This window comes from Lytechinus pictus, chromosome 17, assembly GCF_037042905.1.
Source record: "Lytechinus pictus isolate F3 Inbred chromosome 17, Lp3.0, whole genome shotgun sequence".
NCBI lineage: Eukaryota > Metazoa > Echinodermata > Echinoidea > Temnopleuroida > Toxopneustidae > Lytechinus > Lytechinus pictus.
The window spans coordinates 9,775,423-9,879,202 of NC_087261.1; the positions used below are offsets into that span (position 1 = coordinate 9,775,423).

At 35.8% G+C, this 103,780-nt stretch overlaps 1 protein-coding gene and 2 long non-coding RNA genes across 8 annotated transcripts; all 3 read left to right on the forward strand.

The window, feature by feature from the left end:
* The first annotated feature begins 9,930 nt into the window (after nucleotides 1-9,930).
* LOC129279766 (uncharacterized) lies at nucleotides 9,931-26,062 on the forward strand. The gene is made up of 3 exons (XR_008586374.2): nucleotides 9,931-10,103; nucleotides 17,489-17,585; nucleotides 25,979-26,062. It is a non-coding gene; the product is annotated as an uncharacterized LOC129279766 (long non-coding RNA).
* Nucleotides 26,063-30,678: 4,616 nt separating this feature from the next.
* LOC129279936 (uncharacterized) lies at nucleotides 30,679-48,786 on the forward strand. The gene is made up of 5 exons (XR_008586398.2): nucleotides 30,679-31,172; nucleotides 40,691-40,797; nucleotides 45,724-45,778; nucleotides 47,552-47,576; nucleotides 48,760-48,786. It is a non-coding gene; the product is annotated as an uncharacterized LOC129279936 (long non-coding RNA).
* Nucleotides 48,787-62,293: 13,507 nt separating this feature from the next.
* LOC129280800 (myelin transcription factor 1-like) lies at nucleotides 62,294-100,224 on the forward strand. Of its 6 annotated transcripts, none has more exons than XM_064111810.1 (14): nucleotides 62,294-63,770; nucleotides 64,682-64,778; nucleotides 65,616-65,656; nucleotides 73,916-73,943; nucleotides 78,905-78,967; nucleotides 79,701-79,799; nucleotides 80,648-81,601; nucleotides 82,187-82,261; nucleotides 87,414-87,476; nucleotides 89,295-89,354; nucleotides 92,124-92,273; nucleotides 92,619-92,987; nucleotides 93,455-93,609; nucleotides 94,509-100,224. In XM_064111810.1, exons 1-14 carry the CDS (start codon nucleotides 62,372-62,374, stop codon nucleotides 95,099-95,101), a joined length of 4,146 nt encoding a protein of 1,381 aa, XP_063967880.1. In that variant the 5' UTR covers nucleotides 62,294-62,371; the 3' UTR covers nucleotides 95,102-100,224. The 6 variants fall into 6 exon arrangements, with proteins under 6 accessions (XP_063967880.1, XP_054772780.2, XP_063967881.1 ...); XM_054916805.2 differs by having other exon boundaries at nucleotides 92,622-92,987; XM_064111811.1 differs by having other exon boundaries at nucleotides 82,190-82,261.
* Nucleotides 100,225-103,780: the final 3,556 nt, after the last annotated feature.

A 103,780-nucleotide genomic window follows, 5' to 3' on the forward strand; every position in this document is an offset into this window, starting at 1 on the left:
TAATATATACTAAAATCATATGATATCAATCATAATGATTATGATTAATATGCATGTACACAATGTTTACACTTTACCTTTAAGGAAACCATTTCTTTGACCCAGTGCTTGTGGCATTTTGAAAACATGTAATATTTTTTTTCATACTTTTGCCCCAATGGGCAAGTTTATTTACAAACAAAAAATAACACGTTTACAGAAGTCAAATTATAAACATTATTCAAACAAATGTTTCAACATACTCCATTTCAAATTAAAATCTTTCCTTTTTCCATTCAAATCATAAATGTAACATTCATCTAAATAATAACTTTGTATTACCTTCTTAATCTTCTTAAAATCAGGTACAGTCTTGTTCAACCTCGAGAAATATAATTGTTGTTTTACTAAAATGATAATACAATTCAGGGCATCATTTCGCTTTTCTTTATATCCAAACAAAATATTTTGTGGAGTAAATTTAAGAATAAACATAGGAGATGATATCCACGTTTCTATTTTACTCCAAATATTTCTACTAAAATTACAGAAGTAAAAGAAGTGTTCAATTGTTTCCTTTACAGTATAACAAAATGTACAGCACTCAGTATTGGTGATCTTTAGTTTGAATAAAATATCATTTAAAAACACAATTCTATTGAAAACTTTGTATTGGAAATACTTTATCCGAATGTCAGTTGTAAATCTGAAAATCATCCTATTAAATTCCGGTATTTTAGTGTGATCCAAAAGAATAGTTGAATTTTTTCCCCATTTTGCTGCAATAGTTTTGGCTGAATCTTTATGAAAACATGTAATATTACTTATTCACAGTCATTACAGAAACGTGCCATTAGCGTTTGTTAGGTTCTTTTCTTCTTTACTTTTCGTGAGGGTGTACCTCTTTTTCCTGTTTTTTATTTTCTTCTCTTGTGTGTTTTCATTTTTCCTTATTTTTTTTCATTTCTCATTATTTTCTTCCCCAACTTTTTAAGTCTTCTCCTTTTTATCATCCTTCGCCTTTTCCTTTTGTTCTTTTATTTCATTTCTTTTTTTTCTTCTCCTCCTTTTTTTTCTTCTTCTTCTTCTCCTCCTTCTTTTTCTTCTTCTTCTTCTTCTCCTCCTCCTTTTTTTTTTCTTCTTTTTCTTCTTCTTCTTCTTCTTCTTCTTCTCCTCCTCCTTTTTATTTTTCTTCTTCTTCTTTTTCTTCTTCTTCTTCTTCTCCTTCTTTTTTTCCTTCTTTTTCTTCTTCTTCTTCTTCTCCTCCTCCTTCTTTTTTTTTCTTCTTCTTCTTCTTTTTCTTCTTCTTCTCCTCCTTCTTTTTCTTCTTCTTCTTCTTCTTCCATTCCTCCTCCTTTTTTTTCTTCTCTTTCTTCTTCTTCTCCTCCTCCTTTTTATTTTTCTTCTTCTTCTTCTTTTTCTTCTTCTTCTTCTTCTTCTCCTCCTTCTTTTTTTCTTCTTTTTCTTCTTCTTCTTCTTCTCCTCTTCTCCTCCTCCTTCTTTTTTTTTTCTTATTCTTCTTCTTCTTCTTCTCCTCCTCCTCCTTTTTTTCTTCTTCTTCTCCTCCTCCTTCTTTTTCTTTTTTTGTTCTTCTTTTTCTTCTTCTCCTCCTCCTCCTTTTTTTTTCTTCTTCTTCTTCCTCTTCTTCCAGGCATAGATACGGGGAGAGGGGGGGGGGTAAGTTCCGGGTATATCCCGTAAAGTTGCCCCCCCCCCAAAAAAAAAAAAAAAAAAAAAAAAAAAAAGGAAAATAAAAAGAGAGAGAAAGAAGAAGAACCCTAAATGCGTTCATTTGGGAGTGATATTTTTTGTGTGTGTGCTGAAAGGCACCCCTTAAAAAAAATCTCGGATTCGCGGCTGTCACCGTCACCGAGGTGATTGTGGTATTAAAATGCAAGTCAACACATCTTTCCCCCTAGGTTCACATTAAACTCTTGGAATGTTCAAGAGTGAAGGGCAATAGGTATAGGGATTTATTACTTCTCTTTATCAAACTCGTTTATCCGCCACTTTTTTACCCTAGAATCATGATCTGAATCATGATTCAAATCATGATTCTGCAGAATCACGATTGCGTTTAGTCGAAATTGAATATAATCATGATTAGAATCACAAACATGAAACACGAAAAAAGGGGCGTTTGGAAAGACGTTTCTGCAGAATCACGTACGAAAATGTTCGAATAAACGATATCGTGATTTGAATCATGATTATATGACCTCACTGTTGTGTCGGGCTACTTTCGGTTTGACTCTTGCCTAGCTCAAGACGCTGTATGTACATGCATATGTACTACGCATGCATTTCTTGTCATGTTCAAGCTCTGTGTTGGTCATCGCATCGTCCACTACTTTTCATTTTTTGGTCATGTCTTCAACTTCAAGTTCTAGTAAATGAATTAACTGGACAGACAATGATCTCAGTTGTTGAGTATACAGTATCAATACTAAATTGGATCTACGCTGAAATTCACTTCCGAACACCATTTTGGATAAACTAACAAGATGAATAGAAGCATATGGACCCTATATGATAGAAGTAAACAAAATGAGGTATAGACTGAATTCTGGAAGCAAAATATTTTTCGAGAGCCGAAACACGTGCGAAAAACTTCCTCTGTCAAACTGCGCACTAGTGATGCGCACTGGATTGGCCCGAATCTGAGGAGAAACAGCATTGGAATGACGGTCGTCTAAACGCTGATTCTGTGATATTGTGATTCATGTTTGTGTTTTGAATCATGATTCAAATCATGATTCAAATCATGATTCTGGCTTGAGGTCGCATAAACGCAGCCTAAGCAGTAACGCATTTGTTCAAGTTCAAATGTATTTTACGTATCAAAACGTTAGATGAATATCATTCGATCTCAATTGGGTAGGGGCTTGATGAACGCAAGTATGTAATTATAGTTTTTAAACATAATATATGCTGGATGGGGGTAAGGGTTATTCCCCAAGTTTATTACTCGTATAAGTTATGTCCCTGTAAATATTAAAGAGGAATCCAACCTTAGTAAACAAATGTTTGTGTGGGAAAGGAGAAAAATAAGTTGATTAGAATGGTGAAAGTTTAAAAGAAACTGGACAAGCAATAAGAAAGTTATGACTGTTTTGAAATTTAGATCCCTAAAACTATGTATATTTCAAATTGGCAACTGGGTAGGTAAATTATGACAAGTGGGAAGGACAACTTTCCCATAGGCCATGTACTTAAAGGAGAATGAAACCTTTGGAACAAGATAGCTTGTATGAAAACAGAAAAATCAAAGAAACAAATCAACGAAAGTTTGAGAAAAATCTGACTAATAATGAGAAAGTTATGAGCATTTGAATATTGCGATCACTAATGCTATGGAGATCCTCACATTGGCAATGCGACAAAGATGTGTGATGTCACGTGTGAACAACTTTCCCTTTGAAGGAGTATAAAATACCACCAAAATGTCCCTTTTTGCTTTTTCTTATGGTGACAAACTCTTTATCCATGATGTATTCTTTAAAAATCTGTTTTACATGCCCTCCTATAAAAAGAATACATGATCTACCTATAGATGTGATAAAAGAGGCAGTTTAAGTAAATTATATACTAAAGTAATGGGGAGAGTTGTTCACAAGTGACATCACACATATTTGTCGCAGTGCCAATGTGAGGATCTCCATAGCATTAGTGATCGCAATATTCAAATGCTCATAACTTTCTCATTATTTGTCAGATTTTTCTCAAACTTTCGTTGATCTGTTTCTTTGATTTTTTATGTTTTCATACAAGCTATCTTGTTCCAAAGGTTTCATTCACCTTTAATTATAAGGGATTTGTGGTTTTCTCTCAAGTACCTATTCCCCTGGGGCAGTAATCCAAATATAACTGGCATAATGCGTTATATCCTTATGAAAGTAAAATATAGTTTCAAATAAAACTTTTGAAGAAAAAAAAAAGATTATTTAACAATTCTATGTATTGGAGTACATGGGAGAGTAGTCCTCTTGCCTTACAACACTATGACATCACCAATGTGGCCAATTTGAAGTCTTCATGGGTATAGCGAATACCAATTTTTCATGGTTTGTCTGATTTTATCAAAAACTTTAACTCGTGTACTTGTCTAATTTTTCTTCTTCAGATAAAAACAACCTTTTATTTGGTTTGGATTCCCCTTCAGGGTTCATGGATCCAATGATTTTAGGAAAGAAAGGGGGTAATCGGCTCCTGGAAAGGGCCCTATTCTCATCCAAACAGAGACAAATAATGAAGCCAGTGATGACATTAACATACAGTAGTAAGTTTTTTTTTTTTTAAGTGTAGAAAATGTAGCATTTCATATTTAGTATGCACGTGACGTGATTAGGTAAAGAGTACCAATGAAAAGTTAAAAATTGATGGCGGGGCAGAAAAGCCCCCCCCCCCCCAAAAAAAAAAAAAAAAAAAAAAAAAAACGAAATAAACAAAACAAAACAAAACACGAAGGGAATGTTCCCCATGTGTATTCACATGCGTTACTTTCCCCAAATTATTGTAACTTTTCCGATTCATTCTAAAATCTTGATAATAATATAATGCTGGGCACTTCATTCCTTCTTAATGGTACGTTTATGTTATATTTTTTATGATTGTGGTATGTAATGTAATTAAATATGGTTTTGATATTTAAATATATATATCAAACCAAATTAAGTTCGAGGTACATCTTTAATCCCAAAAGGATTGTTTTTATAATGAAAGAGGAGGTTTTGCTCATATTCAGTATCTTTTGAAGCATGAAGGATGTAAAAATCTCTCAACACGATATGACTTTAACAACACCATGCATTTTCTATTTCCAAATTCTTTTTCATTCAATTAAATATGTAAACGTGGCGTGGTTTCGGTATATTATAATTGAATAGAATTGTTTATATGAAACATTATATTTACCACAATTTATATGTTTTTGATACTAACAATGAAGAGACTCTTTGACAATCGTTTTGTTACCGATTTATTCAAACGTAGTTGTGGTCAAAATTCGAGCTTTAGGTCTGATGCAATAACGTGTGCCCACATAGCAAGTTTACAAACCAAAACAAAGGGTTTAGATTTCACAATTTGAAGTAAAACTTTGAGAATAAAAATGCATTTCTTGCATTTTATGCATTGTAGTAATGGAAAAAAGTCCCGTTGCTTACATTCGTACAACATCGTCAATGCGGCCAATATGAAGTCTCCATGGGTATAGCAATTACCTATTTTTACAACTTTTTTTTTCATTAATAATTTTCTTGTGTGTCCGATATTATCCAGACTTTCACCTATCTAATTGTCTGATTTTCCTTTTCCTCTAACTGAAACAACTTTGTTTCATCAGGAATTGTGCATAAAGTGTTCTGTGTCAAGTTTTCTGTAAGATCGCCGCCAAGAGTAGGCTTCGGTTTTCCGGTTTGGCCTCTTAACCTAATTTGCTTTATTTCTGTTAATTTATCGAAGTTCGATAAAACTTGGGCGGGGCTATGGTAAAATAGAAAAAAGGGGAGGTGACGTTGCCGTGTTATCCCTTAAAAAAAATCATCCCACTCCCTTCTTTTATCTGAAAAATACATTGAATTCATCTTTCATGCATTCTCTAGCCATTGCTAACATGGCTAAGAAAACATTATAGCGAGGTGTTATTCTTCATCATTACAAGATCTTATCCGTATAGAACGTTGAGTAGGCCTATTATTTTTTGTCTCTATATACGGGTTGGTCATTATATTAGCCATGCATGTATTTTTGTGCATGTGTGATCGAGGGATGCATGGATATGGGGCAATGATCAATGCTAAATGGTCTCCATTAAACTTGCGCGCCAAAACTATTTTGAAACTTTCTTATCTGTGTCCCCCGTCATCAACATCTCGTCACTCTAACGATGCACTCTTTTCCCTTCTTCTCTCTTTATATCATAAAAGACGAACGGGAGAAACACGACAAACAACCGGGCAACTCGGGGTCCCCTTGTAGTGGACTTATATGGAAAGCTCTGCCCGTCACTCCCCGGTGAGCCTCCGGAATAGTTGGCATAGTTTCGACTCGGTCCTCGCTCTGTGCCAAAACATTTCCATACGACGGGGGCATGCATGTGCAACAACAAACTCGTCCAAGTTGAAACTCATTCGACACAGCCGGTGTGTTGGAAGTCTCAACTTGAGCTCAAGGAGGGATCGAGGATGAAGCGGGAGGTAGCAAGGGCCGGGTAGAATCAGGGGCGGCACCATGCATAGTATATGGACGTACGCAGTGGGAGGGGGGATTCGCCCCCCCCCCCCACAGAAATCTCGAGGAAAAAAATGCATTTTTTTAAACGGAAAATTTTCACAATATTCACCAAAATGTGGATGCACAAAATCCTTCAATTTTACTTTTGAAAATTCAGAAGCACCACAATGACAAACTCGGTCGATTCGCTCCCTCAGTACTCTTGAGTTTCTTCAGTGTCCTTCCCCCCAGGAAAAAAAAAATCTGCGTACGGCCATGCAGGGTACTTTGTATTGGGGGCAGGGGCGGGGTTAAAGGGTGCAGCCGCAAAGGGGCAGGCGTAGTGTGATTTGCAACTTTTAAAAGAGAAAGGAGGGGGGGGGGAAGAAACTGATAGAAGAAACGATAGAAGAGCACAAGAAAGGCAGGTACACTCTAGTCTCATGTAGGCCCTAATTAATGAGAAAAATGTTAGATCGTGTTGCCCCCTCCCCCATCCCATTGAAATATTAGGGGCAAGAAAGGGTGACCAGTGGCGCCATTTTACTTCATATTGATCATGTTGATTATCAGGAGTAAAACGACTCAGATCTAACGGTGCGCTTTACTCCCTCTCCTACTAGCCTACATTCACGACCGTATATGACGCAGATTTTTTTTGCTGGGGGGGGGGGCAGGACGCGTAAACTTTTCAGAAAAAAAAATTGAAAGCGAGGGAGCGAAAAGACCGAGCTTGTCATTATAGGGCATATTTGCATTTTTTTTTTGGGGGGGGGGGGGCAGTTGTCTCGGCGTACTACCATGTCTACATCATGATCTTAATACAATTTTCTTACTTTTGTCCTCCAGTATAAGAAAAAAAGACAAGTGGAACGCCTTTGGTAATCTCGCCTGCATTATGCGATTCGATATAGCAGCTATATTGAATAATTATTCAAAAAAGAAAACATTTGAATATGATAATAAAAATACTATGTCCATTGACCCCATGCATATGACCTTTGACCATCATAGTGATCATGTGATCTGAGATGTGTGCAAAACAATCATTTATACTTGATTATCCTTATGTCTATATGTGTCATGAATTAGATCCATAAACTTTCTAAGTTATGATGCCAATTCAACAAATACCCCCAACATGACCAAAGTTCATTGACCCTATAGTTCATGAAACATAGACATAAGGGTAATCGAGTATGAACGATTGTTTGGCACACATCTTAGGTCACATGATCATGGTCAAAGGTCATGTTGGGTCAATGGACATAGTATTATATTATCATATGAGTGGTTATTTTGTAATAATAAATACAATAGCTGTTTTCAAAGTGAGCACTGCTGCTATATTGAATCGCGTAATACAGGCGAGACCTGCCAGAGGCTTTCCACTTATTTACTATATCGATGTTACAATTCAGAGTTTGTGGAGGTATCCTGAAGTGTCTTCGTTTTTCAGAGCAAATTACAAAAATAAAAAAAATATTAAAGGATAATCTTCAACGTCGGCCTATATATAGTTGGTGCAATTTTGGAGGGAGGGGGGTGCTGAAGTCCCGAACGCAATCCGAGTCGGCTGTCGCAAACTAGCTTTTTGACATGTGATGAAGAGGTATAGTTTTCTATTTAAAAAAAAACCCGGCGAAATGAAGATAGCCAACATCTATAGCTAACTTAGGTCTATATCTTCAATTCAATTCTACAAAACGGGAGTAGGGTCGATAATGACAGCATCACATGCATGGGCATCAATCTATGGTTCACATTGTGGGGAAAAAGTAAAAATTATAAGTATAATACAGAATTTTGCATGCGCTGAAAAACTGTCAATTTTGTATGTTTAAAGGTCTAGTCCAATCTAGAAAATGTTGATTTGAATCAAAGGAGAAAAATAAAACAGGGCAACAGGCATAACGCTGATTTGCTTATTTTTTTTTACAAAACAGCTGATGATGTTCCTCACTAACTATTATACAATATTTTAAATTTTTATGATTTTGACATAATGTCCAACTTGAGTGGATCTAAAAATGTTAAAACAGTTGTGATAAAACTTTGTTTCACATGACAATGAGAAGAAAAATTATTATATTTCATGTTTCATAATGAGATACAAAAAATAGTGAGTCATCACTCTCCTCATTTGCAAACTAATTAGGTTGTACATATCATAAGCCTATTTTTCAATTTCAGCAAAATTTTAAATTCATATAAGTTTCTTATTTCACATCAGATTTTGATGAAAATTTTCATTGATAAGCTTTTTTTTCATTTTTCTCTTCTTATTCAAATCAACTTTTGGATTTGGGCTTTAACAGCAGGCCTTTTATCATGTCAAGTTAAATGGTTTTATAGTTTCCAATGCTTTCTAAAACATACTTTTGCATATTAATAATTATAAATTTGTCCAGTTGTCAAAAATCCTATACTTTTTTTTTTTGGGGGGGGGGCACATTGTCCCCCAAAAAGTTTCATTGCGGGCGACCCCCCTCCCCTCTGCACTATCTAATGTTGATATTAAGTCCAAGAATTTATTTGTGAATTTCAAATAAATCAATGAGAATTAAAAAGTACTTTTAAACACAAACAAAAACAAAGCCTATTTCAACTGTTAACAAACATATCATGTCATGATAATGACCTTACCATGTGACCTCTGACTGCAGCCTAACATGCAGGTCCCCCAAGTCCATCTACCAATTCAATCTGGTCATGGAACTTTCGTTCTGTTGCTGTGTACCCGTGTTTTTTTTTTTTTTTTTTTTTTTTACAAACAAGTGCACACCTAGTTACAAATAATGCGTAAAGCATTTCCATTTATTTGAATGCAGGATAAAAGAGTATAGGTGTCATAGCCGGGAATCGAACCCCGGACTTTCCATGTATAGCCAGGCGCCTTAGACCACTCGGCCACGGCACCTGGATGATCTTATTTAACATCCGATTTTGCTGAAATAATCGGCGTTATGTATGTTTGATAGATATCTATTTTGTTTAAATTAACATCAACATTTTCTTGGGTTGGGCCTCCCTTGAAAACTTTCAACTAATCAGAAGATCAAGAATTAGGCCAAGGCCTATACTTTGGAAAAGAAATCTTTTGAAAATATTGTGATTTTTGTTGATTCATCTTAATACATACTTTAAAAAATAATGTATTGAGGTAATCTAGGTAATTTGTATTTTGAGGTCTAAGCCTATATATCCAGCGATCTTGACTTAATTTCATATTGGTCACAATGGAGCATGCGCGCCATTTTCACAAAGCCACCATTCGACCTTTTTCTTCCCTTTCCCCTTGTCTTGTTCTTTCTTCCCTTCCCACCATCCATTCTATAAACTTCCCAACCTCCTTTGCAGATGCCAAAAAATAAGAACACCACCTGCTCGTGGTAAGTTGTCCCGACCCCCTTTGGACCAAACTCCGCTCTGGCTGCGAACAAACAAAGCTTTTGAAACTAATTACCATGTCAATGAAACCATCGATTCCCTGGCTACGTTCTTTGTGTAAAACTCTTTTGACATTCAACCACGGTCTGTCGCAGGAAGCACATACGAAGCCATATAATTTTTTTTTCACGTTCAGTTTACGCACAAGAACTTGAATTGTAGAAAGTTTAATACAACGGTAGAAAACAACATAATTTCGTATTGCTTTGCAGCCCATAATTTTGCATGAACTATGATAAAACAGGGTTTCTGCACAAAGGAAGCACAAACGAAACTTTGTTGCACAAGTACGTACAACGTAAAAAAACTCTTGATTGAACTGCGTCTGCGCAGTAAACTTTGTAAACCAAAAGTTTTGCGACCGCAAGACATTTGCGGAGCTGTGTGCACGGAATACACCACGAGGAATTGGAATAGTTTGGATATTTGCGTCATTTTTGGACTGTTTTTATCGTAAAAAGGTGAGTTATAGATGTATTCCCAAGGTATATTTGGTGTAAATAGAAGTGGCACAGTTTAGACGTAAATGGATATGTGTATACATAGTTTTTGTGGAGTTTTGAAAGTTGTTGTGAGCAAGCCGTGATGGTTATTCTCGCTACCAACGAGCGGAATAACACGTATTTCAATGGCATTGTATGTGCACGAGTGCGTGTCTGTGTGTATAAAGTTAACTAGCTTCGAGAACGATACGTACTACTACCAGTAACTTTGCACAAAGTTTACTCCATGTTGCAATTGAAGTACTTTTTATCCTGTACTCATCTACGAAAAAAATATATCAATTTTCAATATGGTGAAGTTTTATAGACATGTCGGAACTATTTAAACGAGTTCTGACGGAGTTTCGAAGTGGTAGTATCTGTGCTGTTCTTGTTTCTTCAGGAGTTCTTGAAGTTGAAGACCATGCATGCATGTTGTAAACTTAGGACGATTCCATTTTCAAGCAGGGGGTGCAGGGTGACTTGTTTGTGAACTTGTTTGGGGTTTTATTCCAAAGTAATTATTAGTTATTCTCGAGTCTAATGAAAGCCTGCAAAAAGTATTATTGAGTATTATACTGAGTTATATTTGTAATTATCTAGCATGTGATGCTTCATCTTACTGCATATTTTCCATGAAATTGTTAGTTGATTCAATGATTAAAAGAACATTCTGTTCCACTTTCAACCAAATTTTTCAGTGTCTGTGACTGTGCCAAATGTTTCCCGCCCTGCCTGGCTTTAGAAATGTAAGATCCTCGTGTTTCGCATACCTCTAGTTTCACTTCCTTCATTCAGAATTGCTTCCTTATTTAGAACTGACTCCATAATATGTTTTCCTTACTTTTGGCTTTGGCTCCTTGACATGAAAAATGTTATTCCCATTTCTCAGTCCAAACTTGTGAAGAGATTGGACAGCCAGCGAATGTTGTCCTGACTTTGGCCTACACGAAAAATTAAGCTGAATAATGTTCTGCAAACAACAGTTGGTGGTACATTGCTGTACATATAGGCTGCAAGGGAGCGTTTCATCAACTTTTTCGTCTGACATCTTGTCACTGTCCGATCTGACAACTTTCCTTGATCTTATGATTGGCTGAGAGTCACTGTTACCATAGTAACTGTCGGATAAAACGGTACTTGTCGGATAAAACGTCTGACAAGTCCTTTCATGAAACGCTCCCCTGTATATGTTTCATTGAATCACAATGAAATTATGATATTTATAGGCCTACAAGATATACATGTAGATCAGGACTCCGTCTTACGAAGAGATACTGTACGATTGGTATGATCAACCTCAACTATGAAAAGTCAGCGCCAACATTTAAAATGCATGTTTGTTTGAAATGTTTTCTAGATTCATTGTTGTCTTGACATCTCGGTATGCTCCTTTGTTTACAAAAAAAAAAAAATTGTGCAAATTTGCTCTACGAAAAATTATGACATTGTTTGATAATTTCCATTGTAATCTGCCAATTGATCTACTTTGAAAAGTATGTGTTTATAAAGTGATGTATTAAGTTGTGCATTAAAAACCTCCTTAGTTTTGGCTTCTTTTTAACAACCCCGACCAACTTTATCAAAGAGGCTGTTCTCACTACGTTCCTAAAACTAGTTTACTGGGAACCGGTTCAGAAAGCCAGTTTGGAAGATCGCTTTGCTAGCGTTCTCACTTGATCACACGAAAGTGGTTTTCAAAATCACTTCACGTATAGCGCTCTTGTTGCTATGGAAACGCTCTCAGTGGGGAGACACGTTTCGCGCGAAATTCGAAACCGCAGCATATGCATTCTACACCTGTCGTGTGGAGTAGCGCGCTCAAAATGTGCGAAGATCGCTTCCCGAAGAACGGTTGTGTCCTCACTTACGCTAAAACCACTTTTCCGATGCGAAGCGATCTTGAAAACTACATCGCGAGGTGGTCTTCCAAGCTTCCAAGAGCGCTTCGACCGTTCTCACTTAGCGTTAAACTAGTTTCCACTAAACTAGTTTAAGGAACTGAGTGAGAACAGCCTCAAATACCAAACTAAATGTAAGTCTTTTTCCGTGTTTCCCAAGGAATCCCCAAAGTCCCAAACAATGGTATAGGTGTAATCTGTCAATTGATCTATTGAAAAGAGTAGGCCCTACTTGTATTAAAGTGATGATGTAAGTTGTGCATTAAAAAACTCCTTGATATTTCCTGCTTTCCTGCCATTGATTTCCCAATGACTTTAATACACACTGTGATCAAGTTGTCTTCTCAAAGTAAATCAAACAATGACTAACTTTTAGTTAGACTGTTCTCATACTTTTGGTATTCAAGTACATACACAATAGACGACCAGCAACTATTTGTGAAAAAGCTCGTGCTTGATGTGTGCTGTCGATCAATGATCTTTTTTGTTTGGCACTACTCAATTAAAGTTTGATGAATCTCAAGTTTCACAACTCATGCGAAGTTTTTTTTTTTTCCATTCTGGATGAAAGGAACTTTTCAAAAGGGGAAGTTTTGAAGAAAAAAATACTAGATTTTAGTTTTTGTTCTATAAACATACAGCGTGCATAGATGTACATTTTAATACTTCTGAGTTTACATCATCACAACATTATGGTAAGTACAGTACTGTACATGTACGTGTATAAAGTTATTCATTTGTATTAACAGTGCAAGATAGTTCTTGGCCTTCATGGGGGACATGTATCTATGAAACAATTGGTTCACTTCAAGGAAGTTTGAACAAGAGTTGGAAATTATACATAATTTATTGTGTCATATACAGTGGTGTATTGCCAACTACATATTTGTACAATATTCTACACATTTGGTTGATAAATCTTTATATGATTATGCCATTTGTATATTCTGAACCGTGATTGGTAACTTCAAAAGTTTATTGTAAAAAAAAGAAAGAAAATAAATCATTTATTTTTTCTTCCCTTTCCAGTTCAGGTATTTGGTTTTGATTTGTCATCTCTAAAGATTTGTTCAATTGATATAAAATTTAATCAGAAGATTTTTATGTGTCTGCCTGTACGTATTGGTTTCACACCCATATTGGTTGCCGATGCCAATGCCATCATGCTTTCGGGTAGTCTGTCAGTCTTCTTTGATGGAGCAACTTCAAAATTATGTACATGTAGGAGTGACAATGATCTCATTATTATTATTTTTTACATGTATGTTAATCCAGATATTAAACATAACATTGAAATACATGAATACAATTAAACTGTTCTAGGGATCAAAATCAAGCTTGGCCCTTGTACAGTACATAAATTCCACGGCTCTGGGCCATTTCGCCGGAATGCTCTAAAGAGCCCTGTAAATTGAAAAATGTGCCCAGGAAAATCCTCATTCACTGCAGTGCTATGCAGTTGATTGTATAAAGTAGCCACCGAAAATGAGAAATTATTTTTTGCCTGATGGATGGATATGGATGTGATCAGGGAAAAAAATACTTTTTTTTTTACAGGAGCCATTTTTCTCACTTGTCACAAATTTATGGGAGCCATTTTTCAATTTCCAAGAGCCATTTTTTTATTTGCTAGAGCCATTTTTTAAATAAAAAAAGGGAACATATCATTTGTAATTATCATTTTAGACATGTTAAATTTGAAGTATTGTTTGTTGTATTTTAATGTGCCATCCGTACTATTTCTTTTACCAACAAAAGTAATGATTGCAATAATGCCATTTGATTTATTGTGCCATCTCTACTATTTTTTTTACTAATAAAAGTAATGAATGATTTACTTAGATATATATTGCCATTTGTCTTTATTCAGTGCTATTGTAGAAAAATCTGATTATCAAATGTTTAATGTGGCTGTGTGAGTGATCCTGAAACTTTGAAAGAACAGATAAAGAGAGGTTACTATACAACTGTAAGATAATACATGAAAGGCTGGTATTCAATATGTTTTGTACAGTATCCAATAGAATAGAGTACACTTCTCATGGATTTTGATTAGTAAATAAGCATAATTTGGTGTGCAGTGTGCACGTGACTAGAGCCTGAAATGAACGATCACCAAAGCTCACAACTACCCCTTTCCGATGGGGACCGGAGCGAGCAACATACGCACGACAGGCCTGGCAGTAGACCAAAAGCTTCAGTCTCTGTGTATGGTTGTTCCGCTGAACTGCATTGGCTCACTCACCAATACATAGACTGAAGACCTTGGAGGCTCGTACGTACAGACAACGTATTAGCAGTAACGCTAGATCTAATATTCGGAAACCTGATTTTCCGATCGTTTTTTTGTACATAAAATGTCACATTATGAAAAAGAAATTACATCATATTTACGAAAAATGTATAAAATTCAGAAGTATCGTACCTTAGACCACAGTTACGGCTAATTCCTTTCAAATGATATCGAAACATCGTCATCTTCGATCCTTTCGTTGGTCAACGTAAGTTGCCATCTTGGATGACGTGATCATCCTTACAGACGTATTTACCAGCGCAGCCGCTATAGCACACCTCATTGAACGTAGAGGGCAGCAACACACGGCTGCCATTTTTTCATCTACCATATTTATTTGTCTATGTACCGTACTACATGTAGTGCGCTCACTGCGCTGAGCTTTGTGAATGTGAATGGTACATTACGTGCACGTTATAACCAATGGAGAGATCAGTGGTTATAATCACGCACGAAGGGAAGACAGCGGACGTATGGCCGAGCTAGTTACTGTACACAAGATCACAGGAGCGATTTTTTTTTTAATTACGTGCACGTTATAACCCACGCACGAAGGGAAGACAGCGGACGTATGGCCGAGCTAGTTACTGTACACAAGATCACGGGAGCGTTTTTTTCTTTCCCGATCGCTCTCTCTATTGGGTTTGCAAGTGCGATTTCAAAGCTTACGAGAGCGAAATCGCTCAGCGCTCCCGTGTATTTTTTTCGCTGGATGTGATGATGAATAGCTTTATAATGAAGATTTTGGAGTAAAGAGGACAAAGGTTACAGATATTTTTTTCCTGAAATACTGCATCTCATTCTTGCGAAATTCTTACTAGTTTATACTAGTTAGGAATATTGTCTTTATTAGAGATTGTCTTCAAGCTTGACTCTGTACATTGTATGAGGGAGGGAAGATGATTTTATCAGATTTTGTGGTCACAAGGTCAAAGGTCAGAGGTCATGGCTTGATATTATAATATCATTGTAGCTCCAATAGATACACTGTATGTACATGTAAAGGTGATAATAGAATACTTGTTTGTTTGTAAGCAACCACAGAGGATCACCAAAGGCTTATTAAAGGTCCTCTCTGAGGGACAGGCTGGTAAAAAGGATTACAGTGTATGCCTTTAAAGGGCACTAGCGCACCAAGTGGGAAGCAAACCCGGGTCACTGGTCTCCGAAACCTGCCCTACCGACTGAGCTACAATGTACAGTACATGTATTAGAACGTCACTATCGTTCATGCAAGTAATAATTTGATAAAAATGATTGAAAAGTTTTTAAAGATTTTTTTGCCTGATACATTATGTTAATTTTGAAAAATGTTTTAAATGCTATTGACAGATACTTCGGATAAGGTTAACTGCAGGAGTGTAGAAATACACACACACAAAACCTTCCCCAAAATTTGCTAAAAATTAACAAGTCGCATAACAATTTCAGACTTTTTGTTCACACTTCACAGGTTAAAAGTATATACAAGAATAGCATTTTACTGTACAGTATGATGCTGCCAAAGTTATTTGGCTTCAATGTGCTTCCTTAAATGAGACTTTGTTGGCTGAAAGAATGAATGGCATGTGTGACTATTTAAAGTTAATTTCCTTGTTCAGCCTAGTTTTGAATAAAAGTATCTACATGTAGGCCTACATGTAATAATGAGGGCATGTTCAAATGATATTCTTATTGCTAGAGTCCAATTGTGCAAAACTGCACTCTGAGTTGAAGTCGTTATAGTCCGGGGGGGGGGGGGGGGGGGTTGGCAGTACATGTATTACAGTTACCCGGTATCACCAAATGTTGCAACTTCCACTGTACTGACCTGTGTACTTCAAAAAAAAGTTTTGGGAAGTCTCCCCCCCCCCCCCCCAGCAAGAATTAGGCCGCGACCATTTATTCAGTGTTTTTTATTCTATTTTATTTTTTTACTGCTTTACATTAATGTACATGTAGGGCTGCTGTGAGAAATGAAATTAAACAACATGGAATGTTGATGGCTTTTATTGATGCCTTCAAAGTTCAAAATAACTTCAGTCATGGCACATTTATCCCTTAATACTAATTATCACTCCAGATGATAGCTCATTAATAAAGCTATTTCCTACATTTTTCCTTAGAATTGAAATTTGCAACCATTATTTACAATGTACATTATGAACTGATTTACATCAGAGAGCTACTGTACTAAGAAAACAAAGATTACAGTTTTAGAAAATGGTGGGTGTAGATCTTTTGCATTTGGGACTATTAAAAAATTATGTATGCTTTATATACAGCTATTGTGAAGCATTTTAGTGTTAAAATTGTGTACATATTGTAGAGTGTTGTTCCCATGAGTGAATGCAGAACTGTTCTAGAAAATGACTTGGCAGCATTCCTAACCTTGATTTGATTTAAACTAGAAGGCTGGTCTTTACCAGCCCCCTGTTACACTCTCTACACAAACAAATCTGGGACTAGGGACATTCCTAGCATTCGTATCGCATAGGCTACACACTCCCTCTACCATCATAACTTTACCAAAGTTATGAAGAGGGGTAATACATTTTCATGTAGATGTTTCAATGTAGTCTGTGCTTTGGACTAGGAAAAGTTTTGAGTCTTAGCCCACACAATACGACAAAATGTCTGATAAGAGAGTTGGCCTAGATAATAATTCGTGTCTGCACTGTTGGGGTTTATATGAGAAGTAATGGTTATTTATTTGTTTGTTTGTTTGGTTTTATTTTTTTAAACAGAATCTTGTTATGTTCTTTGGAGAATTTTTTATTTATTTGTAAATTGAAGAGAGATGAAAGGCCCCCTCAAGCCCTCGTCCTATCTATATGAATTTTTGCGCTATGTATTTTTCTTATCTATCACATCTCAAATAATTTGTACTTTCTTCAGCTATAAAAGTAACTTTTGAAAAAGTGCTTAATAAGAAGTAATTATTAAGTTCAATCCAATCTTTTTAGATTAGAATGGTTGATGCGCTTTTAATGCAATATTTTTTTGTATTTGTCAAAACTTTATTGATAAGAAGTCCATTCCTCCTTGTTTTACACAAGGTAGGCCTACTGTACAAACCAATAAATCAATCAGTTGAGGACAGGATGTACATGTACATGTACTCCTCTTCCCTCTTTTTTTTCTACAGTTCTTCTCAAGTAGAATTTTATTTTATTTCTTGTCCCTACCAGGAGCTGATGTGCGATGAGTTCCGATGTGACCCAATCACCGAAGCGTACGCTTCGTTCTGCCACGAATAGCCCCCTCAGGCGGAAGCCAGCAGTACAGGTAATCAATTTTTCAGCCAATGTTCCTCAGTTTTATTTTATTTTTAAATTTTATTTCATTTCCAGGTACACATTATACTCGTAACAATAGTCAAATTTGTTTTCATTACATTGAAAATAATCATCGTACAATATCCAATATACAATATCAAATAAATAAAAAAAACACTCAAAAAAAGGAAAGAACACCAGCTAATGCCTGGGGATTATCAAAAGAAATCAAGTTTTTGTTAAAAGACTCTCCTCATTTATAGCTGGTGCTAAAAAAGAACACTAACATTAAAATACAGTTCAACAAATAACAAATAAAAATGACATTTGAAGACATAATTCGCTAAAAATGCAGGTTTAGAAGAAGGAAAGGAAGAAAGAAAGAGAGAGAGAGAGAAAGAGAGAGAAAGAAAGAAAGAAAGAAAGAAAAAGAGAGGAAGAAAACAATAGAAAAAAGGAGAAAAACGGGAAAAAAAAAGAAAACAAAAGCTGGATAAAGTGAAAAAGGAGAAATGGTGAGAGCAAAGTAAAGAAGAGAGGGTGAGAGTTTGAATGGAAATAGCGAGAAATAGAATTAGTGTAGGGGGGGGTGGGGTGGCAGAATCACTGATATGCATACATGTATGATAATTAGAATGAAGAAATTGCAATGCTTAATTTACAAAATGTTTAAAATGCCTTTTCGATTGGTGGCATGTTACATAAGAGCTCTCGAAGAGCATTAAGAATTATGTTGACATATGGTTCCAAGCACAGGTCTCTCTCAGCCCTAGGAATCGGTTTCCAGAAGCGAGCAAAGCTATGAAAGAAAGTATATTTTAAGGCATTGCATCGGGCAAATTCATGAGTAAATAATAATGTATCTAGTTTCCTTTTTCTTGGGCATGGTAGTACATGTACATGTATATGTTGTGGCATATTATACAAACAAAATAGGCATTTTAATCATAAAAGAAGTTGACAAGTAAATCAATCTATTGTATAACGGTGAGATGTTCAAAATTGTCAGGCGTTCTGTGTATACATGTCAGATTTTTTGCGTCAATGTATGAAAAACAAAAACTAGTAAAACGTTGGACGGCTTCAAGAGCATTGATCAATGTGATTCTTTTGATGAGGGAGCCAAACTGGGATACCATACTCTATGATTGGCCTTCATAGAGCACAGAAAAGACGTTTGAGTATGTTTTGGTTTCTAAAGTTAACTATTCTTCTGATAAACCCCGACAACCTTGAACATCAACAACATAATTTACATGTTCTGACTAGGATAAATCACGAGATAATAATGCCAAGATATTTGTAAGACCACTTGTAGCTAGGTTATAGACATCGTTGATGGCATTTCTAGATCTGGTAATATGCATAATTTTGCATTGAGAATGTACTGTAAAGTACATGTATGTTGGAATATCTTGCCAATAAAAAAAAGATTTTCAATATTTTTTGTTTTGTTTAGTATCAACACACTGCAATTGATTATGGTGTCATGAATTTTCCCAATTAGGGATTTGTGTCACAGTGAGCCAGACTGGTTTGGGTGACTCGCCGTTTTTTCGCCGTTTTTTCTCTCTTTTTTCTCCCTTTTTCCCCACAGGAAACGGCTAGAAAAGGGCGAGAAAACGGCTAAAAAACGGCGACAAAAAAAGTGTACCGACTATGGAAAGCTAACTGTATGCAACAATAATTTTCATCAGAATAAAATAGTGAATACCTCCCTTCGAGAAAACGGCTACAAAACGGCTAATAAAGGGCGAATACCTGCATTGTGGGAAACGGCTACAAAACGGCTAATAAATGGCGAATACCTTCCTTGTGGAAAACGGCTACAAAACGGCTAATAAAGGGCGAATACCTCCCTTGTGGAAAACGGCTAATATAAGGGTGAATGCCCCCATCGGTAAAAAAGCCTTCAAAACTGCTAATAAATGACGAAAGGCACACAAAAAAGTAATAAAACTAATAATAAATAGGACTAAACAAGTTCAAATCAGCAAATAATGTTGTACCACACAAGCGGGTGAGTGCATGTACTTGAGACAACTTGAAATAACATTCATACTACCGTAATGCATGGTAGTGGATAATACCGAACAATCTTCAGTTTTTTCATTCATATCAAACCTTTTCTTAAAATTCATCAAAATTCCACCATAAAGTAATCACAAATACCTACTAAATAATAAGATTTTTAAAATGGCTGAAATCAATCGGCCTATGTCTAAATAAAATTCTCAGCTTCCGATTTCGCCCCTCTTCGCGTGTGAAATCTTTTGTCACTTGTGGTTCGTATACCAAACATGTGTTTTCTGCTGTCATAAGAGAATTTACAAAAATCTATAATTAATTAATTTTCACCATATTTTGTTATGTGTAGAAAATTGATACTTCATAAATATGATTTTTTTTTTCATCATTTTTCTTTTGGAAAGATGCTGCAATGTGCTAAATGTATGCAATTATACTGTACTGTATTATTTTCTTTATCTTGGGCTTGTTATGATCGTTTGCGTTTGCGAAGTGGGAATGGCCGCACCCTTTCGAGAAAACCAGGATAGCTTTTCTCGAAAGGGTGGGATGAGGGAGGGGAGTCAAATAAACACACCTTCTCGGGACAACCGGGGGAGCTTTTCACGAAAGGCTGTGTTTAATAGTTTTCTGAGCCAGTTGTTTCTATGAAAATTATTCATCAAATAATAATAACAACATAATATTAATAGGCTATTGGTAGAAGTGCACATGGGGGGGGGGGGCTGTTACACCCACAAATGTGATAATTGCCCACAAATGTAATAACACTTTACCCACAAATGTAATAACGCCCAAAAATGTAATAACACTTTACACACAAATGTAATAATTTTTGATCGCCCACAAATGTAATAATGACTTTACCCACAAATATGTAATAAATTTGAAGGGATTTTAGGCGAATCCGTTCTAAACTAAAATCTATAGTAATATGTTGATAAAGCACAAAAGTGCAAAGTCTTTTTCCAGACCCGGTTGTTTCAAAAAGTATAATATAAGTCCAAAGTCTTTTTTCCAGACCCAGTTGTTTCAGAAATTATAATATAAGTCTAGTCTTTTTTCCAGACCCGGGTCTGGAAAAAAGACTTTGGACTTATATTATAATTTATATCATAGTTCTTAAAAAGAAAATGTCCTCCTTTTTTTTTTTATAATAAATTTACACACACAATATGTTTATCAAGAAAAAAAAAGTAATTATGTTATCGTCGTCATCATCACCGCCATCTTAATTATTACCACCACCATCATTCTCGTCCTCTTCTTCCTCTTCATCCCCCTTCATTATCACCACTATCATTATTTACATCACAAATACACTATCATCCTCGATTATCATTCCGTTTTCACAAACGCTGACTATTAGTAGGTCCGTGATTGGACAATGTGGTTTGGGGGATTCATCCGGGTTGAAAAAAACACAACGAGAGATCACAAGTGATCATTGCGTAACTTAAATTGAAACAGATTCTTCCTATTGTTAGGTGTTAACTGCAATCTTCACACCTTCATTCACACCTTCCATTGTTCACAAAACGTGCGAGACGGTGTAATTAATTGACCCCATTGAAGTCGCAACAGCTAGGGCATTCACTCCAAAGCTTCTGTTATACATTTTAAGAGTTATCTTTCCTAAATAAAACGAAGTAGCTCAAGTGCATTGGGGTCTTTAACACTATAAAACACAGTTTTGACCAATATACCAACGAGATTGAACCAGCTCATGACATCATGGAGGCTGATGTATGCCTCCCCAAGAATTAAAGTATATCGAAGTGGTTTGTTGGATACGACTTACATGACCAATGGCCCAGTCACATTTCCCTTACGGCGGGTCAAAAACATCCGTTAAGACTTTTTTTGTACCACCTACACATTAATAAAACGGCTGTTTTCGACTCGCCATACGCCGCGGTAGGGGAAATGTGACTGCAGCATCAGGAACATGAAAAGTGCCTTTCGCATTATCATGCGAATATTTGAATTAACATAAAATGGCAAAATACCAAGTGGGAGGCAAGTGCATACCGGGGGTGAAGTTTTTAAGAGGGGTCAGTGTGTTCGTATAAAGGACAGAAAGCGCAATAGAGAACCACTGGAGAAAGATGCAACATTCAAAATTCTGAGCCAAATTCATAAATGTAATATTTATTATGGGATGTGATTTACAGTGCCCTTTAAGTATAATATTATACGGATGAAATAAATTGTTAAGTATGTGGGAATTAATGTTGCTGCCCTTATTTCGCCGCTCGTTAAATTTTTACTTTCAAGTCTTGCGCAAAATTATGTAAGTGCATGTCAGACCAAAAATTGCTAAAAAATGTGATTTCGTGTACAAAGTCAATGCAAATTGTGTTTTCAACAAAAACATAAATGTATGATTACTTTTAGTTTTGCTGGTCTAGATGTAATGCTGTTTATGATCTCAGATTAAAAAGAAGAGTCCCAAACAAATTTAATCGAAAAAATAATGAAAAACAAAAAGTAAAAAACAAAAGAAATACATACGAAATTGCAAAAAACAATAAGACATAAGAAATTTATCTGATATCACAATTTTGTTAATGTAGACAAAGAGTTCTTATACCAAAAAAATAGAACATTCTGAGCTTTATAAAGGGAGTAAGAGGAAAAAGTATGATTTTGCATACTAATTACGCATGAATTAGCATAATTACTTAATAGCGATTTGCATGAAACAAATTACGATACAATTTTGTAGATTACTTCCCTGACAACCTGCGTGCCAATATTCGGCGCGAGAAATTTTGCATTTTTTAGTAAATAGGGCAAATTTAAGCTCTTTAACTACATTCGACTTTGAATGATTTATTGTTCTCCATCATAAAAGACCACAAATAGTAGAGGGGGATTTTATTAAGCGCCCCCCTTTCCAAAGAGTGAGGGACACGTCCCCCTCGGGTTCCCGCCCATGAAGAAGGGAAAATAAGAGTAAAGAATAAAGTATTCAAAGAAGTTTCAATCCAATTCAATTAAATTTTATTTTCATCTGATTGACATTTTATCAAATTCCACATGAAATATAAAAAATGTTGAAATAAAACAATGAATGTAGTAGGCCTATACAATATGTAAATAAGATTTATGAAAGAAGGCGTAACCCCCCCCCCCCCCCAGAAAGTAAAATAACAATTTTTTTACATGAATGACATGAGAATTATTATTGAATATTACCCATGAAAACTAGAGCTTATTTCCAAAAGGAGTTCTTCAGAAAATCTTAAGTTGGGAGAAATATTGCAAATATATATTCTACGTTTTCTAGTCGCTTTTTCTCAATGCATATCACACATTTTCACATTTCTTTTTGCCATTTTATGCAATGCACTTCTCACTCATTCGCCATTTTGTCTTAGTTTTATCGCCCCTTTTCTCTGATTTATGCAATGCACTTCGTACAACCCATTCGCCCTTTTTTTTTTTTTCTAACCTTTTTTTTTTCTGTTTCATGCTCTCACCTCTTACTACTCATCTGCCCTTTTCTCTCCGTTGTCCCGCCATTTTCTCTCCGTTTCATGGAATGCACTCCTTGGGACCCATTCACAATTTTCTCTCCGTTTATGCACTGCACGCATTATACCCATTAGCCCTTTTGTCTCCGTTTTCTCGCCCTTTTGTCTCCGTTTTCTCGCCCTTTTCTCTCCGTTTTATGCAACGCGCGCCTTACTACCCATTCGCCCTTTTGTCTCCGTTTTCTCGCCCTTTTCTCTCCGTTTATTAGCCGTTTTCTTTCAGTATCTTCACTCCTCTAACAGGATCCTCGTCCTTAACATTCGCCGTTTTCTCGCCGTTTTCATGGGGAAATCAATAGCTCCGCTAATATTGAACAATGATGGCACTCCATAATAATTCAAGATTTACGTAAGAAACCTAATGTAGCCGTTTTTTGGCCGTTTTTTCTCCAAAAATTCTCCCTTTCTTCGCCCTTTTCTAGCCGTTTTCAAAACGGCGAAAAAACTGCAACTTTGAATTTCCCATAGGTTATAACACACAAAACGGCGAAAAAAGGGCGAAAAAACTGCAGTGGCTCACTGTGTGTATTTTTAGGGCTGGGAGGAGATGTATTGCTATTTCAAATCTTCAGATTTTTTTTCTTAAAGTAACAGACACTTCATATTTAAGATTAAAGAACAACAAAGTGAACACGCACACACAAAGACCATTACCTAACACAAACCCTCACCCCATATTACATGTGCATAAAAAAAAATATTACAAAAATAAATAAAAATAAGATTATAAAATTGAAGGAAACAAAAAGGGACAAGCAGGTCATATTCTGCCATTTTCAGTAGCTTACTAACGTGGTATGAAAAAGGGACTGAGGACTATCAAATTACATCCATTACTCGATGGGCTTTTATTGCTTTTTATCTTTGACGCTTTCGTATTAATAATGCCATGGAGTTTACCATTTGATGGGAACTTTGATGGTTTTCATGTTTAGGGTACTGTTACCCCCCCCTCCCCCATTTGGGAATTTTGGGAAAATAAAGTCAAGCATAAAGATTCACATAGATGGCAGTGTCAAATTTTATGTTCAGAATACCTTTGGGCTTGGGCCTTTTCCTCGGGCATGCCACTGAATGGACAGATCATTCTTACACACTACACTTTTAATGGTTGTGTGTCCTTTGCCAATAGAGGGCACTCTTCTAGTTTTCAAGCAAAATCTCTGTGAAATGTCAAGTTAAAGGACCCCATCATTGTACAAGTAGTGATGTAAAAAGATGTTAGAATAATACAACTTGACATTTGAAGAAATTCTCATCAAATTTACATTAATAACATAAACTGTATATCAGAACTCGTCATATTGAAAATATTGTTCTGCAACTTCAATTTTTCTATCTCTAGGCAAAGGGTTGGCTTCCTGTTTGAAATTCATATCATTTTATTTTCATACCAGTAGGACATGCCTTTTGTAATATTTGTAAACGTGTTTTTCTCCTTTTTTGTTGTTAGAACATTGCTTTTTTGTATGTACAGTAGGCATACAACCAGAATGACTAGGCCTGGTATATGTTCATATTATTCATAGACATAAAAAGTATAAACTTTAATTGATTGACATTCAATTGTACATGTACTCATACTGTAATGCACAGAAATTACACACATGTCCATATATTGTACTTGTACCCACACGTAGTAGTGCTGCAGGAATAAAGTTTGTTCTTCTCATGCCAGTTCTTTTGTTTGATTAGTTCTCACCAAACTTCAAACCACCACACATTTAATAATACACGATGGAACTGAACAGATGTTCCTGGGCCCGATAATGAGTTGTGAAATTGTTTGCAATCTTTGTGTGGGTAGTCAATTCTTTTTTGCATTTATTAGTGTGTGTGTGTGTATGTGAGTTCCCTATGTAATTATACATGTACACTATTAGATTGCATGCATTTTTTCTTTCCAGGGTTGCCCTCTTTTAAAGTTTGATAAAAACCTCAAACACCTGTTTGGGATATTTTGTTTCATACTATCAATTCCGTTCTTCGGGTTGTACAGTTTTTATGGTGTCGATTGTACTCTTCTATTACATATTAATTTTATAACATACCATCCATAGCAGAGAAGTAGCAATTAAATTAAATTTATATATATGTGCTCAGCTACTGTGTAAATAAGAATTAGATTACCGGTATTCAAATTATTGAAGTTTTTTTTTTTAAGGAGTCTTTAAAAACTTTAATGGACAAGGTAAGATACAATTATGTACATGTATGTCACATGTATACATGTACATGTAGGCCTATGTTTTTCTTTCGAACTACAGTTACAAGTATACATGTATGTGGACCATCTTTTAATTTGTGAAATTCAGGTTTAATAAGTCCATGCCAAGTTTTTGAAAATTTAAAGTTGAAAAATCACGAATGAAGTTCAGTTTAATGTTTAGTATACATTGTATTGTTATACATGTACATGTATGCCTGAACATCAGGTGGGTGTTTCATAAAGCTGTTCGTAAAGTTACGAACGACTTTACGCACGACTGGAACATGTTCTTAGGTCATAACTCAATTACATAGGGATATCACATAGCACAAGAAAGGATCACCAGTCGTGCGTAAAGTCATTCGTATCTTACGAACAGCTTTATGAAACACCCACCAGGCTTTAAATGAAGTTCTGCATGAGCCCATAAATTATTTTCCTTTTGTAAATAAAGCTTGTCCAAGGATTTTTTTTTCTTCAGCAGTTAATATCTGTTGTGAGTTTTTAAATTTTTCTTGCTCTTAATATACATTTGTACATGCATATTCTGTTTAGTACTTCAATCATGCTCGTATTAATCATTTCATATAAAGTTTGCTTTTTTTTTCTTTTTTTATAAACATTCAGGCCGTTGAGAAGTGCAAAGAGGGCAAATCTCCTTTGAGAAATGGTTCGCCCATGAAAAATTCCTCTGCTATGAAGAATCTCTGTCTTGGTAGGTAAAGAACTGTATATGTTGTGGGTACACATACTCAGTTTTCTTAATTTTTTAATACTGATCTGTATTGTGTTTCTGAATAATCTGCGTTTACTCCTCAAATTGGTAATAACCAATATTCTTTAGATACATCATTAAAGGGAACCTACATGTAATCCCAATAAGTGAATCAATCTTATTGGAAAGGGAAAATGCGAGTATAAATCTAAAAGTTTTATAGATATTGGTTTATGGTATGGATGTTTAAAAAACCTTGGCAAACATACTTCAAAATGGGTGACTTTGTGGACAATTCCCCATTTGTTTTGTGCACAAATTACCAGGTTTCCTCCTTTATTTTACATCTTTTTATCATAACCTTGTGACCTTGACATATGTGGTGTGAATTATATTTTCCTATGACATATGTTATGCTCAGAAGGAGGCAAGATGTGGTTTTGGAGAAAATCTGGAAATTTGTATACAAAACGAATGGAGAGTTGTACACAAAATCAGGGATTTTGAAGCGTGTATACCAATTTGAGGATTCCCATGGATACCACAAGACTATTCAAACATGTGCCCATAACTTATAAATATTAAACGGATTTTGATATTGCTTTTATGCTGATCCTCTCATCAAACCCAGGACCAAAATCCAGTTAAAACCAATTAGGGCAAAACCAATTGAAACCAGTTGGCCAACTGGTTTCAATAGGGAAATTGGAACAACTGGTTCCAATTGAAAACCAGTTGCCAATTGGTTCCAGTTAAAACCAATTGGTTCCAATTGAAAACCAGTTGCCAATTGGTTCCAGTTAAAACCAATTGGGCAACTGGAACCAGTTGGCAATTGGTGTCAATTGGTTCCAGTTGTTCCAATTTCCCTATTAAAACCAATTGAATCCAATTGGAGGCAACTGGTGTCAATTGGTTCCAGTTGAAACCAATTGGAGGCAATTGCATGGTTTCAACTGGAACCAGTTGAAACCAATTGGTTTCCAACTGGATCCAATTGGAACTTCCAGTTGGAATGAACTTCATTAGTTACAAATTAATTAGCATTTGCACTAACTATTGCTCATGCCAACATAGAAGCAATGTTATATGTCTATTAATACCAATGTAAAGGGCATTGATAAAATACAGACTTTTATATGTATATATTTATATGGAAGATCTTCAAATATATGTATTTTTATTTGATGTAATTTGGTAACAGTTAGTGGTGTACTAATTATCCTTTAATCTGTTTTAATTATAATCTATAACATTTATGAACATGGTTTTCACTGATAAGTATTCTAAATACTTATCTTTAAAAAGTGTGGTACTTGAAATTGAAAAGAATTAGATAGATACATTGTTAATGATGATGAATCTCATAAAACATTAATCTGTGCACACTGGCAGATAATATGCAAATTAACTGGTTTCAATTGGATCCAGTTGGGTAACTGGAAAATTTCCAATTGGAAATCATTTCCAGTTACCCAACTGGTTCCAGTTTTATTTCCAGTTACCCATGCAACTGGTTCCAATTAGAATTCATTTCCAGTTACCCATCTATCCAGTTAGAAGTCTTCTCCAGTTACCCAATTCAACCAATTGGTACCAGTTACACAACTGCATGGTTCAAGTTAGGATTTTCAGTTACCCAACTGGTTCCAGTTAGAAATCATTTCCAGTTGGAAGTCATTTCCAGTTACCCAACTGGCTCCAGTTAGGATTTCCAGTTGCCCAACTGGTTCCAGTTGGGATTTCCAGTTGCCCAACTGGTTCCAGTTGGGATTTCCAGTTACTCAACTGCTTCCAGTTAGAAATCATTTCCAATTGGAAGTAATTTCCAGTTACCCAACTGGTTCCAGTTAGGATTTCCAGTTGCCCAACTGGTTTCAATTGGTTTCAACTGGAAATTGTTAAATTCCAGTTAAAACCAGTTAAAACCAATTGAAACCAATTGAAACCAGTTGGAAATCCAACTGGTTTCAATTGGATTTTGGTCCTGGGAACTCTTTCTTCTCTGGTTGGTTCTCTAATTGGGTTTTTGTTTCATACAGTTTGATTACATATTATTAGTCAAAATGAATAGTTTGCAAAATTCAATTGATGTATTGCCAATTTGCATTTTAAGCAAGGGATTTGTTGTGATAATGGCATTGCCAATTTTGATAATGTATTTTATGCTACATGTACAAACAGTGTAGGGTGGGACAGTACTTATTGGTTGGCCGTTATTACAGGATCTCAAAGTAGAAAAAAAATAGGACATTTTAGAAAAAGCTGTACATGTTGCAATTGTGGCATCTTCATATTCTCTGAAAACAGTCTCCTAAAGAACTCTTCTAGGCACTTACTGAGCTGTCCTCAAAATTTTTACAGCCCAGGCCTGAGTCAGAGCGAATGCATATCAAATAGTTGAACATTTTCTTCTTCTGAATATCTTTTAATAACATAATTATTAAGTATGTTTTATTCAGTCTTACCAATCATGACCACCGAGAAAAATATGATGAGAAGATGGGAAAAATCTGCCGATGTCTACTTGGCCATCTTCTCTTTTTCGTTAGTGAGCTAAGCTAGGAGACCCATATAGAGGGCGGCAGACTGTACATGTATATGCATCTTGTAGCTTAGCTACTAACAGAGAACAAAGTTGCCACGTAAACACGTTATTTCTCCGTCTTCTCAAAATATTTTTCTTGTTTTTGTTAATGAATGTTTGTTTCAAAATGAAATGAATTCACGAACGGGGAAGTACAAAGAAGTCACAGATTATACAAAATTGATTTTATTTAATGAAATCAATATTGTATAATTCTGATGATCACTAACACATAAAGGCATATGTGGGATAGTGTATAAATATTGTCTGGAAAAAATACCTGACATTTTATGGATTTTCATGCTTATTTTGCTAATTTCTCGACAATTACACTTTCTTTTTTCTAGAGCCATGTGGCACATATTTTTTAATTCACACATACAAACACAAACACTTGGGTGGTCATTTTATTGGATTCTGTTCGAACTCATTTTGAGATCGTTACCACAACTGGTATTTATCTTTAAATCGGGTTCCAGATTGAATATACCCATTTTAAAAAGAAAATTGGATGTAGAGGTAAACCTGCATATAAGCCAACCTTTCATATTGAATATTCACCGAGACGCAGTTTTTTTAGGTCAGATTATGCAAAACATATGTTATCTTCGAACTTCTCTATTGTTAAATTTCTTCTATGAATTCAAACAGACTTCTCTGGTCCCAACAGATTTGAATAATAGACACCGTTCTCATACTTTCTAAAACTAGTTTTAATACTGGAAATCAGTTCAGGAAACCAGTTTGGAAGATCGCTTTGCTAGCGTTCCCATTTGATCAGCTGAAAGTGTTTTTCAAAACCACTTCACGTAAAGCATCATAGGCATTCTACACACAGTGTGTAGAGTAGCACGCTCAAAATGTGCGAAGATTACTTCCCGAAGAACGGTTGTGCCTTTACTTACGCTAAAACCAGTTTAACGAGGCAAAGCGATCTTGAAAACTACATGATCAAGAGGTGGTTTTCCAGACTGGTTTGGAAGATCGCTTCAAAGACACCGTTCTCACTACGTTCCTAAAACTAGTTTACTGGTAACTACATGTAGTTTAACGCGTAGTGAGAATGGTCGAAGCGGTCTTGGAAGTGATCTTTCAAACCAGTTCAGAAAACCACCTTGCGATGTAGTTTTCAAGAGTGCTTTGCCTCGGTAAACTGGTTTTCGCGGAAGTGAGGACACAGCCGTTCTTCGTGAAGCGATCTTCGCACATTTTGAGCGCGTTACACCACACGACAGGTGTAGAATGCCTACGCTGCGGTTTCAAATTTCGTGTGAAACGTGTCACCCCACTGAGAGCGTGTCCATAGCAACAAAATGGCTTTACGTGAAGTGATTTTAAAAAACCACTTTTGTGTGATCAAGTAGGAACGCTAGCAAAGCGATATTCCAACTGGTTTCTGAACCAGTTTCCAGTTTAGTTTTAGAAAGCGTAATGAGAACGGCCTCCAAGACGGCTTTGACCGTTCTCATTACATGTTAAAACTAGATTTCCACTAAACTAGTTTTAGGGTGGTAATGAGAATGGGTTCATAGACAAAGATACCTGTCAATGTAAAATCACCCAAAGCATGGAAGAAATACATGTAAATATTGATATTCTAACATAATTTATATTCGTAATTCTTTAAAGAGGCAAAACTATATTGGTACAGATACCAAAGTTGATGTTATCACTGCAATGAAAATAATACATTGTATTTTATCTGCTGTGAAAAAAAATACAAACAGCATTTATAGAACTAGAAATCTAGTCTTTTCCTAAGGAATACTGAAAAAAAGTGATAGAGATCCATACATTTTCATTTCTGGTGTCGTTTGTCAAATCCTGAATGCATTATGCTGCCGACATCCTATCTCGTACCGCAATCTATTCAACCATCACCACAAGGGCTTTGTCTGCCCAATGTATTCCAATTAAATACTAGAGATTAGGCCATCCATTCATGGCCACCTGTCACCCCCGCTCACACAATGGAACACTCCCAACACAGTTATTGCCAAGTTATTATCTAAGCCATACTTAGTTGTCCGTGGAATGAGTGTTATTATTATTACTGCTTCTACGGAGATGGGCCTGTTCTTTTCATCTCCATCTCTGATGCTCAAACTCCACCCTCCGTCCACCCCACCTCTCCGTCTCTTGGAACACTCCGCAACCACTGTGCATATTAAATGATGCCTGGCATGCTCCTCTCTTTGTTTGAGCAAAGTTAAGGAAATGGAGTGGGAGAGAAAGTGAGAGAGAGAGAGAGAGGGAGGGAGGATGACACAAACTGAGTAACGAAGAAGCTTTTAGTCCTCCGCACAAAGTTCTACTTGTGCGCCACTAGTGGATGCTTATTACCGACACCGAGCAGGAAAGTGAGTGGGAGGCTCGTCGTCGGCAAAGTATTACTTTTTTGTTTTAATGCAAGCCTTGGATAGTAATGTGCGTGCTTTGACGTGGATGAGCAAACTTTTGGAGGATTTTTGCTTTTACTCTTCCAGTTGGGATCTACAGAATGGATGCCTTCCGCTGAGGTGAGATGGGAGATGAGTCTGTAGAGTTTAGTACAAGTCAGCTTTTAAGTGATGAGTTTTGATGCGTGGTGGTTGTGCAGTATCTAATATGCGCCATCGTACAGGTGCATGGGGTCTACGAATATCATACACTTGCCCAAACACACACACACAACCTACACTCATAGCATGGCATGCTTCGATGCGTGTGTGTGTGTGGGAGATCGTGGAGCGTGTATCTCGTTTGACTTAACGAACTCCATTCTCTTTTGCTGTATGGTGAACTAGTAGCACATAGTGGGAAGTCTAATGGAAGGGTGTTGGCGGAGTTGTTAGTAGTTCTTCGTTAGTTGATGCAGGCTGGTTGGCGAGTTCTCCCTGAGATCTCTGTGTGTTCTAGGAGTGTGTGTGGTCGTTAATTATGACATGGAGATTGACGTAGCACCTCTCGGAATATGGTCTGGTGTGTCCCATATTGTTCAGATTTTTTTTTTTAGCTCTACCATTTTAATCTGTAGGATGGTTTTATGACTCATGCGTGGAGTTTTAATCACACCTACAACAAAATGGTTAATTTCAAATATTCTTTGCTTCTAATGACTTGTTCATAAGAAGGCCTTTTAAAATATCACAAAGTTTTTATTATTAAACAAAGTCAGTTATAAATGTATTCAATGAAATTCCATTGTGAATACAGTTGCTAAATAATAAAATGAAATAAGTATGCTAACTTATTTTTTTTTATTTAAAAGAGAATGGAGGTAAACCATTTTGATACAACTGAAGGAAATTTTGGGTTATTTGGGTTGGCTCTTATTTTTTTATGAAGTTTTTGATAATTTTAATACCATTATCTGATGCCATTTGAAATAAAACACTACATGTTGATTATCAGCTGAGTATTTTGCTTTAGAAAAATAATACATGTTAATGAGGTTTTCAGTATTTTTTTATAATGAATGCTTTGACATTGCTGCAGCTTTTCTCATTTCATTTTGTGTTTTTTATGAAACATTTGCCTGATATACCACAAAAAAAGCAAGCAACAAAATTATAAAATGAACCATGGTTGTACATGTACATGTAGGTTTCTATATGCATTGATTAAACTCTGGAAAACATAAATATTGATAATATTCAGACCACTTTTCTGGCAATCCATGTAAATTGATTAAAATAGCATATTATACAGTAGCTTTCTAAAAAAAGTGTATTAGCTTTGCAATGAGAGTATAATTTGTTTTGTTTTTATTATCAAGGATCTGAAATAACCGTAGTACAATAAACTACTTCACTGGTAGTAAAATGTATTAAAATCGCATACATGTACATGTAGATGGGTTTTTTTTATTTAGCTTTTATAAAAAAATGTAGTAGCTTTCCATTAGAGTATATATTTCCCCCCACTTCAAATATAAAAAGTCTGCCTGTATATACAGAGGCTTGTGTACATTCCTTTATACTCTATTTGCATATGACATGAAATTCTAATTTTGAATTCAATCTTTTTTGTATTTATATTTTTGAATTCAATCTTATTGGATCAACCCTTATTTATGTATACATACATGCTATGAATATTACATGTACATACAGTACATGTGTAAGAGCTCTTCCAAGTGCAATGTTTTTATAATTATCTCATATTTCTGAAAAAGGGGAGTAAAAACTGGAAGCTGTACAATGACTTATATTCATTTTTTTTCATTGATGTAAACATTGTATTAAAAAAAAGAATAGAAAAACTAGGAAGCTATTCATTTTCTTTTTGATAAAAAGTCTTTGTCATTCTATCATCCTCCTATGAAATGCGCTTTAGAAAAACAAACTTTTCCCCTGCGTTTTCTTCTCACTTTTCCAGTTCATTAATAGCCTGGTTATGATAAGTATTTTGCTTCATGATTTTTTTTTTTTTTTAAATCTTTATTGCTTCAATAAAACAAAATATATGTACAATTTTCATTGTGCACAACAAGACACATCAAGATACATCAATATTCATTGGAATGAAGATAAAGTAAATCATTAATACATAACAAATAAAAGCAAGTCTCAACTTAGTTCAAGATTAGTAAAAGGTCTCAATTTTTTATAATGTAACATCTCCTTGCCCTTTTCAACATTTTCAACAAATTTCAACTCATTTATGAATAAAGCTAACGAAAGTTGTCCTTGACATTTTCTGAAAATTAAGTACTTTGCAAATAAAATTATTGTGTTTGAAAGATGTTGAAACTTACTTGGAAAACCAAAATACATATCAATTTTTGAAAATTTGTGACAACTTATATTGTGAAAATTCAACCAAGTATTTACATCCGTCCAAAATTTAGAAACAATAGGGCATAAACAGAATAAGTGTATTAAAGTTTGTGGTTCAGTTTTACAAAAATTACACAATGGTGAATTCTTCACAGCTACATGTATACTCATTTGTTGATATATGATGCTTCATGATTGATTTCAATTTCATTATTTATATAGTATCTTGATCAGAGCATTTGTGTTGGCATCCCTCACCAAATTCTAATTTTCTCAGATTAAGAATTTATCTGATGTATTTTCATGTTTAACATTGAGGAAATTCTTTTAAGGCCAAGTTCACTTTCATCAACATGTTCATTTTAATAAGTCAAACTACATGTAAATAGTGGGGGAAAATATCACTGAATTTTTCATCAATATTGGATGTTTGAAAGTGAATTTGTCATGTTAAGTTTCACATCATTTTAAAGTTAAATGCAGTTGAATCCGCCCCTACATCCCCCTTTAATTTTGATGCTTCTACAGCCAGGGCTTATTCTTAGCTGGAGAAAATAAAGAAATACATGTAAAAGCTCATGGAATGTAATTTTGCCATTTTAGTAGACTACTTTGTATTTGACTGCATAAACCTGTGGCCATGTTTTAAGAGCTAAAATCATTATGAAGGCCATTTTATTGTGAAGCAAAGCAATTATAAAACTCTCCTTGAATAATTCATACATGTACAATGTATGTGCATTAATTATGATTGTACATACATGTAGCTTAGATATCATACTACTTCATGGTTTTGCGTCACGTCTGTTTGTTTCCCATTTTTGGAAAGTGCAAATATGAGGAGAGTCTGTTTTCATGCCCAATATTTTAAAAGTAACATAGTGTCTTTGATATCAGTTATCATCGATTCTCATTTATTGATTAAAATTTAAAAAGCAAAACAAAATAATTGGAATTGACAAACGATCCATATTTGATAGTTGAATATTCCATTGTTGGGATTTTAGTGAACGAGCTTCAAAATCATTAATTTTAGATCATCTTGAATAACAAAAACCCTGTTAGTAGTAACACATGGGAGCAAAAGTACATTGGGGCTATTTTGGCATTTTATCCCTGAAAGGTCCAAAATAGCCCATATTTAGCTGTAAAACAGCCCCTCATTTATTCCAATAATTCTACATTCATGAGCAGGAAAATAATCCATGATAATACTAATGCCTGGTACCTCAAAAATACATTGTATGAAAATGCGATTGGCAATGATGTACATGTACAGGTGCATGTACAGTATTACAGATGTGGCTATGATGTGTGTAGTGTGTAAAAAAAAAAAGGGGTACATGTATGGGGGGGGGGCTGATTGTTTTTCACATAGACAACCAAGAAAATATGTGTAAGAGTGTAGATTTCTTGTTTCTGGTGTACAGAAGAAACAAAGGTATGTGAACTTTGACCAATTAAAACAGAAATCTAATCTCCTTTTGAGATGATTGAAATTTGATTGCAGAAGAATGCCATCAAACATATTAACATTAGGACTCCACAGGAATAATTGTCTCTCAGTGATTTGGAATATTCTTGACACCCCCCCCCCCTCCTCAATAGATCACTTCTGACAACAGAGAGCAATTATAAGACCAATACCCTCTCATCCCTAAAAATGGTTTCATTTGCATAATCATTCTCTAAGGTAATTGATCTTATCCTTTAGGCTAATAGCAAGGACTCTTTCCCCCTCTCTCCTATTGTGCGCGTGCGAGGATGAATGCATGGGGGGCTGTCCGCATGTCAGCGCTTCTGGCACGTGCCTATTTCATTGCTGCCACTGTGGCGTGCATTAGTCCCCTTTTATGAGATCCCCATTGGGATGGAGATTCTTTTGTGTCTTTTGTTGATCAAATGTGCGACCCTTGGCTCAGCAAGCCAGGGGAGTATTGCATGAAACGGGTCATAGTGGATTTTCACTCACAAGTGTTATAAGCTACTGGAAATCCTTGCATCTGATTGGCTAACGGCAAGTTGGTCAGTGAAGATCGCTGACGAAACTTTTCGTGAAACAATCCCCAGACCCATTTTCATCTCCCCTTTTTCTTCTGCAGGTATCTCTATCAGTTTCTGTTTTTTCTATTTCTCTGTTTTGATTTATAACATTTTATGTGTCCAGCTAAGTTTGATTCTAATCATATTTTCTTTTTACTGTCGTCACTTTATTCTATCTATTTTTTCTGCAATTCTTTCTTTCATAGTTCTGCCCCCATCCTTTTTACTTTTTCTTGTGCTTGTATAATTTTTGTTTACCTCTTGTTTAATTCAGTCAAAATGTACGTGTACATATGAGATTATTTTTCTGTTTTGACCTTTATTCTTTGTCCTCTCTTTGCTTTCTTTTGAAATATATATTTTTATTGAATATGTCTTTTTTCTCATTTTCCTTTCTGTTTATAATCTCTTTGTATACTTAAATTTTGGGCAACTCTCATATTTTGCTAAGATTATTTTCTTCTTTGTTTTGTCTTTCCTCCATTTTCTCCAGTCTTCATATACTTGTTTTATTTTGCACATATTTTTTGAGTGAATTTTTTTCTCTCTCTTTTTTCTAATTTTGATATTTTTATCTTTTGATTCTTTTCCCCTTTTCGTTCTTTTTCATCTATGGTATTATCTTTTTTTTAAAAGTTTTTCTCTACATGTATGTGTCTTTTTGCTTAATATTGCATGTATCTGTTCAAAAATGTTCGTTTTTTATTTTCTCCTTTATTCATTTTGTTTGTGTTTATTTTGTCTGCTTAATCAGTATCTTAAAATGTTTGCATTCTATTGAGTTTGTCAGTTTGAAATTGCTTGTTGTATAACAAGTAGATGTCTTTCAAATCTTTTGCAGCTTATCATCATGTTCATTTGATTTCCTTTGATTGTTAAATATACAAGAAGTTCATCATTGTTTTGAGTATCATATCACATATCCCATGAATTTCAGGAAATCTGTTAACTTGCTTTAACATTTTTGTTACTTTTTTTATATTTGTCTTTTCTCTCTGCTGTACATGTACTTTTCTTTTTTTCTCTCTTTTCTTTAATAGCATTTATCATATTGTTTCTTTTCTCAATTCTCTTCCTGTGTGATTTTTTTTATTATCTTTCTCAAATCTCCCTATTTCATGTTTGATATATTTGTTTTGGGGGATAGTAAACAAGGGGGCAATAAATAATGCTTATCAATTAATTATACATGTCATATACATGTACGTGTACATGTAATAAATAACATTTTATGATTTATGAAAAAATATTTTATATTGTTTACTGGAATTCGAAGATCTACATGTAATATAAGGTGATTGATATCTTTCTTCCCATTTGCTTCTTTTCTTCCTAAAGTACAAACATTTTTAATCATTTTAAAAACGTGTTTTTTTTATTTGTTTAATCCATGGGGATTGCTTAATTGTTGATTTCTTGTTTTATCAAGGTAACCACATAATTTTGTAAAAATTATAACCACACCAAATTTAAATGAAGAAGAAGTAATATTTTATTCCTAATGTGCATTTATTTTTATAGTTGAGTACCATAATGCCAAAGAACTTTAAAAGTTTGTATCTAGCTAGTTTACCATATCACAGCTTTTCTGTGGTTTTTTAATTTCATTTAAATCTCAGTGATTATTCAGCGACTATACTTACATCCTTGTTGATACTCTTTGAGCTGGAAAACTTCCTTTCTTCAAATTCTTCTCAAATCTGTTCGACCATGTTTCAATAGAAATTTGTTTTGCTGGTATTATAAAATCATTTTAGTAGGATAAATCAAAGATTAAAATCAATAACCACAGCTTTAGAAAAGCAATTAGTTTAACAGTGCAAAAACAACTCTCAGAATAATACCTGCATTTTCAATATTTTTCAAACTTATTTATGAAGTAGTTGAACAAAGATGAATTCATGAAGTTATTTTAGAAATGTAATGGTTTGTGTTATTCAAGATTCATTGTAACATGCAAGTTCTGTACAAGTATTAAGACTGAATTAGATGATTTACCCATAATACTTTCATAATGATAACTGTTTTGATCATAAAGGATGTTGTATTTTATTGTTATATTTTGCTCTTAGATTTGAAAATGGGCTTGGAGCTCCCTGCACTCGATTATTTTTATCTGTGAGTTTCAAGTCACATGATCAATGTCAAAGGTTATTTAGGGTCAATAAACTTTGACAATGTTGGGCTATCAACATTGAAATCTTTAGAAGTTTAGGTTTTTCAAATGTAATGAAAGTGAAAGTATTAGGATAATCAGGTCTCACTGATAATCTTGAATGAGTTTCAGGCCACATGATCAGGGTCAAAGGTCACGATGGGTCATTGAACTTTGACAATGTTGTATCAAGCAAGATTAAAGATTTTGAATTTTCAAGATACCAATTATCGCATGCTTCATGTACATGTAGGATATATGCTGAAAAACTTTAAATGTTTACATGCATTTTTCTGTCAAAATTCCTTCAAACTTGAAAACATATGTGACACCAAAAACATTTTGCATGGCTCATATGCATTGCACTTGATGGCGGAGCAATATCTTTGACAAAACATACATGCATGGAACAAAGAGCGGAAAAACTTTCTTTCTTTTTTCCCTGGTTTCCCTTGGGCTAGCATCTTTATATGCATCTCATTATCTTAGGGCCACAAGCCTGGCACGCGCCACTCAGCTCACAGCATTATATATTAGTCTTTGTTTGAGCACACAGCACACACAAAGAAGGTTTGTGTGTTGAAGGCTCGCAGACAGATACACACACACAGACTGAGCACATACACACACTCTGTGTGTACTCCTGCGCATTCTGAATAATGCGTCTGGGATCCTGAGTGGTGGTTGAAAGGGGAAAAAAAAGATGACTTGGGACAGATGAGAATTAATGAAAAGGGCAGAACCCCATGGTGCGTGGAATTAAACTTTGACAAGCCTCATCTTTGTTGTGAAAACAACCAAGTTTTGCTTTTATTTTCATAATCATTGTTTCTTCTTTGTATGACAAATTTTAGGTACAAAATGATGTTTTCAATTTTTTTTCTTTCACAATCACTTTGAGATGGTTCCTACTTTTTTTTCAATTTCACAACCAGAGTCCATTGTCATAAAGATTTGTTATAATATAAGAATGAATTCAACATTTCTGTAAGAAATTTACCATCAGCCAATCAGATTGAACGATTTTAGTGGCTTTTAACTGGTATTGCAAATTTGTTATCCAAAAAAGTTTTATGAACCAGGCTCCGGAAATAGATTTTATCTTGGAATTGATAGTCAAGAACCTATATGTACCAACATACATGTAGAGCACAGAATTGCCAATAGGCCTAATTGCCAAGATATATTTCATGGGCCTGATTAGATGAACCAACTCATATGACTTTGTCTGTTGAACGTTTCGTCTAATATCTCTTCTGACTTATTAAAGATGAAAGGCTCGAGTTCGATTGATATGCATTCTCTTCAAGGCCGCGATGTTATTTGATCGTGTCCCCCTGCTGAATGAATATTGATATTGATTTTCAGTGGTGCTTTGATGAATTTATAATTTTTGGAGGGGTTCAAGTTTGTCTGTACACCCCTGTATGTATACACAAGCCTAGGAGGTTTATATTTCTTCGGGAATGTACATGTACATTTAGAATATTAAAAAGGCTGAACAAATAAGATTTTTCATCTCAAGATATTTTTTTATATAGTTCATATTTTATTTCATATGAGAAGCATCGCTTGCACTTTGGTTGAGCACTATGATGTTTGTGCTCCTGAAAAGTGTTCAAATTTGGCAATTTGTGTGATAATGATTATAATGATAAATATATTGATGATAATGATTATAATGATGTTATATGGATACTTATATGGATGATGGTGGTGATGATGATGATGATGATGATTATGATGATGATGATGATGATGGTGGTGGTGGTGGTGGTGATGATGATGGTGATGATGATGATGATGGGGGTTGTGGTGGTGGTGGTGATGATGATGATGATGATGATATTATGATGATGATGGTGGTGGTGGTGGTGGTGATGATGATGATGATGATGGTGATGATGATGATGGTGGTGGTGGTGGTGGTGATGATGATGATGATGGTGATGTTGATGATGATGATGATGATGATGATGATGATGATGATGATGATGATGATGGTGATGGTGATGGTGATAATGATGATGATGATAATATGATGATGATGGTGATATAATGATGATGGTGGTGGTGGTGATAGTGATAGTGATGATGATTTATGAGAATGATTATTATGCAGCTTTGAATGCTCCTACCCACACTAGAGCTCTTGAAGGTTCTACATGTACATATCTTAAATATTCCATCAGTACAAAATATTCTGGTATTAAAATGATCGACTTGCAGCAAACCTGCAGCTACCTGTAGTTTTGACTTGCATAACTTTTGAATGTTTATCTACCCCTCCCCATCTGCTTTCTTTCCTCTTACATTGTATAAAAAGATCTTGCAAGACATTATGCTAATATTATTGTCCTTTTGATATGGTGTTAAAAGAATCTCTGAAAAGGCACTAAATATCACAGTCACACCAACAAAAAGGACTCTAACCTGTGCATGGTATGTCATTGAAAGTAATGTAATAAGTTTCTCGAGTGTGACTGCAGTCATGTTTTAACCTGTAGGCTACGGGATCCAAGTGGTACCTGTACAAAGTCTATGGGAATTAAAGAATTCTGAATCCAAGGGGTTAACACAGTTCAAGTCCTTTTAAATTACTTACTACTGTAAAAGACAGATGCATTTTGCCCCTTGAAATCTTAATTGCATGTGATTTTTTTTTTCATGTTGTATTAAATAGTATTCATTATTCAGTGATAATTTCATGTACTGGTATGCAGTGCTCATTTATAACCTTGATATTCCTAGCTTTTAATTCATCCATATGGTTTTTAATTTTCCCACATGAATTAAATTTCAAATATACATGTACTTGTCGATATGAGAATGAATGAATGTATTGTAAAAATAAATGCAAGTTTCCATAAGTATACCAAATCCCACTCATCTTATCCTGACGTCTCCAATGACGTTGAGTCTGCGTTTGACATCATTGTGGCAAAACAATTCAAGGAATCCCTCATTAACAAGTACTGTACTACAAAGCCTCAGTAGCAAAGATATGTGAGAAATTATCTGTGATGAGTTATTGATTGTGGGTTTTTTTTCTTCCCCTTGCTGAATCTTGTTTTTGCAGAGAATGGTAATCTGAATTCAAGCGGAGTGAATAATTCAAGAGTGAAGGGGAAAGCAGAGAGATCTGATTCACCAGTCTGTGAGGGGACTACAGGCGACATGGTTCGGGTATGTAAAGTAAAATGAAACCTTTGGAGCAAGAGCTCTTGTACAAAAACAGAAAAATCAAAGAAATGGATCAACAAAAGTTTGAGAAAAATTGAATATATAATAAGAAAGTTATGAACATTTGAAATTTAGATCAGTATTGTAACGTACATCCTCCCATTGGCAATGCGACAAAGATGTGTGATGTCACCTGCGAACAAATTTGCCATTCCTTATGTATACATTTCACTTATTAAAATTACCTTTTTATCACATTAATCAGTAGATCATGCATTCTTTCTGTTGGAGGGCATGTAATACAGATTTTCAGAGAATACGTTATGGATGAAGAGTTTGTATCATCATAAGAAGGAGCAAAAATAAACATTTTTGGGGCATTTAATAGCCCATCAAAGTGACATCACACATCCTTGTCGCATTGCCAATGGGAGGATCTCCATAGCATTTGATCACAATAGACAATTGCTCATAACTTTCTCATTATATGTCTGATTTTTCTCAAACTTTCTTTGATCTCATTCTTAGATTTTTCTGTTTCCACACAAGCCCACTTTTTCCAAAGGTTTCATTCCCCTTTAATGTGTTAACCGGACATGGTGGCTCGGTGATTGAGTACTGGCCTCAAGAAGGGAAGGTCATTGGTTCTCTCCCTGGTAGAGTAGTACTAAAGGCTTGTGAAAATGGGACCTTCTGCCTTCTTGTCATGCACAATTAGAGTGGAGAAGGGTAATAATAACATTGTGTTTATATGCAGGGCCCGCTTGGAGAACAGTTCATAAGAGCTGAAGTATCCACCCTACAAGAGTTATTATAATCATCACCATATTCATCATATTTAGTAGAAGGCCATTGATGACTCTAAAACTGATCGTACACTGCATAACCAGTCTGCAACTCCATTTGAAAATCATGGTATTTGGGACGAACATTCAACCTTGGGATTTCATACCCTCCAAAGTTCTACATGAATGTTTGAATATATTGCAAAACTTCCTACTCGTCGGAAAGCAAATTCAATACCAAATTAGAAATAGAATCGAGTCATAGTGCTTGGAAGTACATGTCCATGTACCTATGACTAGTAGCCGATTGGACTTAACTCTTACTTAACTTTAAAAAGATTACACCTAACCAAAATTTTGATTTTCATTCCTTTTTTAGTTATATCCCAAATACGACAGATTTGCTTGTTTGTAATTTCATATTCTAAAATAATTACAACTTGCTTTAAATGTTGGCTGCAGACTTCACTATAAACTTTAAACATGCCAAAGCCTGCTACACATATTTATCCCAGAGAGCAGAAAATTCCCTGACATTCACTGGCATCAAGATGCAAATCAGCTGGTGATACCAGTTCCATCAAGATGTAAATTAATTCTTTTGTTGCTTTAGATTGGATTAAAATTTTAGCTAAAATCATACCTCTTGAATGCCAAGGTCATTAGTGTAACAAAGATAAAATTTGGTATAGAAAGCAGAATTTTAAAGTTGTAATAAAGGTTATTTTGTTCTGAGATTGAAATTTGAGTTTATGCTATTAGCTTGACTACTGATGATCTTCAGCGCTCATCAGCCGAACCATATGAGTTAAAAGCAGACTCTCAAGTGTCTGAAATATTTTGATGAAATCATGCTTAGAGCACTTTAATCATGCCTAAGTGCAATTATCCATTATTTCTGGTATGCATCTCATCACTTCAAACGACCCTTTACCCACGCTCGACAAACATTTCATCTTCATCTATGTGATGGGAATGGTTTTATGTTGAGAGACCAGTGGAATGTCAGTGAGTCTGAAGCTGGTGGTCAACCCAACCTCTTGGTTCTGTGCACTTCTACTTTATTAGTGTTACATACTGTACCATCCAGGGCCCCGTCTTACAAAGAGTAACGATTGATCCAATCAATCGTAACTCTATGGATATCTGTCAGTGTCATAATTTTTTTCTACAGGAAATGTGAAAAATGTCCTTTGTTAACAAAGGAGAACACACCGAACTGTCCAGTAATCAATGAATTTAGGATATACATTCATATCTAGAAAAAATTGGGCAAACATGCATTTTATATGTTGACTTTGCTGGCTTTCCATAGTTACGATTGATTGGATCAATCGCAAGTCTTTGTAAGACGGGCCCCTGATCTGTTTTTTTCCAAGATGAACTCCAGGGGGGTGTTTCACAAAGATTTAAGTACGTCTTAGAGTCGCACTGAAATTCTGACGCGTGCATGATATGAAACGCGCAATCTTATTGATAAATACGCAGTAATGCGTGTCCTCTTGGCATGATCTGACCAATATATATGCACGCATCACTTAAGATTTTTGTGAAACACCCCCAGCAGCCCGTAACACAAAACTGAGCAATGATCGTAGAACAAAATTTTTACAATTGATTGCATTGACTACAATATTACAATATTTTTACAATTGATTGCTTTGATTGCATTGTAAAATCCAAGCCAAAGTGACTGGATAATGTAGACAGTAATGCACCAAAGAATTAATGTATACATCTTGAAATAACACTTATTGAGATTAACCATAATAAATTGACTGAAGGATATTAAGAATAGATAAAACATCTATCAGTAATAAAATTGATAATTTAGATGGATTAAATATGTAAATGAATGATTTATTGAATGATCGAATCAATTAATGAATAATAAATGAATGAATAGATATAAATAAAAGGTGGGGCAAAAAAAGAAGCATAGCTGCCTTTCAGACCTTCTTGAAACCAAAAATACTGTTCCTCATATTCTTGAACCAGCAGAGAATATTTCAAAGTTCCTAAAAACAAATTTTATAAAATGTGCATGAACCACTCTTAATATCATTATTATCAAGCGGGCTTTTTCTCCTGTTTGATTTTCATACAGTGCCCTATATGTTGTAGCTGGTACACTGGTGACTGGTGAAACACGATACCATAAATGATTCTTACGTTACATTTAATTTGATTTCCCGCTATTTTAGAAATGCAAATTAAGAGGTAGTCTTTGAATATTTAATGTCTCTCTTTCACCTGGTTATTGCACAGACGTTGGAATAGAAAAAGAGAGGAAAGGGGCGATATGAGTAGAAATTAAGATAAATTATTGCTGGTCTTTCATATTAAATATGGAATAATTTGATTTGGAGACGAGCATTGTGATGTAGTGGTTGATGCTGTTAGCTTTCAATTAGCGGGTCATGAGTTCAAATCTCAGTTTAGGTCATTCATTTTCTTCAGCAAGTAATTCACCCTTTTTAATGGGATATGGGCGTGTTTCACAAAGATTTAAGTATGACTTAAGTCGCACTTAAAAGTCTACTTGCGCACGGTATAAAAGGCATTGCAGTATTGGTCAGATCATGCCAAGAGGACGCGCACTACTGCGTATTAATCAATAAGATTGCGCGTTGCATATCTTGTACGCGTTGGCATTTAAGAGCGACCTACTTGTAAGTCATACTTAAATCCCTGGTCCTGTTTCATTAAACTTGTAATAATAACAAATTTGCAATTTCAGTTAAAAGCTACTGAAATCATTGAATTTGATTGGCTGGTAGTAAACTTGATAAAGAAATTAGTCTTTATGAAACAGAGCCCTGGCAGGAATGTATTTCTTTGAAGTACATTGTAGGTCGTGTGGAAGCAGCTTGGCTTCTCACAAAGAAGGGTAATCAATAATGCTGCATTATTCGTGATTAGAGATTTCAAAGATTAAGTACTTATTTTACAATATTCAGATGCAGATCTAGAAGCTATTAGCATTTAGTTGCATATTTTATTGGCAGTGGTGGAATAGCAATGTCCAGTTTTGGGAATATTCAGTCAAGAAAGCTGAAATTGAATAAAGGAAAAAAACCAACAAGGATTTCTGTCTCTGTCACTGCCGTTGCCCTAGAAAGATGTAATGGGGGATAAAACCAAGACAGAACATGACGCAATTCGTAAGATGAAATCTCTATAAATAATGTCATTATGCTGGCCAATCAATAACTTTCCTATGCATCCATCATCCAATTCTCTCCCTCAATTTTGTTTCCTTTACTAGTATACAATGTCTCAACTTGTGTTCTCTTCCTGCCTGTATTTTCATTCTATTCAAGTTTGATTTTTCCTCTTCATCTACATATCCTGACTTGCTATTGCCTAGAGCTCACTATCCAGAACCTGTTTGGTCCCCTTTTATTCCTTTCCTCCTTTATTTTCCTTTCATATCTGGGGGGTGTGTTTCACAAAGATTTAAGTATGACCTAGGGCCCGTTGCAGAAAGAGTTGCGTTTAAACGCAAGTCAAAAAATCAATCGCAAGTCCCAAATGCGCGCTGTTGATTGGTTGAAAATTAAGATGCGCATGATTTTTAGAGTTGCGATTGATTGCAACTCTTTCTGCAACGGGCCCCGAGAGTCGCACTTAAATACCGAGTTGCGTACGGTATGACAGGCTTGACCGCATTGGTCAGATCGTGTCATGAGGATGCGCACTGCTGCGTATCTATCAATAAGATCGCACGTTGCATATCGTGTACGTGTCGGCATATAAGTGCGACTTAAGTCTTACTTTTTTAATCTTTGTGAAACACCCCCCTGTTTTGCTAATTCCCCTTTCTCTGTCTCCTAGTCTCTGTTTTTTTTTATCACTTTCTCTTGCTCCCCTCTTGCCTTTTTTTCCCCTTTCTAATTTCTTTCTGTCTTCATTTCATCTTCTATATCTTCATCTCTCCTCGTGCACACACTATCTTTCTGTATTAAAACTTCACCACTATTATTGTCACTCTATTTCCTACTCACTCTCCTTTTCTCTAGTGCTCTCTCTCTCTCTTTCTCTTCTCATACTTGTGAATTCACTCTCCTCCCTTTATATTATCCCTAATGCACCATGACATTCTGTTCAACTGTTGTTGTTATTGTTTCTATTTCTTCTTCAGGAATCAGGGGATGGGGAGGAGCGTCGGCTGAGAAGCAGTGCAAAGGGACTTCCTGGTAAGGCTTTATCAAATATTATTGTTGTCATTATGGAAAGCTCAAATTGTTTACTTAACGAGTTAATGAAAGTCTAATTGATTTCATGAAGATTCTTCTGAGGATTTAGTTTCCTGTTTGTTTTTTAGGGGGTGGGGTCTATTTATTTCCTATATCTCATGTTAAGATTAAAACTTGCATGGTATTTTTAAAGATAAAAAGCAATATTCTGCATTTTCTACTATATTCCATATTACTATCCATTCCATATTACTGTCCATTTTGTCTAATTTTACTCCTCCCATCCTTCATTTGCTTTCTATTTTTCTTGTCGTTCTATAAAGTATTCTGTTTTCATCTTTATTATATTGCATGCATTTGGACTTTCTGTAACTTTATTAGGTTTGTGCTTTTCCTTTATAATTCACCTGATTCTTGCTCCCTCCCTCCCCTTCCCTCTATCTCTCAACTCTTATAATACTCCCTCCTTCCCCCACAGTATTCCATCCCGATGTATCTTCATTTCTCGTTAATGCCATGTATAATTCTGTCCTCAGGATATTCCTCTTTAATGTATGTTCAATAGTTTAGATCCTGATTTTTCGCCAAAGCTATATCGAGGTAGAAAAACAAAAACATAAAATTGTTTTGATGGAGGAAGATATAGAAATAACCTTCCTATGTCCTATGGTAAAGTAATATCCTCTCGACCTGATTATCATAATAACCTCCAAGATAACAACCAGTTTAAACTTGCTCTTCTGATCAAGACACCAGTTTTTTTTCTAAATAGCTACTTTAAAGGTCAAGTCCACCTCAGAAAAATGTTGATTTGAATCAATAGAGAAAAATCAGACAAGCACAATGCTGAAAATTTCATCAAAATCGGATGTAAAATAAGAAAGTTATGACATTTCAAAGTTTCGCTTATTTTTAACAAAATAGTTATATGAACGAGCCAGTTACATCCAAATGAGAGAGTCGATGACATCACTCACTCACTATTTCTTTTGTTTTTTATTGTTTAAATTATACAATATTTCAATTTTTACGGATTTGACGATTAGGACCTCCTTGCCTGAAGCACAAAATGTTAAAATAATGGAATTCCACGTGTTCAGGGAGGAATGAAACTTCATTTCACATGACAATGACGAGAAAATCAAAATATTTCATATTTCATATAATAAAAAACAAAAGAAATAGTGAGTGAGTGACATCATCGACTCTCTCATTTGGATGTAACTGGCTCGTTCACATAACTATTTTGTTAGAAATAAGCTAAACTTTAAAATGTCATAACTTTCTTATTTTACATCCGATTTTGATGAAATTTTCAGTGTTATGCTGGTTGAATTTTTCTCTTTTTATTCAAATCACGTTTTTGTTGGGGTGGACTTGTCCTTTAACATTCAATAGTCTAATAAGAGTAATTCAAACTCTTAATTTTTGCCTGAAATCAATTGGCTTTATCATTACGTCTGACTCCCAAATGGTATAGGAACCATGCCATTTAACCATTTCACACTCAAAGCAATCACCCTTACCCACTCAAATTGTGCATATAATGCATCCTCAACCTTTAAAATCACCTTCCAACTCTACACCACTACACTAGCTTCTTCCAAGTCTTTTGGCTGTCCCCCTCCTTGAACCACTCTCCTCAAACTCAAAAGCCTTTTTTTTTTAAAGTTAAAACCACTCATCCTCCTTAGCACATGCCCATGCCAATGTCCCCATTTGCCTAGTACTTAAATATTTTTCATGTTTATCGTTTGCCCCTTTCATATGCAGTGGAACCTCCTCCTGATGCACAAAGGTAAGTTATTGATTGCAGTTTGATTGTAATTGCTTTAATGATGAGCCTCATCAGATGAGGCAAAGCATTGGACTTGGTTGTAGAATGTGGACCTCCAAATAGGGGGTACTAATTCTGACTAGAGAAACTTATTATTATAATCAGTGTGTTTTCTTTGATTAATTTGTTGTCCAATTATTTTTTTTGTGATAAGCAAGCATATATACTTTAGTGACATAATTTGTTTAAATAATATACTGATGGATATTTCAATGATACAAAGATTATATATACACGTACATTTATGTATGCATACCCACACATCGTCAGTGGGCTGTTAAAACCTTGAATCTCAAAATCTGAAAATGTTACAGAGACAGCTTGGTTTCGGCTCTATTTTAGAGTTATGACATAAGTGGCAACCTTCTTTTGCCCTGGAAGAGTTCGCTTCAGGAATTAGAAGACTGTTTTAAACAATAACCATGATTCTTAAATACAGCTTTTTCTGTGCTGTTCTTAAGATTTTTAGATGTTGAGATGCAAGGTTGAACAGCCGACTGACGACGTGATATTTGTACTTGATATTCACAAGGGATTATAAATAGTTGGAAACAAAATTATTATTTTGTTCATCTCCCTCCCTATTTCTTGATCTTTATTTAAGACATTTTGTCAAGAAACCTATAAATATATGGACTATTAAATGCATTTGGATTACTTGCATAACGGTAGTTAGAGATGGTTACGCAATTAAATCTACGCTGTTATGGTGTGTGGGCTATGTGTAATAGATTAAATATGAAACAAAAGAAAACCTTTGGGGAAAATAAACTACCGGTAATTATGAAAATGTCAGTATTAGTAATAAAATGGACACGATGTATGCAAGTTATAATAGAATTTTATTTATTTGTCAACTGATTCCTCTGTGATACAAGCTGCAAAACTCTGGCTGGTGTTCAGAATTTCTGATTCGGATTCATATTTTGTTATTGTCCAGAATAATTGTAATAGAATCGTATTCATACATTGTCCATATAAAAGGAAGAAAAAATATTGTGTTACATATTTATGTGAATACTTTAGTCAAGTGGATGTTTTAAGTAGTATTGGAATGTACTTTTGTATATATGTTTATGTGGTTTCTTTTTCTTCCCTCTTTCATTGACTGTACATCGCGTGGTTGTGACGGATCGGAACACAGTGCTGGCAAATACACAAGACACAGAAGGTAGGGAAGCTGGTTTGGTTTTCTTAAGCTCTCCTGCAATAATTTACATTTTTAATTCACAGTATTGAGTAAGATTCGGGGGGGGGGGGGGTTTGCATATATGTGTGACTTAGAACCGCACTTAAATGACCAATTGCATGCGGTATAAAATGAATCACTGCATTGGTCAAATCGTGTGAAGAGGATGAGTGCTACTGCGTACCAACCAGTAAGATTGTGTGTTCCATATCACATGTGCACGTCAGAATATCAAGCACGACTCTAAATCACACTTAAAGCTAAATGATAGTAGTTGCAGTAAACACTGATTTCATGAGAAAGTCTGTAAAACAAGGCTTAATTGTCAGTATATCATCGAGGATCTAGATCTGGTACAGTTACATAAACTGAACTTTGTGAAATCTTGAAATCTACGCTGAAAAATGTTCAGGCTGAAGATCCCCAACACAGATAAGCGCACGTGGGACAGTGTATAATTATTGCTTCGAATGTCGGGCCCGACGCTCTACCCGAATCCTGTGCTTATTTGCTGATTTCTCAGCAATTACACAATTTCTTCCAGAATCCTTTGGCACATGCATTTTATTTATACAAACATACACTTTGGTGGTCATGTCATTGGATTCTGTACGAACTCATTTTGATATCGTTACCAAAACTAGCATTTACCTTTAAGCACGACTCTAAATCACACTTAATTTCTTGTGAAACACCCTCCAATCAAGAACAGTAATTATTCTTGATACAGAGAATGTGATTTTCCAATTTTCGATATCAAGAAGTACATGTTGGATTAGTATTGAATGGTTAAACAGCTTTTGATTGATGTCCAGATAATGTGATGTGACAGCTACTTCCAATTCTATCAATTATTTGTGGTCAAGTGTAAGGATTCTGTATAGAGGATTGTACAAGATCCTTCCTTTATGATGATGTACATAGGATTGCATTCATGAATACCCATATTGTATTTTCCGTTTTGCTTTTATCATTTCTGAATGAGGAAGGAGAGTTTTGTTTATCCTCACTTTTTGTGAAAACAAAAACAAAATAGTTCCTGTTCTTCGCAAAAAGTCTGCTTAAATCAACATGGCTTGTTTTACATCACTTGAAAAGTTGTGTATGTTTCATGTTTATTTTGTTTTATGTGGGAAGTTCATGTTCATGTCGACATGTTCTCAAATTAATTTCCCTTGTGCTTTTCTGCTGATTTGGATCTAATTGTGTGACATTGATTTTGATAATGATATTAAAAAATTCATATTAAGGGTCTATTGTGGTATTTTGAACTGAAATTGCTTTGCGTATTGTGAGGAGACATGAAAGCTCAGCGATAGAGTTGTGGTCTCACTATCCGGTAACCCAGGTTTGATTACTCCTCCGTGTGCTCGTGCCCTTTATTAAGGCATTTTTCCTCATTACCAGGTCCCTCTGAGAGGACCTTAAGTCTTTTGTCCTCTAGTTACTTTCTTACAATCATTCATGCTTCTTTACAGCATTCGGGTAGAAGTTCACCATCATATAGTCTGCAGGCTCAGACTCTAATAGAAACTTTCAGCAACAAGTGGGTATTCGCACAAGACTAGCATAAATAAAACTTTTTCTGTACGCAAGGAATCGACAGGGACTGCTAGGCTGCATATCGAGACCGCATTCCTTGAGTGAAGGGTTTGCACATCAAACTTACTGTACCACCATGTACAATATGTAGTCGTGGCAAAGGACTATAAACATGTTGATGATTAACAGAAATACTTAATAACGTCCATGTTCATCCAAGCTTAATATTTTTCTTTTGTCAGTTCAAACTGAATTACTGTAGCTGTCAGAGGCTGGCAGAAAGGTCGCCAATTTGAGAAGTGACCACTTCACTTCTCCAAGAGAAGTCTCTATTCTCTTTGGCAGTCGCTCTAAACTGTCGGTTGTACGATTGCAAAGGTCACAGCCATCCTTGCTCCATTAGTAGCCTTTGATATTAAAGCTCAAGTGTGGTTTTGACATGAACTCAGAAACAATTTATCACAGATCATTTGCTGAAGGGAAACTCTTGCTCTGGGAAAGATGAAAGATTTTATATTATTTAAGAAGAATGTTATAAAAGTAAAGAAGGTACCAACACATTCATGCTATGGCCCAAAGCAGCTGTGTAGCCCCATTCATACAATTCTGTGTATAGTACACAAGCCTCTCAGCAGACTTGGTGTCAATTTCCTATCTTGGTGATCCCCGTTTATAATGAACATATTTCAATCACTGTGATGCAATTTCTTCCATGATTCAATCTCAAAGATTGATCCTTATTTCATGGTTGTTTTTTTTTAGATGAACAAAACAAACCAGTGGTGAAATAGTTCAAATGATTATTTTTCCTTTGTCATTGAAATATCTTATTTAAACAAGAAAATGAATGGACATAAAATAAAGAAATTCACTAGAATAGCATGATTCAAACTTTACAAACACTCTTTTCACTGCGGATTTTCCAAATTTTATCTTGTTAACATTCTCTCTTTAAATCTTTATTCATTTATAATATCTATTTGAATGAAAAATATCAATGTTGCCAATTTGATAAATAAAAGTGATCACATCAGGCTTCAATGAATTCATCCATGCTACTTCTTCATGCTATGGATTGGTAAAAGTTAAGTAGAAGTGAATTCAATGTTCAAGCCTCTGCACTTGTCAACAACTTGCTAATAAGATGCCGTTAAAATCCACAAGATCAACAGTACAAACGATTGAGACGACGAAAGCGAGATTGAGCTTTTGATAGGGATTTATATCTTGTTTAGTTCTCTCTTACTTACTCCATCCCCTTAAAGCATTCAGGCGGAAAATCTGATTTATTGCTTGGCTTTTGGTTTGAGAGATGAAAATGGAATTGACTTTCAGAGGAAAAGCCGACTGGCGGGGTTGAGTAGGAGGTATTCACCATGGAGGATAGAGCCATCGGCCAAAGTCAATATATCTAAATTCAAGCAGTGTCTCCTTTGAGCATCGTTTTTAGTCGAATATTTAGTATATTTTTGGGGACTTCATTTTTTTTTCTGTCTGATCTCAACTTTCCCATCTATGCATCTTTTTCGTTTTATTTTTATCTGTTTACCTCCTCTTTTCTTTGGCTGCTTTTTGCTTCATCTTTCCTTGTTCTTTTTCACCTTCAGCTTTTTGTTCATACTTCCTACCCTTTCACTTCTCTTTCTTTTCCTCAACCTCTTTAGCTACTCTCTTGTTTCCTTTAACTCCAATTGCAGAGCTGCCAAGTACTGGTTTTTAGTAACTATTACTGAAAAATTAGAAAGAATACTGGTGGTTTCATGCAAAGTACTGGTTTCTAAAGTTTCAGTTTATGTGTTGTTGTATGGTATTTCTGTGAAAATACTGATTTTCAGCCTTCAAAATACTGAAATGTTCTTGATCAGATTGGCATCTCTGCACTAACCCTGTTATCATTCCTATTCATTCCTCTCTTTTCCAACTCCTCTCAGTTTTCTTTCACCCTTCCCCCTTTATCATTCACGTTCCCCCTTCTTTGTTTGTATTTCTCATTCTCTCTCCCCTTCTATCTCTCTTTCCCTCTCTTTCACTATTACCCCTTTCTCTCTTTCTCTTTACCTAGGTCAATCTTCTCTCGGGCCTATTCTTTCCCTGTGTTACTCCGAGGTATACGGCCCTTTCACACGGTCAAAAAAAAATTGTAATTTGAATGATGATTCCAGTGAAAAATAAGGCGAATGACAAATACTTAGCACGTGTGAAACCAAACTAGAACATGATTAGAATCATGAACGCTAATCACAGTCACAATTACAATAGCAATCATCATTACAATAATGATTCAAGATTTGCGTGTGAAAAGGCCCATAGTCTCTGGCATGACTAATGAATCTACAACTCTGATACCGCCCTCTGTTTCTTAATAGTTATTCCTTTATTCATCAAACGTTTATCTATGAAACTGCTTCAACAATCTTTTCTTTTGGGTGAGTGTTTCATAGAGCTGTTTGTAAGTTAAGAGCGATTTAAGAACGACTGGTGAACCTTTCTCACGCGCTAAATAATTAACAATGAACATTTAATGGTGAATTATCATTTACCACAAGAAAGGAACACCAGGGCCCCGTAACACAAAGCTTAGCGATGAATAGCAAATATGAAAGAACGCTTCTGATTGGTTCCTGGTCAGTATTTTAAACTAAAATGCGCGTGTAACATTGATCTTGATTGGTCAGTCCATTTTGCGATTGATCGCAAATCTTTGTGTTACGGAGCCCTGTTGTTCTTACAGTCACTATCAACTAACGAATAGCTCTATGAAATGGCCCCCTGTTTAAGATTGCTTACTATCCAAATTTTAGAATTGAACCATGAGTTACACCTTAAATTTGATTCTATACCTAACCAGCCATGATATCACTGGAGGTACATGTATGCACACTCGCCTGCTATGAAAAGTACTTCTAAATTTTGAGAAACCTGTTCAGGGGCGGTATTCTGAGGTCATTTTATCTTTAAAATATTTTATTTTATCTCTTAAAATGAAATTGGTATTCTGAGATGACATTTTATCTCTCAGATAAAATTTAAGATTTTATCTTGAGTATAAATTTTATCTTGCGTATCTATGATGATACGCAACAGAGCAGTGGCTGCGTAGACATACCCATCGCGTATCTGGCCATTGCAACGCGGGTGATGTGCTTGCGCCCAAGTCACTTTGAAGAAAAAAATAAAATAAACTTAAAAGAGGGTAAGGGCTATTTTATCTCCACGACGTTGATTTCGTCAATATTTCTAGGTGAATTAACTCCAAATGTTGGCATGAAAATTAAGAAAAATGATATATTCATTGAGAACAGCACCTTAAAGTTATTCCTGTACAATCAGGAAGTATTTCATAAGACTTTTCTTGACTAATATTGTCTTTGAAATGATGCTTGAAAAGATGCGATATAGACTTCGAAAAAAAGATGAGAGTATTGCCATTTTTGTTAAAAAGAAATATCTGTAAAGACGCGCAGGCGTATAGTGCAAGCGTATTGAAGTCAATAAATTGACGCAATCTCACTCCTTCGCCACACCTCCTAGCGGAATGGATTTCTATTGGTTGAGTGATATGAGAGAGCTATAAAAGCGCGTTTCTAATTGGATATTGATTAAAAAATAGGTGTGTCTTACAGAGATAAAATGGAAATAAAATTGTTCTCAGAATACCAATTCGGAGAGATTTTAAGGGTATTTTATCTCACTGATTTTAACGGAGATAAAATATTTTATTTTATCTTAGATAAAATGGATCTCAGAATACCACCCAGGTCTATAAAAAAAAACCCTGTTCATACACTTGTACCTACTTCAAACAGATAAAATTCTAGTAAGATACAAACACCCTGTACAAAAATGTAAATATGCTGCAAGCTAGTAACTATTATATCCTACGTAGATTAAATCCTGTATAGTGATTGGTTCAAATAGCATCATGTGACCAAATATATTTCAACTATGATGCTGCGTGATGTCAGACCTCGATATATTTTTTCGCTATATCCAATATTCAATCGTCATTAGTTCAGAAAAATTGATATTTAGCTAAACTCTCGGGCGCACCGGCCAGCAAGCTCTCTCTCCCGAGCAAGTCCTGTGATGCGTCGGCGCAGGCACTAATCTGTGTTTCGCTAAGCGGTGGCTTGGAGAAAAGTAGGTAATTCAACACAAGTAACCGGACTTTGCAAGCTCAGCGCATAGATTTTGGTTATAAATTAATAAAAGTAGGATATAAAACAAATATATCAGCCGTTTCATTCAAGCATAGTGGAAATTATTAATCCTCGGTTGGACTGGCAAAACTACTATATTTCCCTCGGGGCTTCGCCCCTCGGGAAAAATAGTAATTGCCAGACCAACCTCGGATAAATAATTCCACTATACATGTACTTTCTCAAATCCTGATATATTTGTTTACTGTAGCTAGCTACTGGCTGGTGGCTTACATAACATTAAAGCCATCGCAAGCTAGCAAAAAGTGCATGTTCTTTGAAAGGTAGCTTCATTGCATGCCTATTACAAGCTTATTTCTATCTGCTAGCTACATGAAGTCAAAAGCTAGTGGCAGGCGTGCTTGACATTTCTGTGATGTATGAAGCAAGACTTTATTTTCCTTTTATCGTTAATAATTAACTTTTTCTTACCGCACCTCAAATATTCTTGTTTGTTTTGCTTTCACACTACATATATTCCTGCAACTTAAGGAGATGTTCATGTTGAAGTTCGCATAAGTTTTGAAAGTACCTTCTATAAAATTGCTGGTGTTTTTATTCTGGAATATTGCAAGAATGTTTCTTTCATGCTCAACATACCCAGTATATATCCTGTTTGTGTGCACATGCCTACTGTATCTATTACAAAATAAACCACACCATTAATGTTGGTTGATTGAAAGCACTTTTACGCCTATTATTCTTTGCTTTGTCGAGCAGTATTCTCCTTTTGAAACAGGTTTTCCAATCGGATGTCCTTTTCTTTCCTTTCCTTACTGTTTCATCTCTCAAAGCCAGTGTATTTCCCTCCCTGTATTTTCATTTTCTTTATATATTCTCTCTCCACTTTATATTTATCTTCTCTCTTCCTATTTGACCCACTCTACATGTAAGTCAATTTTTTTTTTTTTTAATTGCATGTTTTACTTCCTGAATCTTCTAAGGTTACCTTGGCTTATGATAAATGCACTTTTAAAGTTTGGCCTTTCCCCTAATAATACAGTTCTATTTCTCTAAGTTTTCCTGCTTTGTATCTCTCTGTCTGTCTGTCTCTCTTTGTAACTTTCTCAGTCTCTATATCTACCTTTCTTAATTCCTTCTTGATTTATCTTTGTCTCCCTGTGTCTCCCCCCTTTTCTCTCCTCTTTTGTCTTTCTCTATCCACCTCTCTGTGTATCTCTCTCCTCGTCCTCTAACTCTCTTCATCTTTTCTGTCCATCCCCTTCTCCCTCCTGTCTTCAATATCCTCTCCCTCTTTCTATCAGCTACCTATCTCCTCTCTCTCTGTCTATCTCCCTCTTCTTCTCTCTCTCTTTCTTTCTTTCTTTCTTTCTTCTCTCTCATTCCCCCTGCTTACCTCTCTTTCTTCCTCTCTGTCTATTTCTCTCCATCTGTGTCTATATCTATCCATAACCCTCCATCAGACACCCTCCCACCCATTCACATCTCGACACCGCAACCCACCTTACCTATTGCAATAAATCAGCTCGCCTCCCCCACAAAGCACGGGGGGCCTGTCGCGTCACATTCTGACTGCAGTAACAATTCCATGGAAATCTGTCTGCTTCCTCGCTGCATCCTTCGGATTCAACCCAATCTGTGAAATTAAAATTGCTTTTCCCCATCATGTAAATAAATAAAATGAATGCAATCAGGCCCTAACATATGTGTCTGCCATGTTCTGTTTGAGAGGCTGGTGATGCGTTCCAGATGGTTCCGGTTCATCTTTGTGTATAATTGATGGACTACTATCTCGTATTCCCTTAAGTGTTATTTTCACAGAAGCACAAGTGCTTGTAAATGAATAATGTGAAGAAAGAAGGCCCACAAAGTCATTATCTTCCCGAAATGCGCCAAACATGGGTGGAGTTTTGGAAGCATTGTTTTAGCTGTGATTTGTGGGATCATCATCATCATAATTTTCGTCGTCATCATCACCATCATCATTATCATAATTTTTCATCATCATCATTATCATCTTAATTTTCATCATCATCTTCTTCATATCATCATCATCCATCATAATCATCATCATCCATCATAATTTTCATTATCATCATCGTCATCATTATCATCATTATTTTCATCATCATCACATCATGTTGAAGATGTGGTTTTAGACCAAACAGGAGCATGAATTTCATCACAAGAATGTCTTGTGTATCTTTGACAAAGCATCTATTTCCTCCTAGATCTTTCGGCCAGACGAGCTCATTCCTGTGCTCATATAATTTTCATTAATAATTCAAAAATGTTCGATCAATATCGACAGCGTGTAAAGGTCAGACATTAGTCTATCCTTCTATCGGCCATCAGATGATGAATATATCCGCCGTATCCTCCTCCATCAACTGAAGAACATTCATTATTTTTCAAGTCTATCCTTGTGACAACCTTCTGTAAAGATCTTTCTGTCATCTTCACCAAATGATTCTGACAATATTCTCCTGACTATAAAATGACATATTTCTGCCTATCTAACTTTTTCTCATATTGGAAATAACCAAAGATGACTGGCTATTGCATGTATTTAGGCCTCAGTGCAGCTTGAATTCCCCCATAATAGATCCCGTAAATCGGGTATTTGTAGGTGATCATTTCTTGAAACTCACTCCAAATTGATGCTGCTATGAATATTTGTAATGATGTTTCTGTTCTGCAAGGAATGGAATACATGTACAACTTAACTTCATTTTGAGCACACATTGTTTCACAGAAAACAACAAGTGTAAAATTAATTCTCATTGTATAGTGGATGATCAAAAATATGCCCAATTAGCCCCCCCCCCCCCAAAAAAAAAAAAAAAAAAAAAAAATTATTTGATTATCATAATGATAACTAAATGAGTAAATGAAAAATAATTTTAAAAAATAAAAATAGAATTAGATGAATAAATAAACGAACGAATAAATTAATTGATTAAATAAATAAAGTTCACTTTTGGTCTAGGAACCACCTTGCATCCTGTATCAGGCCAATAACTTAGCAGTAAATGGCTTAACTTCTTCTTCTTATGTTGGTTTGAGTGGCAATTAGTCATATTTGACTATTGTCGCCATTGACTTTATCTATAAAATCTCACTTCTCATATTATTACCAATATGATGTATACATATATGAAATATTTTTCTTGTGCATCCTTCTATTATAAAAATGATGAATATAGTATACCGGTCTACAAAAGTTTGTCTTAACTCTTGTCAAAATGGCATATAAACAAATCTTCACCAAAAACAAACCGCTATCTTCAGCCCAGTTCCAACTAGTTGCGCTTGCCCTGCCCTTTCTAAGATGCAATCATACCGGTCAGCACGGTACATTGTGCCGATTTTTTGGACATAAAAATGCCTAGGTCACCCATGCATAGACGAGGGGGCGCTAGTGTACCTGTGCTTACAGATGGGTTAAACATTAAAATAATTTTTTTTTTTTTTTTTTTTTATAACAACACCAACAACAACAAGGCGAAAACACTTGTGGGCTTTGTTAGTTATATGTGCAGAACATATCATTTTGTATATATTATATCATACATTATTATGTATATATATATATATATTCTTTTCACATTAGACTTGTACAAGCATATCCTTTCATATTTCTTATAAACAATACAATATAATAATAGCACATATCACTCCTTACTAAAACGTTTCGTTCTTGAAACGAAACGTAAAAATGCTTTCTGTATCCCTGGGTCATCTTTTTTTAAATACTCCATTATTTGTCCTGGCTGTGATTCATTCAATTTTACAAGGAGCATTGATCTTTCAATTATATATTTTGGACAATGTAAAAGATAATGTCTGACAGTTTCTACCTCAGGACATCTATCACAAAAACATTTTACACATACAGTGCATGCATGGTGTCTTGGAGTAGCAAATACCAAAAGGAATTTTAAATGCTTCAATATTTACTTTCAACTGAATATGTAAAGGGGAGGATCAGATATTTGCCAGCAGTATTGATTAGAAAGGTTTAAGCACAGTGCTTGTAACTCCTAGAAATGACATGGGACTTATTCTTTCTAAACGACTGTCGGCATTAAATGTCTCATTGAAATCGTACAGGGGTTCAAAACCATCATCACAAATCTATGTAATAGTGCATTACGAATTGATAGACTTCATGATTTTCTAGCTTTATACAGATGTACTGAATTTCCTTCACGGGTTTTATTTGTGAGTGTAAATTGAAGACTTCACTAATAAAAATTACACTGTCAACAATTTAAAGGTTACATGTGGGGAGCATTTTGTGATTTGTATTTTATAATTTTCATGATTTTTATCTTTTCACAGACTTTTGTAGCTACTGCATCTGATTGTCTTGTACAGTGTAGCATATCTGTCTGTAAATCCATGAAAAATGCTTTATGAAACACTTTCCTAATTGATGTTATGACATATGCAACCTACCACCCCAAAACCAATAAGTCGCCATGTAAGGTTCTCTGTCAATATCCAAAATAGTAATTTAGTCTCTAAAATCCAAAAATTAAAAAATAGCTTATCTGAAAGAGCAATTCTTCTTCTTCATACTGTGAAAATTTGAAGTTGTGAAGTTGAATAATAAAAACGGTACAAGAGTTTCTTGGACACTACTTTTTCAGACTGCTTGGAAGTTTCACTGAGATCAAACAGTATGCACATCTCATGCTTGAGTGAACCCCAAACTTCAAACCTTGTTTTCTCCTTATTTTTTTCAGCTCTTGCTGAATTTCCTCTGCATTCAATCAAATACTTGTAATGGTTATTGTTGGTCAATTTCAACTTATCATATATCATATTAAAGCTCAGGAAATGAATTTTCAAGCTCAATATAAATCTCAGTATTCATTTTGGACGACTTATTGTTGGTTTTGGGGTGGCAGGTCACGTATTAGAAAACATTCTTTTCTTCACAATTATGAAATTTTACCCGTTGGTGAGCCAGCATATTGTATGAGTCTTGCAGTACACTCTTGGAATCATGTGGAAAACTGAAAGAGCCTGAATTTAAAACAAGTGGCAGGTGGATTTTATTCCCGAGAGAATATCGTGTGGACTTTCATTAGCGAGGTTTATAGGCACAGGACAGTGTACATGTAGAAAGATAAGAGATGTAGATTAGAAGGGAAGAGGATGGAAGGTGAGGAGATGGAGGGAGGGAAGAGGAGAAGGGGAGGAAGAGGAGGAGAAGGATAAAGTGAAGAAAGATATTAATATTGCATATCAGTGGTAGATGTGAAAACACTTTAACAAAACACCTTATTTTCGATAGATGATGTAAATTTATGTTCACATAAATTGCTTAAAACATTTATTTTGAGCTGTGCTGTACATGTAATGTTTCCAATATTTTTGTCTGTGTTTCTGAATTGGAGAGCCATGTGAGCGATAAACATTTTAATAATCAAAATGGAAAATGGAATGTATCAATGACTTATGAGAAAAACACATATTACATGGTGCACTCTACTATAAAGATCTATAATTTGCGAAAGTATATTTTAAAACATACTATGACAAAGCTTGGTGAAGGTGTTAATAAATGCAGCAAATCATATCCATACACATTCTAAGAAAGTTCTAGATAGAAGTGACACCTTGAAAATGATTGTTCAAGAAAATTCATGTATATCTCTTGGGACACATGTACATGTACTTGTAGGCTCTCCTTCGGCAGAAACAAATCTTGTTTATCAGTACTTGCTTTAATGCCATCTCGATATATAAGAAGGAATTTCTTGGTAAAGGTAAATTACATCTTGCCTTGATGAGGGCAGACAAAGTGAAATGATGCAAGGCTGTCTGGTCACAAACTCTCGGAGGATTTCTCATCGGAATCATCCTCAAAGATGCGGTCGGCGGTTGTTTAGTCGAAGGAAGGGTGTACTTTCTTGTCTGCTCGCTGTCCCGTAAGACGGCCAAACGGACAGGGGAGACGGGATAGGATGATAAGATGGTGGGCTGTGAATCATTGATGGTAAACCGAGCTAGCTGTGGAGTTGAGATGGATCTTTTGTTTTGACTGCTCTCTCTCTCGCTCTCAGACTAATGCATCCTCTTGATCTCTCATTCTCTTTGTCTTTCTTTCTCCCATGTACTCTGCATCCTCTCCTATGGGACAATTCCTGTTCTTGTTCGGACTCCTCGCCTTTTCACCCCCTCCCCCTATCAGTCACACTCTCTCCCTCTCTTTCTCATGCTCTTTATCATTTAATTTTCCCTTTTTCTACTTACTCTTCCAATATAACCTTTTATTTTTTAATTACTACTTTTTGAAAATATTTTATCCTTTATTTATATTCTTTATTTATATCGAACTTCTTATTGCTTAAAAAAGAAAATTTGCTCTTTTTTCGGGGGGGGGGGGGGGGTCCAAATTTCTTATTAGTTGCAATTGATGCCAGTGGTAGGGAGAGGGAGAAGAAAGAATGAATAAATTAGTTAAAATTAGGAGAGTATGTAAAACAGACATGCCAACCGTTCCATTTTTAGAGTATTTGTTCCTCTTTTTTGCTATAAATACACCAATACTTTTTCTGTATGATTTGTTACTTTTTTTTTAATAATTTCGGATCACGGAGTATGTATTATACACGGCGCGTGACACCAGCGTCGGTCCGACAGTCCCAGACCGCTAAAAATCACTGTCCGGCCAGTAACTTGTTACATGAAAAGAACAAGTAAATTCTTGCCTACGAGCACATGTTTAAAAAGGTGAATTATCAAGTTTTCAAGAAGAGTAATTTCCCATGTTTTTTCACTGATCTCACTACATCAGGTTGGCGATTGTTACGTTGAGACAAATTTAAATACTCTTTTTTTTTTTGGTAAAAAATTACATTTTTTTCTTCTAAGAATACTTATTTTTTGTTGTAGAAGGTTGGCAGGTCTGGTAAAGTAGAGGAAGGAGGAGAAGAAAGAATAGTCTGGAATAAACCATCACAGCACACACGAGGGGGGATGGATGTTCTCTTAATAATATTGTGTATATTTTTGTATGATAGAAACCACTTTATATGACATCTTCACTCATCGAAGCCATAAATTTTCATTTGAATTAGTTGCTTCTACACCTTTTATGCCTGAGGGTTGGTTGAGGTGTTGCATTCACACTTTGGCTGTAGACATGCATAATGATCTATTCTTGGGAAAGGGCTAATAGAGGAGATGCGTTCACACTTTGGCTGTAGACTTGCATAATGATCTATTGTTCTTGGGGAAGGGTTAGGTGTTGCGTTCACACTTTGGCTGTAGACATGTATTGTTCTTGGGAGAAAGTGATCTGTTCCTGTGTAGGTACAATAACTGACTCTTTTTTTTTTTGGTATAAATTCTATTCAGATTCAGAAGAGATATATTTATTGCATGTGTTCTTTTCTACCACAAAAACATAGTAACACAAGGAAGCAGAAACTTAGTTCTGGGGAAGAACTTGCATGTTCATGTGCCTAAATGTTTCAACTTTTTATACAGTGGTAACATTTTTGTATGGTGATTAAACTATAACTTTTATTTGAAAATCTCGTGTTCAAATTTCTATTGTTGAATCTGTTCCTAATCTCTTCTTGTTCCCTTTTGTCAAGGAGAGTAGTATCTTCAATTAGTTTACTGATCGTTGAAAATTAATAGAAAACTGAAGTTTAAGCTTGAACAGATGATCTACGATCCAATCCAGACATCTAGTTTATGGACCCTGCCAGTAATTGGCAAATTATACATATCATTTTTTTTTTCATTTTATTCTTTGCAGTGCAAACAGGTGTCCAGTTGCAGCAAAGAAGAAAAAGACAGAGCCCGAGCCTCCACCACCAGAACCAGAGCCTGTTAAAAGGATGAAGCGGTTGTCGAGGAAACGAGGTGCCCCGCCCAGTAGTCAGGAGGAGACGGTAGCATCTGTGGCAGAGGAAGGTCCAACCAGCGCCAAGGTGATGGCTTTGAACCCAGACACAGACGATGCAAACTCCATCTCGAGTCAGGATGAAGACGTGCAAGCAAAATGTAGCCGTAGAGCAATCGTCAACCTCCAGAGACTGATTGATAATGTCACAGAGGAGATCAGACATGAGAAGGAACAGGAGGAAGGAGGGGATGGGAAAGAAGAAGAAGAAGAAGGGGCACAGAAGAGTGAAGATGTTGCTGTGCCGAAGGATACTGAGAAAGATGAGGTGGATGATGAGGAGAAAGCAGGAGAGCATGAAGAAGGGGATGGGGGGAAAGAAAGTGAACAAATGGAAGTAGAAGAGGAAGAAGAGCAAGAAGAGGAGCAACAAGACAATGATACTGCAGTGGAAGATGAGAGCGAAGTGACAGAAGAACAGGTGGATGAAAAGGAAGAGCCTCAGGAAGGAGAGGAAGAATGGGCAGGGGAACAAGATAAGATGGATTCTATAGTTGATACGGAGGAGAGTGTTGTTGAAGAAGAAGAGGAGGAGGAGAAGGAGGATTCTTCTGTTACAGATGCAGAGACATGTGCTCCGCCTAAGCTCCATAAGGAGTTGGCGTTTCTCAATCAGGACATGCCAGTCTTGGAAACTGCTCCTGACCTCGTCGGAAGCAGTTCTACAACTGGTGAAGACTGTAAAAGTGGGACCGGTGAAGTGGGAGGAAATCTGCAGGTTGAAGTAAAGCGTGAAGGAACACACGATGGAGCAGAGGAGGAGGAAGCATATGGAGATGCCCCATCCTTGGTCATAGATGAACAGTTGTCCTCCAGAAATTCATCCAAAATGGACGAGGACGACAATGGGTTGCCCTTGCACCTGCGAGTTCTCAGTGAACAACTCTCTCAAGAACTTGAAGAAACTCGCAAGAAACAGACAGTGGGGCCAGCCCCAGCGAGTTCCGTGCGATCGCTCTCCCCTGCTGAAACCCCTCAGGAGAGCCTACCAACCCCCTTATCCAGTGCAATTGTGTCAACTCCACCCGCAGAACAAGAGCAGGAGGAGGAAGAAGAGGAGGAGCTTCCGCCCCCATCACCACCACCTAGCAATGAAAGCATTCCAGAGAGAGACTTCTCAAACACCAGCAATCTTGATCTCTCACATGACACTATGGACATGCTCCCAATGAAGATCAAGCAGGAGGTGATTGATCCCTTAGAGGACAGTGATATCGATATGACACCTGAAGATCACATGATGTCCCAACTGACTGGAGAACATCGACGGGCACCTCCCCCTGTTGTACCTGTTACTGCTGCATCAGCTGCAGCAGCCACAGCCAGTTTGCCGGGTAAGTAAATGCGAATGATCCCATCCAATTCAGTAGGACACCATCAGCGTAGTTTGGTATCCACTTTGCAGATGCTTTCTGCAAAGTTGAGAATCTCTTGAAAATGCCTGTCTGATCACAATAATAGACAGATTAGTGGTCATTGTTGAAAGTTGATGGACATCGTCTTAATATTCGGACCAGATAAAAAAATTGCAGATATGTCGTTTGTCCAGAGTTCAGGGCAACACTGTTTTGATTTTCAACAAATGCTGCTATGTTATGAAGGGCTTTTGACAAAAGATCCTCTGCGTTATAGAAAGCGTCTGCAAAGTAAATGCTAAAATGCCCTAATATCTCTATCGAGCTGCCTATTAAAAGGTGCTGATGAGACTGAAAATATCATCAAGAATGTCTGGAAAACTACCACAAATTATGAAAGAATGTTTCCTTTAAAATTTGTTGCAAATGCAATAGAGATCAAGAGATGAGTGCCTCCATGAAATGCCTCTGCTGGTATCAGTTGAAGATACTGTACATGTATACATACATTTAAATGCATGTCAATTCAATCTAAAATATAGGTTTTGAACAAGGTCTTGAGGTGATTTTCGAAATTGGCATTGTGAATATGTGCTGGCAGTTTACGTCTTGCAATAAAAGAATACATGTAGTTCAAGTTCGTAGAGCAACCAGTAAGGGGCTTCATGATCAAAGAACCCTGAAGGAAGTAGAAGAGCATATATTGAAATGTGGTTTGAAATTTCAATTTGGGGCTTAGCCTATGAATAATTTGCAAGTCATAGGTATTTGGGTGTGCTGTATGCATACATTGTACAAATAAAAGAGCGTTATATACAAGCCTATCAGTTCTCTGTTTTGGACAAAATTAACTTTTTTATAGAAAAAGGCTTCTGTTTTTATTTTTTTAGCACCTCCTGGGCTGAACTCGGTTGAGTGTAGCAAGTGTCCCACACCAGGATGTGATGGAACAGGGCACGTTACTGGGTTGTACAGTCATCACAGGAGGTAAGTAGCTAGTGTTGGTGGTGATGATGGTGGTGTTGCCTCTGGTAGAAAAGATGATGATAGTGATGTTATGGTTATGGCGGTGATGTTGGTCGCAATGGTATTGATGGGTGATGATGATGATGAAGTAGCCAGTGCTGTTGGTGATGATGTTGGTGTTGCTTCTGGTAGAAATGATGATGATAGTGATGTAATGCTTATGGCGGTGATGTTGGTCGCAATGGTATTGATGGGTGATGATGATGTTGATGATGATGATGATGACGATGATGATGATGGTTAAGCAAAAAAAAAATTATTTACAGGGTTTACTTTCACAACTTACTACCTTAATCTTTAATATTTTATAAACTTTAACATTCCACTGAATGGGAATTTCCAGGGCTCGTGTTTTTTAGATTCCAGTGCTCTTTTGCTAAATCGCCCCCAGCCCCATGATGATGATGATGATGATGATGACGATGATGACTTTGACAACAAATTTTGGTCATGATGATGGCAATGTGGTGATTTTTATGACTATGATAGTATCAATCCTGATGAAATTAGTGATGATAATAATGAACTGGTGTTAAAATGGAAAGGTACAATTGAATGGTTAAATGGTGGCTGTAGTAAAATTTCCAATAAAAATGAAAATTAAATGTAATCACTAGTAAATATTGTAACTATTCTGTCAGATACTACATCAGTCACTACAGACATAAAATGAAACAAGCAGATAGCAGTGGTTATTTGTCATGGTGAGATTGTGATGTCATAATTGTGTACATAGTCTTTCCTATCGTGTCAACAGCTGTTCTTAATGATATTTTAAAACTTTGATTCCATTCACAGCTTATCTGGATGCCCTCACAAAGAGAAAATTCCTCACCAGTGTAAGTTTCACGTTTTCATTTCATTTTCAGTTGTTTAGAGTAAATTTGTTAACATCTTTAAGAATGTTCTTTGAGCAAGTACGAAGTACATGTATATGTTTATTGTAACATTATGGTGATTTACTTTATGGTTGAAAAAATATATAACAATCTTAACTTTATTAATAATTCTTCAAAATGATAAATGTGCTTTTTACAAGAAGCGTTCAGTTCTTTCTTTGGTTTAGGGGCAGATGTTTTTAAAATATCTGCCCACATCATTGATTTTCAATATTCTTTTGTTTTAGAAGTCTAAAACTTAGTTGAAAAAAAAAGCAAATGATGCACAGGTTTGTATAGCTGGATGGAAGGTCAATTCATTTAAATTGATATCTATCTAGAGAAAAAGAGAAGGAGAAAACTGACACAGATAAAAGGAAAAACAGGAAAAGAGACAGAATGGCCCGAATTCACAAAGGTGGTTTTGAAAACCCACGGTTGAGTCCATGGTTTATGGAGATTTACTATATAAATTATGCTTAATTTAACGCGTATCTGGCGCGTGTAAAAAAAAATGTCCAATGCGGATGCATGCTTTCGTCACAGTGCGCCAAATTGACGCCTGTACCATGGTTAGATACGCTATTTTATTCATGAGTCCACTGTTTGAAGAGTGGACTCATTAATTCAAAACGGTGGACTCATGAATTAAACAGCATGGATAACCACGACAACAGGCGTCAATTTGGCGCATTGTGACAAAAGCGCGCATCAGCATTGGATTTTTATTAATATACGCGGTAAAATAAGCGTAGTTTATGCAGGAAATCTGCATAAACCATGGATTCAACCGTGGGTTTTCAAAACCACCTTTGTGAATTCGGGCCATTGAATTTGTAATACATAGGAATTTTCAAAGAAAGAAAGAGTAAGATAGAGAGCTACATTGACAGAGACAGTGAGAGAGTGAAATACATTAAATAGGGATACAGTGAGAAAGAAAAGACAGCCAAGGATGGGAGGGGATCAGAATAAAAAATAAATTCCTTTTAAAAGAGTGATTGTGAGGAATATATGATTATTGAACAATAATCAGAATTATATAGAGGGAATACATGAGATAGAAGTATTAAATTGTTCTTTTAGTGATGTACATTGTATGACAGACGAGGAAAATGCAAATGGATAAACAGCATTAGGCAGATAAGAAAGGTCTCTAGATACATGCACATTTAGCATTTTGCTGAAAATGGGCACAATCCAATAAGAAGAGTTATGAAATTGCGATAATGACTACATCAGAAAGTGTACTTCTAAAGAGAAATGAAAGAAGAAATGCCCTGGAAAGCCAAATGACGTCCAGAGGAGCTATTTAGGGGAAGAGAAGGAAGAAGATTGTGATGGTAATGACATCAAACTTACGCACAATGCATCTCGCCACCTGCAATGAAATGGCCTTTATATGCCCATTAACGACCATTTAGAATACAGCTGAAGGGATAGCAAGTTGTCATAAAGTATTACCCATCGTTTATATCTGTATAGTGCAAGTATGTGGAGTGTGCGTGAATTCCTTTATTACTAGCTTATACCCATTATGTGCAGTGCAATGCACCATTTACAGATGAAATATTTGAAAGGATTAGTTTTCTTTTTTTAATTTTGAGGAATGTGCACGTACTTGAATGAATAATTCCCCCACTGTATATTCTCAAAGGCTTGCAAATTTCTATATTAAAATTTACATGTACAATGATAAAGTAGAGTACATGTGAAGAAAGAAATAAGTATCCATGTTGATGTAGTATATTGTTTTACGAATATTGAGTACTTGCGAGCATGTATGATAAAAATTGCTTACTTGTTTTTGTTTTTTCAGTTTTAGGAAATGTGAAAGAAGGAAAACAATATATATTTATGTAGTAGATAGTGGAGTGTACTCTTTTTAAAAAGGTCAGATGATTAATTTCCAGGTATTTCTCCTCTTTATAGGGCAGACAAGTTAAAGGTCACTTTTATGATTTAAAGTATATGCACCTGAATGCCATTGAGCATGTAAAAGAGTTGCCTTTCTTACAAAAATAAGCAATTTGTTTTCCTTCTCCATGGTTCCGGCTAAGCGTCGTCGTCGTGTATCCATCGAAGTGTTCGCAAGCTTCAATAATTAGAAAGTCAAGGTCGGAAGAAATACAATTACAGTATGAGCACAGATGGTATGGGCTCAGATATCGAAGGGAGGGGAGGGATGAAGAAAGGAGCAAGGGATGGTGAGAGCATTGAAGGAAATCAAGGAAGGATTGATGGATCGAAGAGGGGGAGGGATGAAGAAGAAAAGAATACAATTACAGTGTGAGCCCAGATGGTTTCGAAGGGAGAAGAGGGAGGGATAGTGGGAGAAGTGGAGAAAATGAAGGAGGGATTGAAAGGGAGGAGGAAGAAGATGACATACAGCACAAATGGTATGGTTTTAGGTATCAAAGGAGAAGAGGAAGGGATGGTGGGAGGAATAGAGGAAAAGGGAGAAAGATAGATTGATAGAATGTTGGTTAGACCATCATGTAATTGTCATACAGGTAAAGGACCTTTTAGTTGTGCTTAAGAGATCTATGGATTTGTATGATAATAAATATCCTTGATGTTTTATCCATGGGATTGCATTAGTGGTAGTATAGACATTTCAAAAGATTTTTGTTGCCAAGTTGCATAAAAGAGATAAAAGAAAATAAGAAAAATCAGGGAAAATCCCCGTTCTGGTAGAAAAAAAAAGAAATATCAGAATATCCGGTTTTTGGGGAGATGAAAAATCTATTGTGAATGTGATATCATAAAAGGGTACTTTTACTAGGAGATTAAATGTGAGACAAGAAACACTTTCTTAAATGGCACTGGAAATATATTAAAGAGATGGGGAATGAGGGGATATTAAACATGAAGCTTAGACAAGATATCATCTGGTTACATAAATGTTTTGCAAAAAATGTGTATTTTCATCTATTTGTAAAGGGCAAGAAGATCTTGAAATTTCATATTCCATGTGTCATTAATTTTGGAGGACTGGGCACATAACTTCTGTCCTTCACGTTTATAATTTCGTGGAGCTCAATAAATCGCTCTCCTTATTTTTTTGAGGAGCTCAATTGAGCTCTTCAGAATCGCTCTCCGTGAGGAGCTCAAATCAATTCATTACAATACATGTATGATAAATTTTAGATTTTTCTTAACATTGTATATTATATGCAATAGCTGTGTTAGCTATTAATTAATCTGTGGTGAAACTAGGCCTGGGTCACGTCAATACGTTTACAAGATGTCGTATGCGCTACTGCTAAAAAAAAAAAAATGGAAAAAAAGTGGAAAAAATAAAATTGCTAAAATTTCACATTTTACATCTTTAAATCCATGAAATGGCCTTCCTTTTTCCATAATTCCTTGAAATTACTTTGATGAAGTTGAAAACAATCAGAAAAATGAAAAATATTCACCCCTTTCCCGACTCTGATTTGAACTTACCTCGGTAAATATTGTAGTCCCACATGTAGACTTCCATGGTGTTGCCATGAAAATCTACATATGGGACTACATGGGACTGCAATATTTACCGAGTTTAAATTAAAATCAGAGTCGGGAAAGAGATGAATATTCTTCATTTTTCTGATAGTTTTCAACTAAATCAAAGTAATTTCAAGGAATTATGGAAAAAAGAAGGCCATTTCATGGATTTAAAGATGTGAAATGTGAATTTTTTTTTTTCAAGGAGCGCGGTAGGAGCGCCGGCGCGATCGCGCTCCTCAAAAATGAAGGTCTGTAACTTATGAAATACATGTACACATTACAAACTTAACCTAAAAAAAATGGAATAGAAAGTGATTCTCTGTGATTATTATACCTTCAGTTGTCCTCTAAAATTTGTAAAGATACTGCTCCAGGAAATCATAAAAGCTCATTAGCTGGATTTTTGAAAGTTACCTTGGAGTGTGACATCTTCCTTCCTGTAGAGGCTTTTGATTTTGATTTATAGCTTGCTTTTTGTGTTTTAATGCGTAGTGGTCAATAGGTGGTTTCAAACCGCCTCGATCACAAGAATCCCCGTTAAATTACGAGAACATTGTTAGGCTAAAAAATACCCATTAATTATTCCTGCATTCACACCGCCCCGAAACATACCCTTCGGGATAAATTCCTGAAGTTAGGAGCATGCGCAGTATGGTCTGTATAAGCAGGCAAGGCGCGAGATTCAAAACCACTAGCCCAGCAGCTTCCCACAGCGCCCACGCCCAACGACACGCTGGGCTAAAAGTTCCCGTAAATTGCTTTCACATTGCCAAAATACCTGCGACCTTGGAAAAATCCCCGCGAAAGTCCTCGTAATTTCGCCAAGTATCTACTATTTAGCGGGTATTTTCTTTCGGGGAAATTACGCGTAGTTTGCTTTCACATTACCAAAATACCTGGTATTTTCTGATCGGGGTAAATTTCCCGATCAGAGAATACCTGGAATTGACGAACTTCGAGGCGGTCTGAAACCACCTATTGACGGTTGTCATTTTACTTGAATGCAAAGGAAGCCTTGTTAAGCAACTAGAGGATTGAAAAGCCTCAATGGAGCATTATTCCTGTTTTATCGGACAGTTACCATAGTAACAGTGCTTCCCAGCCAATCAAAATCAAGGAAAGTTGTCAAATCTGACAACTTTTCAGATGTAAATGCTGATGAAACGCTCCCCCAGTCCTCTCCAAAGATACATCATGCTAAGAAGGTCTGCTACCCATTGCAGTAGAGAATATTCACTTAAGAGCTCTGCTGTAGTTTCTAGTCCCCAATTTCAAATCCATCATCTGTTAATACATTAAGTATATCAATGCATGTATTTTATATTTCTGTGGGATTTTAAAATGCTTTCCAATCCAGGGGGATTACGACGAATAAAACATGTTAGAAATTTAATGATAAATGCCCAGGTTTGAGGTAATAGTTGTTTGTTTGTTTTATGTTGCTCCTGTCCGTTAGATCTGTCAGACATATATACATGCCTCTCGTTGTGTTTCACAGTAACTAGACTGCAGTTTAGCTACCAAATGTGCCTCATTATTTTAGGGAATGAATTCTTGTCCCATCTGAAATATGTATCTGAAATATTATTTTATTCAATCTCTATAAAGATATTTATGACAGTTTCACAAACGACAGCTATTCAATGGATCCTAGTGCAACATTGATGTTATTGCCCCTCTAACGTTGTCACAGCATTTCAACTCAAGGAATGAATTTTTGTCCAGTCTTAACTATGTTTTGAAATAGTATTAATTTTTTTTATTCATACCACAGCTATATATACATTCCAGCATACTGTTGTGCAACAGACCTTCTAAAACATTTTCACCGTAGGATCCCAGCAATACAATATTAACCTAGATATGATTTTAACTACTTTCAAGAGCAATTTTATCAAGATCTTACATGTACCTTGCTACCTTGAGAAATATTCTGATCACAATCAGGAAATTACCAATGTAATTCAGGGGTGGGGCTTATATCATTGAGCATCTTGCCAGTGATTTTCACTGATACATTTGTTCTCAGCCAATCAGATGCAAGCATTTCAGTAGCTTATAACAGCTGTCAATGAAAATTACTGATCTATTTCTTCATGAAACAATCCCCAGGCTTCATCCACCTGGAAAGATGGTTGGAAAGATGATTCTGTTCATCGAATCAAAGAGAACGATGAGAATTTAAGATAATTAGTGCAGGCACAATCGCAGTAATCCTGTTTTCTTATTACACGTTGAAACACGATCTTCAGGCTTTTTCATCCGTCTGATATTGTATTCAGACCTGGCTTTCAAATTATGAATATTTTCACCTGCAAGGAATAAGAATGTTTCATTTGCTGATACATTGCTTTTGATAATGTATAAATGAAGATAATTTGAAGTATGAAGTATCATTTTTAAGATGATGTTTGACAATTAATTGTTCATGAGATTCAGTTGTTATAAATGAGCCATTTTAAAATACAAGGGGTGGGGGTTTAAGGCTATGTAGCCCCCTTAGGCTCCAAAAACACCTTTTAGTTGAAAAAACCCTCCTGTAAATGTGCTACTGGGTTTTACACAAAAAAGACTAAGATAACTGCATTCAGGGTTGAAAATGAAGTGAAAAATACAGAATAAGGTGAGTAAATATATAAGGGGGGGGGGGCTCAGAAGAAGAGGGAGCTGGTATATTTTGATACCTGTTTAATATTTTTTAACGTGCCCCACAGACCGAGTGTTAGGCCAAATGGTATAATTCTGGCATATTGGGATTGTGAAAAATGAGATGAGAGTTGCATCTGTGCCCCAAAGCATCATTTTACAGGTTGCGGTCTTTCAGATTGAGTATCGTAAATCTCATTTGATTTATGATGTACCGTAGACATGCTTTTTAGGGAATTGCATCTGATTTCATATCCCGAAATTGCTCAAATTAATCAAATATATCCATCCCTGGTGCTTATGAATTATTCGATGACTCTCTTTTCCACAACATCTGCCCAGGACCAAAATCCAGTTAAAACCAATTAGGGCAAAACCAATTGAAACCAGTTGGCCAACTGGTTTCAATAGGGAAATTGGAACAACTGGTTCCAATTGAAAACCAGTTGCCAATTGGTTCCAGTTAAAACCAATTGGTTCCAATTGAAAACCAGTTGCCAATTGGTTCCAGTTAAAACCAATTGGGCAACTGGAACCAGTTGGCAATTGGTGTCAATTGGTTCCAGTTGTTCCAATTTCCCTATTAAAACCAATTGAATCCAATTGGAGGCAACTGGTTTCAATTGGTTCCAGTTGAAACCAATTGGAGGCAACTGGTTTCAACTGGAACCAGTTGAAACCAATTGGTTTCCAACTGGATCCAATTGGAACTAATTGGAATGAACTTAATTAGTTACAAATTAATTAGCATTTGCACTAACTATTGCTCATATGCCAACACAGAAGCAGTATTATATGTCTATTAATACCAATGTAAAGGGCATTGATAAAATACAGACTTTCATATGTATATATTGTATGGAAGATCTTCAAATATATGTATTTTTATTTGATGTAATTTGGTAACAGTTAGTGGTGTACTAATTATCCTTTAATCTGTTTTAATTATAATCTATAACATTTATGAACATGGTTTTCACTGCTAAGTATTCTAAATACTTATCTTTAAAAAGTGTGGCACTTGAATTTGAAAAGAATTAAATAGATACATTGTTAATGATGATGAATCTCATAAAACATTAATCTGTGCACACTGGCAGATAATATGCAAATTAACTGGTTTCAATTGGATCCAGTTGGGTAATTGGAAAATTTCCAATTGGAAACCAATTGGAAATCATTTCCAGTTACCCAACTGGTTCCAGTTAGAATTCATTTCCAGTTACCCATCTTTCCAGTTAGAAGTCATCTCCAGTTACCCAATTGGTACCAGTTAGGATTTCCAGTTACACAACTGCATGGTTCAAGTTAGGATTTCCAGTTACCCAACTGGTTCCAGTTAGAAATCATTTCCAGTTGGAAGTCATTTCCAGTTACCCAACTGGTTCCAGTTAGGATTTCCAGTTGCCCAACTGGTTCCAGTTGGGATTTCCAGTTACTCAACTGGTTCCAGTTAGAAATCATTTCCAATTGGAAGTCATTTCCAGTTACCCAACTGGTTCCAGTTAGGATTTCCAGTTACCCAACTGGTTCCAGTTAGAAATCATTTTCAGTTGGAAGTCATTTCCAGTTACCCAACTGGTTCCAGTTAGGATTTCCAGTTGCCCAACTGGTTCCAGTTAGGATTTCCAGTTGCCCAACTGGTTCCAGTTGGGATTTCCAGTTACTCAACTGGTTCCAGTTAGAAATCATTTCCAATTGGAAGTCATTTCCAGTTACCCAACTGGTTCCAGTTAGGATTTCCAGTTGCCCAACTGGTTTCAATTGGTTTCAACTGGAAATTGTTAAAATTCCAGTTAAAACCAATTGAAACCAATTGAAACCAGTTAAAACCAATTGAAACCAATTGAAACCAGTTAGAAATCCAACTGGTTTCAATTGGATTTTGGTCCTGGGTGTTAATGTAAAATATTATTTTGTCTCGTTTCTTTTTACAATGTACATGCATCTGGATCTATTCTTAATACAATGAAATAAACTTATAATTTACTAATTTACATCATGTGAGTTATTGCCATTTAACTCGTATTTATTTTTTTTTCGATCTGCAAGTAATCACCATTTTATTCATTTCTTTTGCAGTACTACAATTACATGAACATGTTCTAAAGTAAGCAGTTTTGACATTTTAGTGCATACTCTGTGTTTAATTTGTGTAAATGTCTTTGTGCATGAATATGATGAATAATGCCACTCATATGCATGTACATGTAGTATTATATTTGCCTGTATATTTTAGAGCACCATAAGTTGCACTATAGATTTGTATATAAAAGTCATGGGATTTGCTGGGTTTTGAATTTCATATAGCTTGCATGCAGTGTCTAATGCTGTATTATTTGTATCCATAATGATATGACTTAAAGAGCACAGCATACAATCATTTACAAAGGAATCCTGCATAGATCTTAAAATCAAGTATAAACCCTGCAATCTATTAAAGTTGATTGCTGGTTTGCACTTAGTGACAAGTTTGTAAGAAAATTGCTATTCAAATTATCAAATGCAAATTTGCCAGTGATACCTATCAAATGCAGTTGAAATTAACAATCATTTGCAAATGCATCTCTAGCACCATTGATTTGTCCTATCTTTTCTTCTTCTTCATACACACACAAATAATTATTGAAGTAGTTCTGAACTGGAAGATATAATTGTGGCTTTATAGCTTTATCCTCTTAGATTTTCATTTAATAAAATAACTATTACTCTGCTCTGTTTTGTTCATTTGAAAATCATTAATTGAATGGAATACACCTCTGCATTTGTGATAGATGTACATATATATAGTGGACAAGATATTACAGGTCAAATTCAATAAGACTTAAAAAAACAGATTCCACTTTTAGCAACTCCATGCTTCTGCGTTTATGTGTATTCGCAATATTTTTATTTTTTTACCCCTTTTCCTCCCTGATTTGCGTCATCTTGTTCTGTCCATCTTTGTTTTTTCTCTCTGCCTCTCTCGCACTCTTTTTGATCTGCCCCACCCCCTTCCATCTCTTAATTCTCTTCTCCCTTGATTTTGTCTGTGTTTGTGCCCTTTCTCTCATTTATATGTATCTTATTTACAATCTGTCATCTTTCAAATCAGTGCACTATAATTCACACAAACCATATTCATGTATTGTACCTTACACACTTTAATTATCATCCTATTAAAGTGCGAACTTGTCCATGCACTCGGTTTCAATGCACTAATCACCAAAATGCACATTATAATAGTTTTAATGTATAGGCCTATATAGCTTTTGATGATGATCAATCTGAAGGCTCCTCCTTCATACTAGTTAGTTTTGTATTCATGACTGAAACACATAAGGAATGTTTACATTGTCCCTATTTGGACCCCTTATCATTAATTATGATAAACATGAACAGGGAAAAATTTAAAGGACCCTATTCAATCTAAAAAACCAGATGAAAATGTTCTTTTCTATATTGTACTTTTGAAGACTCAAAAATCAGTTACCAAACTATATGCAGAGCTCACAAAGCTAACAAAAATGAACTGAATTGTATATTTTTGAGGGGAAAGTAGTTAGAATATGTTCCATTTCACATTGTTCCACTTAGAGTAGAGTTATTATTAGGAATGATGAACCATTTCAATGCATACATTTTGCTTAACAGGTGGAGAACTTTTGTAATAATTCAAGATTTGGATTTGATTATGAGAAAACACCTGCTACGTGTACCCGCCATTCCAATTTAAATCACCCAATTTCTGCCCAGGTCAATTTAGGCCTGCCACAATTAAGCAAACATAGTGGAATTTAACCCATTTTCCTGTGACACAATGAAAACTCTGCATCGTGAAAATAGTGCTGAAATTACTTGTCTGAAAGCCCCCGCCATATCGTCCTCTAGCTATCACTGCAATATCTTCACTACTTTCGCATTGTTCTTCCCATCTAAAAGGTCTGCTTCAGGGTAATTTCTAGGCCTTGGCTTTTAATTGCCTCAGATGTGGCTATCTTTTATTATAAAAGACACTGGTCAACAAAAATCTCACATAGATATCTTGAAAATAATGCTGAAATTACTTGTCTGAAAGGCCCCTCCATCTTTCATCCATTTTATAAGTGCAACCTTTTCGCTGCTTTTCCCATTGTTCTTCCAGTATGAAAGGTCTGTTTGCCTTTGAAGGTCATATCTAGGTCATGACATTTATCGCCTGAGATGTGGCTATCTCATCTTACAAAAGACAATATCTCAAGTTCATAGATCCTCTGTTGTCATGGATATTTCATTTCTTTTTTTCATCAAACTTTATGAATTATCAGATTGCATCAGGCTGGATTGCAGTGGGGTAATAAATCTGGGAAAGTGCTCTAAAATATTCCGATCTACTTTTTTATTCAGAGATCTTTTTTAACGTCATCTTTCATTATCACGTTCCTACCATTTTGTATTTTTTATCTTGTGTGCTTTGCAGCAGATTAATCTTATCCAATGAAATCTACCTCTCCCTTTCTCTCTCTATAATCTTCTTCATCCCTTTATTTTCCTTGTACATGTCATATTTGAAACGGAAATTCAATCAGGAAATGAGGGATCGTGATTGCATGTTTTAATCAGTGAGCAGTTTGTTAGTTGGTTAGATATTGTCCATTAGTTTCATCACAAAATATAAATTTGTTGATGAGTTATGAATGTTATTGAAAGATGATGTAGGACAAGACAATTAAAAGAAGCATCCTTTGCTAGGTCTAATAAAATTGGACCTATTATTAGGAAACAAGATGTGATGTCAGCATGCTATTCCAGAACAAAATTAAAGATTATTCTTCATTATATCTAACCTTACTAGATCCATAAAATATAGGTTGACCTTTTCCAGACAAATCCTACCTGTCTCTTTTCATTGTCTATCTATCACACTATAGTCTCCTTGAAATCTTAATTTTCCTTCAAACTATGTCTAATACATGGGGATGATAGCCATTGTTGACCTTCAAATTCATGCATTATGAATCAGTTTCACATTCATTGTATAAAGATTAAATGTTTGTCAGAGACTCAGAGATAGGCTTAACATTGTATAGTTGATATTTCGGGCTTGAGTAATTGCAATTTTTTTTTTTTGTTCTTGCTGTAAAATTTTGAAAGGTACACTGTTGTCTAATAATTAATACTATTTTATTGAAAGAATACTCTCCCTTACATACATTATGCTGTTTTATTTCAGTTCGCTTTTGTAGGATTCATTCCCAGTTTCCTAAACATTGTATTCTCATTTTAACATTCTAGCCTCCTTTGCTGCCTCTATAAGTCATGTTTAAAAAGAAATTAAAAGATTTGTGCTGCTTGCATTCATCAGCCTTCTTTTAATATTTAAATTCTAGTCTTGTTCAAGTCACAATTTTAACTGTTTTACACATATATCCAACTTGTAGTCTTCTTCACAGGTGTTCAACTTTGTTTCATGTTCCAATATGTATTCACAATACTGCCTCATGTTTTTCGTTATCACCATTGTTTTGTACCGTCTTATTTGGTGTACTATTAGGTTACAATCCACCATGGAAATCTTTTTATCAGCTTTCGACAGTACTGCAGTATCTTCATGTAGGTCTGGATGATCAGACTACTCCAAATGCTTATTCATGGTACACATCAATCTCAAAACTCATTTTCAAGTTTTCAAAGACAATAAATCGAAGGAGAGAATTTACTGCATGCAAAAGTTGTTTTGAAAAGTTTATTTCTCCAACTTATATGTAGTTATTTATCCATCTTTGGGTGATTTAATTTCCTGATATGTAAGATTTAAAAACAGTTTATCATACACCGTAAACTCTTGTTCTTTGTCGTTCCAACAATAACATTAAGAATTGAATCCTAGTGATTTCAAGGATTTTATTTGTTAATTGGTTTTTAGTTGTTCCCCCCCCCCCCCCTCTCATTTTTGTTACCTGCCTTGTTGAAAATTTTTGTGATTCTTAGGCTTCTTTACAGATTGAAAGGAAAATATTGTTTTTTACTCTCAAAATTTCAAAATGCTTCATTAAAATCATATCCTTATTCACAAGTTGTGAATATTCTACTTAAGTTCTTTAAACTTTGCTGTTATGTATACATTACTTAACGTTTTCCATTTTATTTTATTTTATTTGTTATTAATTTTTTTTTATTAAAAAGTGGATAACTGCCTGATAATAGAATAGTTTGAAGAAGAAGCGGAATAGGTCATTAAAAGTTGCAGCAAGTTCTCATTAGAATTATTCAAAATGGTGATTAATCACATTTTTTTTTCTTAATTGGACTTTTCCCAACTATTACTTCTAACTTGATTCATTATTTTTTTTAGTTCTGGACCCCACCCTAGATTGTAACCGGGCTGCTTTGCCAAACTTCTAATCAAGAATAAATCGTAAATTTGTTATAACCCAATTAAATGCACTGTTTATCATTTCATATCGAAAGCAAATTTCATGGATCTTGGTGGATTTCCTTCTGAATATTCATTCAAATTTCCTTTTTACTTTGTTGTCATATTTCTGCTACTGTACTCACAAATCCTACATATCCTTTTCCCACACCTTTCTCATTAATATAACCCCCATCTATCGTCAAGGCTTTCACACTAACATTTACCTGTGCTCATATTCAAAATCCCTACTTTTTACTATTTTTTATTAATTTTTGCTTCTTTAATTCTATGTCATGGTAGTTCGATATGCTTACAAAATCATGTTGTTTTTAAGCTATTATTTAACAGATGCATGAATAGTGAACTTAGTCAATTGCATTTCTTTTAATTAATTAACCACTCTTCTTGGTGCTTGCTTATCACAAAAGTTATTTCCTTTGTAATGATCATTTGTTTTGAAATTGTAACCAGCTGTAATTCTTATTCATGTTTTCATTGTTTTTCATAACATTGTGTGGATGCATTATTTGTCTTCTATATATTTAATACTAGTATATCATCTTCAGATATTAATTTTTGTTTTGGGTTGTTATTTTGATTAATAATATACCATATTTGTTCTTACTATTTTTATATTTGATACTGCATCCTTTCTGAATGGAACTAATTCTGTTATATTTTTATGTTCTTCTAAGGTGTCCAACTCCTGGATGTTCAGGCAGAGGCCATGTCAATAGTAACAGAAATTCACATCGCAGGTAAGGCAAAACGAGAATGAAATAGTATTACAAATGTTTTTTTCCCCCCAATTGTTTATTTAAAAAATCTGTATGTCAGTAATTCAGGAAATATTCATTTGATCTATCTTTATTTTATAGTTAGTTGTCAGCCTGAAAAAAAATATATTTCAGACACAGACCCTCATTCGAACTTTGATCAACAAGTGGGTCTTCACACAAGACTAGTACAGATACAACTTGCTTTTTCAATTTCTCTGCACGAGTCACTGCTACGACTCTATGTTACACATTCAGACCACTTTCCTCAAGTGACGGGTATGCACAGCAAACAGTCTTTGGACTGCATGTGGTTGTACTGATATTTGTTGAGCACAATTCTAGTTGCAAATTTGTACAAAAAGAAATATCACAGCAGTAACATTGTGTCTTTTTGTAATTGATCATTTTTATTACCCTTCCCATCTCTCTTTCTACCCCCTCCTGTCTCCCCTATCTCCCCCCCCCCCTCGTGTCTCTCCTATCTCTTTCTCACCCCTCCTGTCTCCCCTATCTTTTTCTTTCCCCTCCTGTCTCCCATTTCTCTTTCTTTTCCCTCCTGTCTCCCATTTCTCTTTCTCACCCCTCCTGTCTCCCCTATCTCTTTCTCCCCCCCCCTCGTGTCTCACCCTATCTCCCCCCTCTGTCTCTCCGATCTCTCTGCTCCATTCCCTCCCTCGTCTTTCTGTCTCTCCTTTGTTCTCTCTCTCTCCAGTTTATCAGGTTGTCCTAAAGCAGCTGCTGAGAAGTTAGCCATGATGCACCAGGGCCCGCCTCCAACGCCTAAATATTCAAATGATACCAGACTCATGGGGTATGTTCAATCCATCATTATTTTTATTTTTTGTATGTAGTTGTATTGGCAGAGGCCCCACGTATTTTGGGTTGGCCTTAGCTCAAGAAAACAAAATAATAAGTGAAATTAAGTAGTGATTGAGCGATTAAGATGACCTAACTTTGATTTTTATTTATTTGAAAGAGCTGTTGGTCTACCCATCATTCTTGTCTTTTCTTCTAGTTCCAACAAAATATGCTTGGGGATACCTGCGGAGCGTTTCATCAAAATTTCTTTCCCACAAGTTGTCAGATCTGACATCTTTTCTTGAATCTGATTGGCTGAGAAGCATCATCACTATGGTAACTGTCGGATAAAATGTGACTTGTTGGATAAAACGTCCAACTAGTCCTTTCATGAAAAGCTCCCCTTTTATGAAAGGACTTGTCAGACATTTTATCTGACAAGTCCTGTTTTATCTGACACTTACCATAGTAACATTGCTACTCAGCTACTCAAGAAATGTTGATGAAATGCTCCCCTGTACAAGTACATTTTGTTCCAGGGAATTGCAAGAGCATTCACAAACTTTCGAGATAATCACGTGACTGATTAAAGTTCATTTCCCAGTGCTTCTCCCTTCAAATGGGAAATCTCTTTGCCATATCAAACTGAAGACAATGACCCTTGATACAGTCTTCGGCAGCCATGATCTGTTTCCTCTCCTGAACATGCCTGGAATAGAGAGAAAATGTTCTGCTCTCCTTGCATGGTTTAGAACATTTTAATCAATCACTGTAAATAAATTGTCTATAATTTGTATGATACACTGTTTTTGTTTTGGATGCATATAATTTTGGAATGTAATTTTGTGTGGTTTACACTAGGAAACCGATGTACTGCTTGCAAGAAATGGAATCCATGAACAGTGCGACAACCATTAGCTCCACCACAACTCCACGTTCTACTCCGTCAGAGAAGGTCAGCGCAAAGCCTTTCTCGATAGATTCTTTCATGGCATTCAACCCTGCCACAGGACTCTACACAGCGACCGGTAGCCACAAGCGCATAGCTCCCAAGGTCATATCAGCTGCCGAGCTCATGCCACCCAGTAAGCGTCCTGCGATGCCTAACGACGGAACGGTGGACAATCGGGAGGCTACACTTGCAGCAGCGGCGATTAACCTATCCTTGAAGACCATGCCAGGCATGATGCCCCATCTGGCCATACCCATGCAGTTCCCGCCGCCGATGACGCCACCAAGCTCGGTGCAGCAACAGCCTTTAGACCTGGTGAAGATTGACAGCAACGGCACCTTAGACCTGAGCATGAAATCCACCAAGATGGACAGCCAACATCAGCCAGCTGCAACGGCCCTTTCTCATCTCCCTGGCCCTATGACTGCCAACACACCGCCGCCACAGTCCTCTCTCCCCCTGTCCACCCAATCGAGCTTGGTCCAGCTGTCCATCCCGCAGCCCATCATGCCAAACCCTGTCTACACTGGAAGCTATTCCTTCCCACCCATGTCTCCGATGGTCCAGACAACCACGTCTAACAACTCGCCAACGATCCTCCAGATCCCAAGGTCTTACGATCAAGCTGTGGACTTCTCCGCCCCCAAGAAGCCGCAGTACCCCCTCCTCACCAGTTTCCCCCATACTCCATTAAGTGCACCCCTGACGCCTCTCACCAGTTCCTTGGTGTCTCTCCCCGGGTCGTTGCCCTGCAACGTTCCTCTCACCTCTGGGGGAGGTATCCTCACCCCCATCGCTCCGAATGCCGTGGTGTCGACTGGTGGAAACGTATCGCTGACCGGTTTCGGGAAAGACGAACCATCGTAAGTATTTTCATCCACTCTGATACTTGCATGCCCTGTTTTTTGCCTGTAGAATAATAAATGCATATTGTCAAAAGTATGAAATAACAAGCTAAATTTTCAATAACAAAAAAAATAAAATAACAGCTGCCTATCCATAACCAGCTGCTTAGAATGCAAAATGTTTAGAGAAATTTGCACCAAGTAAATTTCAAGTTTGAATAGAAGAGAAATATAGACCTATAATCCTATCTGAGAAAATTCACAAGCAACAAGTGCATGTAGCCCTCTACAACTGACTCATGAATTTAACTTTTAAAAGGAAAATGTCTGAATCCTTTCCATGTTGTCTTGTGCAAAGGGTCTAGAAATTATGAATGTGTTATGCTTAGCATAATATACATTGAAGGTTTGCCTTCATAATCATTTGCATTTCAAACTAATTCCATTTGTTGACTAACTTGTGTTGTTTCTCTCCATTTTATTCTCCTTTATGCTTCATGCGAACTAACATATTCATTCCATTTCCATCTTTGCTTCCCTCCCCCTCCCCTTTCCCCATCAAACAACTTTCCCTGTTACACCAATGACCTTAAAAAACTCAAGCAGTCCTATGAAAAAACAAAACAAAATGAGCTTTGTTCCTAAAGCTCTGTTTGAGCCGCGGCGGGAGCCTCTAAGGTATGATAATCGTCTATCCATTCAGGGGACAATTTTCAAAATCATGTCAGAATTCTTCGCTCTTTCTATCTGATATTGCTTTATCAGCACTGCATGGATATTATGAAGCGACAATCTGGAAAAGTCAATGATTTCGAAGCCATGAATAAAATATAACTGTTTTTTAATTCATTGGAAAAATTGCCCCCTGGTGGTCATGTCCGTTGTCAAAGTTATGCGAATCTCACTGACTGATTTGGTGGCATGGTATAAGCAAAACACAAATAAAGAATAGAAAAATAAGGATAGAATTCTTGTGGATTCGTATGACAATAGGATGGGAATGTAATCTGTATCACAGACCTAAAAATCTCTGTTGCAGAAGTTTGATTATGATTGCTTTATGAAATATGAAAAAGGAAGAAGACTATTAAGTATTAAAAAAAAAGATGCAACGAAAAAAGTTCAATTTCTGCCTTGTTAACATGAATATCTGTCTCTAGGTATAGAGGCTGAATATATTTCAACATCAGCCAAAAGGGTATCCAAGTTCCAGGCTAGACACCAGATTGTAAAATTTTACTGAAACCAAATTTCCATTGTCGTCCGACATATATCGTGTAATCATCAAGTCAATCGGTGTAGGATTGGTGTAGTTTTGAAAAGAGACATTGCATCGGCTGTTAAAGTATTCTACATGTATTTCAGAAAATGGGTCATTTCAATTAAGGTGTTGACTTTTAGTGTTGGTGCTTGACTGCTGTGGAGATAATTTTCAACTCTTGCACTTGATTTCAGAAGTTTGCAATTAACTCTAGCACTACACTACTGTGTAAGTGCTAGTGTTATTGAAATGTGATTAATTACAATGAAAAAGGAAGGGAAGAAATGGGCTCTGTTGCCCCTAAATCTCTTTCTAAAAAAAGCAGCACCGAACATTGAATACCCGTCTTGAAATGGCCCATCGAATGTTAACTTAACTATTAGAAGAAGAGACTGCATGCTTGGTGTTTTGTGGGTTAATATTATATTTAGATATTGTTGTACACCTGTAGGTGGAAATAAGGCAGCCCAGAATTTAACCAGTTGACTACTGAATTCTGTCATTCCCAGAGAATTTGTACAGAGACCATCTGGTTCCAGTAGGCAACGGGTTCAAATTTTTTATTATTCCTCCGAATCTTGATCCAAGCGTCTGTGATAATCCATGAAATCAGATTCAGATTAAAGCCAAGGATATTATGAGAATAAATCATAACGATTTCAGTTTGATTTGCAACTTATACTCGATGGGATGAAATCAAAGCAATTTCTAAAGGGAGGCAGGCCTGTATGAAGTTAATGGCATGAAATATGAAAGTGGGTGGATGGATATAAAAGCATCTCTGTTTGATCTCCAATCGACTTTCAATTGACTTTCCTCCAATTAGTCAAGGGCAGAATATGTCTCCAAGAAGAGTTTGATTTTTTTTCCTGTATAAAGATCTCTTTTCTATCGTTTGCAAATGGTGTACATTACTGCATATCAAATTCCTTTTTCCCAATGAAAATTTTTCAATTCAGGGCTGCTTTATTATTGGCACATGAAATGGGTCAACATTTATTATTTTGTTTGGTGTATAGCAGTGTATACTGTGTAGAAGTATGTTATGCAAGCTACATATTCTAGAATATTTTGTTGCAATCAAAATCAGTTTGTGGGTTCGGTAGTTTTCCCAACCAATTCTTGTGGTTCACCGTGAATTTACATCTTTATTGATTGATTTCTGGCCCCGTTGAAATAACTGAGCAAGAAGTTTATTTGCTACCCTGCTACCCTCCCCACCCCGGCAGTTTTTTCATAATTTTTTTTATCCGTCTTTGGATATTTGGGATAATGATGAAAAAAAGACAATAAATTTGAGTCCTTTTAGTGATTTTCTCTCATTCCATATACTGTTTAATTCATGTGCAGTTCAGTTAAATTCTTAAAAGTTTGTATTGTTGATTATTACAAAATCCCTCTCCTTTTTTTTTGGGGGGGGGGGTATCATTAGATTGGACTATGTGAATTGATATATTTCCTTGCAATATGCATCAAGATTAAAACATCCAGCTTCCTGTGCTGACGTGCATTGATAAATTGATTTGATGCCACTATTCTTCCAATATACAAATATAGACTTAGCACCGGCTCCTAATTATGCCTTTTGGGAATAGCCCTAGATACTTCATGTCTGCATGCATTGTCTTTTTGTATTAATGGTTGGATATTTTTTTTGCTATCAAGCACTCTGAGGCCACTGATTACAGTTTGAAAGGGAGAGAGTAGGAGAGAAAGGGGGAGAGGGATAGAGAAAGGGAAAGAGAAGAGAGACAGAGCCTAGAAGGGAAGGGGTACGGGGGAGAAACAAATCGTAGGTCATCTTTTGAACTACATTATTAAATCATAGTTGTGTAAAGCATCCAAGAAAATTAAAGATAATTACTCCACCAAAGAAATTATGTTGACCATGCTATTGGCTCTCAAAAGGATTATAAAAAGCTTTGTGATCTTGTCTTTATATAATTGATCGCCCCCACCTCCCCAACTCATTTCATATCAATACACAATGATATGTATAGGTCACTCATTTGAATAGATTTCCTGTTTACAAATTAATTGAAATGAAGATGTATTGACAATCTATCCTTCAGCTATTGTTCAGCAAAAAAAAAGATGAAGATAGAATTCTGCCTGATGGATTATAAGAGTATTAACGACGGCCAAACCTTGCTTTAAATATCAAACCTTTATTTATCTTGACAACTAGTGTCCTGGCCAATCTATGTCATTTGTGCATAAATGTACAGTGAAAATCAGAAGTGTTTCTTTAGATTTATTCTTTCTCTTATTTTTAATACCTTTATCAAACAGAGCTATTCAGAACCCCTAAGAAAGAGATATTCTTTAATGTAGACCCACATTGCCCTATAACTTTCTGTAAAGCAGTGTCCCACTAGATTGTTCAGATGGGGTCAGATGGAAGGGGGCCAGTCCCAATATGGTGGCCAATGAAATACGTTGGTCATTTTAATTCCAACTTCTTTCCACTCTTTCCCTTGTCTGATTGAAATTGCATTGCCAATATCAGGGGTGTGAGAGTTCAGATTTTTATCTGATTTCAGATTTTTTTTTTGATTTTCAGCTTAATTTCAGCTTATTTTTGGCCTTCCTCTGTACAAAAAGTTTGGGAGCTCTTTCTATTTCAGACTTTTTCAACACTCTTCCGCTCTTTTCAGATCTTTTTATTTGTGACCACTCACACCCCTGCAATATGGTCACATACTAGCAATTATGGAAAAATCAAAAGGAAAGAAAAGGAAATTAAAGTAAATGTACACGTAGGTATTTTTTGCATTTAATGCGTAATGACTTGAAAGCAATTTTTAATTTTAGCTCATCTGGCCCGAAGTGCCAGATGAGCTTATGCCGTGGCGTGGCATCCGTCCACATCATTGATGTGCTAGTTTTTTATATGTCGGTTATTAATGAGGGATTTGATCTAAAAGAATTATGATTCTCATTTCAGGAAAGGGCCGAAAGGCCAATCATTGTTTTATCTTGACATTGACTTTTAATTGTTGTGTGTTTTCAATCGAAAAATCTAATGTTCTGAGTAAATCATAGTAGATTGTTTTATTTGTTATGTATTGTATTGCATTGCTTTTTGTGCTAATTGTGACAATGGTCTGTTAACTTCTTTTTTGTGTAGGAAGAGTCCAAGAAATTTTTCAGAGATGTCAATGTTCCCTTTTTGAGAAAATAATTTTCTTCATTTTTCATTATCGTTCAAAATCCAAATTATTATGTCCATTCCTATGAATATTTTCCTCAAAGCATTACACTTTCCTGACTGATTGCTCGGCATCACAAAATCATAACTTTATCATATGGCCTACCATTTCCCACAATGCTGTTTTCTTTTTCTTCTTTAAAGTATGGAATGCTTCTTAACTTCTGGCACAACAAAATAATTTCATTTTATTACAAATTGTTAGCCTCAGGAGCCAGACTATCAAAATTTTCATATAGCGGCTATATTCACAGTGGCTATGCACAATACCCTCACACTCATAGCATGCTTGTGAACCAACTGGAGGAGGAGAATATCTTCCTCTAGGTAACTTTTACAACCACTTATTAAACCGGTGTATACATAACATAATTATTTCACAATTGTATTAAAATAATAGTCCCATACCTTCAAAACTGCATGAAACCTATGGATTCATTCACAGTACATCTCTAGATGAAAGCTTGCATGCATGTGGTTTATGTATTGTTCAACCACAGTAGTCGCCGTCTTGATTCTAGCTCTGTATATTGTTGTTTGGTGACACTGTCTGTGGGATTTGTAGTCGTTTAGAAATATTTCCAGTATTAAGTCATTGGACTTAACATCATTTGAAACACACCACATTTTGTCCAAAGACTCTTTGAACCATAGTAAAGTACAGTTTTGCTTTGTTACCTTTCATTGAAAAAAAAGGAATTGACCAAAATTGTGAGAAATGGTTAAGTATTTACTTTCCACAAGTATGTAAAAATGATTTTCATAGATGCCTGAATAAACTGGTGAAGCTAACAAATCTTGTGAATTACATACACCCTTAATATAGTGCAAACAGTGATGGAAAAATACATTTGGATACATTCTGACACGGTTTAGTATGCATTGGTTTTGTGATTGCATTTACATTTAGATTTCACGTGGTTTACACTTCAATGATATCCAGAGCGAGGTAGACTATGCCAGTCTTGGGCGACTCGCTGATTCAGAGGATAGCAAGGGGAAGAAGAATATTTTGAAAATGTGGTGTGGTTCTTTTGATGTTAATTCCTATGCATTAGATAGAGGGAATAGATGGGCCACCTTGTTATATCTTCCCCACCAAATTCAAATTTTCAGCGGCTTCATTTGCTTTTTAATGAAATATTAAAGTAGACATTCAGTGATATCATGAATATACATTTTTAACTATTAAATTAATTTTCTGATTCTAAACTGAATTATTTCTTGAAATTCATGTGAATTTTAAAACAAGAAAGCACTACCCTATCTTCACTTTTGAATGTCTGCTTTAATGTATTTTTTGTAGTTTCTGGAAAGGAACTTTTGATTTAAGTTGCTATGATATTTACTTTCTTTAGCTGCCCTACCCCCGGATGCGATGGATCGGGCCATATAACAGGGAACTATACATCCCATAGGAGGTTGGTCATTGGTCAATTCAGACCATATGAATATTCATGACTAGAATGCAGAACCAATAGCAATGGCAGATCTGTAGTTTGAAGCACAGAGATTTTGAATATTCATATTAAAGGCAATGATGTAAACTGATAAGACATCACCTCTTATGAATATTCTTTATCTTTATCATGATTTTGTGTTAGTTAAACTCAATGCTGTGTCCCTTTTGGAGATTGTTTTATCTTACCAAAAGTTTCTTTATTGAACTTTATTGTATGTATGCTTTCCTAATTTATCTAATTCATGGCTAAACCATGGAAAACTGTAAATTTTATAAGACCTTTTTTACCCCCACTTTGTATACTGTTGCTCTGAAATTTAATAGAAGCCATGGACTTTTTAATTGATTAATTTTTTTTTTTTTTAATCCACTCACACTTGTGCAGTTCAAAAGAGGGTTACATGTATTTGAAATGAAAAAAATCCTTATTCATTAAAATGTCAGAAATTATTTTCCCCACAAAGATTGAGTGAGGTGATCCAATACATTAAAAGTGTTTTATAAAACCAATCCACTGATTTCCCAAATAAGTATTTGGGGCATTTCAGGATTATTTTTTAAGCAAAAGGGACACAGTGCCAATTAAGTAGATTATGTAGAATTTGAGAAAGGAAAATTAAGAAGCTTTTGAGGCAAATCTTTTCATATTCAGTGTTGAATACAATCTTCATATGCGCAAGCTCTGCCAAGGATGTTTTGTTTGAGCTTCGTGTAAATGATTTTTCAAAAATAACAATGATTATAATTATTTACTTTTAATGTCTTCGTATATGACACTTGTCCTTCCCCATTTGATCTCTCCATCTTGAAATTGCAACCCTCAAAAAATGCTAATGCTTCTCCTCGACTAAGCAGCCCTGTAGCGTAAGTATCTAGCCAATCTTCCAAACAAAGGGAATGTTGCATCATATAATCACATTTACCATTCAAAAACTATTTTTTGTGTCTTATATTTTGTTTAATGTGAACACGCGGATCCAAACATTTTTCATCCACACCGCTCTTCAATGCTAGCTTTTATTGAGTGTGACAATATACCTCCAATTCTGACCTTTTTGAGAGAAAAATCTGTGTCTTTTTTACATCAGGAAATCATGCGTCGTCACTAATTATCACTGTATTGAATGCCTTAACACATAACAGCAATCTGAATTTGAATGTTTACTTATTCATCCATCCCATTTGCAATAATCAATCATTCCTACATCAATGGCTATTTTCACTGACGCTTACAACAGAATGCAAATCCCTGATATATTAATTAAATCACATATCAATCCCCCCTTTTTTTTCATTTTGCATCATGGAATTAAAATGTATTTGACATGCCCTTTCCCAATTATCCAATTTGCTAGTCCATTTCAATGTCTGCACACAAATTGGATGCTTTTCTTGATGTTAAATTTCACGTTAAAAATTGAACTAATCCTGTGAAAGCAACAAAGACATTTTTTTTTACATTCCTTGTCATCTTTTGTTGAGCAAGTTATTATTTTATTTATTATATATTTTCACTTGAAATCAATATATTTTTTGCCTTTTGAGATACGACGTAATCGCACGCCTCCCGTTATGATAATTTGGTTTGCTTAATACTCCCTTTTCTATGCTGGCATTTGGCATCTTCCATAACTTATTTTACCCTTTTTTGTATTTCAAACTGTTTCATATTTCTGTTTTGTTTTTATTTGGTTATCATTGTTTGCTTGTGATTTGGTTTGAATGTTGAAATGATTAAAACCCCCCTTTTCTGGAATGGTCTCTCCTGCTTGTTTAGCTTGTCTGGTTGCCCGATGGCAGATAAATCCACTATTATCCCCGGAACCCAAGAATTAAAGTAAGTTTTTTTTTTAACTTAATGTCAAACAGACTAACAATATGCATGCTTTTTAGATTTTTTTTAACTTTGTTAATTTGGTTATATTATTGATAACATGTAATTTGGGAAGTGTTGGTACTCGGTATGTTGAGGTTTCTTTCCTCCTCTCCCCATTTTAGAACTATTCACATCAGGGTATAATCCAGTTAAGAAATTTTAGTATTATCATTTTCTTTTTTTGTAATTTTGAATTAGGGGGGCAACTTTTTTATCATGAATTAGGGGGATAACTTTTTTTTATCAAAGTACAAATTCCTATTTTCTCCATATTTTCAGCCACAGAAAATACCCTTTTTGTATGAATGCAAATTCTTAATTTTCCTACTTTTGTTGTCAATTTCAAGTAGCACCTCTCATTCTATGAACTTGTTCTTCTTTAATGAAAGTTTAAAAAAAATAAATATAAAAAGAGGAGAAACTTTGTCACTCATGTTCATAAAGTAGATAATATTTCAAACATCCTCGACACAGAATGAAACTTAGGATTAAGGGTATTTTCCCCTTCAGAGAATATTTCTCCTTTTTTATTGAATGTGGATTACATCTACTGCTTTTAGACTGCTAAATCCATGGTTCCAGATAGTGCTTCTAAATTTATGTGAATGTGTAGTGTTGTTACCATAAATTGTAGTTTCAATGACATGATTATACCATTGAAAATTGGGAAACATTAAAGGAGCATGCCATTGGGTTTATAATTTTATATTTTCTTTATTTAACGTTTCATAAATCAGGACATTTCCATTTAATTTCTTTACATACATACCGTAAGGGCACTAGTATTCAACCCGTTTGGAGAGTTTCCTCAAATACATAGAAATATAGAATTTACCTGAATTTCAGACCCGTCTTATTTCCAAGAGCAAATGCTGGTTATTCTTTTTCCGTTATTTTTTTCTTCAACCAGTTGACTGTGTGCGCGGGCGATCGAATTATACGGCGACGGATTTTGGTACTAGTATTCAACCTAGCGATGAAAGATGGCCCTGTCTCTCAATCTGCCCTTGTCCCATCCGACTATGGACTAGACCATTTGAGATGAGACCAAACAGGGAATTAATCAAAGCCAGAGATTTACATAGATCTATATCTAATTTAGCAATCTAAACCCTTTTGAGATTTGCTATCAATCCTCACAAGGTTGAATACTAGTACCATTCAGTGCAAAAGGCCATCGCCGCATAATTCGATCCTCCGCGCATACAGTCGACAGATTGACAAAGAAAATATCGACAACAGATTACCCTGGAAATAACAAAGGTGTGAAATTAAGATAAATTCCCTATTTCTAAATATTTTGGGGAATATGTCAAAATCTTTGAATTATGCCGGGTTGAATACTAGTACCCATACGGTATATATTACAATGTATTATCATGTTCTTGCTTGCTGTACATGATGTATACACCTTCTCCACTCCCAGGGGAGCATTCAAGCTGGAGTTCCCTATCTCAAATGCTATATAACTTGGCATACTGTAGATTTGCTTTCCGTTATACCAGGTGCCTATTTAACCTGCCTGAGAGTGAAACATAATAAAGACTATTAAAACAAAGGGGCTAGGTACATGTAACCACTACATATTCTCCCATGTGTAAATGAGAAATGTTTACTATAATTCCATGTTTAACTGTTTTATTATGCATGAATCATTGGATGTGTCTTAATTTCATTCATTCATTGCCATTGCCTTGTGATATATTGTCTCTCATGATATAAAAATGAACTTTATTATTATTGACTATAACTCATTGGTTGAAGCTACTGGCAGATCTAGGGGGGGGGGAGAGACCCCTTTTGATAAGCAAAATTAAAATTTGTAATGTAAAAATGCCATTAAAACAGAGGTGTGCACCCTCTTTTGAAATTGAAGACTTTTTTTCTTTTGCTTGTCAATTTTTTTCGGGTACAAAATATCCTTAATTTGTGGTTGAATTTTTTTTGTTTGTCAAAATTTTCCTCCGAAAACTTTGCCCCCCCCCCCCTTTGGAAAATCCTGGATCCGCCCCAGGTTGAAGCAAAAAAATGTAAAAAATTTAAGAAATGTGGCAATGGAAGTCTAAGTAATGCTGAAATCAAGAAATCATGAATTTGCATTGGAAGTTGCTTTGAAACTTTTCATTTTTAAAAGTTACTTTTAGATTCGCAACACTTATAACTGTAGTGGTTCAATTTCTTGGCTTATAGATTCAACAGCTTGTTTCATTTTATGTGTTTTCTTCTTGTATGGTTATTAACCCTATAATTGTATGATTAAAGTTTAAGGAAACTGATCGATTCTTTGTCTTTAAAGATGGAAGTGAGGCCTGTTCTGAATGCCTGTCTGCATTGCTTTCAACTTCCGATATCAAAGACATTTTTTATTTGTAATCAAGATTGTAACATATTTTGTATATTAATATTTTGATTTGTCCAACTTTAATCATATTCATGAATATTCAACCTTTGGTAAACAGTAGAAGAAAACTAATCTGTTCTAAGAAAAGTGATTGGTTTTTAAAACAAAATTTTCATACACTTTGATCTTCCAGAATTCCCATAGCCCAATCAAACTTGCCATTCTATTTTGTTGTCCTTGTAACAGCTTTAATCTGTTGCCTAGTGGACCCACATGGTCCTTTAATACAAAGCCTGTATTGGGTAGGTAAATAGACACACTTGACTTTACCTGTGCTGTGATGTACATGTATCTCTCATCATCTTACTGCCCCCCTCCCCTCCCTACAGGTGCCCCACCCCTGGTTGTGATGGATCAGGTCATGCCACCGGTAACTACTCCTCACATCGTAGTCTATCCGGGTGTCCCAGGGCCAAGAAGAAGAGTTACACATCCTCACCAAAGAAAGAAGGAGAAGAAGAAGGGGACGGGCTCATCAAGTACGTTCTTTGCGTTCCAGTGTGAGATTTCGAGATAAATGAAAGTGATTGCAGTAAACATTAAATGTTCTTTCATAGTGAATGAAGTTTCAGTTTTCCTGTAAAACCATTTTCAAATTCTGACCAGATATGAACAATGGGAAGCGTTTTAAGTTAATGTTGAAATCTGCTGCTATTATGGGGGCAATACTGGCATCATGTACTCGGCCTGGAGAAGGTGGACCGGACAAGGTGACATATAAGATTTAAAAGAAATCAATAATACATTAGCGATTCTGGTGTCCTTCCCTTTACCTTAATATTAGAGACAGGTCCACTCATTATTTTCTGTATCTTTTGTATAAGCAGGTGCCCCATACCAGGCTGCGACGGTTCCGGTCATGTCACAGGGAAGTACGCCTCTCATCGGAGCGCGTCGGGATGCCCGCGAGCCCTCCGAGCAGGCTACCAGGGACCCATGCAAACGGCGCCCAAGGAAAACCCAATGGCACCCTCTCCCTCGCCTCAGAATGGAGTCGGTGGGATGGGCGTGATGGGGAATGGGGGCTTGATGATGGGCGTGGTCGGTACTGGAGGTTGTGGTATGAGCGGTATCACCGATGCTGTATTACCCCTGAATCTTCTGAAGCCTAACATGATGGGTGAGGGTAACATCATGTCCATGTCACCGGTGGTGGAGGAACAGGAACATGAGGAGCAGCTGGTAGGACCAAGGTATGAGCAAAGATGATTTTGTGTGATATGAGATGGATGGAAAGATGGATGGATGGATAGGTGGGTGGGTGGGTGGGACGACAGACGGACGGGTTGGTGTACGGATGAATAGATGAAAAGATTGATGGATGGATAGATATTGATTGACAAGTAAAAGGATAGATAAAGGGATGAATGAGTTGAGAATTGTAAATAGCTTGATTGATGTGTTGAAAGTAAACCAATTTACATAAATATAAGCGCAAATTACATAATCGAGAAAGAATATTATTAACTTCCCAAGCCATTCTAACACCAGTCAGTTTTCAAGTCTGCACTCATTTCTATTCATTGTAATTTTTAATTACGAAAAAATTTCGCAGCTGTATTTCTCAGTTTTAATGTCAAGAACCGTATCATTAATATGTAGATCGACTCAACTATTAAGTTTTATTTGTAATTTTGCAACTGTTTTTCTCTTTCCATAGCTGCCCAACCCCGTCATGTGATGGATCAGGTCATGTGAACGGGGCTTCGTTGGACCATCGTAGCATCTCGGGGTGTCCGTTAGCTGCTCAGGCCATGAAGAAAGCAAGGCTAAATGGAGAAGACATCACATCACTATCACACAAAAATGTCAAGGGTATGTCAATAGTAATGCAGAAAATATTCCATGCTGCTTGATTGTCGACTTCAAATAAGCATTCATTCTGACATGTCGTTAAACATGGTGTCATCGATTCAGTCCATAAAAAATCCTTTTCAATGACTTGCCCTTATCTAGACAAGTTGTTCGTAAATATTGTTCAAAATTCCAAACCTCTCAATAAATACAAAATATCATTACGCTCAATATGATTGATGAAGATCATTGAAAAACCCACATGGGGGCTGTTTCATAGAGCTGTTCGTGTGTTAAGAGCGACTTTAAGAACGACTGGTGATCCTTTCTTGTAGTAAATGATATTCACCATTAAATGTTCATTGGGGATTATTTAGTGCGTAAGAAAAATTCACCAGTCGTTCTTAAAGTCACTCATAACTTACGAACAGCTTTATGAAACACCCACCAGGGCCCTGTTTCATGAAGACTTCTTCTTAAAAGTTCAATATCAGCCAATCAAATCAAGTGGTTTCAGTAGATTTAAAGTGTTATTGCAATCTTGGTTGTTATAACAGGTTTCATGAGATTGGACCCCAGAGCTTCCCTTTAGACATTAATGTTTTAGTCTCTCATAACTTGTAAGTTGTTTGTGATAAAGTGAGGATGGGTCCTTTTAATGGACAATTATTTAGCACCATCTATGGTGTAATATTGTTCTCACTTTGGCTTTAGCTTGGACCTCTGCAGCTTCCTTTTCAAATATATACGGTAGTATACTAGTAAGATGACTGATGGATAGTTTGAATACCAGGGGCCTGTTTCATAAAGAGTTGAGTCATAGTAGTTTTAAAATGCAAGGTGTCTATGTCACATGTATGTTACATTGGCTCAGTAAGAGTTAACCTACCACTGACATATTTTCTTCGTCCTTGTTACAGGAGTTGAGAACGATGAGGAGCTATGGAACTTAGACATCGAGATCAACGAGCTGCAATCAAGCAATTGCCAGATGGAAGCCCAGATGAGACGGTTGAAGACCCAGATCTCTACCATGGAAACCAAACTCCGTCAGGCGGAGCAGGAGCATAGAGCCATGGAGGAGAAACATCGTTCTCTGACCATGCAGCTTGACGGACTACGTAACACGCTCATCAGGCACCTGTCCGATGTCAAGAGCGTTGCTATGAGCGGCGGTCGTGAGGCCAGCCTGCTCGGTCCTAGCTACGAACGTATGGAACAGTTCCTAGCGAGTCTCAAAGAACTGGATAATGATGCCAAGGACATGGTGATGATCAACGGGGGATTGTCTGTCAGAGAGTCGTCAGCAGCCTCTTCCTTTCAGTCGGCAACGCCTCCTCCTTCATTAGGGTCATCATCGCCCAGGCTGGAGTCGGTGGAGAATACGCCTCTCACGCCCCCTCCACAAGCGGTAGACCTAACACCCCCTCTGAGTAATGGTATCATCCACCATTCAGATCAGCCTATTTCAACACCAGGGGTGGTTCGAACCAATGTGGTGCCCGTCACATGAAGGACTTAATTATGACTTGCTGCTCCTTAGAATACCACAAGTACTTGCACCCTTGTTTGGAGATATTGGAGTAGCTCCAAGAGTTATCGCTCCAATACTATGTTCTTTTATTTAAATGCTGCCCTTCAATTTAAAAAAGGACCGAAGTGATATCAATCAAATTTGATTAGTTGATATTTAATGTCTTACCTTGTGGGCCCAATTTTATGCATGAGCACTCATCCTGCTTGGAGAAATGCCAGGCAAGCCATCACGGTAGTGCATTGACGTCAATTGTGAGAAATATCGTGCTTGTCACTTGCCTCCTTTTGCGACTGTAAGGCATCGTGGATTTAGATGCTTAGAAAGCGGGTGATTTTATTCCATGTACATAATCTGCCTGTAGCCTCCTTAAAGGAGTGTTATGGGTTAATTTATTGACTGTACTTTATGCATCATTTGTAAATACATGTAGCTCATATCATCAGTTAAACTGAAAATAATTGAAATTACCTTGATGCGGAAATAGGTTTTAAGGAATTTTCTTTGTTGTCGTTGTTGCCCATGAAATAATGCTTTTCCAATTGTAAATCAAATTGTAAATAGGCATTATTTCATACACTGGGAAATGTCTAGTGCTCGTTAAATGAACTGAGTGAATGAATATTCCTATTTTAATTGAATCAACTTTAAAGATGTTTCAAATTCAATTGTATGAAAAATAAAGATCAATCAGCATTCATATGTACTATGTTTGAGGCAGATTGATGTTTTAATCATACAGGATGATTATTGTTTGGTTAGATAATTGAGACACTTGAAGTAGTTTAGCATCACAGAGGCAAAATTAGGGAAATTCAATCCAGAAAACCATGGTTCATTTATCATAGCCAAAGTATTGCCCTTTTTTTTCTTTATCTGAACATTAAAAAATATTTCTAGTAAAAAGCTGAGACAAGTTTATTCCTTATAGTGAAAATAGCACCATAATGTTTTAAAAATTGTATGTCTTGTGAAAATCATTTTTTAATGTTTTGGTGATGAAATTGAAACAACTTTTTGAATGGCTGAGGAGCTCAGTTGGTATAGTAACTCATTGAAATGAAATTCTCTTATGGATGGTAAACTAGAGGCTATGATTACATTTGATTTTTTTGTCTTCATACAAATCAGTTACAGTATGCAACACAATATTACTGCCAAATATTAATCAACTTGTAATGTTTTTATGTAGAAATTGACAATGTTGTTCATAACTTAAAACTCAATTGTACTAATTCTACATCACATATTGTCAGAAATTGCATATTGTGGTATATTGTTCTTTTTGTTAGGAACTTTGTCAGAAGTCTTTGCGGCGTCTTGGCAGGAATCCTGCCATGTAGGCACTATGCATCTTCTCATCGGAGCCTTCCGGTATTTCCTCATTGTTTTGTCCATGATGAAATGTAAGAATTGGTGATTCAAAGCAGCTTACACGGGGTTCTCACAGGAAATACACTGCTCTGACTTTTGATGATGCACTTGATACCCATAGTGGATAAAATTTATGAATGATCAGTAGTTAAAAATTGCATAAATTCATATTTTAACTCCTACTGTTGTGAGATTGAGTTTCTTCATTTTCTTCTGTTGTGAATTTGAGGAAGATCATGAACATTGCATGAGAATTGAAAGTACTATTTCTGTGAAAAATGATATTACTCATGATTGTGTATTTGGTGTAATTGAAGCTCATGGTAGTATTAACAAAAAAGTACTAGTTTTGTAGAGCAAGGCAATTATTTTTTTTTTAAAGGAACATTGTATTCAGTGATTGTGTACAATACATGTATGAAGTTTAACCAAAAGAAGCAAATACAGCTTTAGATTCTCACTAGTTCTTAACAAAGTATATACTTTGATAATTGGCAGAGTAAAAGAATTTTGGCAAAACTACATCTACATGTACATGTAGATAATATTTTTGTGTTAGTTTTCGAGAAGTTCAATCTGTGTTAGTTTTATGAAAATCTAATTGTAAATGCTCATTTGTATCCCTTCAAGAAAAACATCTGGACATGTTTGTCATTAGTTTGAATGATTTGTAAGTGAGATTTAGTTTTTAAACAGAAAATGACATCACAGTATACATGTATTACCCTGTGGGAGGTCAGGAGGGGTGCAGTTTTTACACTTGGGTACATATTTTAATCTTCTCCCGTTATTCAAAAGGAGTGCATGAATTTGCAAGTTTAATCCATTCTGGAATGATGTATTTCTGTACTTTTGCAAACTTAGCAGGTCTGTTAATGTTTCCTTCTATAATAAAGAACTTATTTGTCAAAGTTATTATTACCTGATAAATCTAGCCTCCCAATAGAAAATAAAAATGCATTACAATTTTTTAATTGATGTTCATAATGATGTAGTTACATGCCCCCTTTTAATTAGTGTTTAACATTGATGTATGTATATTTTGGCGATAAACAATTATTTGATTGGTATTCCCTTCTTGCATTATATACATGTAGGTTAGTAAGCCAATGGGATTGATGCAAGAATGAGAAAGCATGTTAGCGCCAAAAGGGCTTTATGGCAATACAATGTACAGTGTCCCCATTGATGTTTGGTAGAAGAGGGTCTTATATCTTTTGTTGAGTCTTAGGAGTTTTGATGTGAGTGCAAGGTATATCTGGCCACCCCAGTAATCGGGACTGAACCAGATAGAGGGCGCTACACAGATGCCATTTCTACTGATGTGTTTTGTTTGAGATAATCACTTTCAACTTTGTGCAAGAGATCATTTGGTCTGCGGAGACCTGTTTTTCAAAATGTATGATACAACCTTCTGCAATGGCTGTATGCCTGCTATTATAGACAATGCTGTAGTTTGGAATTAAAAAGGCTGTGTTTGTAGGTTGTAAAAACATAATTCTGTAGAGCAATTTTTAGGAGATTTAAAATTATCCCTATTAATATTTTCTCTTTATCTTATGAATAAAAAAAATAGTAAAATCTTTATCTTTTGCCCCTGGTTTCTTGACTCTCATTGTTTTCAGGTACATGTACATGTGTGCAGATAGCTCTGGATTTTGTACAGATTACACACCAAAAAAATCAACAAATTCCCCCTAAAAGCTATTTAAAGCTATCATATAAAAACAGAGAATTGTGACAGCTGTCTTGGTATTACTCAGCCTTTCAGATGCGAACTATTTTGGGGCATTCTAAATCGAGAACTACTATTTGTTTGAAGTTTGGAAGACGATGTAAATGTTCTCTTAGAATGCCGTTACTCAGCCATCGAGATCACTTTAAGTGGCATTCTAAATTCAAATGATATTTATCTTTATGCTGGTCTTGATGCTTGCATGCCAGTGAGTATAAATAAATACTCTTTGAATTTTGATTTAACTCAGAACATCTTCAATCAACATTGTTTTTTTCCTTATCATACTATGCTTATTCAAGTCTTGTTGCTATTTTAATGCCGAGATAACAGGCTGTTATTATATTAAATCACCCTGAGCTACCATTCCTATATTATGCAGTATGGTGCTTTTCTGAATACCCTTTGTAGCTTGATAGAAGATTGTATTCTGTGAGTAAAATGAAGTATCTGCAAGATCATCCTTTATTCATTTGTTTTCAGAGTGGATAAAGAGCCGATACGGTTATGATTCATTTTTTGTTGTTGATGTGCTGTTTAGCATTATTTTAAATCTATCAATACGCATTTATGTTTTCAAACAGTTGCCAAAATTAGTGTATAGAAATGTAGGAGAAACTACTTAAATAAGCTTCATAGTTTTGATTTTATTTCATGGTTTCTGTCACTCCACTATATAGGATTTGTTGTATGTTTACAAACGAGGTAAAAAAACTATTCAGGAAAGTTTATTTTGTTTTCATGCTAGGGAGAAAAGTGCAATATTTATGTGCTTCGTTGTGCTTAACTGTATGCTTGTATTATTTCATTGGACAAGTGTCAGACTAATGCTTCTTTATTCTTGATTAGTTCTGCTTGTTCTGAAATTATCATATCTGAAAAGAAGATTACAACCAAGAAAACAAAATAGAATTCTTACATGGTGTAATGCTTGAAGGAGGGCCTGCAACCTTTCATGCTTGAGTATACAATGTATATATCTATATTTTGAAGGGGTATTTTGCTTATTTTGTTAAGATATTTTGCTGCATTTAATTATATGGGTGTTTAAAAGCTGAAGTACATATAATGGAAAATGTGATTCTTCTGTAGGTAAGACAATGAAATTCAATGTTTTTATGTAATAAGGGGGTAGTGGGGGGGGGGGGGTCTGATATTTCTTATTAGGAAATAAGGACGAACTTGGAAGTTGTTCTTTCATGTATCCAGAGTACTTTATTATCACCTCAGCTGTTTTGAGACATAATTCAATTTTATTATGACTTCGTTTGTAGAGGGGAGATAAAAATGTATGTCACAATTGAATTTCTAAGAGCGGAGTAAAGATGAACATGCAATTAATATCAACCTTGATTTTTTGACCAGAAAATATGTGGCAGAAGCTTTTATTTTTTATTTAATTTTTTAGTAATTGGTTAAAGATGAAAGATTTACCGGTTCATCACATTCACTCCTTCAGTTTGAGGACCCATTAAATGTTTCATCAGAATAATTTGTTGAGCATGCCCCAAAATGAATGAAGTGTTCTGTAATTCCCAAATGATAATGTCATTCTGAATTTCAGATTTGGTCTCAAAACGGCCCTTTTGTGAGGCTATTAATTTTATGGTAATACATAAAGAGATTTGTGACATAATGAGTATACATAAGGAGAATACATTGAGCTTGTACTCTTGCGTTGAAGAAATATCTATATTGCCTCATGGATACATTATTTATTAAATGGTACTTGTATATTAATACTCCTTTTGTGCTAATACTATTTGAATGTTTGAGTTTACCAGTGAATCTGTGGTCAAGTTATTTTATTTTTCATGTCAAACTTTAGATTAGAAAAACGGCTGTTTCTAATGTACGAGATTTATTTAGTTTTGTGATATTTTTATGGCTTTTGCCGTTGATTATTTTTGTTCTCTTCTTCAATATGATTGATTCTGAACTAGACATGCAATACCTGTGACTATGTTTCAATAAATTACAATATGTAACATGACATTGACTTTGTAGATTTTGTTTTCTGAATTCATTTGTCACTGTTCAACAAAATGAAAGGTTGATTCTTACAAAAATCAGCTAAGCATAGCACTGGCATATTGGGCAAAAACTTTCATATAATTAATTTTGGCTTTTATACACAGGCTTATTGCATGCACATCCTGGTTAGAATGCGAGGGGAACTGATGTCACACACTCTACTAGATATAAAGGAAATGCAATCACAGGAATTCATAATGAGTTTAATTAAGCCAATTGGCTTTTTTGGGGGAGGGTATGATGTATTCTATGCTAAATATGAAATACAGAATTCATAACAAATAGTGTGACATCGTCAGTTCTCTCGTTTGCATGCATTCCAATAAGGCCCCCTCCCGCCAGACCTCTTTCAGACCTTCCCCTCCCTCTACTCTCCCCCACTTCTATCTGGTCTCCCCTCTTCTTTCTTTCACTCTCTTTAACTATCTCATCTCCCCCCTGCACTTCCCCTGTCCTCCCCTCCTTTACCCTCTTCCCCCATTTTGTTCTAGCCCCCTCCCCAACCCCCTTCTCTCTCTGTATACATGTACAGTGTATACTACCTGCTCTCTTTCTTCTCTTTACTTTATCCCCCTCCCCTTCTCTCTCTTCATCTACATGTATCTCTCCCCTATCTATTTCTTACCCTTCTTTGCTTTTCTGTCTCTCCCTTTTACCCTTATCTGCCTCCTCTCCCCTCTCTATCTCATACCCGTTCAGTTTTATTGTCTCACCTGCATAGCAGAGTGAGACTATAGGCGCCGCTTTTCCGACGGCGGCGGCGTCAACACCAAATCTTAACCTGAGGTTAAGTTTTTGAAATGACAGCATAACTTAGAAAGTATATGGACCTAGTTCATGAAACTTGGCCATAAGGTTAATCAAGTATTACTGAACATCCTGCCTGAGTTTCATGTCACATGACCAAGGTCAAAGGTCATTTAGGGTCAATGAACTTAGACCATGTTGGGGGAATCAACATCAAAATCTTAACCTAAGGTTAAGTTTTTGAAATGTCATCATAACTTAGAAAATATATGGACCTAGTTCATGAAACTTATACATAAGGTTAATCAAGTATCACTGAACATCCTGCATGAGTTTCACGTCACATGACCAAGGTCAAAGGTCATTTAGGGTCAATGAACTTTGGCTGAATTGGGGGTATCTGTTGAATTACCATCATAACTTTAAAAGTTTATGGATCTGATTCATGAAACTTGGACATAATAGTAATCAAGTATTACTGAACATCCTGTGCAAGTTTCAGGTCACATGATCAAGGTCAAAGGTCATTTAGGGTCAATGAACTTTGGCCAAATTGGGGTATTTGTTGAATTACAGCCATAAATTTGAAAGTGTGTTGGTCTAGTTCATAAAACTTGGACATAGTAGTAATCAAGTATCACTGAACATCCTGTGCGAGTTTCAGGTCACATGATCAAGGTCAAAGGTCATGTAAGGTCAAAGAACTTTGGCCACGTTGGGGGTATTTGTTGAATTGCCATCATATCTCTTTAAGTGTATTGGTCTAGTTCATAAAACGTGGAAATAAGAGTAACCAAGTATCACTGAACATCTTGTGCGAGTTATAGTAGTTTTCAAAATCAGCACTGCTGCTATATTGAATCGCGTGATGCAGGTGAGACGGCCAGAGGCATTCCACTTGTTATTCCTCTTCATCCCCCCCCCTTGCATTCTTGACACAGCAAATATGAAAAAGTACTTCTTTTTTGTTTTCATGTAATATATCACATCTTTAATGGATTCATTTTTCACATTCAATGAGAAAAAAAAATCATAGAAATATATATATTGTGATAAATGTTTAATCTTATCTACACATGATCTAATACTATCAATTTTCAAAAGTATAGGCGGTTCATTTTACATTACAAAATTCTGAAGTTTACACTAGGTAGAAAGTTCTGTCGCGTGAAAAGGGCACTAGTCCATTCTGAAACCGTGACCAGAGTGTGCTCTGAAAGCAAATAAATGCAGTACACACCAAGTTTTATATAAGAAATAACACCTTTTTAATCAATATAAAGGGATATACCATCAAAATGATTGAATATGCACAATGTACAGTGAATAGCTATAGCTAAACATAGTGTAATCATACACAAAAAAAGAAAATCTGCGCAGAACAACAATACTAAATGTTTTTATACAGGCATGAATTAAGCAGTTGAATCGGTATTATAAAACAATTGAACAATTTTATTGATTTCTGTATGGCTTATTTTCACCTCAAGTAATTTGACTACAAAAGGTTGTTTGTATGAGGATTGATAAATTGCTTCTGCTGTATCTAGCTTTCACACAGAGAAAGAGGAACAAGGGAACAAAAAATGTGACATCAATGGACTAGGATTCAATTATAAATATAAATCCTAAAACCAAATAGAGACCAGTAAAGTGACTCCAAATCACTCCCAAAAAGTTGTACGATTACAATAATATCTTGCAGGGTAACTGTCTGGTTTTTACTATAGTGGGCAAAATTCTGATATTTTTTGACAGGGTCAATCATAAAAATATAATTCTCAGGAAGAATGAAAGCTTTCAATAGAGTGCCGAAGTGTGACGCCATCAATTTTCACTTTTTGCATTTCAGCATTTTTGATACCATATTTTGGTAGAGCATGATGAAAAACCCCACAACCCAAATATGGTGGGAATCGGTCTGTTGAGTCCCAAGATATGACCTCATGAATACATAATTAGCCCCATTGAAGTCAATGTATTATTGGCCTGATTCCTAACATTTAGAACTAGGCCAGTAATACATTGACCTCAATTAGGCTACACAATGTAATTATGTATTCATGAGGTCATACATGTATCTAAGGCCCCCATGGACTGGTTCCCACCAAATTTTGGTTGTGGGGGTGTTTCATCACGCTCTACCAAAATACGGTATCAAAAACACTGAAATGCTAAGGAAGTTTTTTTTGTGACGTCATCACTTCGGTACTCTATATGGGAATGGAGCCTGCTATTCGAATGCTGATATTAACCATGTTGCAATTAGTATTCAAACACCAAATAACAAGGAGTGCAGTATGATTATAGACCTTATGCATGTGATATCATAATCTTATAGCGCCCTCCCTCAGAGGATATAGGAATATGCGTAAACAGAGTTGTCTGAGATGAGACAGGCGATGGCACTGACCTCAAAGATGGCGGCACGATGACGTAAAAGTATAAGTGCTATACAGTCTACATATACCTGGTTGCATTATTTGCACCTGTAGATTGTTTGTCAGGACAAGAGGGCAATTTCAAGAACTTTGCAAGCAATATTTTTGTTTGAAAGTAATGTCAACAATATAACAAAGCACAAACCATCACAAATTATGCATATTCATCTCCCATAGCTTTTGAAACATGGCATGCTATATTGAAGTGTGGATTAAATCTTTGAACAGTCATAAAATGCATCACTTCATAGGGCCAAATTCATTAACTGCTAAAATCAATGTTAAATGAAATAACATTATTTTTCTGGGTTTGATTGTTCTACAGCT

What these genes read in the sequence shown, in the direction of transcription:
- LOC129280800 (XM_064111810.1), top strand. Translation starts at nt 62,372, where the DNA reads ATGAAGCGGTTGTCGAGGAAACGAGGTGCCCCGCCCAGTAGTCAGGAG. An exon ending in CCGCGGCGGGAGCCTCTAAG is followed by an intron (nt 82,262 to 87,413) that starts GTATGATAATCG and finishes TACTTTCTTTAG; the next exon opens with CTGCCCTACCCCCGGATGCG. An exon ending in ATCACACAAAAATGTCAAGG is followed by an intron (nt 93,610 to 94,508) that starts GTATGTCAATAG and finishes TCCTTGTTACAG; the next exon opens with GAGTTGAGAACGATGAGGAG.